The sequence below is a fragment of the Centroberyx gerrardi genome, chromosome 15 (genome assembly GCF_048128805.1).
Source record: "Centroberyx gerrardi isolate f3 chromosome 15, fCenGer3.hap1.cur.20231027, whole genome shotgun sequence".
NCBI lineage: Eukaryota > Metazoa > Chordata > Actinopteri > Beryciformes > Berycidae > Centroberyx > Centroberyx gerrardi.
The window spans coordinates 9,857,400-9,983,860 of record NC_136011.1 but is presented as its reverse complement, the minus strand read 5'-3'; the positions used below and the strand labels follow the sequence as shown (position 1 = coordinate 9,983,860).

At 43.6% G+C, this 126,461-nt stretch overlaps 6 protein-coding genes across 23 annotated transcripts; 4 read left to right on the top strand and 2 right to left on the bottom strand.

Annotated features, from left to right (window-relative positions):
* The first annotated feature begins 18,032 nt into the window (after window positions 1-18,032).
* On the top strand, window positions 18,033-25,052 carry LOC139914953 (opsin-5-like). The gene is made up of 6 exons (XM_071903414.2): window positions 18,033-18,171; window positions 19,422-19,627; window positions 22,224-22,323; window positions 23,409-23,513; window positions 23,604-23,827; window positions 24,588-25,052. Exons 1-6 carry the CDS (start codon window positions 18,033-18,035, stop codon window positions 25,050-25,052), a joined length of 1,239 nt encoding a protein of 412 aa, XP_071759515.1.
* Window positions 25,053-26,564: 1,512 nt separating this feature from the next.
* vit (vitrin) lies at window positions 26,565-45,876 on the top strand. Of its 17 annotated transcripts, none has more exons than XM_071903390.2 (23): window positions 26,565-26,781; window positions 31,239-31,329; window positions 31,620-31,688; window positions 31,928-32,084; window positions 32,395-32,528; window positions 32,610-32,687; window positions 33,044-33,250; window positions 33,920-33,964; window positions 34,449-34,484; window positions 34,582-34,632; window positions 35,636-35,698; window positions 36,336-36,398; window positions 38,735-38,809; window positions 39,819-39,884; window positions 40,377-40,439; window positions 41,348-41,410; window positions 41,770-41,817; window positions 42,545-42,610; window positions 42,705-42,852; window positions 42,939-43,042; window positions 44,057-44,283; window positions 44,913-45,426; window positions 45,644-45,876. In XM_071903390.2, exons 2-23 carry the CDS (start codon window positions 31,296-31,298, stop codon window positions 45,820-45,822), a joined length of 2,490 nt encoding a protein of 829 aa, XP_071759491.2. In that variant the 5' UTR covers window positions 26,565-26,781; window positions 31,239-31,295; the 3' UTR covers window positions 45,823-45,876. The 17 variants fall into 17 exon arrangements, with proteins under 17 accessions (XP_071759491.2, XP_071759490.2, XP_071759497.2 ...); XM_071903389.2 differs by having other exon boundaries at window positions 39,783-39,884; XM_071903396.2 differs by lacking the exon at window positions 36,336-36,398.
* A 1,227-nt stretch (window positions 45,877-47,103) lies between these two features.
* Window positions 47,104-74,551, bottom strand: LOC139914947 (striatin-like). 2 transcript variants are annotated; one of them, XM_071903385.2, is made up of 18 exons: window positions 74,245-74,551; window positions 62,500-62,603; window positions 60,304-60,377; window positions 59,233-59,280; window positions 58,416-58,494; window positions 57,305-57,478; window positions 56,004-56,139; window positions 55,731-55,893; window positions 54,349-54,459; window positions 52,709-52,852; window positions 52,430-52,566; window positions 51,565-51,740; window positions 50,553-50,600; window positions 50,324-50,445; window positions 50,030-50,197; window positions 49,771-49,911; window positions 49,034-49,222; window positions 47,104-48,720 (listed from the first exon to the last, which is right to left on the bottom strand). In XM_071903385.2, the coding sequence occupies exons 1-18, from the start codon at window positions 74,455-74,457 to the stop codon at window positions 48,551-48,553; spliced, it is 2,397 nt and encodes a 798-aa protein (XP_071759486.1). In that variant the 5' UTR covers window positions 74,458-74,551; the 3' UTR covers window positions 47,104-48,550. The 2 variants fall into 2 exon arrangements, with proteins under 2 accessions (XP_071759486.1, XP_071759488.1); XM_071903387.2 differs by lacking the exon at window positions 59,233-59,280.
* Window positions 74,552-75,133: 582 nt separating this feature from the next.
* On the bottom strand, window positions 75,134-96,460 carry heatr5b (HEAT repeat containing 5B). The gene is made up of 36 exons (XM_071903388.2): window positions 96,410-96,460; window positions 95,642-95,847; window positions 95,339-95,550; window positions 94,150-94,258; window positions 93,816-93,965; window positions 92,634-92,805; window positions 92,355-92,512; window positions 91,963-92,257; window positions 90,091-90,246; window positions 89,377-89,627; window positions 89,068-89,179; window positions 88,818-88,970; window positions 88,626-88,725; window positions 88,273-88,382; window positions 88,017-88,180; window positions 87,734-87,909; window positions 87,426-87,531; window positions 87,139-87,329; window positions 86,604-86,763; window positions 86,084-86,273; window positions 85,692-85,861; window positions 85,393-85,540; window positions 85,122-85,301; window positions 84,586-84,840; window positions 83,284-83,465; window positions 82,998-83,066; window positions 81,746-81,925; window positions 81,395-81,635; window positions 80,310-80,546; window positions 79,537-79,664; window positions 78,957-79,101; window positions 78,445-78,717; window positions 77,735-77,956; window positions 77,310-77,461; window positions 76,990-77,203; window positions 75,134-76,302 (listed from the first exon to the last, which is right to left on the bottom strand). Exons 2-36 carry the CDS (start codon window positions 95,765-95,767, stop codon window positions 75,995-75,997), a joined length of 6,195 nt encoding a protein of 2,064 aa, XP_071759489.1. The 5' UTR covers window positions 95,768-95,847; window positions 96,410-96,460; the 3' UTR covers window positions 75,134-75,994.
* A 235-nt stretch (window positions 96,461-96,695) lies between these two features.
* gpatch11 (G patch domain containing 11) lies at window positions 96,696-99,132 on the top strand. Its single transcript, XM_071903406.2, has 8 exons — window positions 96,696-96,816; window positions 97,106-97,332; window positions 97,416-97,457; window positions 97,552-97,672; window positions 97,775-97,865; window positions 98,162-98,284; window positions 98,556-98,637; window positions 98,717-99,132. Exons 1-8 carry the CDS (start codon window positions 96,767-96,769, stop codon window positions 98,770-98,772), a joined length of 792 nt encoding a protein of 263 aa, XP_071759507.1. The 5' UTR covers window positions 96,696-96,766; the 3' UTR covers window positions 98,773-99,132.
* Window positions 99,133-99,940: 808 nt separating this feature from the next.
* eif2ak2 (eukaryotic translation initiation factor 2-alpha kinase 2) lies at window positions 99,941-107,312 on the top strand. The gene is made up of 19 exons (XM_071903374.2): window positions 99,941-100,286; window positions 101,173-101,311; window positions 101,407-101,561; window positions 101,963-102,086; window positions 102,330-102,403; window positions 102,547-102,696; window positions 102,832-102,964; window positions 103,345-103,412; window positions 103,502-103,592; window positions 103,906-103,937; window positions 104,021-104,063; window positions 104,160-104,242; window positions 104,388-104,507; window positions 104,656-104,781; window positions 104,877-105,081; window positions 105,168-105,311; window positions 105,832-105,933; window positions 106,282-106,344; window positions 106,472-107,312. The coding sequence occupies exons 1-19, from the start codon at window positions 100,180-100,182 to the stop codon at window positions 106,607-106,609; spliced, it is 2,097 nt and encodes a 698-aa protein (XP_071759475.2). The 5' UTR covers window positions 99,941-100,179; the 3' UTR covers window positions 106,610-107,312.
* The last annotated feature ends 19,149 nt before the right edge of the window (window positions 107,313-126,461 follow it).

Here is a 126,461-nt window from a genome sequence, read left to right as displayed (position 1 = left end):
TAAACACAGACTGCAAGAGTCAAGAAGCAAATTAAACTTTAGACTAAATTCTAAAACGCTTCACTAAACATTGCGATGGGACAACAAAATCAACTACGGCTATCGCAAAAATAAACAAGTGAATCTCTGATACTCTAAAACTGCAGTGATGGGGTATACATAAGGATTATTAAAGTGAAGACGCAAGTGATCACATGATTTCTCTCTTCGACATTGTTTCCTCTGATCCTGACTGGTAGAAGCTATCCATATTTTGTGTGCCACCTTGACAAAATGTGGATCTCTTCCAAACAGCCTACAGGAAGCCTAAAGGAAGAGTCCTACTTAGAGGACAAGAGTAAAGTTTATTATAAATAAGCACTTTCATCCTGGTTAATTCTTTGAAAGCACAATTTTTCTCCCCATAGCCATTTAATTTGGCACAATAAAGACATTAGATTTAGGAATAAGACATATATTTGGACAGTTGGATTACAAATTATATTCTGTTGTGGTGATTCAATTACTTAATGAAAATGACCATTTACATTTACTTACATGCACAGAATTTCTCAAAAAATATGGAATTCCAGTGACTCCCAAAGAAGACTCCCTTAGGTCCAGTGAGATTGTATTATTATATTATTATTATTGATATGGTTGTTGACTTTGAACTGATCTTAGATGGTATATACACGTCAAAGACAAAAGGTGTACTAACAATCACCTCAGGAAATTGTGTCATAACCCTACAAGTCCTTCTGCAAAGCCATTTTGGAACGGTCAATTTAATAACCTTAACTAGAGAACTGTTTGGAATTTAACATGTTGTGTCAACAACACAACTGAAGAAATTTCATTTAAAATGATTTGCTTAATTTATTCTACAAACCAGATGATGTCAATGTTTAAAATCAACATTGATGCAAGATGTACATTTTGTGGTAGCCTACTGATCTGGAACCAATTTGCCATTTGTTCTATGAATGCCTGTGTATAACATTATTTTGGCTGAATATTGAGTGTTTTTTTTCCCATGGTCATGATGTTACTCCAGGATGTGGTAAATGTAGCACAATTTCTGAGTTTGACAACAGCATTTAAATTGCAAAACCACACAAACAATTGATACCATAAAAACATAAAAACAACTATAGATCCAGTTTCCAGCTTTATATTTTCTCTGCAACATTGTCTCTGTCCAGCTGTCTTAAATCCTCTGCATACAATGTTGACTGTAGTGCCGCTTACAATCCTCTACAAAATTAAAACCATACAGGTGGTGCATTATTTTAGAGATATCATTGGTGATATCTTTTATTAATGAAAAAGAGGAGATAGAGTGAGCACAGGTGTTAGCGTGCTCAAGTTCTTGGCTTGTAGCAACTCAAGCGGACTCCATCTTCTCCTTTTTTTTCTCTCCTTCCTCTGAGTTGAGGTAAAGAGCTTAGCAAATCTCAACATGGAAGGCTTCTTGGACTTTTTGGGGAGTTTTTGATCTTCCTCTCCAGAGCCTCCCACCTCTGCCTCTCTGTTGTTGGATTCGAGGGCCTCCTTTTTCATCTCTTCGGCCTTCAGCTGAATGGCCTGCTCCTCCATCTTTTGGTGTAAGGCCTCCTCTGCACGGAGCTTTTTCAGCTCCTCAATTTCCAGCTCCAAGGCTTTGAGCTTGATGGTCTGCTCATGGTTGCTGGAGGTCTTCTCTTTCTTGAGCATGGGCCTCCTTCTCCTCGCTCTGTTCATTGAGCTTGGCCGCAAGCTTCACAGTGCTCGAAGCGATCTTCTTCTGGAGCACTGTCAGCTCCTCCACTTCTTTCCGATGGGCCTCCTCCATCTCACTGGCCTTGTTCTTCATGGCCAGCTCAGAGGCACTGTGGAGCTTCTCTGTGAAGTCCTTCATTTTCTTGCGGAGGTCCTCGTTCTCTGCCTCACGTTCAGCGGCCAGCACCTTCTCTCTCTGGAGCATTTGATTAAGCTTCTCCACATCTCGGCGGAGGGCTTCCTTCTCCTGGTGGAGGGCCGCATTCTCCTCCCTCTGTGTCTTGACCTCAGTCGCAACATCCAATAATAAGATACACAGAAGGTGTTTAAAGCATATCAACAGAGATTGATAGTATTCAATGGATATGTGGATAGATTTCCTCCGTTCTCAAATACAAAAACAGTCATCATCACCCTGAGCTACACTAATAATAGGATTTAGTCCACCTCATTACTTTCAAGATGTCAACTTACCCACTTGTGATTGTCATCCTTCATGCCAGGCCAATAATAACGGCTTATTATTGCACTGTGGGTTTTTCCTGCACCAGCGTCCACCAAAACAGCTAGAATGAAAATCTTCAAACAGGCTATATTATGAGCCTCCTCAGTGCTGCAGACATTGGCAAGATGTTCCATTCAGTTTCTTTTACGTCTGCAGATGTAAAACAGGTCTCCATCTGGTTTGATAAAGTCAGAAGATTAACTTTGATTTTTTTGAGAGTGCATGGCAAATCATGACTGATTTCCAAAAGTATTATTCCATACCCTTTTCTCTTTATTATAAATCTCTCTCTACTTGTTGATCCTGGTTGATACTGGTTGTGGAGTTTTAAATCCATTACCTCTCTAATGATTTTTGGATCCATGTTGTCAGCCTCCGGTCTACACACTAAGTGTCTTCCTCTACCTCCTTCTCTCCTTCACACACACCAAAATTGGGTGTGGATGGTGGGTGAAGACTGGAGAGAAGGTTAAGAAATCATCTGTTTTATCCTACACCAGGTGATTTCACTGATTAGTTCCTCCTCTCTGGTTGAAGGTGTGTTAATCAGTGAAATCAGCTGCTGTAGTCCTTGCTTGGAATGAAAACCTGCATACACTCGGCCCTCCATGGCACATGGACGCTGTCCCTGTGCTGTTGCTTCATATCTCCTTGTTTTCCAGGTTGAATGTTATCAGTCCCAAAAACTATTCAGTTTATTCAATATTCACTGAAACACAGAAACACTTTGACAGGGTAGCCTACTAGAGCTGTTCAAATCCATAACTTCAAATCGGCGCTGAGGAGAGTGACAGCAGAACGAGCATAAGATCTGTTCTGATCGTGTGATTGGTCGGGAGTTGGTGAGGCTTATGGGTATTGTAGTAGGTGTGACGGAAACGTGTCTGACAATAAGAAAGCTTAATTTTCAACACAGAGGTTGAACCACAGTCATTGATGATAGCAATCACATAATGGAGCCTTGATTCACTCCTAGAAAGTTATCAGCCTACATACAGATGGGCTGTAATCAACAACAGAATGAAGTTGGACGGGTGGTTAAACGTAGATTTGATTGAGGAGAAATGTATGAGAGCTGAGTCACAGAAAAAGCTGTTAAATGGTAAACGGCCTGTTTTAACTACCTGGAAAGCACTTCTGAACTGAGGACATTTTAGAAACTACGTCACATAGAAGGGAAAGAAGAGGTGAGATACTGAATGCCTGCAGTGATTATTAGATGTTTCAAGTGGTGATTTTGATATGGAAGTATCATAGAGGTAGCATTATGGGTAGTAAAGTTAAATGCATACCCTTGCAGCATCCTGTGCAAACCACTGTATAATTACCGTAAAGTGTGAATCAGCCTCTGCAATGTGCCCAGTGGTAATACTGCTAATTGGCATTGCAGCCATTCCTCAAGGTCACAGGCATGGACGCAATACCACAGTCAAACCTGTGTTTTTAAAGCTTGAAAGGGCATTACTGCAACGGAAGTTAGAGCAGAGAGCATTTGTGTCATCTTGGACTGTTTTCTGACATCAAGAAGAGTTGAGCATATTGCAACTGAAGATGAAGATGAGAAGTTGGAAGCATCTGCACACGGAATAAACAATTACTCTAGCTACAAGCATGCTATGCGCTCTTTCACATGTGGCACACAGAGAGGGTGAGAGGGAAAAAGATGAAATTACAAACTTTATGATCACATCAATTAATGGGCTGGTGTAAAATCAGGAAGCATTATTTATGGGAATGGTGCTATGGGAATCCTCAAAGAATGAGTAAATTTACTGTATCCTAACTCACATTCCTTTCATCACCCTTATAGATTCATGACTGCTCTCAGATTTTTATGATGTGTTACTTTTCTGATAAACGAAACATATGTATTTTAACAGCAGACCGCAAAACAGATTCTAATGAGGAAATAGTGATAGATTTAATTGTGACTAAGCAGATCGTTGCAGCAACAAGCAGAAAACCATCTATTTGATCTGTAGGCTCAGCTGTTCTGTAAACACACACACACACTGTTAACATACAATGCCATGTGGCTGGTATTTTTAGTGGAAGCCCACATCTTGCCAGGTGTGCTACAGCTGGGTGTTGAACACTTAAGTGAGTCACTATACAGATTGTCTGGTATGTTGTCCAGGTGGTCAGGAAAAAGTTGCCTTCTAAGTGAGACCAGGCCTCAGAAGGCTGATCCTTCATATTGGAAATGAGCCTGAAAAAGTACGTGAGAACAGCTTTGAGAACTTGTTTCCTTTGCTTAAACATCCACATCCACCGTGTCACTCTGCACATCTGCCCATCTCTGTACATCTTGAACATTTCTGATATGTGCGTTCATGCACATGACCTGTTCACGTTTCTGTACATATCACTGTATATGAGCTGGTGCATACTTATGGATGCATTTGTGTACAGTTTTGTAATGCTACTTCCTTCTGTAAATGTGATCTGATAACGAGAACAGCTAACAATGCACCTTTGCATTGTTTACAAAGTGTATTTACACATTTCAACAAATTTGCAAGTCTAATTCTGTGCAGAATTCTGACAAGTTCTGTACATAAGTTTTTCCATCAGAATATCTCACACTGTGAACAGCTGGTGCTGCACACTTGCCCATGCTCTACACATCAAATAATGTGGTGCACCAACAATTTTGCACACCCTGTGTATATGTGGTTAATTATAGATCAGTAAATTATAGATCTGTAAACTATAAGTTTTATCTTTATTTGTATTTGGATTAGCTGTAATTATTTGTTGCATTATCCTCAATACTCTGTAGGCCTATTTGTTCTATTCTTATCTATCTTATCCTATTATCTGCCACTGCAGTGACCCAATTCATCCACAGGGATCAGTAAAGTTTCTCCTACTCAATAAATAGAAATTAAATGTACTGGATTTATAGTGTACAGTGGCTCAGTGGTTAGCACTGTCGCCTTACAGCAAGAAACACCCAGCAATTTCCAGCAATATTTGTGTGGAGTTGGCATCTTCTCCACATTCCCAAGACATGCAATTCAGGTAGACTGGAGACTCTAAATTGCCCGTAGTCACTAATGTGAGTGATTGTCTATCTGTGTTAATCATGTGGTGGACTGGCAACCTGTCTGGAGTGTTTCCTTGCCTTCCACTAAATGCATGTTGGGATAGGCTCCAGTCCTCTGTGACCCTGAAAAGGAATATACAGGTAATGACAATGAATGAATGAATGGATTTTCCATCAGCATGAAGATTTTGCTTCAGTTGGTCTATTGAATTTGAATGGTCTATTGAAATGTTTCTAAGTACATTTGAAGGTCTATGATAGATGAATTCATTGGCCCTGACAGGGGCCACATTCACCCAGCGGTCAGCAGGTCAGTTTGAGCGTTGTCCTGTTCCTTCTTAATTAGGCCCAAACAGGCATGTGTCATGGGTCATCAGGTGAAAGGAGTGTGTCATCTTTGGGGATAACAGCTTTTGTTGCTGAGGGAGAGGGTAATGGTTTACCCCAGTAACCCCCTGTCACACATGGGTCAAACCACTGACCCTGAGGGGGCGTCAGGACAGCTGAGAACATCAACGTTGTTAACGGGGTCACGCTTTTTTAAGGAGATTTGAAATGCTTGTTTGATCCGACTTTGATCCTGAGTGACAGTTTCAAACTTGTTGACTCCCTTCCACCGGCGACTGAGGCATCCATGTGTTACAACACAACAGGCTGGGGGACAGGTGGGCTTCCCTCGAGATGCCCGTAGAGATCTGCGATGTGATAGGACATCAGTCTGTCAGGCTCCTGCAGCTGCAGCTCCAGAGAGGAGTCAGTGCACTAATCTCCTCAGTCCCCACAAGGCCCAAGGAGAGTATCCAGTGTCCGGTGTCCGTAAACAGACCTTTCACTCAGAGTAGGAGGCTGAAGCGATCAGCCATCCATAAGCTCTTCACCCGTGCCAAGCAGAGCTATAGAGATGCCAGCTACTCCGGTCAAACCTCAGTGGAAGCAAAGGCCTCAGTCTGTCAGACATCAACCAGCTGGTCAGACAGAAACGATGGCAAGGTTCCCTTGAAATTACAGCTATTGCCACATTCAAAACTCTCCCAAGGCGTGTATGTGTGTATGGTAATCGTGGTTGCTTGATTTCCCCTTATTTCTTTCAATCCTCCCTGTTTCTTTTCCATATTGTCCACACATAATTGCGTCCACATCCCAACAGGATGTGAAGCTTAATTCGCACATTTCCATTTCCTTGTGGTAATCACTTTATATTTTGGCAAAATATCCCTTCATGTCAAAACTGATGTGCCTACCCCTTCGGGAAAGGCATGTATTCAACCCTAAATGAGACCTACTTACATAAGTTACCTGCTTAAACAAACACAGAGTCTGGAGGAGAAATTGCAACCTGGACACAGTGCCTAAATAAATGTTTGTATGTGGTTCAGTGCCAAAGATCTTGAGCCACAAAAGCAATCCACATTGCTCCTTGGGCTCTACACAGAGCCTGTGTTCACTTGCTTTGGACTGCATACTAAACTATTCATGTATTCTTTTCCTATGGGGTTTATTATGGGGTATTATGCATAAAGTATTTCACACAACAGTGCAGTCCTTCTCTCTCCACCATAATAGTTACAAATAAGACCAATAATACAAAGTGCGCTTTGCCTGTGTGCAATTTCATGAATCTCAACTTGACGGCAATTTAAGCATGACTAAAAATCTGTTACACCATGCATTTGCTTGCAAATATCATTTAATTTTTGTATTTTAAACAGCAACTTCTACCTCTGCAGGCTTGCCTCGTCAAGACTGGGAACTGTTTTGGCGCAAGGGAAAGAGGAAAAACAGTCCAGTCTTTGTACCTTTGGTTAAGTCACTGTATGAGCTGTGGTCTGCACTGATGAAGTTTAGCAACCCTTGCCCTGCCGGGAGCACTTCTCAAACCTCAGAGCCATACCATGAAGCTTTGGAGTGAGGTAAACACACTGTCCAGCTGTTACCTTCCATATCCTACTTAACATCCACGTCACATCCATATCATATCAGGGGATCTATTAATGGGAGCATGGATTTTTCACAGGGCTGGAGATGTTGCAAAACCGCCATAACGATATTGTGCATAACACTATGGAAGTGTAGTATCAGTGTATCTTCAATGTTACAAAGTTGTTCTGTTGAAAAATTGCTCTCTAGTGAAATGACAATGAATACCCCATTTCTCTAAACCAATATTACTCCTAGGAGACTCAGAGCCCTTGAGGAGGAGGTGTGAACATGCAGTGGGCAGGCAGCAGTGATTTATAGGTTTTTGTTACTGGACCCATGCCACCTTCAGCTGTAAGCCAGCTGGATGTTCCTGTCAATGAGTCTTCCTGTTTCTGAGAATATGCAGTGGAGATGAAAACCTTTTCCTCGTTTTCATCTGATGTTCCCCAGAACAGCTGTACTCTCTGATAGGCTTGCTGTTGGAGGCACGGTCACAAGTCTGACACCCATCTGAGAGACAACTCATAAAATAGGCCAGACTTTGAAAAGCTTCCACGAACAGAGATTCATCACAAATTTCCTCAAGACGGTTGTAGATCATTCCAACCAATATCTTGTAACTGAAGATAGCTGCGAACTAAAAGAAACTATAGAATAATTTGTTGCTGTGAAGGTCATCCACTGACATCAGCCATTTATCAATATCCTGCACAGTTTGACCCAAAAGAATTACAGGCAAGCCATTTACCTCAATACTGTGTGGAGCAAATTCACACAAGCAGTCCTTGTGTCTGTGCGCCCTCGCTCAGTGACAGGGAGAGAGAGTGTGTGTGGACCATTTCTCCCATTTTCAGTCTTGAAAGTGAACCTTTTTAAGGAGAACCTATATTGGTCTCTTGACCTGGTGTATGTCCTCTGTGAAGAGAGGCTTTGTTGCCCTCAGACAGCTCATAGCTTTTAACGCACACCTCCATAATAGTATCTGTGTCTGTGATTTTCCATTTGGAAAATTGTGAGCTTTTAACCTCACATCCCCAGCTCTGCTAGAGAGAGAGAGAGAGAGAGAGAGAGAGAGAGAGAGAGAGAAGGGGCGAGAGAGGCAATCATCATAAGCCTAATGATACAGTGGCCCACTGTGGCTCCACTGTGATTGCCACGCTTCACACACACGTGCCAAAGCACACAGACGAGAGTTAAGCTAATCATGACAACCACTTCCTGTAACGTGCTCACACCTGAGCATTGTACACTGTACAGTACGTGTCAGTGTACTGTGCTTAGCGTAACCTCATTTGTGGTCAACTTAATGCTAGGCTAACGTTTTGCCACAACAGAACATTAAAGCCTGGATGATTAAGGATTAGAAAATCACTGCAGAAAATGACCAATAACTTTCTGACTGTGACACAGAATGCAGAGTTACTTTCCCTGGGTTAGCACACACTTGTTTCATGTCCACTGCCCACAGATACTCTTGGTCCTTAGCACCTGTTGAATGCAGGTTCTTCCTTGACCTTTGGCCTCTTAGCTTAGCAACAGTATAATCTCAATAGCAGCTGTCCTCAACACTGACAGCACGACAAGTGCTGCTGATGGCCTGGCTGCTACCTAGACAGGCTGATCTCTCACTTTCACTGTAGGAAGATGACCCTCCTAACAAGGTGCAACAATCATTCATGAGAGTTTACAATACATTCCCATTGTCCTCTCAAGTGAGACATAATTTTTCAGCCCAAATAAGGGATTCCAGATCCCGCCCCCTTTCAGTCTGATGTGAAAATGAATACGGGTGTAAAATGGTAGCATTTAACTATGTTCAATGCTAATATTGACTATTTTTGCTTTTAGGGGAGACCTCGGTTATGCATTCCTATATTTGTTGAGGTGGATTCTGAAGGGTTTTGAAGCTGCAATAACAAAAATCCAAAAATCGCTAGCCATACTTAGCTTAGCATTCCAGCATTTCATGGCTTTGTAAAGCGAGGATAACATAGAGTGAATGGAGGATAACGCAACGCCCCATGGTTGTTAGCAAAATATTTTTAAAAATTCAGTAAAGTGTTAAAATATGTAACAACTTTGTCATATATCATTACTACTTACATTATTTCACCCATTAACAGAACGATTGGCAAACGGGATCTAAAAATCCCACTCATTCCCGCCATAGGCAAAAAAAGAAAAAAAGTGGATTTTGAGGACTTGAGAGGACTATTGTAAATCTGTTATAATTTCCAATCATGAACAACAAACCTGTTATGCAATAAATACATTGGAGATTCAGTATTCAGTATCTGTATTACATTAAACTTAGCACCTGGCACAGCTGCCATGAGCTGCTACGTTATGCCATACTCTTTATACAGGCTTCTGTGCGATGCCTCCCACAACCATTATCACATTATCCAGTCTGACCAGAAGACTCACACCACAGCTGCATCAGAAAACCTCCCTCTCTCTATGGGCCGCACACACAGGGACCGCTGCCGAGCCGAGGCCTTGTCGTGTGGCGTCTGGGGGTGAAGGTGGGGGTGAGAGATGACTGGGAGCAGTGTTCGCTGCTGGATGGGTGACAGTCGGGGTCAGAGGTTCACTCTCTCCCGGCTCCCTCTCTCCCCGGACTCTCTTTCTGGGGCTCAAAGGAAGGGTTTGACGAGAAGGACTCGGAAGCGCCAAGGCATCTGGCAGCAGCAGCCCTTCCCTCCACATCCTGAGGGCCAGCAGAGCGGCTCTGTGGCGGCTAGAGGAGGGAAACAAGGTGTACACTGTGATCTAAACACAGGCCGGGGGGGGGGGGGGGGGGGAGTTCAGGTTACCCCCATCGCTAGGTGTTTTACCACAGAGAAGCTCACTGTGAAGAGGGAGAGAGAGGGGGGGTGGGGGATGGGGAGTTGTGGTGCAATTGTAAGTTTACTAGCATACAGAACAAAAGATTTCAATCAATACAATTGTACTAACACATGTTGGAGGGATCCCAAACACGTTCTTCCCCAAACTGTCATTGATAAGTGACCTAGTTTGCCTTTAATTTGTTTTTGTTATAATATCATGGGATATTCGGTTCAACAAGACACTTTCATGTGCTTGTTTCCTCTTGTTTCCAGATGCTCTTACGCTCACATCTGAATCAATTTGTCGGTGCACATATTAGCTCACACAAATGTAATCATACTTCATTATACTCCTGACCCCAGTTAGCTGCCATGTACATGGGGATGACTGTGTTCCACATTTCAGCTAAGTGCAGTCATGTTGGTAGGACTGCAGTCATCACCTGCATGACCCTTCCTAAATGGAAGTGATTAGAGAAAAGTAGAACACCTCTCTGGGGGGAACGCAACCTCAGATCCATTATCCCATAGTCATCAGTGTAGGAGTTAAGTGCAAAGTGCAAAGGAATTTTTTTAATGGTTAGGGTGATGCAAATTGTTGCCAGCCTATATAAAGTCCAGTAAAAGCTTAGCCACCAAAACATTAAAAGAGAGGAAATATAAGGTGACAAGAGGTTTCCCAGTGCAGGTCTATTAAGTCCAGTATTACTGTTTTTCAGCATATATGTGTGAGGGAGAAGAATCTGCTCCCTCAACTGTGAGGTGAACAGCCCTCACACATTCATTGAACACACTTTATGTTTGTACAGTGTATGTAGTTTAATAATTATTATGGTTTGACTTGCTATTGTTTCTCTACTGGAAGGGGCCCATTTCAGTTGAGCAATCCACTTTATTTTGTCATGTAGGTTCATGGGACTGTTTTCTGTGTATGGTTGTGGCTTGTTTCTAACCTTGTTCTCCTTTAAGGTACACTTCCTGGTTGAGGCCCAGATGAGTGGCAGTGTAATCACCCTAGCGCGCAATGTGAGAATGCTGCTGCTGATTAACCTCATTGGACTATACCAAGTGGACTGAATTGGGGAGGGAGGTTGGAATGGGTTTGCTTTATGTAGTTTCTTTTCTTTTATTCTTCCTATGCAGGCAGTTGGGTATTTACTGCCTGTGATTAGATGTTGAAAACGATGGTGATAATAATGTTGATATTAGGCTAGTACCTGTGAAATGACTGTTTAGCTGTTAACTGAATCGTCCTGCAGCTAAAGGTAATGGAACAGTCCGGAGAGTATTTAAGCCTAGCATTTGGATAAGAGCAGTCGCTTGGCTGGGGGTAGGGGAACCCCTAACATCTTGGTTTGTCCATTCTGTTCTTGTTTATTTTTCTCAGTTTGGTTTCTTTTCTGATGTATGGAACTGTTGCCTGTTCACTTAAGAAAATCCTCAGTAAATCAAAGCGCTTTGAAACCTGAACATTGCTTCATGCTGTTTTCTTCTGCACTTCATCACTTCGTGGAAAGCAGGTGCCATCCTAGGCAGTGGGTTTCACCCTCTAACCCAACAACTTGGTGTCAGAAGTGAGATTCGGCGCCGGCATTCTGCGAGGGTGGAGTAGTTTGCCATGTTGGAGGACAGCAGGCATGGGGCCGAAGGTACAGTCCAGACATGCAAGGAACATAGAGGGGCCTCAGGAGGAGGAACAGGAAGACGGGGCTGTAGGAGGATTTCCTACACCCGGGCCGCTCCACGAGGTACCCCAGGGGCTAGAGGACATGGCCTCCATCACCACCATGCTACAACAGTGCCTGAAGTTCCAGATGGAGATGAGTGAACGATGGAACAAAGAATCTGTTAAACAGGACATGCGCTGGCGTCAGATGCAAGTGCAGCTGAACAACATAAGAGAACTTTGAACAGCAACCAAGAGAGGAACCCCACCCCGAGTCACCACCAGTACCTCCACGTCAGGAGAACTCTGCTCCTCAGTCCCCTGCCCGGAGTGAGCTCACGGGGAGGGGTTGGTCCCAGTCGGCAGTGCCCAGGCTGGAGGAAAATGACGAGGAGTGGGCAGTGAGGTTGGTGCCATATCTCACTGGTAAGGCCCGCAGTGCATATGTGTCCATGGCTGCTGGTGATGCCCTGATTTACAGGAGAGTGAAAGAAGTGATTCTTACCAAGTTTGAAATCAACGAGGAGGTCTATCGTCAGAGGTTTCGAGAACCAGACTGAAGAATATTTAGCTTGAAGGAATACTGATCTCCTAAGGATAGTCTGGTTCCAGGAATATCATCAACTTAATGGCTTGTCTGTTAGGACAGATGAGCAAGGGCAGGAGTTCCAGTCCAATCTTTTATTATGGGATAGCTTAAACTGGTTTATATATCATATACACAGATCAAACTATTGGAGGGATGAGGCATCCACATGACGCCAGCCAGCTTCTTTGTTCTCAAACGTTTGCCACAGGTGAGCTGGCTGCCTATATTGATTCTGAGGCTCCGCCCATCCAGGAAGCAGTGAGGCAGGTAGAGGAAGGTTAAAGTGGGAGGGGATTTTCCACACAGACATTTGGCAGCGTGAAACACCCCGCAAGCTGTCCAATAGACTGAGTGACCTGTATCAAAAATGGGTCCGACCAGGAGAGAAGACAAGAGAGCAGATTGGAGAAGTTCTCATCCTGGAGCAATTCTACCGGTGCCTGTCTACAGAGGTCCGAGTCTGGGTGAAAGAGCATGACCCAGGGACAGCCCAGCAAGCAGCCCAGCTGGTGGAGACTTTTCTCGCTGCTAGACGAAGACCAAGGACTTTCCGCCATGAAGCCCAGCCAAAGTCATCAAGGGGTAAGCCTGTGGGCTCCATTACGGGGGGTGGTCCTAGTCTGGGGGTCAGTGATGCAGGTTCAGCACAGGTCAAGGCAGTAGAGAAAGGGGCAACTCCACTCAGTCTAAGTCAAAGCCTACATGTTACTTTTGTGGCCAGGAGGCCTGTAAGACAGCCTATCTTTGCACCCTACCGAGGCCCAGTCATAGGCTAAAGAATGTAGTGGGCAAGCAGCAGGTTACCTCAGTTAGAGTCAATGGCATACCTGCGTAGGCTCTCTTAGACACTGGCAGCCATCAGACTTTGATTCATCCATCTGTTTTGCAGTTAGGACGCCCGGGACTTAGCATTTCTTGTGTCCATGGTGACCAGCATGCCTATCCTAGAACAGAAGTGTACATAGAGGTTGAAAGACATACCTTTCTGGTGTCAGTGGGGGTGGGAGGTAGCCTAGCACATCAGGTGATCTTAGGTCATGATATCCCCATTCTACTGGATTTGGTTCAGTCATGTAAGCCGGTCAATGTGGTCACCAGATCTCAGGGGATGGCTCAGGTGCAGGTTGAAGCAGAGGATGAAGCTAAGGGACAGTGTGAGCCAGAAACCCCGGCAGTGAGGCAGATAGACCAATGTACAGAGTGGGTAATGCAGGAGGATATGTCAGCAATTCCTTTCTTTGGGGAAGAGTTATCTTTTGATCGCCCAGCTAAGGTCAGGAAAAGCAGACGGAAGAAAAGGCAGGAGAAAATGACAGGGACAGTCAGTTATGCCAGAGGGGTCACCAGAACCAGAAATGGGTCTGTCTATTGATCTACCAGGTGATTTAGCACAGGATGACACTTTGCAGGAGGTGAGAGAGAAGGCACTGTCAGGGACAGAGGGGCTTTACTTCCTTAAAGATGGGTTATTGTACCACAGATGTAAAGAGGGTGAGGCAGACCAGCTAGTGGTTCCCCAGGGTCTCAGGGAACAGGTCTTGGAATTAGGCCAGTGTTCCTTGGGCAGGACATCTAGGTGCCAAGAAAACCCATGACAGGATTGTGAGCAGGTTTTATTGGCCTGGATTGCTTACACAGGTGTAGGATTACTGCCAGGCATGCCCAGTTTGCCAGCTCTCAGGAAGTAAAAATATCCAAGTTTCCCCTTCAGCCACTTCCCATCATAGATGTACCTTTCAGCCGCATCGCAATGGATATTGTGGATCCTCTGAGAGGACACAGGCAGGGAATAGGTTCATTTTGGTAATCTGTGACTATGCCACTCACTACCCTGAGGCTTTTCCCTTGAAGGACATAAGTGCTAGGCAGGTAGCATATGCCCTTTTGCAACTGTTCTCCAGGGTGGGAATTCCCTCAGAAATATTGACAGATCAGGGTACTAATTTCATGTCAAACACCCTTAGGCAAGTGTACAGGTTACTGGGAATTAAGGATATTCGGACCACCCCCTATCACCCACAGACAGATGGCCTCATGGAGAGATATAATCGAACTCTCAAGAGCATGCTCAAAAAGTACATCTTGGCAAATGGCAAAGATTGGGACAGATGGCTTCCTTACCTCCTGTTTGCCTACCGTGAAGTCCCCCAGGCATCAACAGGATTTACCCCCTTTGAGCTTCTCTATGGCAGGCAGGTGCGAGGAACACTGGATGTCCTCCGAGAGACCTGGGAAGGACCACAGGAGAAGAAAGTGACCAGTGTGCTCTCTTATGTGCTTCAGATGAGACAGAGGATGGAGCAGGCCACCAACCTAGTCCACAGACACATGGAGAAGGTCCAGTGGAGCCACAAAACCTGGTATGACCGGTCAGCCCGGGAGAGATCATTTGAGCCAGGTCAAAAAGTGCTGTTGTTGCTACCATCTACAGAGAACAAGTTGCTGGCGAAATGGCAGGGCCCATATACGGTCCTGAAGAAGATGGGGTCCACCACCTACCTGATAGAGATGCCGGAGAGGAGGAATCCAAAGCAGGCATTTCATATCAACCTGCTCAAAGCCTGGAAGACCAGAGAGCCCCTGATCAGTCAACAACTGTTTGTCCGAGCAGTGGAAGAAGAGGAGGATGTTGTGGGTGAGTTTATGCCTAATGACCAACCAAATGCCACTCTTGATCTTTCTCACCTTTCTCCAGTCCAGAAGGAACAATTGGAGGCCATTATCCCTCCGGACCTGTTCGTGGACAGACCTGGAGCCACCACTCTGGTACAGCATGACATCCGGCTGAAAGACCACACCCCTGTTCGGCAACGGATGTACAGGATCCCAGAACGGATGGTGCCAGTACTGATGGAGGAGATCCAGGTGATGATCAACCTGGGAGTCATCAAACCCTCGACTAGCGAATGGAGCAGCCCTATTGTCCTTGTGATCAAGAAGGATGGTAGTATCCGCTTTTGTATTGACTTTCGCAAAGTGAATGGCCAGTCAGAATTCAATTTCTACCCTATGCCCCATCTGGAAGACCTGATTGAGAGGGTAGGTCGAGGCCAGTACATCAGTACACTCGACTTGTGTAAAGGCTACTGGCAGGTGCCTTTGACAGAAGCTGCAAAGCCCCTCAACGCCTTCCATACACTACAGGGACTTTGGCAGTTCACAAAGATGCCTTTTGGCCTGCAGGGAGCTCCAGCAACCTTCCAAATGCTGATGAACCAAGTCCTGGAGGGCACGGACGGCTATGCTGCAGCTTATTTAGATGGCATTGTTATCTACAGCGACTCATGGCAGGATCACCCAACTCATCTCAGGGAGGTTTTGCAGCACATCAGGCAAGCCGGTCTCACAATCAACCCAAAGAAATGTGCCCTGGCAAAGAAGAAAACCCAGTACCTTGGATATGTACTGGGAAATGGGGTCATTAGGCCACAGCAAAACAAAGTGGAGGCTATCAGAGCCTGGAAGCAGCCCACCACAAGAACACAGGTCAAGTCCTTTCTGGGGCTTGCCGGATGGTATCGACGGTTTGTCCGCAACTTTTCAGCCAGAGCAGCCCCTTTGTCTGACCTCACAAAGTCTCAGACAAAGTTTGTATGGGGTGAAGAACAGGAGAAGGCATTCCAGGATCTGAAGGATGCCCTTTGCCATGAGCCTGTCCTGAGAAGTCCCAATTTCAACTTGCCCTTCACTGTTCAGACTGATGCCTCTGGTCGGGGTATTGGTGGAGTCCTCTTGCAGGGAGAAGGGGAAGACCAGAGACCGGTGGCTTACATCAGTCGAAAACTGTTCCCAAGGGAAACCCGCTACTCAGCAGTGGAGCTAGAGTGTCTCGCCATTAAGTGGTCCATTGACTGCTTCAGATACTACTTACTTGGACGAGATTTCATCTTGGAGACTGATCACCGGGGTCTTAAATGGCTTTCCGCCATGAAAGACACCAACTCAAGAATCACTCGCTGGTTCCTGTCCCTGCAGCCATATCGCTTCACCATAAAATACCTGCATGGGGAAAAGAATGTGGTTGCAGACGTCCTGTCTCGCATCCCTGATGGCGAGCCATTCTAAGGGGGAAAGAAATGTGAGGGAGAAGAATCTGCTCCCTCAACTGTCAGGTGAACAGCCCTCACACATTAATTGAACGCACTTTGTTTGTACAGTGTATGTAGTTTAATAATTATTATGGTTTGACTTGTCATGTAGGTTCATGGGACTGTTTTCTGTGTATGGTTGTGGCTTGTTTCTAACCTTGTTCTCTTTTGAGGTACACTTCCTGGTTTGAGGCCCAGATGAGTGGCAGTGTAATCACCCTAGCGCGCAATGTGAGAATGCTGCTGCTGATTAACCTCATTGGACTATACCAAGTGGACTGAATTGGGGAGGGAGGTTGGAATGGGTTTGCTTTATGTAGTTTCTTTTCTTTTATTCTTCCTATGCAGGCAGTTGGGTATTTACCGCCTGTGATTAGATGTTGAAAACGATGGTGATAATAATGTTGATATTAGGCTAGTACCTGTGAAATGACGGTTTAGCTGTTAACTGAAACTCCCCTGCAGCTAAAGGTAATGGAACAGTCCGGAGAGTATTTAAGCCTAGCATTTGGATAAGAGCAGTCGCTTGGCTGGGGGTAGGGGAACCCCTAACATCTTGGTTTGTCCATTCTGTTCTTGTTTATTTTTCTCAGTAGTTTGGTTTCTTTTCTGTTGTATGGAACTGTTGCCTGTTCACTTAAGAAAATCCTCAGTAAATCAAAGCGCTTTGAAACCTGAACATTGCTTCATGCTGTTTTCTTCTGCACTTCATCACTTCGTGGAAAGCAGGTGCCATCCTAGGCAGTGGGTTTCACCCTCTAACCCAACAATATGTTTGTGAAGTTCAGTGTTTCAGTATCTTGGACAGCATGTTGTCTCTTAAGGATTTTGTCTAGGTGTTGGATGTTGTCTTCTGAGGATTATCAAAAACATTCTTCATTGCTCACAAAGTTTGATGGTGTTACGTTAATCTGTTCGGACGTTTACATTTGTGAGAATCCTCAAAAAGTTATCAATGGATTTGCATGAAACTTGGTCGTGGGGCAAGGAAGAACTGATTAACTTGTCGTACTAATTGGTCAAAGGGGGCGTGGCGGTGGGCATTGCCAATTTTAACAAAACTTGGTACAGTGGTGGAAGGGCAGCCCTAATGGCCACTTAACAAATTTAGTACTAATTGGCCGTGTGGTGTTGGAATAATCATCTAAAGTGCTTAAAAGTAGCTAGAATTTCAACATGAATATCTCAAGTCTGATTTCAGGTCCAGTCATGAAAATGTGTGCATCTCCTGATGTGAAACAAGGTGGTAATGGGGCATGGAAGAAATCATTAACATTTGGTGAATTTCTGGCATAGTGCCATCTAGTTGTCTCTGTGATGAAGTGGGTTTTAGGATTAAAAATTAATTTAAGTAAAAGAAAACCCAAATAAGTTACATTTGCTTTAGTGGAATAGCTTACTGGACTTTTTCTCTATTGGTTAGGATTTCCCCCCAAAATCTCTACTTAGTCGTGAAGAAATAAATGGGATTACAGGTGCTATCATTTGGACAGTGAGTTGTGGGGTATTAGTGAGTGTCTAAGCTGGATTTAGGAAGAATTGACCAACAGTCCCCACTGGCATAGCGCAGTAGTATCCACTGAAAGCAGAATAGAGAGCACAGAAGCCAGCAAGGATTCATGCCTTGGTATCGAAATTCAGGCCATGGAAATAACACTGAAGAGTTATCCTGTCAAGGTTGTCAATATTCCATGGAGGAATAATAACCTCAGCACTCTGCACACTGAGCCTCCTCTGTCAGAGCAAGGAGAGACCATCATTGGAGTTTATCTGTTAGTGCTAGGTAAGTCATATATTTGGAAATTGTATAGCTTTATAGGACTCATTTTAATTGCTTTCTTCCAGTGTTTAATTTGCATACATTGTGTACACTGTGTAGCTCAATGTGTAGAGCATGACACTACCACTGCTAGTATATGGGTTGGATTGTCATTGGGACTGCCCATACCAGAAATATATGCACTCATGCTACTGAAAGGCACACTACATAAAAATGTCCACCCAATGGTACATATGCATTGGTGATAAATATCTTCTTGGAATTCCCTCACAGTGCTACCATGAAACAGAAAGTTTTGCCCTTTACATTCTTTTTACCAGAATATTAACAAGAAAGAGTCACACATTGCTGAAGTGCCAGCAACAAAAACAGCTGTTGTCCCTAATGTTTCCTAAGGCCAGTCCCCAGCTGACACATACAGCCTGGCTGCTGTGTTGGTGGCACAGTTGTCTGTGTCTCCATGTCAACTAACACAGTCAGGGGATTTAGAAATACTTTCCACAGACTGAGGGACAAAGAGAAGCGGGCTACTGTTGGGCTCCTGACCACAGTTCTGAAGTGGTTTAAAATTGACCTTATATCTACTAACATCTATTACTTCTATTATTCAGAAGTTTAGTTTATTTTAGTATTTCAGCACTGTGATATTGTTATCAGGAATCAGGAATGGTACAATACAATACCATGTAATAAATATGACATAGTATACTATACTATACTATACTATATGCAAGGTATATTTGATACTGTTATCTGGAATCAGGAATGGTACAATACAACACTACACTGTATTGTACTGTACTGAACTGTACTGTGTTATACTATAATGTACATACTGTATTGTAGCTACTGTACTGTTCTGTACTATACTATACTATACTATACTATACTATACTGTACTATGCTATGCTATGTTGTGCTATGCTATGCTGTACTGTACTGTGCTGTGCTGTGCTGTGCTATGCTATGGTATGCTATACTATACTATACTATGGTATACTATACTGTACTATGCTATGTTGTGCTATGCTATGCTGTACTGTACTGTGCTGTGCTGTGCTATGCTATGCTATGCTATGCTATGCTATGGTATGCTATACTATACTATACTATACTATACTATACTATACATTATTAAATGTGGCTACATCAATAAGACTATGAGGTCATATAATAAATGCTATTCGTTCATTATAGTATTCATAATGGACCACTGTTGAGTTGAGTGTGTTCTGTGTGTCTGTCTCTCCTAGGTTGGCTCTCCTGGTTTGGGAACAGTTTAGTGATCTTTGTCCTGTACAGACAGAGAGCCTCGCTTCAGCCATCAGATTTCCTCACCTTAAATCTCGCCATCTCTGATGCCAGCATCTCAGTATTTGGCTACTCCAGAGGGATTCTAGAGATATTCAATATCTTCAAGGACAATGGGTATTTGATCACCTGGATCTGGACATGCCAGGTAAAAACCAGGCCAAGACGCTTATCATTTTTCAGTAAGATTGGTCAGGTGTGTACAAAGGTATTATGCTGCAAATTCCAATAACAATATCCAACAAATCTCTGTCTGTGGTACAATTAAACAACATACTGTAGGCGGCTTTAACAACTTATCAAATCCCAGGAATGTTGGTTTGGTTTAAAATGACTGTGCTTGCAAAAGGGACTTGTGTGTATCCATCTGCTAATTTCTTTGGCCAATCCCAATTAATGAAGTACGGTAAAAGACCCTGAGGAAGTCTTACAATAAAGCATGCAAGTGTGTGTGTGTGTGTGTGTGTGTGTGTGTGTGTGTGTGTGTAAGGGATTATGCTAGTACCCATGTGGGCTGGAGGTTAAATCTAATCAGATTACTACTGTGGGGCCCTTTAAATGGGGAAACTATTCAAGCAGCATGGCACCTGTCAACAACCAAATAGGCAAAAAAAAATAACAACTGCAGGGTGGATATTTGTTGCATAATTTTATTAACAGTTCTTAGGTTGCTCCTGAATTATGCTGTAATCCAGTGAACAATACTGCTTTACAGGACCAGGTCATTCAACATAATCAGCAGAGATCATTAATGGCCAATTCTACTGATACTTTTATTTTAACAATGTTATTCCTGTGATCTTGGACAGCTAAAAATGTTATCTACCAACATTAACAAACGTCTCTCAAAAGTCAAAACCTGGTAGTGTGAGATTATCAAGAGAGACTTTCTGGTGCTGCTCCGTCAACACTGGGATGGAGACTGACTCTGTGGCATTTTAAGCTTTTGTAGCCAACATTTTGACAAATCTATACAACATAAAAAATAACTCTTAGATAGACAGACAGACAGACAACAGACCTGCTCTTAGAGGACATACAGTACTTTAACATCTTTCTGCCTCCAAAGATAAGTTGTAAAGTGTCATATTGACAACATTTTTGCGTGCAATTTGCAGGATGCACTATTCATTTATGTTTGCCTCCTCCCAAGGCCTTTGCCTGCAATGAAATAGTTGTCATACTTTAGCTTGGAATTCTTCCAGGTTATTTTTCTTGCTCAAGGCTAGCCTGTGGTGGAAACCGTGATATCCGCGCTCCTATGAGAGGAGTCTCTGTGGAATCGTAAAAAAACATCAGCGTAACAATAACAGCTTCAGTCTCAGAAGCGCCAGACCCCATAATCTGAGCTGGAGAGATAGATCGAGGGTCACCGCTGCCTGGCTTAAGCACTGCTCTATTCAAGAAACAGCAACTGAGGTGATCTCATCTCTCAGCCATCCAATCTGAGGGTTTTCAGGTGAAGGAGAAATATTGGGATAGCAGTACGCCCCTCTCATTTCACCCTCCCCCGAGAGAGGGGAGAGGTAGAGGAAGGGGGCAGAAGAAGCAGAGAAGGGGAAAAGCAAGAAGTGGCAGAAATAGAGGAGGGAAGGAGCAGGAGAGTGAAGGAGACAGGCATGTGAGAGGCATTAGCAGATTACTGCATCGGCATGATGGGACATGAACATGTTACACACAGTGTGGGCTGAGCCAAGCTGGGCCAGATCCCTGTGTTTTCCACTTTATGGGACAGGAAATTATTGAATATGATGGAACCTAATGGGACCCTCTCACCTTGCAGGGGGAAATACAGGGAAAGGATTATGGTGTATAAGGTGTATAAAGATTTTGGCTTCCTGGTTTGGCATCATTACTATTGTGATGCTTGTTCCACTGTCCAAAGTGTGTAAATGCCAACATTTTCTTGTCAGCACAGAGGCAGAGGTGAAACATAGTTGGATGTGTGTTGTACTGTGAGATGGGCTGGGAGGATCAAATCACATCAATTCAGGCCAAAAAAACATCCCTATTAAACGTGCAATAACCTTGCCTCGAGTCAAAAGCAGACACCGGCAGCACCGCAATCTACAGAATGTGACGGTTAAAAAACGTGATGATTGACAGTAATAGGATTAGGACTTAAGGAAGATCAAGAAGTAATCAGTGAGAGACCTTAACGGATCCATGTCACCCGGCAATGTCACAGCAGGGTCCCTGGGTGTCACCCAGTGGGAGCCATATTGGAACACAGCAGGACAGTTTCCTGTGAGAGGAGCTGCGATTATAGGATCAACATCTATCTTTGCCCAAACAGTAGACTGTATGTATGATGCTAAAATGGTTTGGTCATTTTACATTATGTCCACAGAAAATTTCCATCAAAATTGAGGTGAAAACTGTGTGACATAAATGCATTGGTATTGTTATTACTGTGCCACATCCGAGCTGATACTTCCAGTAATGGCTATAGTGAAGATTCCCATTTTAATCTCCCAGTGCCGTTCCTCCAGGTTAAAACGGAAACGCTCTGTGTCTGGAACATATCAGCTAACTGTCAGGAAGGGATCTTAAGCTTTAGCGTCTCTATCTGATACAGTCCAAAGCCAAACAAACTCAACAAACAAAGGTCTGGGACAATTAGGCAGTCAATGGGTTCATCCCTTAGAGCTCAGATGCTTCCACAGACCCGTTAAGTGACAAACAGGCATTTTGAAGATGTGGTCTCATGATTCGCTGACCCCCTTCTTTGTGTCTCCTTCCAGGTAGATGGTTTCTTCACCTTGCTGTTCGGCCTTGCGAGCATCAACACCTTGACGGTTATCAGTGTCACCAGATACATCAAGGGATGCCACCCAAACAAAGGTGAGATCTAACCTTGTTCCTCACAGAGGGAATGTAAAAAAAAAAAAAAATGCTTGAGGCCGACGTCTCTGCCTTCCTCACATTCCACTAGTTCTTATCTGACAGAAAGTGTGTTTTTCTGTGCTAATGAAAGCTTATTACTGACTTCAGCTGTGGGAATAACTACCGCTTGACTCTGGCAATTTCATTTACATTTCGCCATAACATGTCATTAAGTTAATTTGAGGTGAGGTTTTCTATTTTTGGGTGTAATTGATGCTGAAGAATGTCTTAATTATATGGAAATTAGGTAGAGCAGCTACCTCTGCTGTCAGCGTGGAATAAGAGTGTTACTGTTTGTGGTTGTTCATAAACACAAGCTATATAAACTTTTGCATTGGGTTTTTTTTTTGTTTTTTTTTTACATAGCTGCCTAAACTATGGATATTAATGGAAGAAGTTCATCTTTCATTTCTGTGCCAGTGCACAGCCTAAATATTTTCCCTCTTTATTGTGAACGCACCTAATATTAATCTTGTCTATAAAAACTAAATCAAGAAATCCAAAAGTGGAATGTGGCTTTAGTTCTACAAATAAAGTGAATTTAGCCTAGTAAAGCTTGTAGGTAAACTTGTGCAGGTTGCAAAGCAGCAATATAAGGTCATACAGCCTGACAGGTTGAGTAACCCATAGGAAGGTGCTGTATATTGTCTATATTCTCTCACAAAATGTACTGCAGATATATTTACATAAGATATGTGAGCACCGCTTTATGAATAGCCTTGGAAATAGAACAGACCGATTGATTTTTTTTCTTCTCCTGAATACAAAGCTATGTCAACAGAGGTTCTTTTCAGTCAAAGTTGTGTGCAAAGGCTGTCGGGACTAGAAAAGAACTCATTGTTCAATAAATGTCACAATCTGACATTCATAACAAGGAAAGAATGCTGCGTCTTTAAGTGCCTCTCACTTTTTCTGTCCCGTGTTTGCCAAATTCGTAACATTTAACCTTTCTAAACAGCTGTTCCAGGACTTGGGATTCATATATTTGGTCTTGTAAATCACATTGTATTCATGCCACGCTTCCTTGTTGTGTGTATCTTCAGCTCACTGCATCAGCATGAACACCATCGCTGTATCGTTAATCTGCATCTGGACCGGAGCGTTCTTCTGGTCTGTGGCTCCACTGCTGGGCTGGGGAAGCTACACAGGTCAGTTATATAACACCATATAAATAAACTAAGAGCAGAAAGAGAGATGTATGAAGCCATGACCTGATCTACATGTCCCATGTTCCACAGACCGAGGTTATGGTACCTGTGAGGTGGACTGGTCCAAAGCCAATTACTCCACCATCTACAAGTCGTACATCATCTCCATCCTCATCTCCTGCTTCCTCATCCCTGTCATGATCATGTTCTTCTCCTACGTGTCCATCATCAACACGGTGAAGAACGCTAATGCCATGTCAGCCGATGGTTTCCTCACCGCCCGTCAGAGGAAGGTGGAGAGAGATGTCACCAGGGTAGGTGAACAGGATGAGGCCTAGTTTATTTCTTAAAGCAATATTCCACTTAGTTTTAACATGGGGGTTATGTGGCACTTGAACACCATGAAAACCAGAATATAAACTACTCACCAAGATCGGATGCAGCTGGACTCATTTTTACTTCCCATTCATTTGAATGAGGGCCAGGAAAATAGCCCATTCAACATCACATTCAACATCAGATCCCACTACTGTGTTTTTCAATTGACTGTGGGTCCAACGTTTTAGAACATAATTTCGCCAAATAGCATTTTTATTGATAGAAGAGAACGCAGCGGAGGGATACTGTTTAGAAGAGATAGTTCCTGTTTGGGAGACCGGATCTACTTTCATTTTTAAATACTAATTTTAGTGTAAACCAAGAATAGAAATGCAAAATGACGATGGACCCAGGGCTGCTTTATTGTCTTAAAAGTGGGATCTGTTGTTGAATCTGTTCACAAACGTGTTAAATGTAAGCTTTTTTCATTCAATCACTAAGAACACTACAAACCCTAACCAGCTGCATCTGATCTTGGTGAGTAGCCTCGTTTATATTCTGGTTTTCATGGCAGTCAAGTGCCGAATAACCCCCATGTTAAAACTATGTGGGATATTGCTTCAAGGATGTATTGAAAAGATTCGGTGGCAAATGGAAAATGAGCAGCTAAATGGCACTTTAAAGCGCCTCTCAGTAACGACCCTCCTTCCCACACCTTTCCACTCCTGACAGTTGTTTCCTCATGTTCCTCTCTAGGTTTCCATTGTAATCTGCACGGCGTTCATCATGGCCTGGTCGCCCTACGCGGTGGTGTCCATGTGGTCGGCCTGGGGCTTCCACGTGCCCAGCACCACCAGCATCATCACCCGCCTCTTTGCCAAGTCGGCCAGCTTCTACAACCCCCTCATCTACTTCGGCATGAGCTCCAAATTTCGCAAGGACGTCTCTGTGCTGCTGCCCTGCGCCCGGGAGAACAGGGAGGTGGTGCGTCTGCAGCGCTTCAAGAACATCAAACCCAAGGCTGCGCCCCCCGCCGCCTCGCTGCCCACCCAGAAGCAGCAGGCTAAATACGCAGCGGGAGAGCTGATCCAGCACAGTCCTGACAGTGACTCGGGGGTCAACAGCCCTCCTCAGACCCCGCCGCTGGACGTACAGGAGGTCTTCCACATCGATGTGCCCTCGCACATTGAAACGTCACAGTACTGGTGCGACAGACTCTAAACACAGCAACTCTGGTCGTTTCTGTTTCCGTTTTACTTGAATGAAACTGCTACTTGAATTATAGAGGGGAGATTGAGAGTATTTTTGTATTTTTTGGTCTTGCCCATGTTAATAAATGATATGCTTTACACATGTTGAAGCAAGAGTTTTCCTTTCCAATTCCCTGAAAAGTCACTCATCCAGTCAGTCCAAAAAGCTGTTGCACACAGTGTGGAGTGGTGCTTAACTGCTCAGCCTGAATGGATTCAAACTGTATCCAGCTGATGAAATGTGTAGTCAGCAATGGTAGGGAGACAAGTGATGCATGTTAACATCTGGAAACACTGGACTGTCCTCGGCCCGATAGAAGCAACATGATGGCATGGTATTTGGTCATTTCCCCAGCGACCCCTGAGGGGGTACATGCTGTTCACATCTCCTGTATGTCCCACATTCCCCAGGAGATGCCAGCCAGCTCTCTACCAAGCACCGGCGCCCGCAGAGATGTGCCCTTTTACTGTAAATGTCCTACATTAAAGCAACAGGCATCAAACTGATCAGTATATTAAAGAACACGTACTTGGCAAAACATCACATCAGTCAACTGAGTAGCAGGTTGGAGCAAAGGTTTTCACTGTGGGGAAGGAGGGTGGCTGTTTTTTACAGTAAACTGTCAGAACTCTACCAGTTGCCTATGGGTGAATTAGAACAACTCTAGTCTGTTGACAAGCTATCAAAGTAAGCAGCCTGTTGAAAGAAAAATGGGCAACTCTGAAACAGCACCTGATTTTTTTCTAGCAATATCAATGGGCAATTATCTACTTGAGGCATGAAAGTGTAATCTCAAAAGTCCCTGAGGCAGTTTCTACATTTGCAATGAATGACCATAATCACAACACAATGAGCTCTTTTACAGAGGCCCTTAAGACCATTAAATCAAAATGGCAGCCAGCCTCAACACAGCCATCCGTCCATAATAACACAACTTTGTGTGCCAATCTCCAATCTGCATAAACCAACAAGCTCTCCCTGGTGCCCTACCCCTCCTCACAGAAGGTTGACATAGCAGTGTGTCAGCAGACAAACAGCAGACAAAACCCCCAACGTGAAAGTGAGTGTGACTTGAATTGTCTGTTTCCCAAACAGGTGTTGATTGGTTTATTTGGTGGCACACTGGCGGAGGAGGAGTGATGGTTCTGGTGTGAGTTTACACACTTGCCACTCTTGCTTGTTGTATTTCTGTCAGTGGATGGAGAAGAGCTGGAGTCAACAACTTCAGCAGAATCATACCAGAAATGTTTTTTCCCCCACAGTCTTGAAAAGAAGCTTTCCACATCATGCAATAGTCTGCTTGGGCACGCTAAAATCCTAAAAAAATGTTTAGTGGTTCTGTCCTAAAGTAACTTGTCAAACACACAAAAAGATGCTGACAAGCTGAAATGCTCGCGCTGGTATGCTGGAGGTTGCCAGCAGCTTGCATCCTCTCTCTCTCTCTCCTGATGGCCCTGGGCTACTGCTCTGGGTGAAGCTGTGTGAGCCTGGAGTGGGACGGGCAAAGGGGGTAAACTCTGGCCCCGTCCCGTTCTCCACTTTTAATGAGCGCTCCGATCATGCAGACCTAAAAGTCCAGGTGGAACAGTTCATTGGTTGTTGATCCGCACTGGTTTTCAATGAAGCGGGCGCTGTTCTGAAAAAATTGCGCCGGGAATTATTTTTTTCTAACGCCTTGGGAATTATTTCAGCGTCTCAGGTAAGTTTACCTTTATTGCTCTGATGAAATTTGAATTCTGACCAGACACGACTCTACACTACTCCACGCACCGAAATATGAATTGGGGATTGTGTGTTTTCTATTGCGTGTCACGATGCGGGTGAAAGAATTATCCACTTTCTTGGTGATGGAGCTATCGTGCGTTATTGATGACCAATTGTGTTCAAACGCGTTTTTTCCTGGTTATACTATTGATCTTGAAATCTATTGGTGAATTTGAATCAATAACATGAAGTTTTGCTGTTGTTAAACTTTTTAAATATTTATTTAAAAAAAAGTTTTCACTTCAGCAGCGCTAGTACGGACTTGACCGGCTGCCCAAAGCACACTGCTGCTTAAATTCTGCTTTTTTTTTCACAGCAAAACGCTCCTTTCCCTCTTTTCTCAAGTGAGTTTTAGCTGAATCAAGTCGTGGAGGTAAGGCACTGACCATTCATACTGGGCTTCTTCTCATGGGTGATGGTGAAAATCCTTGGAAAATTATCAGGCTTTATTTCTGTTATTACTAAATCTCTATTTTCAAATGCCATATTTTACTAATCTCAAAAAGCAGCATGCCTTAGAAGTAAACTCTTCAGTTTTTATTTTATTTCCATGTGCATTATAATTTTATGTTTTTCATATTTCTGTCTTTGTACGTTGGAAGAGCCTGATCAAGCACAGGTGGTCCTTATACAATATGTCCAGCAGCAGGCTACAAGCTCTGGCTTGCATGGGAGACAGTGCCAAGAATTAAAGTAATTCAGCCTGTGCTGCACTCAGTAAACAAACAGTGCCTCAGCAGTGGTAGAATATGAAATGCAAAAGACTGCTGTGCAAGGAAATGACCTTGTAGAGACATGTTGGTTTTCCTGTGTCTCTGATCTCTCCTATGGGTCTTAGTTGGCTTGTTGCTGCAGCGCTTGGCACATCTAACATGCTTAAAGTACATTTCTGACACCTGTGAATTAAAGCTGGGATTGAACATTACCAGGCCATTTTTTTATGTATTGGCTGTGTGTAAATTAAATGTCTCACACCACCCATGCCATCATTCAGAAACACTATAAAACCAGCATCACAGGTCATGATACTCACACAAGACTCAATCCTGTCCAATACTTCTGTGCCTGTCTCTGTATCCAATGGCTACCCCAGACAAGGAATGTGGGTGCTGCTGAAATGGGGTTAAATTGAAATACGGTCCTTGTGTTTTGGGAATGAAGTTGCATGGCAGGACAGTTATGCCCTAAAGTTCACTGTGATTGATGGCAACTGAATTGGCTGAAAACATCAGGAGTGAAATGTGGATTAACTCCTGGCTGCATGTCCTACTCAGAATTTATCACTGCTTCTGTTCAGCACACTTAGCAACAGCTCCCATTCAAGCATTTGTAAGCAGTTTTGCCATTGATATTGATTGAACAGAGACTTCCCTCTCATTCAGGCTACCTGTATGGTAAGGCAGGTGTGTGTGACCTGCTTTGTGAGCCTATTGTGTGCTGGGCTTAGAAATACGCCTAGACAGCTACTGTGCATCCTGTTTGGACCACATATACCTTATCTGTATCTTATCAGCGGACACCTGGAACACTCCAGTAAAGGAGGATTTCAGCCTGCAGTGTCAGATTCCCGGTGGTTATGCATTTGAGTTTGTCACTTAAGAGAAGGGAAATATTCCCGCAGGAGCTGAGCCGCTCGCTCAACTGCAGCAGCAGACCGATAAGCTTGGCTTTGTGCAGAACAGCTTGGCCTTGTCTAATCTTGGTATTGTTATTTTGCTACATGTAATCCACTGATCTAACGTCGTAGTGAGAATGTTATCCCGAATTCAATAGTGGTTTAATTCCTCAAACTATGCGACCTGTCTGAGCCGTTGAGTATTGTATGAAGTGACTGAGGCCTCCTTCCATGCACAGAGCCCATCGTCTACTTTTGCACTGGCTGTGAAACTTGACTGGCGTTTGATGGAAATGTGATATTGGGAACGGCATACATGTTGTATGAGAATATAACATTTCTAAGAGGCAAGCTGAAGCCGTGGTAGTGGCACAACCCATATCTAAAGTTCAGCACAGGTGTATGCAAGATGTACAACACCTACAGTACGCAACCCCTCCCTCTTTGTAATTTATGGCGATAAGCAGCGGGTCTGAAAGCCCCTCGCATACCGTGACATTCTCCACAGCTCCCCGAGCAGGTGATAAGCTCTCACTGATCTATGTGCTCTCTGTTTGTTTAGTTTTGATCCTTTCTTTAGCTGAATGCTGCTTGGAGATTGTGTCTCTGCAAGTCCCCTCAGGATCCATTATCTACAGGAAACTCCCCACGGTGTTTCTGAAAGGAAAGGATATCATTTGCATTGCCTTTCATTGCTGGAGGAGGAGGCATTTAGAGGCGCATGCTCTCAGGACAGAAGTTATTGCCTTTTTTTATTACTCATTTAAAGGTTTTTTCTGACAATGAATTTGTGGCTCTTTTAAGATTCTTCAGAATAAACGAAATTAAAGACCTTTTAGGAAACTTTTTCGCTGAAAGTAGTTGAAGGCTCTAGTTTGGGAGATAGGGCTTCCACAGTAGGCTTTAGTTAAACTGTACTCACAGGTGTTTGACAAATTCATACTGTAGTTTGCCTCAGCCAGTGGAGCGCGCTGACTCACCTCTCCTACGCTGCAGGTCTGTCTTCTACAGACGCACATATCTGCCCCGGCTTGTTCCCGGCCTCAGCCCTCTCTTCCCTGCGAGGACAAATTGTAGTACTATGCAGCAGGGGATCTACCTGCCTGTCAAAGCACAACACTGTGGAAAAATCATGTCAATGCTTATGAATGTCAGATAAGAATGCAGAGCTGCATCAGAACTTTCACACCACCGCCATATTAGTTTTACTTTAACGTGATTGCAGAGTTTATATACTGTAAAAATCCCAGTATGAGATGAGAAATCACACGCTTCTATGCACAACAAGCAACTCATGCCCACTTTAGGTTAAAGTTGCACTATAGGCAACTTTGCATGTTGGCAGCTCCAAATGGCAACGAGAGGCAACTGTGTGAAAAAATGTAACTTCAATACCCAGAATTCCTGTAATGTGACATCAGTAAACTGCACACAGGATGCTCGTGTTTACCAATTGATTTATACCAAAGGATAGTCCAATTTATACCAAAGGAGAGTCCAGCTTTCTTTGGACGGATTTTGTTCTTATATTTTGATTCGTCACTTTCTGTGGGTGGAGAAGTGACCACACCCAACACCAGAATTTAATTTGGACAAATAGGGCGAATCTTTGGGCTCTCAAGCAATTGGGAATGGGCACTCTTCTCTGTTGCAGCCTCACTTTGTGATTTTGACATAAAAATCTTGCTAAGTGTAGCTTTAATAGGAGTATGTCACTCCCATTTGGGCCATATACAACATGTCACACTGAACTGCATCACATCTGACCCTGCCTGAGAGGTCGCTGTACGATCACATGTCCCCACTTGATCAAATTGAACCTGCCGGTGTGTGTTGGCGGTGACAGACGGGACGCCGGCCTCGTGGGAGGTGCGGCATTCCGCCGGTAACAGGGACGCTTCAGTCGTCACCTCCCCAGTGAGGAGTTCTGCCCCGGCGCACAGCGGGGACGCAGCCGGGCACATCCTCAACCCACAGTGTGTGAAGGGCAGCAGCAAGGAGCTGTAAGGCTTTCTCTGGCTGTCCCTCTGATTACAAGTTCTGCTGTGCAGGAATACAGTAAATCTACACCCACAGAAAGACCTAGTTATCCATTATCACCAGCGCTATCATTACTACAAGAGAATCGCGGCGTCTGGAAAGAAATCTTGGCAACCCAGTTATGTTCTTGTTTACACAGGCTCTGACATTGTTTCATGACTTCATACGGGTTTACCTTCTGAATCGGAATGACCGCGAGACATTTTCTGTGTGTACTGTAAACAGCCATAAATGAAAGGATCTGTATTTGAGATCGTGATTCGACTTGATGTGGCTGTTGCTGTCAAACATAAAGCCAGCTGATTGAACAGAGTTCCCCATTCCTCACGGATGATATTATGTCTGTGTGATCTCTCTAATTGCGTCTGACTCGTAGGTATTAGTGGGAGACACTTCTGTCTCCGAGCCCAGATGTTTGTTGCCATGCAATTCTTTCAGGCTTTTGTAACACACATCTGATCTGAGTTGTTGGTTCTGGCCAAAAGAATTTCTCATATCCCATACGATTACTGGTGTTGTTCCACTAACTCAGTCTCCTCTTTATTCAAATGCTCCTGAAAGCGTTGGCTGATGACACAAGTTTATTCTGTCTTGTTTCAAGCCAGCACTTGTCATGCTCACAGTAGATTTATGTGTCAAAAGTTGCTTTTAGACTGACTTTGAGTGGGCGGAAGGTGAGGGAAGGTGTTGCACAGGATAACGTAATGAAAGTCTGCTGCTTCTCCTCTCTCCCTAAGGTTGGGAGGTTATACAAGGACATCTGGCTGACCCGCTGAACCAGCACACCACCCAACATGATCAGAGCATCACTCACTGCCATCTGCCTCGGTAAGCCCCCCCACCCCCCTCCCATGTCTCTTTCTGTCCCTCTCATCTCTCTCTCTCTACACGTACTGTACTCTCTGCATGAGTACATTGGCTTTATATGGTTCTATATATCATTCTTGATGAGCATGTTTCCATAATACCCTCGGTGCAAACTCCGTGCTTCCTGTACATTAATGGCAGTGAACACAAACACTCCCTGTCTTCTGTGTGTACAGTAAACACACTGATGATTATGCTACTTTGTCTGCTAATACGTGAATCTCCCTGGCTTATTTCTGCTTTCCCCACAGCTCTCCTCCTCCTGTCCTGTGCTTGCTGGGCCAAGCCAAATGGACCAAAGAACAAGAAGCCAAAGCAAGGTAGACATCACAAACAAACAAGCCTGTAATCTCTGTGTCAGTCCCAGTATTATCGTCTCCACTTGCTCTCTCCACTGCAAGGTTGCAGTGAATTCACATTCAATTCAATTAATTCAGGTGCAAATCACCTAGTAGTTTCTTTCTAGACTGGATATAAAAACTTTCTTATGATTAAAAAAAATCTACTTTTTGAAATCTACTTGACCCCAACGTTGTTCTTCTGTACCTCCTTCCCCCAGTTGTTCCAGCCATAGAGTGTGATGTCAGAGCAGGAAAGATCAACCTCCCCGAGTTCATAGTCAAATGCCCAGCCCACTGTAAGGAGACCAAGCAGCAAGTCTATGGGACAGGGGTGTTCGCCTCCATCTCCAGCATCTGCAATGCAGCCATCCACAGGTAGAGTACTAGACAATGAACTGCAATGATAAATGTGATATACGCCCCAGAAAACATCATAGGTGATTCACTATCCTGAGGGTGACCAATTTGCAAGATTTTTTTCTTTTGGATGATTCCTGGTTCTTCTACATTTCTGCAATGGAAACGGCCTGAAAAATCTCCAGTGGGACATCTTTGTTGTATTGTTTTTGCCCCAAAGACACACGAAATGGTCATTGTACCTGCTGCTGTACATGCTATGCAGCATTGTGCCTCAATCAAAAGCATTTTAGAGCATTCATTCCCAGTGTAAATTCTGTGTCCACAGTGGAGTCATCACCAACTCAGGGGGGAAGGTGATCGTGAGGAAGATGGCGGGGCAGAACATCTACAAGGGCAGCAATTCCAACGGAGTGCGCTCTCTCTCTCTGCCTAAGTGGCGGGAGTCATTCGTTGTCTCAGGTATGACGGTGAAGAATACTATGTGAACCACGGCTCCCTCAGGTTAGCTGCCAGTCCTCAGTTGACTCTGTTGTGTTTCAGTGGGGAAGCCAAAGAAAGGAGTGATCTACCCTTCTACCCTGGACTACGCCCCTTCAAGACCCACCTATGTGAAAACAAGTGAGGAAGGAGTTGTTATTTTTTTTGCCATACACATTTAAATGAAAATGCATTGCTAGAGTACTAACTGCAGCCTGTCAGTGGGTTGATTGACAGATGCTTAGTGTTTCACAATGATCAAACAAACCGATAAGCACAGAAGGTTATTAGGTAAACTCTTGTCACCGTTCAAGGATCCCATGATGGGCTCAGGCATTCTGAAGCCCCACTAAGGCTGAGTGAGAAGCTGGAGCGCTGCGGCCCGGTGAAGAATGTCAAGAATGCATTACAACACAGCAGTTACTGTAGACGCTCTTCCTCCCCATCCATCCATCTTGTGCGCTATACCTCCTCCTCCGTCTGTCGTCTCCTCGCAGGTCAAAAGGAGGCCAAAGCTGCCGTCACCACAGCGCTGCCGGCTACGACGGCGCCTGAACCCACCACGACCGCTGCACCCGAACCCACCACCACCACCACCACCACACCGGCACCCACAACCACCACCACCACAATCATCGCCACCACAACACCCCCACCCACTACGACCAAGGCTCGTGCTGCGGTCCACAAAGTCAGGGATGCAGGTGAATTAAACACACACATCTAGGTTTTGCATACATACATGTCGCAAGAGAGCATTTTCGCTCTCACATCAATGGATCCATGTATGTTATGTGGGGGATTGTGTATTTACTCGGATGCAGGACAACATTAACGATTAATAAACTTAACACCTGATCCAGTAATACCAATCCACAACACCGCAGATCCACCACAGTCAGTGTGTCGGCTAGTGATGTTGACATCTAACTGACAACTGCGGCATGGAGCTTACAGTTGGAATCGCTCTGATTGCCTGAACAAGCTTTCATTCGCGTGCTACTGAGTGATGAAGATGAATGATCGCAGTTGGTAATTACAAGTCGCAACTGCAATTATGACAAATTACAGTTGGTCAGTGCTGAGATTAGGACTGTGCTGTTCTCCTTGCTTGACTGACCGAATGAACTGTACATTTGATCACACGACCATTCACCACTTAAATGAAAACATAATCAGACGGTAATCAGTGTGAGTCGTCCGCCCCATTAGGATATAAATGCAGGTATGTAGACAACGCTGCAGTGTCTTAAGGTATGTGTACGAATGAAGTGGACTATGTGCCCCCCCCCCCCACCCCCCTCTCTCCCTCACTTTCTGTAACTCTATCTCTCTCCTCTCACTGGCACCCAATGTGTGTTTCTTCTATCTAGGCAGCAGTCACCCGTACTTTGCCTCTGTGGCAGCCGCAAGCTCAAGTAAGTGAAGCAAAGCATAGAGGGGTCGGGACCTTGGTTGGTGGCATGAAGGGGCGCGGTGGTGTTGCTTACCACTGGGGTGCGCAGTAATGTTTTTTTTTATATACATATATCATATAGCATCAGGTGTTTGCTTCGCACTAGTCCTCTGGGATTTGTGTGCATCAGGATTTAAAGCATTCTGTATTAAAGCTCATAAGGACATTGGTAGTCCTGACATTCAACTATTTCCAAAGCAAGTTTGTCATATATGAACGGCACAACTTGTGTATTTAATAATGGGTGAAATCAATCCAGTTGTTTTAAGCCAAAAACTTAAAACACCAGTTTATTCTAACCTACAGTTATGACCTGAGCTAGTTGCTTATACTAAAGGCAAAATAATGGTCTATGTTGAATTTGCTACGTTTTTTACATTGAAACAATACAAAGATTTTTTTCCCCTAAATTCGCCCACATTGTGTTATTCTCAATATTGGTATAGGACAGTCACAGAATGGTCAAGGAAAGCCAAGCCAAGGTATGTCCAAACTCTCATTGATTCTGACGCTCTTGGAAAGTCCTTTGCACAACATACAATAATTCAAGTTTGACTAAACAATTAAATTTCTCCAAAGTATTCAGAGGAAGTGCCTATCCGAATAGATTTTCACCACGTGCCAATCCAGGTAAACCAAGCTTTAATTGTCCTGATGTGTCTTTTGTCATTCTACCTTTGGAGCCCACAACTGTCTCAAACGTGCAGCTGGAGTTCTGTTCTTTTATATGCTCTTTTTTTCCCCCTTTCTCTCTTTTTTCTGTCTTTCTTTCTTACTGATCTACAATCTCTAAACTCTGCATGGCTTCTCTGTTCTCTATGTGCACAGCTGCCTTCAAGACTTTTACTAGACCGCTAACACAGGGCCAGAGCAGAATGTTCTGGAGCAGCCCGGCATCTGTTCTGTTATCCTTAAAGTCGAAAACCACTCAATTACAGGATTCAAATGTGTTTTTCAAGTGCCATCGGACAGGCTCAGTCTGTATTAGTGAACATTTATCATTGCCCCCTATGGCCAGAAATGAGAGAAGAGTTTGTCTTACCTCTAATCTAATGGATTGTTTCGGGGAGAATGGATGGTAAAATATGGAAAATGTGACTGTTAGAGAATCTGCCACATTTATCAGGAGATATGGGTATTTTCTGGTTAAGAGCTATTAGCACTACTATAAAATAACGCTCGTCTGGCTGTAAAAGTTCAAAGATTGCGTGTGTCCATCACATCAGTCTCCAGTCACAGCTGCAGGCTGCGCATCTTGGTGTCATCACACATCACATTTTCTCCACAGATTCAGTTTCTAGTTTGGTGCATGAGATGTTCATGTTCCCACAAAAAACTGACCACATGAACCACATCTGAATTGTGTAATTGAGAGGTATTCCCTTTTAAACAAGGCCATGCTCCTGGCCCATCGACACTCCTGTATCAAAGCTAACACCCTGTTATTTTCTCTCTGACTTACAAAACATCATTGCCATTGTTACCAAATCAAAACATTCTTTAATTGTACCATTGCTTTGTTGTAAAGGTTACCATACAGTAGATCATTGCACAACACATGAATTCATATTTTTAGTTATTCAGTTATTTTATATTATGCCATGTTATGTTTGTCTCCCGCTCTTGGTCCCAGGTCTGCGCAGACCAGAGGCAGGGTCGACTATCAGGAGACAGCCAGCCTCTCCTGTTGGCTCAGGTCAGCCTCATCTCACACACACACCCACACACACACACACACACACACACACACACACACACACACACACACAAGTTACAAACAGGTAGACACGTTGGCACGGACAGGGAATGTGGGTCAAGGGCAGCAGCAGACAGCAGGGGGGACAGATGGCTTTGTGGGAGCAGGAGTCCAGGAGACGGTGACTGTAGGCTGTAAGTCTGACCCTGGTGTCCACACCCATAAGCCCCTGTGATCTTCACCCCAGGGTCACCGCTAATCCGCTCCATCATGCATCTCGGCTAACATCGCATTCCTTTCAAGATCACCACTGTTAACGGCTGTCCCCCGCCATCAGGCACATCCTCTTATTCATGTTTTGATTTTCCGAGATGAAAAGAGCAAATGAATTTGCTAAAGCCGAGTTAAGGCCTGTAAATTTACCCGGCATATATCCTCTTGTTTTTGATATCATGCTGTGGAGAAAATGCCTTCAACTTCAGTCAAAGCAAAACAGCTGGGCTGCATTTGTGGATGGAGCCCTCGACCTGAAGCTCTCTTCTGCTTTACCACCCCCCCTCCCCTCCTCTTCACTCCTCCCCATCCTCCCCCTTTCCTCTCCTTACTCCATCTGCCTGTTTCTCATTGCTACAAACAGCTTTTAACAGGGTTCAGCCAGCCCCACCTGAGAGGACTCCCAACACTGGCCAGTCCAACCCCAGTAAGTATCTCCAGACCCTGAGCGGGACTCCTGAAGCCGTACTTCAAAACATTCACACTTAGTGGAGGTAGAGAAGCAGACAGGTCTGATCAAACAGGGAAATAACCCGAGCAATAAAACCCCAGTTGAAATGTTTTATAAAGCAGCACTAATGTTAACCCTCTGTGGGACGCTGTGGTTCACTGCCTATATAGAAATACAGGCGGATATTCAGGTCGACAAGCATCCAACCGACTTTCACGGCACCCGACATGACATGGTGGCAAATGGACAGCAGGTATGCAGATATGCCTCAAAGATGAGCGGAGGTGATAGCATTGTCCCGAAGTCATCTTGTGACATATCTCTGTGAGACAGCCGTGAACTCCGGCTGTAAGCTTTCTCTTTAGATAAGACCATGATGAGAAACGCACTCTGTCAGTACTGTAATAATATCCTATGACAGATCCCATCTGGTGTGGCCTCTTCCCCTCCCTTGTAAATGCTTACAGAGGGAGAGAGATGAAAGCAGCAGCACCAGAGTGGCCCGATTGGTGCTCCCAGAGAGAGAGACTCATGACCCAATCCTCAACGCCGCAGACGCCTGCAGGATCTGGGTCCTCTCTCCAGCTTGAATAGAAATAGGAATAGAAAGCTCTTGCCATTCAAGTCCAGTCCAGGCTTGGCCTGCTGAGGAATGCGCCTCTGTTTTGCTTCTGTGGAATGCAAAACCATGGATCCCTAAAATTAGATTGGATTATATCCTCTTAGATTATGATTTATGGTATACTGCAGTGCAGGCTGATTCAAGCCAGCGGGTCAGTCGTCCCGTTAACCTGTTGCTGTTTGGAAGCTATTGGCTGTGATGTTGTGGGCTAAATATATGTCTAAATGTAGGTGCAGTGTAGTGTCTGATCAGTGCTGAGAACAGGTACAGAGATGGGTGGTTTAGGGATAATAATGTGCTACTTTATTGATCACCTTAGGGACATTCTTTTTGTTTGCCCCCTCCACAGGGAGGTCAGAGGTCAGGGTCAGATACAGAGCAGCAGGCCTGGAGCTGGTAGGGATTCAGTGTCTTGCTCAAGGACACCTCACCAGGGTGGATGGTTGCTGACACTGGGACTTGAACCCTGGTTTACAGGTTGAAGGGGGATCTCCCTACTCACTATTTGCCACCCTGTTGCCCTCAATCAATGTCTGAATTTACTGTTGAGCCTTTTGGAGACGATACGACCCAATTCAATCTAACATCTGTAATGAGAGATGCCCACTTGATAAGCGCAATGATATACCCACACTCACCCACCACCTTTCCATGAGTATTAAAGCCAGGTTTCTCCATTTACCCATATTTAAGAGCAGAAGAGATAGCGTGAGATTGTGTCCAGCAGGTTCTGTGTCGAACTGCAGACCCCGAGGTGAGGATCACTATCCTCAATTCTCCTCTGACCTTTTGGCCGCAGCGTTCAGCGAAGTGTGTATGAATCTGAGAGTTAAAGTCAATCCTTTTAAAGCACCGGTTTCATCAGAAAAAAATAACATTACTGTCTGCTGTATAGTGCTCGGCCTTTGACCAGCAGCAGATTACTCTAATCTCTGTGTCCTACAGTATATACTGTCCCTGGGTTGACACCAGCATTAGAACAATACTCCCACGCTCCGCCGGGCCGCTAGCTGGGCTCTCCCAGCCGATCCCAGTCAACAAAGGCCCTGTTTGCTAGCTGCCACTGGATGGGAACCCAGGGCCCAGGCCGTGTGTTTTTGTAAGCTCCTCATCCACTGTTAGGGAGGGGTTAATTGAAGTGTTGTCATGGCTAAGTTAGATCAGACAGATGCAATGTACTGTTATGGGTTTACTCGACTGTTTTTGCTACCGGTGCTCTGTAACATTCTTGCACACTTAGATTAACCTCTAGCCATGCGAGCCTCTGACTTAGTCCTTTAACTGACTAATATGTTGCCACGTTACCGGTTGAAACTATGCTTTGGAGTCTGTGCAAACAAACTGTGATGCCAGGAGCAGCAGGTAGCAAACGTAAGAATGAGAAACACATTTGCTCAGTGAGTTGGGCTTCCTCTGTCAGCTCGTCTCTCTACTCTGCAGGTAGAGAGAGAACGGCTCACAGTGGAAACAACTCGGTGCTACGCTTCACATAAACAGCCCTTAGTCGCTCAGTCGCTGTATGGCCCCGGGCGACTATGTTTAGTGTCTGACTGAGGCTGAACATCTTGTGCATACCTCACTAATAAGGTGGCGCGGCAGGTTTAGTGGAGGTCACAAGTATGCTAGTCCTGGTGATGACACTGGCTGGTGCTTGTTCATGAACGCAGCTTTCTAATCTTCCCCTGCACAGCTTTTCCCAGAAGGGATTGGCCGACCCCCTCCTTTGCTCGTCCTGATTGGTTCCCTGGAGCTAGACGACCAGCAGGTATCAAACAGAGGATACATCATCCTCCCTAATACTTAAACAAACCATAAACATACTCTAATCTAGTTTAAATTGTTCTTCTAATTTAAATTGTTTTATAAAGTGTTCAAACTAGCCAAGGTAAGATGGTCTGGTTAGAATTATTGTAATAAAAAGCAAAACATTTTGACTTAAGGTAGGTTTTATAATAACCTAATGACCTAGATCCATTTTATATACCTTGGAAAAAACTCTTGAGCTTGAACAGTTACATTTAAGTTAAAGGGGAATACCACTGAATCTATTTAAATTCCCATGCTCAGAATTTGGTCTGTCTAAATAAACTGTCACTCATAGTCTAACCAGTACGCAAGTATTTACCCCCTAATCTATGATGACACACTGATGCACAACTGCATAGAAAATTAATTGGAAAAGAGCTGATTTAGATGTAAAAATTTAGACAAATCATATGTATTCGCTAAAGTCAGACTCCATTGCATTTGCGGGTAGAGATTGGTTGTCTTGTTTCTTGCTTTTGGAGTCAGTTGTTCAGCTATGCGTTATCATAAATACAGATTGTATTCCATAAAAATAACATGTGAATTTTGAATATGAGTGGCATTCCCCTTTAATTGCATTAACTCAACTTCTGACCACAAATGCACACAAGGGGCTACTGACTAAAGACCCAATCCAGACTATAACACCTCCTTATCTCCATCACCCCCGATCCTAGTGCCACTTGATTTTCTTTCATGTACTTTATTGGATTGCAGACATTTCTGCCTCTCAATGTCACTGAGTGAGCATAGCAGTTTAAGATATCATGTGCTAATTTGAAGCTCTAAATGGGTTGTTAACATTGCTTTTGAGACTCTTTCCATCAGCCATCAAGAATCACCATGTATATAGCCATCATTTCTATTGGATTGGAGCTTTAAGGTCATATGAAGCTAACAGTCCTCTACTCCCTGAAATGTAATCCCTGTAGTTGCTGATGCCTCCACCTTCTCTACTGTACATTCAGATGTTAGTTACCCAGCTCCAGACTCAGGCTACGCGTGGAGCGAGGCGGACACACATGAGATCCCAGGTAAGTCACCACCCACTGGCAGACAGCACCACATGACAGCTTGGTGTGTGCCGCCCCCCCTCACAGGGGCAGGTCACTACACCTAGACTTGTATGCATTTACGTCTGCGTCCAGTGCATGTTGGAACACGGCATGCTCGTGTGACTGATCCAGTTTGGTATCTGCCGATCATGTGTGTGTTCAATGTGCTCGCCTCTGTAAGTATGTACAGTGCCAGTGTCTCTCAGGATGTTTTACTACATGCCATGTGCCTGCCATATGACAAGCCTGTGATGTATGGAAGGGATGAGCATAAGGGCAGATTTACTGTTTGTGCATGTCAAGAGAGACCCTGTAAGGGGATGAGTCTGCACAAAGTCATTCTCTGCAATGGTCTGCGATTGGTCGAGAAGAATATGTGCAGTCTGACCAATCGCAACCATGGAAATCTGTGCATCTCCCTCTGATGTTCACTGTGGGAATACTAATGGGTCTTACGACGTCCTCCTCCAGCTCGCGATCACAGGCCTGATATCTCAGAGTATGAGCGGTGGTATTATAACTTTGGACCGTACCGTAAGTGCTTTTCCATTCTATTTGCTGGGAACTAACAGGTGTTGGTGTTGAGGTTTTATGTTGTCATGATGTACAGTATGTGATTCTGTAGACCTGTTTTGACTTAGAACCAAAGTGCAAAGTTTTCTCTCAGTAACACAACACACTCTATCCTTCCCCCTCTCTCTCTCTTTGATCACACACACACACACACACACACACACACACACACACACACACACACATGCATGCACCACCACATTCTCACTTTCCCCATGATTTCATTTTCTGAAACATGGCTACTACAATTTTATCTCATTTAGTTTCTGTTGTCCAGTTTGTGTGTTTGTCATTGTGACTTTTTTCTTTTGAGGTGAGATGCAAGAAGGTGAGATTTATAAGCCTCTTGGAGTTTCTTTATCTCACCTGCACATTTTTCCTCTTTCTTCTCTCTTCTGTGTTTTATTATTTATATTATCACATAAACTAGACACACATATGCTAATAATTAAAAGGATTTCTCCATACAGTGTTTAAGCAATCGTACAAGCTCACTAAGAACCGGGCCATAACAATTCAGTGCTTTGAAAGCAAAAGAATTTGATTTGTTTTTAGTTATAGCCTTCACACTAAAAAACAAACCATTTACTACATGGCCCAATGACAAGACACAAAAGCATGCACAAAGCCCTCAGATTCAGATTATAGGCCATGGCTCCATCTGTTTGATGACACTGCCGAGGCATCTAAATCTAGATAGAAGAGCCATGGTTTGGAAAACCAAGTGGCTTAGCTGTTTCCAGCGTGTCCCACAGGAATACAACCACACGTCCTACCAAATGAAATGTTTGGCCATGGTGTATTTGCATTTGTTGGAGATAATGTCATGTGTCAAGGTTTGAGATGACTGTTGAAGTCTTTACTTTCAGCTCCCCGTGCCACTGACTCAGATGGCAACCGTAAAGTGCCACTGGAAACAACCCACACTAGAGGTGAGCAGTGCTTACTGTGGAGCGCCAGCTTGTGTCCAGTAAAGCATAAGGTTGCACTCTCCATACAGCGTTCATAAGGCAATCTTCATTTGGACTTTTGCAGAGGGGGTAGAAAATAAGTGCCACTTCTTTTGCTCTGCTATTAGTTGCAATTTTGCTCAAAGCGCTGCTGCTTTAGCTTTCCAAGTGTGAGGAGGGCCAATGATTAAATCTCAAGAAAAGCAGTATTTTCCTTTTGTGAAGAAGAAGCCCATTTCCCCTTTTTGTGTAGTCATTATGGTGAGTGGTGTTAGCTAGTGACTTGTTGCTTTGTGGTGGAGGTGTGCTAATGCTGAGCTTGTATGATATCATCTACACAGTGGAGCCAGTGGATGCCTGGAAGCCAGAAGCAAACATTTATGAATCAGGTGAGATAGCTTGCACTGCTGCAAACCTCTTTTCTGCCTTTCAAAACAGCCGCTTTGCCAGAAAGTGTTCGGTTCTGACTCTGAAAGTGCAAACCTAACCGAGGTTATCCAAGGAGAAGGCCTCTTGAACCCTCATCCCAAAAAGCATCTGGGTTTCCACACCACCGCTCACTCTGTAATTGTACGGATCTGGAGTGAAAAGTCAAATGGCATGGTTGCTAGAGGATGAAATCAGTTCCTGGTATAATTGGTATAATTGGTATAATTCTTGCCACAACAACTACTGAGGCTGGGAATACTTGCCAGGACTCCTAAGGTTTTGGATATGTGTGGACAGCTGTAGATCTAAAGGGCAATTCCACCAAAACTGGCTTGCAGGTTGTTATTCTGCAAAAGTAGAACTTTTCCTAAAATGTACCAAGGGTTTCTCTATTGTTTTATTAGAGTTGTGGTGTGAGTTCTGAAGGTTTAAGAATAAACACTTCCATGACAAGATCAAATTGCATTGCGTGAGATGGTTCAAAGGCCATAAAATTGTTTCAACCATCCCAGACAAATACCATATGACTGAATTTTCCATGATACTGAGAACTCATAACTCAACAGCCATTAGGACAGACTTTTTGAGGTGGGATTTAAGAAACTATCTTCTTTTGCAGAATAGCACCTCAAAAGTTAATTTAGGTGGAATTCTGCTTTAAGGAACTGTGTGTTTCTTAATTTTCAGGCTTCAACATGAGAGAGCAAGACTCCATACCCAGAGCACCGGAGCCTGCGTCCCAGGGAGACCCGAGTATGTCCCTTGTACTTCACACATGTATGAAATAAACACAAAGCGTGGCATCTGTTGTGTGTTGCAATCTTGCGGTGGTTCTTTGTTCCTGCAGACTGTATGGTGGACCTCGCCTTCCTGATGGACGGAAGCTGGAGCATCGGGAAGCGCCGCTTTAAGATCCAGAAGGACTTCCTGGCTGAGGTGGCCCAGGTCATCAAAGTGGGCGTGGCTGGACCCATGATGGGCATCATCCAATACGGGTAATTGCTGTTCCTGTTTCTTAATGCATTTGTACAGGAGAAAATACCAACATAATGATTGTTGGTCTTTCCTGTTTTGTCTGCAGGGATGACCCAGTGACAGAGATGAGCCTGAAGTCTTACTCCAGCTCCAGAGATGTAAAGACAGCCATAGATAAGATCGTCCAGAAGGGAGGCCTCTCCAATGTGGGTGAGTGACCTATTTGCCAGCTAAATGCCTACAGGCACAAGTGTGAAAGTGAAAGGGGCACAATTATCGCGTGGTTTACTAGCCAGATCACATTTTCACATGCAAGGATAGAATTAAATCTAAATTTGCCGCGAGACACTGTTACCTAAATTACAGTCCTGCTTCTGTAAGCCGTGTTTTTCTCTTGGTCTGACCAAAAGCATTTGGTTTTACCAGCCCAGGGGGTCAGTTTACAGAAAGTATGTGCTGTTTTTCTGCTTAGGTTGGTGCGTCAGCATGCATTCACTGCCACATGTGTCTTTATGACATGCTAAATTTTGCAGCCTGATACAAATAGTGTTGTTTGTGTTTGCCCAGAGGTTCCCTCTAATCAGGCAACAATGCGAGTGACTGTAATGCCTCCATAGTCATTAACAGCAGATCCTCTCCTGTTGTTAGACCACCAACCACGCTATGACAGGCTTAATGATATATTGTCGCTACTTTCTGCAAGGATATACAGTACAGGCAATAGACTTTACAGAGACTCGTGTATTTTTGTATACAAAATACATGGTAAGTAATGCTTGTATCTGGCATAGATGAATGTAGGTGTTTTTACAAGGTTGCTTCTGTATGGTTAAATGAAGCCATACTGACCCTGACTATCAGCCTCTGACATACACAACATCTGGTCCACTGAATGCATGTAATGAACACTACATTTTTACAATTTCATTTTTTTTATGGATCTAATAGCATGCAGAGATGCAAAATGAGCAAATCTTCTAGAATCCATGTGCATGCATTACTCAGATTTTGAGTAACAACTGAATACAAGTTGAATGGTGTGAAATACTTTGAATATTTGAAAGCATTTGACTGCAAGTAACATTTTATTATCTCAACTCGACTTCCATTCTCAACAAACTAGAGTGTGCTCTTAACAGGGGGCTTCTCGCACTTGTTCTCTCCAAAGTCCACGCATGTGTTTTACTGTAACCATCTCTCTACTGCCCCCTTGTGCCCTAACAGGGAAGGCCCTCTCCTACATCAACAAGCAGTACTTCAGTGATGCCAACGGCAACCGAGGAGGAGCTCCCAACGTGGCCGTGGTGCTGGTGGACGGCTGGCCCACTGACAAGGTGGAGGAGGCGTCCCGCCTGGCTCGGGAGTCCGGCATCAACATCTTTTTTGTCACCATCGAGGGCCCCGATGACAACGAAAAACAAAATGTGGTTGAGGCCAACTTTGTAGACAAGGTAGAGTGCTGTCACAGAGGGGGGTGTATCAGGGCTGGGGCCATTCATGAACTGAATTGAGAATGCATGGTAAAGTCCAATTCAATTCCTGGAGTTGGAATTGGAATTGCACACAGCTCTAAGGAAACAGAACTGGAATTGAATTGGAATGACAGGAAACAGAATAGAATTCCATGAAATTCCATGTAATTCCACTTCTAAGAGAGGATGTCTTGACTTGCTAAACATTATAAATCAAACATTATGAATCAAATAAAGGACAGTTTGACAAATCAAATACATTCAATCATAATGTATGTATTCACGATTATATGTTATGCATCAAATACCACCTGAAAGGTACCTTTAACATTTTATGATATACAGTAGGCTATTGATAATAAATGACACAATGTGTAATCTCAGATATGTGGTAAGAAAAAAAAAACATGGAATTTCACAGAATTTCACTGAATTAAATTGAACTTCCTAAAATTCCAATTCAATTCCAATTCTGGCTTCTGTAGGTTTTTTCAAATTCCAAGTCCAATTCCTCAGTTGAATTGGAATTGATGAGTCCTTCATGAATTGACCCCATAATCACAACATAGGTTTGAAAGAAATGACCATGTGCCACTTCATCCCCGCAGGCTGTGTGTCGGACGAACGGCTTCTTCTCCTTGCCCGTGTCCAGCTGGTTTGCCCTGAGGAAGGCCGTGCAGCCGCTGGTGAAGCGCGTGTGCGACACCGACCGCCTGGTGTGCAGCAAAACCTGCCTCAACGCCAACGACATCGCCTTCGTCATCGACGGCTCCAGCAGCGTGGGCACGGGGAACTTCCGCACGGTGCTGCAGTTCGTGGCCAACGTCACGCGGGAGTTCGAGATCTCCGACACGGACACGCGGGTCGGAGCCGTGCAGTACACCTACGAGCAGAGGCTGGAGTTCGCCTTTGGCCAGCACAACAACAAGGCCGACCTGCTGAACGCCATCAAGCGCATCAACTATTGGAGCGGCGGGACCAGCACCGGCGCTGCCATCACCTACACAGCGGAGCAGCTCTTCAGCAAGTCCAAGCCCAATAAACGCAAAATCATGATTGTCATTACAGATGGGCGCTCCTATGATGATGTCATTGCACCTGCACTGGCTGTCCATCGCCAAGGTGAGGGAGGTCCAAATACACAAATCATAAAACATAACTATCCAGCTATCTGATAGGAAATAATGACTCATTCATTAGTTTATCTTTTGCAGTCTCCCAGTTCTCCTGCTTCCTCTGGTCTGTGATCAGTCCACAGTGTGGTGTCACGGTGTGTGTGTTTGATGTAACGAGCAGCTGTGAGGCCCGTGTGTAATCTCCTGTCTCTCCCATGACCCAGGTGTGATTGCCTACTCCATCGGCATCGCCTGGGCGGCCCAGGACGAGCTGGAGTACATCGCCACGGACCCCGATAAAGAGCACTCCTTCTTTGTGGACGAGTTCGACAGCCTCTACAAGTTTGTGCCCAAGATCATCCACAACATCTGCCAGGAGTTCAACTCGCAGCCCAGGAACTGAGGAACGCATCGTGGGCAACATCACCCGAGGGACACTGGGGTTGGGGAACCAGAGGGAGGGAGGGAGGGAGGGAGGGAGGGAGGGGCAGAGTGGGACCAAGTGGGGGGTGGGTGAAGCGGGTGGGGGGTATATGGAGTTGGCCATCTTGATCCTGGACTGTCACTACGTCTACTGGGGGCGGTCTTAACAGAAAACTATAAATTTGCCGATTCTGGTGCCCAGATGGCGGTGCCGGATTGGCTACAGCGCCCCGAGTTTGAACAGGGAGGTGTTTAGGGGAGGATTGTGGGTTTGGATAAAACAAATCTAAAAATGAAATGGCATTGGGACACAAATATACAGTTGGTGCTAATGGTAAAGGATTTGGATACACACAGTGGCTCATAATCACATTGACATATTGACATCTCAAAGGATACTTTGATGTTCAGTTGTTCTCTGTGGTTGTCATAGAGACAGGGTGTATTCTCATCCCTAATCATACAATATGATTGACAAAAGTAAAGCTACCTTATTGGGATACGGTGCTTGCAGAGAAATGTAGATTTTAAGCATGCCTAGCACTTCCTCTTATGGCTTAACATACTGCATAAACTTAACATGGTGCTTTTTTATACAATTCTCTGTAAAGAGGACATACCTTCTTAGAATTGATGCATTTTGATCTTCCTAATAGGAGAGATTTGATAGTAGGGACATTGTTCAAGTCCCTCACAAAAAGACTACAGTGCTGATATTTACTTGCTGTGTTGGTATTAATGGTACTGTGTTGAAATAAGGTTCATGTGCAACTAACAACACATGTTAAAGATGGATGTGGGAAGGCCATGCAGTCCTTCCTAATCAACAATATGGAACAAGGAATTAGACAAAGGTGTTTCAGACACGAGGACAGAGGAGCTTTGCAGGTTGCTCAGTACATAACCTTGTATGCAGTGATGGCAAATCATACATTTGCTTCTCAGGAATGAAAGCAGTTCCTCTCATCACTCTTATTTTCTAATAGTGTGGTTGCTTTTTACGTAGCAGGTATTTCTTGGTTTTGTTGAAAGAGTATTTATGATATTCTCCTTGTTATGTCCTGTTTGTACATATGCATATTAAAAAGCCTTTCGCTTATAATGTTCAAATACATAATTGATCAATATTTTATTGCAATTTTTAATAAAATAATGAAAATGAAGAGAACACAATGTGGTACTGTTTTCTATTGAATCATTTGTGAGACATTTAGTGACAATTCTGAAAATTGATTGATAATAATGAAAGTAGGACCCAAGGTAAGATTTTACAGCAGGTTTTATTTTGAACAGACTTTCATATACAAACCAGTGACTGAGAAAATGGCTCATTTGAAGCTGTACTGTACATGTACAATATCTTGATGGATTTGTATTAGTTTCCTCCTCACAGAACTTACAGTAAACTGCAATCACAGGTCTGGGTAGTCGGGACATTCCCTTCCCGACGTTTTGGATGCATCACTCATATTATTTCAAATAGTCCTATAGTACTGCACTAACGTCCTGCTAAACATTGGACTACTGTAAATATCTGGACATGATACATCACACTGTAGTCAGGCATGTCCACACAATTGGGGAAAACTACATACAGTACAAGCCATTCAATTCAAACGAGAGCAAACTGGCCAAAATCAATTGGTTATTCCTAAAATGGACATCTATATCCAAGTTTGAATTGTAATCATATAACCCAAGTGGTTTACTTGGAGACATATGTTTGTAATCTTACTTCTGAAGTGTACAGTTACTTGAAAATCTAACAAACAGGCAATATATTTAATGGTCTGTATCACTCTGCCAGCTTTGCTTTGAAATGCACAAAACTGATTCCCCAACCACACTTATCAAAAAGGAGCACTCAAACTCACGCTGCACAATAAGTTTTTAAGACTGAATATATATTTTGTTTATTATAAGTATTTGTAATTTTACATCCAATGTTTTGTTAAAATGGACAACATTGTGACAACCAGCTCCACCCCCCCGCCCCCCATTCCCCAAAACAAGCTTGGTAAAATAACATTTTCAAGACCTTTTTAAAGCAAAGGCACATTTGTCAATAAGTGTTTTAAAAAGGAAAGCAAAGGCAGGCCGGCAAGCAGAGTCGGTCTCGGAAGCGAAGAAAAGTGAGAGGCTTCCACGACAGCTCCGGCGAGCCTTCAGTACCCCACGTTTCTGGAACAACACAACACAAAACCTGACTTGGAGGAAGGGCCCTCGACCGCACTCGTCTGAGAGGAAAGGTCGCGGGCCAGAGGGATTCGGGGTGAGCATGAAGTCATAGGGGCAGAAGACCGGCTTGAAACCTCGTTTCTCCGGTCCGCACTCGTAACACTTGTCCTGGCCCTCCTAGCTATGGAGGGCGAGCTTTAGTTTGTCTGTGTAGGTGCCGGGGGCCCTGTGGCCGGTCACACCCAGGCCTGCCTGGATGGTGGATGGGGACTAGAGAGCCGTGCGCCCGTAGCAGTTCTCCTCCTAACTGGCCTCCCAGCTAACCGTGGCCCTTTCTGCGAAGAGCCTGTTTGAGGCTAGTGGCTACAGAGTCAGCCAGTCCAACAGGAAACCAGTGGCCAGAGAGGGCTATGTTAGGGGGGACTGGACCCATGCCTGAAGGTCCTTCCCCTCCTGTGTCTCTATTGGTCCCTGATCTTGGGGAGGTGGTGTCAGAGAGCGGGGCTGCAGGGCGGGAAGGCGGCTCCGCGTCATACAAACACCTTGGCGAGAGCGTCTGCCCCGGCACTGGCAATGTAGCATTTAGACGGATGAAACGCCACGTCGTGAATCGACTCCTCGAACTTCTTTCTGTGAGCCGTGAACTCCTGGATGCAGGTTTTACTTTCCAGGTTCCACAGGCGGATAGAACAGTCATGACCTGCGGAGGAGAAGATGAGTTACAGGTTAAAGGGGGTAAATGGGGGACACAAAATAAGAACTGAAGGTATTTTGATAACCTAGGATAGTGCAATCAGTAACAATCAGTAACTGCTTTCTCCTAAAGCTTGAAACTGACTTGGATCTGTGGTATGATATGTGCCAACGTACATGTCGCACATGGATATGTAGATTCACTGTCAGATCATGTGTACTTTGTCTGAGGCAACAGATCTGTCAATACACTCGTGGATGAGAGGAGATCGCGCTGTTAGACAAAGCTCGACAGTAGCAGTTAGACAGCAGATACTCACTGCCCGACATCAGATACAGTCCGTTAGGGTCCACAGCTAAGCTTGTGACGGCGTCCAGGTGGGCCACCATGGAGTGGATCATCTTCCCTGTGTTGTTGTCAAAGAACTTGATGTGTCGGTCCTCCTGTGCAGTGATGGTGATGGGAAGGGTGGGGTGGCTGAGGACCTTGTTGATGTGACAGGGTGTGCCTGGTTCAAAACAGACAACCGCATTACACTTCACACAGTAGCAATTTGGACTAATTTAACCTACAGTCAATCTGATTATCATGACTAACCAAGTTGCCTAAAAACAGAAAAACAAAAGCAGGCTTAATCGATGGCTCTTTTCTTTTGCATGGCCAAAGAAGACGACCCCTATACAAGCTTAGTATGTTTACAATACAAATTGCAATTTTTATTTATATTGATGATCCATGAAAATGCAGTTTTTATGCTGGCAAACCTATAAGTTAAATTTAGTTACACAAGTATTTATTTTAGGTTAGGCTGATATATCAGATAAATATTGGCATTTTATTAAAAATCAGATCCCAGCCAGTCAGTGTCCTTTGACATGATGGATATCACACAACACATTTGTTTGAATGCAATAATTTATCAATACTACACCTGTTGTCCAGTACATCATCCAACAATGAACCAACTAGTCATTTAATTGTTCCCATCCCTATCATACAGTACATCAGGCTCAACCCAATCCAGCCCCTGCTAGTGATCCTTGACTCCAAGTCTACCTGGCTCCAAAGTGGACTCCAGGTTGAGGACCAGCTGACGGGTCTCCATGTTGAAGAGGCCAATCTGCCCGCTGGTGAAGGACGTGACCATGTGGGCCGGTTCACTGCACACCAGGTCTACTGAGGAGGGCACTCCCAGTTCTGGTGTAGGGAAACACACAGGCGACTTGACATCAAACTCTTCCAGTAAAGCAAACAATTAGTGTCATGAAAAATCATAATACAAGAGTAAAGTCTGTGTATATATATTTATCGGTACCTTTGTTCTCGTTGAATACAGCAAGGGCGGGGGAGGTGCTGTTGGCGTCCCACAGCCTCACGGTGCCGTCTGCGGAGCAGGAGAGGAGGCGCTGGTGGGCGCTGCTGTACACCAAGCCCCACACCGAGTCTGTGTGTCCACACAACGCCCCGCGCAGCACTGACGGCTCTGGCAGAGAAAACACAACAGGAACCAGGTCAGTTCTCCTGGTTTGATCTGAATATCCTCAGACCCAAACAACTTGGGAATTCAGAATATTGTATGAAGGATGAAGATGTTGGATGACGTCGTTACCGTAGGAGTCGTAAGGGTCGATGTTGGGATTGGGAGTGTTCCAGCTTTGGATGGTCCCGTCAACCCCTCCGCTGAAACACTGCTCCCCCGTGCTGCTCATGACCACACTCAGTACAGCCCCCCTATAGGTAAAACACCATATTATCAGTGATGATTTAACAATACTTCTAGTCTATTGAACCAACTCTGAAATAGAAACATTGTCTTTATTCATGAGAGATGTATTTACCTGTGGGCCCTGAAAGTGTAGATCGGCTCCACATCTAAAGAAGCACTCCTGTGGAGAAAGAGAGCGCTCATCAATTTTTTAACATACAAAGGCAAACAGCCGTAACTGCTTATCGTAATAAATTCCAACCATAAATGCTATTAAATTATATACTATTTACTTCTGTACCAACAATCCAGGGAAAGGAAAAACTCTGAAGTCATTTTTTGCACAGTTGCAGCTCTTTGGCTTTGTGGAGCAGAAATGGTGTTCAGATCTGTTGGCTTGTTTTCTGATAAAGCCATCACTAGGGTTGGGAATTGCTAAGATTTTATCAATGTTGATTCCTTCACGATTTCCTTATCGGTTCTTTTCTTGTGTCGCCTTCAAAGCACCCAAAAAATAAGTCTGTAACTGAATTGACTGAAATTCCACTACCAATCCCAAATGAGATTAACAGAAGATTATTAGCTGTTCATGCCATATAGGGTTATTATCCTAATACCCTTAACTCCAAAATGACTCCAGCCTCCAAAACTGAACACACATCACACAACTGTACACTGAGTGACTGTGAGGTTGTGACATGACATGGTGACGCTCTGGGAGCAGAGTGTGCACAGTTCAGTTCTCCACCACATGGGGGCAGTTTCCTTGTAGTTAAAGTGCGTAGCAGTATAGTGACAAAGAGGACAAGCTACACTCTTCACTGAAGTGTAGCTGCACTTTGGATCTGTTCTTTCTAATGCTGTCATGCTCGCTCTGCTGCTTCAGCTACACCGAATCTGCTCCCACGCTGTGGAGAACTGAACACACTCTGCTCCCCGAGTGTAACTGTCTCCCAGGCACTAACACACAGCAGATGAGGGGCGAATGGACAGCAAGTCAATATGATATTAAATTAAAAAATTGTGCATTTTTTCCCATTTAAGAAGGAGCAGGAAATCGATAATGGGAGTCAATAAGGCAAATATGTTTCGATCCCAACCCTGATGATCACACATCTAGAGGTATTCACTGAAGACATCCTTACTTTTTGGCAGGAGCAGTCTTTTGCAGGTTCCACATCTTGAGTGTGTGGTCCTCTGAAGCTGTGACCAGGACGGGCTCCACAGGGTGGAAGGCCAGACCACGGATCCCGTCAAAGTGGCTCCGCAGAGTGAACTTGGGGTTCCACGTCTTTCTCAGCGCATCCTTATTGTTGCCGATCTGAGGAGAGGACATCTGATCAGAACTGAATATTGTTGACAGCGCTAGTAGCTTCACAACATGTAATTAGTAGTTACCAACTAAACTGCATTTGCAGTAGCTTTATGGTGGTAAATTCAAATTTGGATAGTGTTTCTAGTAGTTTTTACTTTTTTTGAGGTGCACTGAACTACTGCAAAATACCAACTATTTTTGGCTGTAAAAAAGAAAGGAATTATACCCTTTCATCCATTTACTTACTCATTTTTCATTTGTAATAATCTTGCTGCCAACCTAATCAGTGGTATTTTTTGTAGCCATGTGATTTGTATTATAGGACACTGCAGATGTAAATATGATCATTTTATACACAGTAGTTCGAACAACTTTTTCTAAGTAACTTTAGTTAACAAAACTTTATTTCTCCTGAGGGTAGCTTCGCTGTAGTTCAAGTTCTCCCAGTTCAAAATAACTGGTAGCTTGTAATACTACACTTTCATAGCAGCTTCCCCGGGCAATGTTAATTAATAATAACTGTATGATGTATGAATGCAAGTTAAGCTTTTAGCTGGCGATGTGACTAGGCGTCTTTGCAGTGGAGCTGAAGTAAGTGGGAAGGATACATCACTCAAGGCTGCAGGCTCTGAAGATAAGGTGAACAGAAATAGCTTTCCCCAGAGAGAAATCCATCGCCCTCCTGTGCTACTCACGTCATACGCCAGACTGTCGGCCTCGTTGGCCACGGTGAGCCCAGCCAGCTCCCCCAGGCCCAGCTCGCTCTCCATGGCCTCGTCACTGCCCATAATGAACGACTTCCCTGAGGTGGGAGGGAAGGTCAGCGCCTCCACTGGGGAGAAAAAGCACCCAACACGGTCAATAACTAACAGCACGGTTACTAGGGGTGAGGGGGATTAGATGCTTTCATTTAAGATCACCCTTAAATGCAATAATTTATTCAACTTGAATTTCTGCTCGAGACTCGTAGGCACCTTCATCTGTCCGGTTCGCATCGTGCTCGTTGAGCCGGGCCACGCTGGGCCGGGCCTGGGGCGTGGATGGAGGCTGCATGTGGGACATGTCCTCAGCATCTCTCAGGTTAGCCAGCATGTCCTGCAGCTTGGACCGGTTGGGCCCTGTTCAACAAGTCAGGTAAACGGTGTTACCACACGAATATATGGTGATGGAGAGAAAGAAAAATCGAAAGGAGGCCAAAAATATGAGAAGAAAAGCAAAATGTCATGATAAAAATGAGAATACTCTGAAAGAAAGCATACAGAATGAATAAGGAGAAAAAGAAGCATTAAAAAGGGAAGAAAAATAGATGAATAAATTATAAGCTGTAGAGGGGAGAAAATGAAAGTGAGACAGCAGTGGAGAGTCCTTGTTAGATGAACTGAAAAAGGAGAGTAAGAGGTTTTCGAGAGTGTGGAGGCAGATTCATCTTTAGGACTGCAGGCTGCAGATCCTTGAGATCTCAGACCATCAAGGATTATTTAATATGCCAATTATGGATGCTTTATCCAAAGCACCTTAAAGTATCATGAGTGCAAACATTTTAGCGCAGGTGGCCCAGAGAATCAAACCTTAACACCCTGGTGCCAGTGGGCTATACCCGAACCATCTGCCAAAATTAATAAATAAATAAAAGAAATCCCCCACATCCTAACAGATGATCTCCCTTCACACACCCACAAAAGTGATACAGCGTGAAGAACAAAAATAGAGCTGTGCTGAAAACGGAGAGGGAGAAAGCAAAGTGAGGAAAATGGTGATGCACATAAATGGAATAAAGAAGAAAGTGTGATGAACTGTTAGGCAAGGGCTGTGGGTTGTTGATCTAATGATTCAACCGCAGTAAAAAAAAAACAGCAGCAATGCAGAGCTTGGGCCTCGCAACAATGTGAAATCTAAGGGCTCTCAGCCTTTGAGAGGCTCAGTCTGAAGAGGGCTATTATTCTGAGTGCAGGAGTATTCAGTTGAGTCACTTCACTGAGTCACTGAAAAAGCTTTTATGGGAATCAATCTACAACAGCAGCAGAACTATTTACTACTTTAGTATGAACATGGCTGACAGATGATGATGATAATGGTGATAATTATGTTATAATGACTGGAGAAGATACCAATGTAGGGAACAGATGATTGTAGAAGCTAGTACTAGTCCAGATGGGAGACAGATGGACTTGCCGTGGAGACTAACACTGATATTAATCTCTGATATTTGAGCGTGTGGACAAGATGGTGTTTTGACATTAAAGCCAAAACATTCAAATGGGGGACAAAAGCATGCAACATAGAAACATTGAGCATTACATTTTGTACGGGAAGGGAAATAATGGTGACACTGGTTTTGTATGTACAATGCAACACATAGTACAAACACAAACACATCGCACGCATTCACCAGCAGACAGAGGCGACATTGTATATGAAATGACACACAGGACAGAGTTGAGGACAGAGCCGTGCCAAGTAGAAGGCGTAAGGAGGAGCGGCTAGAGAGGGAGATGAGAAAAAGAGTGAAGATGTTTGCTCTTGATTTGAGGCTTTTTTTTGGCCGAACTCAGGCTCAGAAAGTCAGGCTCTACAGAGAGAGGAGAGGGAGGCAGCAACGCCCGACAGGACTTACTCTTCACCCCCTTTTTCCCCTTGCGCTCCTTTCTGTACTGCTCCTTGAGTTTGGTTATCAGGCCCTGGTCCACATCCCAGGCCTCAGAAATGGGACCCTGCTCGTCCTTCTCTACACAGGGGGACAAAACCAGACCGAGAGGCTGTTGAGGCACTGCCCTGGTCGGGGCTCAAGTGGCCAGGCAGGGTGGGTAAGGTGCAGACACCTCTCTCAGACTCATACTCTCCTGGAGGTTTTTACGCTTATCTTGCATTTCCCCCCTGCATCGCTGAAGCTTGCGGACCAGACTCAGCTGGGTAAACTGCGCCCAGAGTCCAGTCCAACAGTTCAAGAAGAGTTCAGAGGGGAGGTAGAAAGCCTCAAGGAGAGTAGTAGTAGGCCTTTTGGACCTGAGATGAGCTTTTTTTTCTTTAAAGAGACCACCGCCACCACAGTGAGATCTGAATCCCGAAGTTCATTCTGACCATGAGAGGCACAGAATTGACTTCATCTAGAGTCACTAAATGTGGCAGCGGACTCTGCACTCTCAGCCATCTCTTTTGATCTTTTTCACCTTTGTTTTCTTTTGTACTGAAGAAGTAAGAGTGGTGGGAAGGAATTTGATGCCAGCTGGGGAGTTCTTTCATTTGAACATTTGGATTCTCAGTTGTGAGAAATTCTACTTCTTAATAATCAAATTGTTGGATACCCATGAATCACATGATATAGGTCAAATACAAATTATTCATTATAGGTGCATATAATTACTCAAATCCATGTCCAAATACAAAGGAACACCTCAACGTGACATCAAGACCTGTTTTTCTGGCTTTAGTCTGAGGATCTGTAGGACTCATGTCACAGACTCAAGGGAATCAGGTTGATTTGACGACACACCAACACAGGAGTGGAACAGACATTGTGGTCACAGGCTGGCTATGGGAACACACAGTGGAAGAGATCACAAACTATGGGTTAAACAGAGAAACTCCAAGCATCATGATTTATGACCACAGCATGATATGTGAATGATGGACACGAGGACTCCATGAACAGTCGCCAAACTATGAGCAGATGTCAACTTTGGACCGGAGAAACGGGCAAATCATAAGATTAAGACATAAACAAAAGAATTAGCGATCTTTTCAATGACTCTTCAACTGCTAGGATATATTTCTAGGTAAATAGGAAACTGTTGGAATGACACGTTTCAATCACTGTAAGAGAAAGGAAATATGAACTTTCATACATTTGGTACCTTACTTGCTTTTGACAGTAGTAAATAAAAAGTGTTTTCCTGTCCGATTCCAACCATGCCCTCCATGCCCTGCTCTGAACAGACCCTGTAGCTGTACTCTCAGCAGTCCCATCATGCCTCTGGCCCCCCAGGCCCCATGACTCACCCCAGTCCGTGCCGTCCCCCGTGCCTCGGGACTCCGGTGAGGTGTCCATGTCGTCGGGGCTGGACAGGAAATCGAAGCCCTTCAGTGCCTCCTCTGTGTCTGGGTCCTCGCTGGTGTCCATACTGGCGGGCGATGGTGACGAAGCGGGCTTCTTCCTCATGATCTGGGGAAGACATAGGGGGCCGATACAATGATGAAACTGCAGATGGCTGCCCCCTCCACCCCAATTCAGCTTTGTATTAGCGCAGAAAGTGAAAGCCGAGGTTTTCTTACCGTCCTGGATTCCATGATCGTCCTGTCCTTCCCCTCACTATCCTCATCCTCATCTTCATCACTGAAGTCAGCTGCCGCGCTCTCTATGAACTTGAACGCCTCCAGCACAGCGCTACTGTCAGAGAGCTCCGCTTTCCTGTTAAAACAAAATGATGCATGCATGAACATATGGTCGCAATTAAAATGTGTAACCGCTCATGTGTCACACAAGTTCCCCCTTACTGTATAATGACATTGTTGTACGTGGACAATCTAGCGGAAAATAAGGCCGTAACAAATACATGAAGGCAACAGCTTGCATGAAGACACAGAAAGCATTTTCACTCAGACATGATGATGGGCAAGCAACTAGTAAATTGTCTCATTATCACATTCAGAAATGATCTCACCCTATCCCTACTGGGTGCATCTCACACTGGGTGCCTCTCTGGGATATATGAAAGCATGATGGGCATGTTAGTAACAGTATGTGATCGTGTCCCTTTATCTCTCATTAAAAACGTATGTAAGGATGGTATGTAACTTCAGTCTTCAGTTGACAAAACAATATGTTTACAGGCTGAGACTTCTATATTTCTGTGTTCATAAATGAGGAACTACAGGTAACTCTAAGTAGGTTTTTTTTCCCAAAAAACATGGACATGGATTTCCTCAAAGATATGTAAACTATGGGACTCATTTCTATCTGCTGTTTTTATCATCCAAGCTGTTGTAACATTAGAGTAAAATAAACTACTGCATAATATGATAATGTTATGCCTGAAAGCAGACTGGTACATGGTTTATACATATATTGAAAATATTGCAGAACACCTGACATAAACACCAGGTATTGCTATTCTATACTGCAATATAGTATGATTTTAGGCAAAATCTTTATGTGGTCTTTAAATTTAACAGACTGATGTCCTTTGTTTTGTTTTAATAAATACTTCAAGTTGGAGGCATTTTTACACACAGTACAAGTCCGCCCTCTCCAAAGCCTCTCACTAAATGAATGCTTTACATCCTGGTTTGGAAATATGGTCAAGACCCATTACCTTGTTAGATTGCATGGATGTCTGGCGATACGTTTTTATGGAAAGGGAGGAAACTGAACTTGACACTTTGAACTTGATGTACAGAACGCATTTACAACATTGTGTGAAGGCTTTGTGTTCGCACCACAATGAGTCAATCAGCCTTGAAATGTACATAAAACAGTACTTGGGACTCATCGCATCAATACAAGAAAATAAAGTAAATATTACATTATATAGCTGTACTGATTCCCTGCACCACTCTTACTGGAGAGCACTCACCCCCTGGTGCCCATGCCCTTTGTTGATGAGTCTGTCCCGTTGACCAAAGGCTCAGTACTGGTCTTTTCACCTGTTCTCCCACCTCCTCCATCCCCAGCCAGGCCCAGCAGGGCTCTGACCCGCTGGGACTTCACATCCAGGATGGTGTCTGTGTAGCCCACCTCCTGCAGGTACCTGAAACAAGTTAGATGAACTCAAGGCTAGTTGCATTTGGTCTACATCAAAATGCCATGTGTTATGAATGGAATGTGGAATATAACCATTAAGTGCACAGAGCATTATTTACGAACGGTGAAAATGCTTAGATAAACTGCTCAGCAATGAAGATGCTGGAAGACTGATGTAAATGAGTTTAATAATGCTGTAAAGGGACTATTAAGTTGATTCTACTTTTACAATATAGTTGACAATAGTTAATCTACTATAAGTCTTTAAACAGGCTCACAGACAAGCAACAGTACAGTACTTGTTGCTGTCAAATGTGTGATGTCCTCTGGCACTAGGCTAGTTACCAATGTCAGCATGTGCAGCGTCTCATCCTATATTATCCTGTAGGGACTGACACAGCAGAACATTATTGATCTGCCGCTTGACACAGGCTCAAGAATAAATTGGCTGCCTCATCAGCCGGAGTGTTGGGGCAGATGATGTGTGAGGCTGCCTGATGGTATCTGGGATAAAGGCCTGAACCCCGATCATTTACAGAGACTGACTGGAGAGTACGATGAGCAGATAACACGCTCCTGAGCCTGCTGGGTACACAGGAGAATAACCAGAGAGGGTAGTGACTTGTGCTGCCCAGATGAGGGAGCTCTTCTCCATAGTTTTTCTGGTCATAGCACTGCTGGCACAGCAGTATACTTAGTTCACAGATCCCGTTATGTCTGGCACCCAACAGACAAAGAGACTGACACCAGTAATGCAGACCAATGTAGCTGGGGGTCTTTTAACATCCTGGTATTTAGATACAGTACATCTTAGTGAAGTGATATTCACCTATGATAATGTACTGTTATCTGCAGCAGTTGGGTTGGGATAATTGGGATATTGGGATACTGGGATCTGGGTCGGGATATTGTCATGTAAGGATAAAAGCCTCAAGTATACTCACTGTCTGAGGAGCTGGCGGCCTTGCTTCCACGACAGCTGATTGTTGAGTGATCCAGGGCCCTCGTTCTCATTGGCCTCATCTGGGGGAGAAGAGGACACAAATCACAGCTCCACAAACACACAGCCACTGACATTAATTCCACTCTACAAACAAAACCAGAACATTCCTGTATCACAGCATCAAGGCAACTATGCGCATTCAGCCCTCAGTTGCTTTCACTAAGTCAATAGAGGATTATAATTAAGTAAAAGGGGCTGTTTGAAAACTGGATGAATCCTCCATTGCTTCTCTTGTGCCACTGAAATAACGCTGAAATATAAGCTTGGTTGATTAATGTCAAAATAACCTCCTACCCCTGCAAGTATGATCAGTAACTAAGCTCTAACCAAGTCATCCTCTTGTTAAATTGTTGGGTTTGGACCTAAATCAGCATTTGTGTTACCATCTGCAACTGCAATAACTAGCCTATTCCTAATGTTTACATCCCAGTGGGCACTTATCAAACATTGCAGATTGCTTATTAAAACATTGCAGACAGTAGCAGTGGAAACAGAGGAGAGCGGATTTAAAACTCATTAGCAATGGCTCTTCCTTGGTGCTAAAACAAGAAACAGCCTTGGTCATTATGGAACAGTTCAATATTTAATGACGCATTCCAACACCTTCAAAACGGCTGTTCTCTGCTCTAACCAGGTCCCATGACATACTAGAAAGAGCAACAACGTGTGTGTCTGTGCCTGCAGCATCTAGAACAGCATAGTCTTTATTACTGTCTAAAGCACCGACTGAGCAAACAATGATGGGATTCAAGGCTCACTTTCATATTCAACATCGTCAGCACTCTGGTGGCGAGTCGGCTGGGATTCTAGCATGGGGCAGAAAGTCGTGTTAATAAAATGTAGATGGGGTGCGAGTGTGTATGTGTGTATGCGGGGTGCGAGTGTGTGTATGTGTGTGTGTGTCAAGGGGTTGAGTTGGCAGGGCAAGGAGAGGAGGTTGCCTCAAAAGTGGGTCATGCCTAATTCAGGAGGGTGAGGAGCGGGCAGGTGCGCCACCATACGTGCAACACCAACCCCCCCGCACCCCCCCCGCCCTCCCATCCCGTCCCCTCCACCTAACACCTCTCCCCCACATCTCCCTCCTTCATCAACACTTCAAGGGCTCTGGTGCTTTGAACCGCCTTCATGAATAGAGATGAGGATGGTAAAAAGGGGAAATATCACAATCTGACTTAATGATGGGAGGGGAGTTGAACATCCGAGTCCAATTATACTACAATAACAGGAACAGGTAGCGCACTGATCGGATATCGGGGCGATACCAGGGTAAATCATTGAATCCTGTGTCATATGTTGATGTCAGTAGGTTGGGTGATTGTACAGGGCGGTGATTACAGCGTTCTTATTTCTTCATTAGCTATTATAGTGTTTTGTTATGTTGTTTGTGTCGCAAATTAGGTGCTACTGTGACAGTTGAAGTGTGTGTCTGTCAGATATTAAAGCAAAATGTCTCAACTCTCTGCCTTTTTCCACACAAAGGGGTCTTAGATGTCTTCAAATGAGTAAAATGGATTATATTTCAAATTCCTGTTACATGTACCCACATGAATGGTCTAAATCTGTACTATTCTCTAAAAGTAATGGATCAAATCAGTGTTTGGTACAGGCTGACACTTTTAGTAGCTTAAAAAGCTGAAAGTGTCGTCTCAGTGCATCCACAACACCTCTCAGGAAATGACACTGTGATGAAACTATTGAGGCAAACAGGATTCAACATGAATGCAGCCTTCACACACGTACCAGTGCTGTCGCTTGAGGTATGCGAACACAACAATCACAGTGATTTAGCAAGGAGAAATGGAGGTGGTTCTTTGTGGTTCCATACTTACCAGAGTCGTAGCTTGGGGGCTTCATGTCACCTTGATTCAACTCTGTCCCATATTTTAACTTGTGGTACTTTGCTCTGGAAGTTAAAAAAGGGGAGGTACACAAATAAGCAAACAGTGCTGATCAAAAAGGCTTAACAACAAGCTATTTAAAAAACTCATTATGCATGGCATCTGCATAGGCTTTGAAAGTCATCTCACCACTAACTTGCACTACTTACCACAAACTCATTAGCTTGTTTGACAGAGTGGCTTGTATGCCTGAATCAACTGCAGTGATTCCATTCACATGCAATTAGGGACCAATGTAGAAAAGCGGCAATGTGTGGCGTATGTCTGTTTTGATTATGTCCATTTTGGTATTCTCTGATGACCAAAATAATGCAGTTTCTCCCATGACTGCACACATCGATATCAGTAGAATAGGTAAAGAGTAGATACCAGGAGAGCTTGCATGCGCGACAGCTCACATAGTCCACACCACTTCCCCAGTGATCCAGAAGAAGCACCCCCTCAAACCATCAAATTCCTTTTAAATTGGGGACATCCTGCATTTCAGAAGGCCATTCCCGATATTGCTTTTAGATACCCTCTGAGACGTGACCTGTTGCTAAGCAACCGGGGAAAGCGGTAGTCATTCTAGGTTAAGTGTTGCTCCTGAGGCAGAGCCTGTGGTGATATCACTGGAGAACAGTAGATAAATATACACCACTAACAGCTAGCGGACGATTCCACGCATAACAGACCTAATGATGATGTTTCTGACAGAGCAAAGGTAAGGAAAATTTAACTACCCTTTAAACAGACTAAAGGAACGACAGAGCACTAACCTATTTTGACACCTGTCTAACTCGGTTGTGTCACTGCCCTCATTAGCCTAGACAATCTCAGACTCCCAGCTCAAATTAACAAGAAGCCTGCAGTCAATCTTTTCATTTTTCCATTCTTAACCTTTATTTATCCAGGGAGGGTTTTGCTGAATACACATGCTCTTTTTAGCAATGCTCTGCCTCGCATTCATACAGTTCCACACATTCCCATCTGGTAGTTCAATACAACCGCAGCCTTGTACTGTCGGCCATGGAGGAGCTCTACTGGTGCGGTCAAAGGTTAAGTGCTGTGCTCAAGGGCATCCTCAGTGGTAGCTGTTGAGGGAGGCAAGAGTTGCTTGTTCACTTTCCCTACCTTTCCGGTTTCAAGTCTGCTTCACTAACCTTTAGACTACGTACTGAATCATGCCTGGCTCCTACACAAAGCCACCATTAAACCACACCTGTAGGGAATGGCCAAAACACTGTGAGCTACAGCTAACATTTCAAATTGCTGATTCCGAGCCACGCTGATAGAAACATTTCTTGTCATCCCTGTTCTGCTTTCTGTGAGCTAAGTTATTTGCATGATCCAGGACAAGTGATGCTGGCTGCGTGAAGTGTTGACATCATCAATATATCTCTGCTCCAGTGTGCAGCCATGCATCAAGGAGGAAGGAAAATGCAATGTGTGTCACCTCTGTTACCGCAGGGAAGCGAGTTGACGGGGCTGGCGCACGGGGAGAGTGAAGGCTAGGCAATTCTGCTGGTTTACTGGAGAAAGAAAGCAGCGGCGGTGACCTTGTCTTGCCTGGAGAGAGAGTTCTCCTCTCCTCTCCCATCCTGTCCCGTCCTTCCACTGAGGACGCTGCAGAGTCATCGGTATCAGACAGCAAACAAAGCCTTCCTGCCCACACATCCTCTCGCCCGGAGACATTACACCAGCTGCACTCCGGGGAATCTCTCTGGCACTCTCACTCCATTACTGCTTCTACTGACACCAGCTCAGACATAGCTCTAGTATGTGCAGTGTATAAACCAGTGGAAACTGGAATAAAAAAAAATATATATATTTTTTCCCTTTTACAAACTATTTTCCCTTTTACACACTATCAATTAATGATAAACAAACTTGATATGCTTGATATGCAGACAGTTGCACTCTAGAGTGTGTCTGCTCTGTGCAGGTGCAGCAGATGTTGAGCTGTTGACCAATCAGAATCCCACACTGCACTGCTTTTCCAATTTTCTCAGTGGGAGTAATTTATTTTTAGGAGCAGACAAAAAATGGAAACACTGCAGTTGTTCTTAGGTCCTGAGGGTGCATAGACGCTGAGGTATTTGTGTGTGGTGGGTGGGTTGTAGTGTTAGCAGGCGGTAAAGCACCCACCTCTCTTGCTTCAGGGCGTACTCCAGCATCTTGATCCTCCTCACAAGGTCCTTCTTCAAGTTCTCCTGGCCTTTCCTCTCCCCCTGTAGGAAGGCGATTTGGGCCTGCAAACACAAAAATAGGATTGCCAGGGCACAGTCTAAAGCAGGAGGGGTTTAAGTTGCTTTTATATATATATAGAGTCAATGCTTCCGGTATCTTGGTATCTTGGGCATGAGCTAGCTACATTAAAAAAAAAACTGCCTTAGAAGTGAACTGCAAAGACAATCTCCGTGAGGCATCAACATCTGAAGAGATCAGCCTCTGTAGAGACTGAAATAGGATGGTGTCAAATCAATATGCATGGCATGATGGGAAATAAAAAGACAATCTGTACAATTCTATTTTAATCTAACCTACTCATTCTCCCACACACCATCCGTCCCCCCTCCCTCCCTCTCAAATCCCTACCCTCTGCACACCAGTTTCTCTCTTCAGTAACAGGCAGCAGCTGTTGACGCACTCAGTCTGAGTCAGCATTACGTCGCAGGGTACCACACACACGCATGCACACACACACACACGCATACACACGCATACACACTTTTAATGAGCGTGGTAGAGCCCAGCTCAGAGTACAATAGCATCCAGGAGCTGCACCAGACAGACCAAACACACCAGGACAGATGACACATCTACCATACGGGTGAATATACTGTATAAATCTTACAGCAGGGTCAGATACGGTACGATTACTATTATTATTGTCACAGAACTCTCTAAATTTAGTTTAAATTTAGTTAAAAATTACTGTTGGTGCTAAAAGCCAAACACATCAGCCTTTTGCACTGCAAAAATATGTTTTTATTTAACAGTATGTAATGATCTATCTAAATCTTCACACATTTGTAAATTGCACACTGGACATTTACCAGCTTTTGCTCTACTTAAAGCTTCACATTTCATCTAAGTTTGTACCTTTAACACTGTATAGTTAAAGTTGTGTTCAGAAAAAGTCAATGATCACTGTGGTCATGGTAAAAGAAACTGGCAGTGGTATCATTACCACCGGTATCTGTTAATTTTGTTATTGTTTCTTAGTGTGGTATATAGCAATATTGGCCCAGCCCTAGTGATAGTCCGAGGAGCAGAGATCGACCACAACTAAATACAACAAAGCCTGTCCACGCAGTCTGTCCAGTATGTTGTGGGTTACAGCAAGGTAAAGACTGCCAAATGACGAGCGAGCCCTCCTCTCAAAGCTGCTGAGGGCTGCCTTGTTTAAGGAGAGGAGGATAAGCTTGTTGTTGTTTCCCTTTCAGCACCTCATCATAGCTACTCTTTATCCCTTAGACTCAATCTCTGTTGTGGTAAATCACTACTAAAAGTGGGACAGCAAGACAATGAAGCAGAAGAGGTGGACTTAAAGTGCCACTTAAGGGTAGAAAAGATATCTTTTAGAGTAATTGTTCGCAAATGCTTAAAACCTATTGTGAATCAACACAAATATGAAAAAACACTTTGAAATAGAGTGAACCATCAGTAAGCAAGAGTGACAGCAGACGCTTTGTAAACGTATTACAAACCAGCTGTCTAGCTTCAGACAGGGAATCCAAGTTTCCTCTTGGGATTATTTAGATAGTTTAGAAATGTTTTTTTAGAGTTCAAATTTCCCTCCTAAAACTACATATTAACATCTTGAAGGCAGTGAAATCTAGCTCACTTAAATCTTTGCGTTTCAGTCTGCATGCAGGGGATGGTGCGAGTTTGAGTGGGCTGCATCACAGTTTCTCCTGAATAGCACTGCTGCTACTGCCTGCAACAATGAGTCATGACAGCACTTCAATCCGCCTTGTATTAACGATGGGATTTCATACCATCCACATTTCTCTGCAAAGAAATTCAATCATAACAACCTGCTCTAACTCCATAGTGCCCTTAGGATTTAGGGCCCTGTCCTCAGTGTGACACTGTTCCCAGGCCGGTTATTTGTGGCTCTCCAAAATAATGCCAAAAAAAAGTGTCCAGTGTAAAGTGCAGTTGGCACCAATCACATGCCAGCAGTCTACATCCATGCCAGCAGTTGATGCTTTGAAAGGTAGCTTAGCTCAGCAGAGACATCACTTTCTCTAATACATTTATAGTCTGCAGTTCCTTATTCATCCTGTTTTATGTGCATCTGTGCTCAGCTCGATCCATACTAGCCTAATGCATTCTTGATCGACAAGAATGTTAACAGAGTTTGGTCTCCTTTACATGCATGAGCCAGGATCATTGGGCATTACCACATAAAGCCAAAACAAGGAAGAAAGGTCCTAAGAAAGTGCCACAGTACTGTGTGCTTTGCATAGTGGCCATCTAAATTATTTTTCACAATTAATACTGGAAGGTGAGCAGTACAATATAAAAAACAGACATGATTAACAACCACTGTAGCTGACAGGTATGAACCAGGCCTATCTACAGTGTAGCCTAAGCTACCAATATGGCCAACAGAATATGCTTTGGGTGGCATGATCCTGATATCTGAAGTCAGATGTGGCCCAAAACCTGATTTAGAAAAGAAGCCTAAACTTCACCAAATTACAAATCTGGTGCATTTATATTTATAATCTCAGCTACTATGTTGTAGAGTGGGATGGACAGAAGAGAGAATGCAAAAGCCCCAGCAGTCAGGGAGCAGTGAGTAACCCATTCATTTTTTTGACTGATCAAAACCAATTTATCTGGGTATACACATCAATGCATTAAAAATAAGCTTTCTTTAACTTCATTATATGAGAGGAGAAAAGTGTTGTAGATGACAGATGATGGCAATAAAGCAGACATCACTTGTATTTGGAGGATGGGAGAAGGGGCACATCAGTGGGCAGAAATAAGGCAGAAATAAGGCATATGGAAATATGGCATAAGGAAAATACTGCATATGGAAAAATATCAGTTTGGACAGGGCCAGACTGTGCGGCTCCCAGAATAACTTAGTCCGGCTTAAGTGGCTCCCGTCCAAAGATCCAAGTGAGGACCACTGCCTCAGGGCCTTGAAGCTGTATCATCTGCAACAGGCCGGCACAATCTACAAATACTAATTAATTAGGCTAATTGCAGAGCTATTTTCCAATAAATGTGTCTTGGTGTCCAGCTGGAGGTACTGAATATCACCTGTAAACTGTTACAGAATTGCAAATAAATTCACAACCCAGAACCTCCAGTAGAGTAGCATTGTTTCTTCAACAGATAAAACAGCTTACTCATGTCGACAATGAAAGCTAAAGGAAGGCCACAGTTCAGTTAGACAAAGTCCAACTGCAAGTGTGTCACGCCCAACACAATGACAAATATAGCCTATGAATAGGTTGCCAGGAGCTTGTTACACTGGATGCAACCAATAGATTGCCTCAGTGGATGCATCACGGCTCAAGAAACAAGAAAACACACTGACTCATTTTTCACTGTAGATGAAACCGATACATCTGTGTTGATTAAGATAGTAAACTACCATTCACTTCCTAATCCAGATAAAGCGCCGGCCCCGGAGCCCTTGGCGTCCTGCGGTGCCAGAGACAGAGAAGAGAGCGGCTCTGTGAATCTCTGGCTCAACATCTCTCCTCCATCAAACATTAACCTTGGGAGGAATGCAATGAGTCAACTCGGGCCATAAAGAGACACAGGAAGCATTTAATTCCAGGCCTCACACTGACTGCATTATTGGGCTGTTGGATAAGGGCTCCTTAGTCTGTCCCAGTAAGAGACATGTAGAAAGGGGCATCCATCTAGAGCTCAGGCCTTTTCAGAGACAGGAAAGGGAGACAGAAGGGATAGCCTAATGGCTAGGGAGGGAAATAAACACCAGCCACCGGCCAAATGCTGATCAGCTAAAGTACGTGTAAGTTTGTTTACTCTACTAGCCACTTTGGCAGGCAGTAAGTCATGGTTTGGGGGTCCATTTTTTACTTTAATACTCAATTAAATTAGTAAAATATGGAAAAGTGGTGGGTACATTTTAGAGACCCACAGCCACTTTGGCTGGTGAGCAAAAAACTTTTCATTTTTAACGTTTTCTGTCCTAAATTGTCATCTGAGAGCCATTTGAGGAGAAAAACATACAATAACTGCAATAAAACTGCAGCTGGACCAGTTATGCAAAGATATAGTCAAGCTCTTTTTAATGCAATGGTGAGTATCTCAAAGGGATACAAATTCAATTCGCCTGCTCACCGCTATTTAGTTTATTTGATGTCAGATGAGTTAAATTTAAGGATTCTTAGTCCAACAGGCAAGTGGGAGTTTCATAGCAGTGAAACTGTTTTCTTCAGTTTCACAGTCGCAGCACTGGCATGACAACGATTACATGTAGACATTCATTTTTGACAACGCATTGTTGGCAGTGGATTACATAGAACGTGTGAGAGTAAAAAAGAGAAAAATAAATTGTCACAGCCTATATCTTCTGATTCAACATTAATTTTTACTCATTTATAGAATGACGACTGCAAAACCACACACACTCCCACTATTTTCAACAGTGGGAAAGCCCAGCGGATCTTAAAGGAGTTTTGTGAATTCCAGACATGTTTTCTTCCAGACTAGTTTTGCGTCATCGCCAAAGACATCCGAAACACAATGAGGCCATTTAAAGTAGACACAGTGAACTCTGTGAAAAGACCAGCACATCTCAGCGGCAAGACTGAGCTCACTCCATTTCAAAAACAAATTCTATGGATATTCACACAACCTCAGGGCTTAGACACCGACAAAATGGTCACATATGCTGCAACTTGGGCTATCGTCAGGACTGAAGCAGGAACAAGGGCTGGAGTAAAACCCACATTTACAATGCAAACAACCTTACTTTCAATGAACACTGGGTTTACTCTCACAGTTACCACAAACCAGTGAACACCAAGATGGCCGACCTGATAACTAGCCAAGTACATTCCACACATTCCATTACACTAGTAGCAACAGACAAAAGCAGCAAAACAACAGAGGAAAGACAGAGGTGCTGTGCTACAGGAACTACTGTACAGTGGTCACAGCAGAGTTTTTTTCTATTTGTCAATAGATACTATCATCTCAGTTCAAAATAACATTATCGCCAAAACAGTATACACTAAGTAGGTTTATTAATTTATTAATATATACAGCAACTTTCAACAAAATTGCCCAAATTCCTATGACATTTCAACTTTTCTGAGTCATAACCACTGGTCAATTTATATTTTTATCACTTAAAGACTACATTTACTCAAAGAAATGTGTTTCAAATGGCTTTTGTCTACACTAATTTATGATCCTTGTAAGTGAAAGGTGTCCATAAAGTTTCCAATATATTGTCAATGGAGCAGTCTCAGAGATTGTTGCTTGCTCTGTATTCTATATTTGGTAGAGAGTTGCCGAACTATTGATTGATTTGTCCCAAGTAAGGCTGAGTTTGGGTGGATTATCCCTTTTTCCTCCCAATGGAAGTAAAATAACTACTAACTGTACTTCTACTCAACTCCACCTCACCTCAAGATGGCTAGGATCATTTCACTGGTTGCACAACCGGTCTCTTACCACAACCACTTTCTATCTTGGAGAATACCTAAACAGGGCTTCAAAGACGTTGAGGGCACATATTTATGCATATTACCCATTTCTAAGCCCAGTGATCTTAAAATCACCCACAACTGACCTGGACTGACTTGTAGGTAGTCAGACCAACTGCTGTGTTTAATCCACTGGTCCATTTTGCTATTTCTGTGCCTTAGAACTAATGCGTTACATTGTGAGAGACTGAAGAGCTCTGATCGCGGCTGGAGCACACTCCTGCAGACGAAGATATCGCACACAGATCCGCCCGACTCACATCCAAAGTCCTGGATTCACACTGTTCTGGTCAGAGTACGGTCAGTGAGACAGTGAGCAGCTCAAACCGGGATTTAATAAAGGATTCCAGCTCTGTTGTCTGGAATGCTCCAAGCTTTGTCTTTCACCTACAATACGGATAAAACAAAGATAACAGCCCTGTACAGCGAGGAATTGCTCAGCATAGCAGTCTGACCCATCCTTCTCTGTCCCTAAACCCTCAGAAAGACACCGATTTGCTGTTTTCATCTCATCACTACTTTCCACTTGAGCTCCATTTTACACTTTATTGTTACATTGCTGACATCAAGTTGACGCCGTGGTGCTACCTCGCAGGAGGTGCAAACAAAGACACTATGTTGGACTTGTTGAGGATGGGGGTGCTGCATCCCATGTTGCTGCATTAATATTACATGGGGCTCATGGCACACACACACACACACAGGCAGGCACAGAGCTGAATTTTTCAACATCAGCGTTTTCCCTGAGAAATGGGAGTGTGTGACTGCAAGGTGCAGTCGTGGCACACCTAGATTGATAACAACATCCATGGATTGTATTTATGTCTCATCATGGAGATAGCTGACAACGCCTTGGCAATCTAGAGAGTAAATATATACTAAGAGCTAAGAAGAGAAAGATCTAAGCAAACACAGATGCCAACAGCTTTGATGAGAAGAAATATATTATAGCTCTGGGCTTTCATTCAAAGAGTGATGTGGTGCAAAATCAGCAAATGGTAGATCTGACTGTTTAGGTATGCATTTCCTGCAAAATGTTATCATCTGTCTAGCCAACAAACTGGCCAAGTAGCTAGCCAATATCAGCAACAATGGGCATTTGTATAGTTTATTAAGAGAGAGAGGATTTATATTGATATGGCCAAGCACCTAAACAGGAGCCAATAATGCCTATATCAGAATATTAATGAGTAAGAGATGGTGAAAGGTAATGTACTCATGCAGAGGAATAGACAGAAACATCGTCTCTCCCTAAAGCCTGTCAACCCTCAAGACAGTAGCAAGCAGGCGGAGGCGCCCTTTGGCCTCTCCACAGTGTGTGTGTGGCACCGCAAGATAGAAAAGCTCAGTACCAGGTAACAGCCTGCTGCTCCTTTTCAGTACCTCTTTGGGATGTCAGGGCTGCCAAACAGGGCTTATAGTTCACTTTTTGGCTTCAGGTCACTATATCACAGATTTGACATGAACAATTATTAAAGCAATGGCTTCCTTGAGAGGAACATTTTCACTTTTCAGCATGCACACCTCCATAGAAGCTCAGGAGCAGTCAACCCTCAGGATTAACTGCCCTGGGGGTCCGCTATTTATTGATAACTGCAGACAGGCAGACTTCTTAAAATGTTAGATCCAGGATACATAATAAAATGATATTACTAGGGTCTATTTTTGCTTGACTGTAGATAAAAAAAGCATTATTTTTAGATAAGGTTTTTCAAAATGAAAAGAAAATGAGGTCCCCGGTGTATCCAGTTTTGGTGGTTGACCATTCGTAGACTTATAGAAGTATGTGTAAAAAATACAATTGCAAATGCCAAATGTTATTGTATGGTAAGAAAACACCGGTGTGCCATGAACAAATGGGGAAAACCAACTGCTAACACATACAGAGCCAGGCAATTTCAACTGGAAAGTACACAAGTTTACAACTCTGACAGATTGGCGACCTCAGATTTACTGTAAAACTGAGGGAGGCAGGCAACTCCGCGGCACAACCAGGCAGCTGTCCCGCACACCCACGTAGACAGATGAAGCCTGTAAGTGTGAATGGAGGAAGGAGAGGGGAATTAACAGGCCGACAAGGCAGCTCTACAGCATGGTGAAAGGCTCTGGTGTGATTCCAACAGGGACAGTGGAGCACAGCTCAGAGGATTAGGCTTTAGTTAAGAGTAAACATGGCTCCCTTCAGCTACTCTCACAGGAAAACCCTGGCTAACCCTTCTAAACTACTCACTACGATTTGTATACAGTAGAATATGTAGTGATATGCACTGCAAAGACTCCCCTCTTTGTGGTGCCTTGTTGAGTATTAGTGCAGTGTTTCTTAAAATTAGGGTTGAGGGAAAGTGCTGGACTGTTTCTTTGTGAGCAGTTATGTAGCATTAGTTTCTGTGTGAACTAGTATGAGTTATACGGTTTGCAGTCCCTGAAATTTTGTGTCGGTTCCTGAGACCAATAATATTGAGAAAAACAGTAGGCCTACATGGATACTCTTATTGAGGGAGCCTGTACTGTCTTGCTCTTTTGCACTCTCCCATTCTGAGCCACCCATTGAGAGGGCAAGCAAAAATAACTACAGCTTGGGGGTGGAGGTAGTATTGACCGAGGAATGACGGTGCCACCCATTCGGATTTCTGAATGCCACAGTATGCATATGTGTGTGTGTGTGTGTACGTGGCTCAGCGTCTTCCCCCTTATTGCTGCACCATTGAGCTGAATATGCCTCAGGCATTATTACCATTAGAGAAAGTAAACATGAGACCAAAATACATCTAACCGAGGTAAGCTATTTCTAGCAGCTTGCTCCACAATTAGCCAGAGTCTTATCAAACATGCATAGAAGCAGCTGAATAACATGAGCCACTTCCTCTTGTTCAAGTTAAAGGGGTTCCTTTAGGAATACAAGGAAGATTTCAACCCAGTAAAGATCAGCTGGTCCGCCTTTCACTCCACACCCACATGGAGCCACCTTACACCCTGAATCACCTTTGACCTTCTCCTGGTGTCAAATTATGGCTGCTGACAGATACTTCTGGGAAGGAGATACCCCCATCGAGCAGGGGTTTCCCCATGACTAGAGGGCTGATGAAGCACACTGGATCACTGCCTGGCCCACACAAGCGTAACTCGACTCAACCTCATCAATCAGGCCTGGAGAGGATCTGTGCTAATAAGAGTTTTAAAGTCTACGGCAGCGTGCTGTGTGTACTCCACTAGCTAATTAAAAATAAATACACTTAACTGGTGTGCCCTCACTAATCTGCCTTGAAGCCAACACAACTTGGGCTAACCTATCCTCCTGTTGCAGTGCCAAATTTAAGTAATTTTTAGTACCAAGATAACGTAGCACAAATAGAACTGAGCCATAAACTTTCACTATCGCTAATGAAGCAAATCAGCTTGAGTCAGTCAATCAATTGATTATCAATGACCACTCAAGTGGAGTCTAATCACGGATGACAGCAACCTATGCACTAGACACAACCAGCACAGCAGCAGATCTAGTCAGGCATGTATTGTGCTTCTGTGCCGCTCCAGTAGAGAGGAGTGGCTCCTAGCATGACCTAACAGGCTGGCTGGACGGCATTCCTAACAAACACTGGGGTTGGCCATCGTCCCATCCAGCGCCATGGGCCACAGCCTATGTCTTCCATGGCAACGTCTTCACAACCAACAAAAGCGAGAGAGAATTCTGGGATGAGAGTATTCATTGGTAAAGTGTATTCACTTTAGGTACAGTCATAAATCATAGATCATATGTAACCATATGAGGTAAATGATAACATGTCAGGCTGATTCTGTGATCAAAACATAAGTATGTGGCCGCCATGATGATGAAAACATATGTTGGACAAAGGATGAAGCGGAACGGAAAGAACATTGCTGCATGGTATCCTCCATTAAGGCTTTTAGCCCACTGGAACTTTTCATTATTCATACATGTCTATTTCCTTTCATTTTAATGAGTTTCTATCTTTTCTTCCTCGCTGAGGCCCTTTCACTGAGAGCTAATTCACCAATACTTTCTGTAAGTAGCAGTAGTCAAGTAACCTTCGTCCCTCAACAGCACAACAAGGTTACAGCCCCACGTGGATTTGACCAGCTTTTCGATATCCAATTCATCTTAATTGCTCAGCTCTACTGCAGCATTGGCAAAAAAGATATTAAAAGACAGAAAACAACAGCTGCTCGCAGTTGACAAAACACAGTAACTCTATTTACATCTATTCCTGCACAGTATATGGGGGTTCAAATACTGTTATGAATGAGCCAGAGGTTTAAAGTAGTTTACTGCAGTGTGAACAGTCAAAATAGCAACTAGCTTTACATTTACGGTAGCTGCACAGCAGTGGGAAGGTGCAACAAAAACAAGAACTCAAATTGAGCGCGCACAATTTTGCCGCCACAAACAAACCACCAAATAAGCCACTTAGCAGCCTCACTCTGCTTTGCCGCAGTTGCTGCTGCTTCACTGATAAGCACGCTTCAGGACAGGAGGCAGGAAGCTTAATATCACGGGCTAGATGAGGTTGATGACTCAAACTCCTACTACACTGAGCAGCCTTTACATCACCCATCCAGACACAATGCAGTGTCTCCCTTCTCATTCCTTTGTTAGTGGAGGTCAGTCCGCAGACGGAGCAGCCTGCTGTCAAACCCCAAAACTCAGTATTGCCCTCTTCTCTGCCACCCAACTTCTCCATTATGTGCCATTGTTCTGTGGCACTTGCCCAACAGCTAGGTGTACTGCTATGTCAAAACAAGAAGAACTTCTTTTCTTCCAACAAAGGGCATGAAAAGACTGAATACAAGTAAGCTAGATAGTAATATAAGTTGTAATAACACCTACTCAAATCCTGGCCAAAAGCATGGGCTGGTACATGTTGCCAAAAGTCAATTTCCTCCACTCTAGATGCTTTAAGTGTGAAGGGCCTCTCATGTAGGCTGCTGCTGATAGTTTCTGAGAAATGTCTCCTGGAATTAGGCTCAACTAATGCCACACACGCACCAGTTACTGGGGCTTCAAATTTAACAGTAATTGCCACAGTCAGAATTTGACCTGAAAACCATAACTCATCAAGTTGACAGGGGTTAACAACCTTTATACACCTGCTAATATAAAAATCACGTCAGTATACTCTGGCATAGCAATGACACCAAAGCAGTCAAAGGTAAGGCAAAAGAAAAAAGGGTAATGAAAAATAACGATTAATATAAAGTATGGAAAGTGAGATTCCACATAGACTTTGAATCCACAACAAAACTAGATTTTTAGAGTGAACCTATTTCTTGCTAGTTAGTGACTAAACATCACTAACAAGCCTCTCAGGCTGTGTCCTGTTTCCCTTTGGAGAATTCTGGTTCACAGCAGGAAAACATATGAACAGCTGAAAATGTGCATTGCTGGAGCATTTGTTGCCGTAAAAACGGTCAGGTCAAGTATTATCTCCAAGTATTAAATCCTCTCTCTCTCTTATCATCTGATTGGAGGGCCAAATAAAAACAGTGAGACCTTTATTGAAGGGTACTCAGAACTGGACTACAGACGAAATAGTACTGTTGATTTTCTGTTCACGAGTGGCAGTGACATGACAGCCAGCCAGATAAACATATACATGATAGTTTACTGTACATAAACAACACATACTGACTCTACAGGCTTGCTGTATGCAGTCAGCAGTGACAAAACCCAGTATCAAAGTTTGTGAAAGTTAATGTTTTATATTACATTAAATGTAATATAAAACAAATTAGCATGTGCATATAGGTAGGTCTGTGTGTGTCTGTCTGTATATGCTCCACACAATCTCTCTGGACAAACGGACACATTTACATTTTCCTCATAAATGTAGCAAGCAGTATGTCGTTTAATTAGACCTACTGTAAAGACACTACCCCCCTCCCCAATACACATTCTCTCAAGCGTGTTTACCACATCCGACATGCAGCAAGTAAGTTAGCTGTTTCAGTCAGAGGAAAGAGGTCGGCAACAGTCATCATGCAGTCAGGTCAGGGGGGCGCTGCAGCTCCGTTAGTTCCTGAGCTATAGCTAACAAGCTAGCCTGTTAGCCAGAACAATCAAATAGAGCAACTCAAAGCGTGCTACTAGACAGAAATAGCGCAATGCCCCGGTACCGCCACCAAATGTGGTCGTGTGTTCGTTAAATATGTTGATTTTCACCTGTAATTCGGCCCGCTCCACCTCCCATTGTGCTCTCTCCACTTCGAAACGGGCCCATTCGTGCTGCAGGAAGTGCAAGATCCCCGGGATACTGTATTGCGCCCTAGCCGCCTCCCCAGCGTCGCCATCGGGCAGCGGTCCTTTCCCACCGCCGGGTAAAATAGAGTTGTTATTATTGTTGAAGAACACGCCGGGCCCCGCCTGTTCGTCCATGGCCGGGCTCGGTGGAAAGGTCTGTCTGTTGTGTCGCTGATTCGAGTTACTAGATACCAACGGAAGGGCAGAGACCTATCGACGGCGCTCCGTCTCCTCGGCTCCGGGGAATGAACTCACTTTCTGACAGCTAGCTGTCATTGAATGACGTCAGTGACGACGGCCACGCCCACAGCATGTTGGTTGGGTACGCTCGATTTGTGTCACCACGGCTCTCCGGAGGGAGAGACTCCCCTTGCCCTTTCTACCAGAAAGGAAACTCCACTTGCGTATGCTGTCCCGGATCCCATATCGTTCTTCATCTCCCAAGCTCCGTACAGTCTTTCGCTAAAACGGTGCGGGCAAATACAGAGCCACAAGACAGGCATCTTACTGGACCATTAGGCCGGCAGAGAAAGGGAATAGCACACTGCGGTTAAAGCAACTTTATTGACATATCTCAAAAGTCTAAAGGAGTGGAATATTACATAGGGCCATCTGAGCAGATGTGTCATCATATCATTGCAGGTGATGCTCACTTACTGCTGTTCATGTAGCTGTTACAGATGTACAGTTATGGATGCCTCAAAAAATAACTATAAGCAACATAAGCATGAGATTTAGTATTCAGATTTTTAACAGCAGACGATTCCTTGCCTTTTCAAGGAGAATTATGACAATTTCTCAATAAAAACAATTTGAAAGCTTGATACATTTAATATTCAGAGAATTTAATACAATCTCATTCTGCACTCATAAAGATCAAAGGTTTATCTAGAACAGTGGTTCTCAACCTTTTTGGTTCATGAAACAAGCAAAAATTAGAGAACAAGCAGAAGAAAATGGACAAGATGTACAGTTTTTGCTTATCCTAAAAATCATCTCACAACCCCCCAAAATTTTCTCACGACACCTGGCGGGTCCCAACTGAGAACCTCTGGTCTAGAAAAATACTTTAACAACAATAAGCCATCTCAAAAGAAAAGCAGCAGCAGCAGCATCAATCAACTAAAGCAATTCTCTGAAAGCAGACCCTAAGGCCTGTTCATCCAGGAAACAAGCTCCATTAAAAAAAGACATGCATGATTGAAACTCGAAAGAAGAAAAAAAAAAGACTCAAGTGGATTGCGATTCTTATGGTGATGCAAAATCATAGAGAAGAATGGTACACTGTACATCAAATATTGGAGAGTGAGGAATGATGAGAAGACAAAAAAGAAAGGATCAGGAAAAAAGACAAACAAATCCTGAAAAAATCATTAGATTGTGTCCCTTTACATATGTGCATCAAGTTGAAATTACATTCAAACAATGACATCAAAATTTCCTACAGAAGATTTTTTTAAGTGAACATTCAAAGACCCTTTGATGATATTTACATAATTGTCTCCTTGACTTCAAGGAAACAGAGTACTCATCCATCCAAAACAAAGATGAGTTGTAGAATAAATAAATACATTTAAGAGACTGTAGATGATATAGACATGACCTAAGGTATTCTTTTAAACCAAAAAAACAACATTGAATTCGGCTGAGTGTGTGTACATTTCTGGAGCGTTTAGAAGAAGCTCGTCTTGAGTTTGATGGTTGGTGCAGCTTGCACAGCGGGCTGAGCTTGCCTGGCTGCAGCTTTGGCTTTGCTGCTGGCCTGGTTGGCCCGAATGGCAGATTCCAGGCGGGTTTTAAGCTCAGGTGCCGCTCCAATTACAGTCTTGAAGGCAGCTGGATAGAGGGGGCCAATCCGCATTAAGTTCTGAAGGGCAAAATCATGCAGGCCTTTGGAGACTTGGGGTGCAGAGGAGATGGCATTTTCATCCAAAAGGTAGGAGATCAGAGTTGGTACAAGAAGAGCCAGCAGCTGCACCCCTATTGAACACATCAGAGGAATCAGAACAAATAAAAGAGATGATTAAAACACTGCTAACAGCGACGCTAATTAAAAGTTCAGTAAAGCTGAAAGGGTTGGGCAAGTTCAACTGTACTGAACACAGATGAACCTTGAGGCCACAAATACAACCCAGTGCTCCCAGCAAAGATACACTAGGCACCACTTGAAAAGAGCCAGTTGTTAGCAAAACACCCATGCACCATGTTATGAATATACCTCAGAAAAGGAGAAAAAGAACAACAAAGCCACACAAATATTTGACAGGACAGTTCTAACATAAACATTTCAAAAATGATTCCTCTATATACATGTGTTTGAGTGTATATACAAAGTTCCTTGAAAAGGCAGATAGATAATCAATTTTGGATACATTCAGGCAAGGTAGGAGAAAGAGGGAAAAAGGAACTCATCAGATCTCCAAGCACAACAGACCGCTTAACAGCCTAATTATTAGTCCATGAATAAAGCTCGGGCTTGCATCTGAAAATTAATACCACCAAGAACCGCCCAGAACAACAAATGGTTCACAAATCAGACATGTTTGATATAAAGCTTACAGATAAGCGATTCAAGAAGCTGCTTAAACATAAAATGCGCCTCAACTACAAATACCACAGTTTAATATAGCATAAACAGAGTTAAATACTTAGTGAAGCTGTACTTACGGTTCTGCTCTTCACCCATGCCCACCAGGTTCTCCAGAACCCTGATGCCCTCCTGCACAGCCTGCAGCTCAGCAGCAGTCCCTGGCCGGCTCCGCTCCACTGCCTTTAGCTTCTCCACCATGAGCGGAGCCAGAGCGTGGATGTAGGGAGTAGACAGCGCACGGCTGGAGTGCTGAAACACTGACAACAGCAACTGGTAACACCGGGCCTGAACCTGTGGCAAAAAAACAATAAGCTCTGTCACTTAACCACCTTGGCCACACACTTCTACAGTGTCTTCTAAGTTGTCATGCTTCATCTGTGTCTGTATAGGCACCCACCCAGGGATCACTAGAGTTGAGGCCATTTCGGAAGCGGTCCATGCAGCCCTTCTGCAGGACGGTTACTCCTACAACCTCGTTGCTGGCGGACAGCAGGAAGAGCGTGACGGCTGTCAACATACTGACCTCATCCATGTCAGGCCTGGACTCATCTAAAGAAATACACAAACAAGCAAACGCATTGTCAATTTTTAATACTAGTAATGAATACTTATGTGATACTTTATTCTCTTTTCACTTGCCCCCTCCACAGAGAGGTCTGAGGTCGGGGTCAGATACGGAACAGCACTCCTGCTGGTAGGGGCTTTAAACCAGGGGCTTGAAACCAGGTTCACTAGTTCAAGGGTGCTCTACTTACTCACTATGCCACTCCGCTGCCCAAAGTAAGTACTAATCAAGTATGAAATATGAGTGCATTTGCTCACCTGGCTGTGAGTCCTCCAGCACCGAGGCCAGGCTGCTCCTCACCAGGCCAGTCCACTGCGCCTGAGTGCTCTCCACCCTGGCCAGCGGGGAGGTGATGATGGTCTTGATGCCCTGCAGGGCGGCTGACACGGGCAGAGGCACAGCGTCGGCGGTCTTAACCGCTGTTTCCCTCAGTACCCCGGTGATTAGGAACAGCACAGTAGGTAGGATGGTCATACTTCCTGTAAAGGCAAAAAGAAACATGAGAAAACTGGGTTACCATTTTGCAGCGAACACCACATTGCTATGCTAATAACATTCATCCTTATTCCTAATCTCTCACAAATGGATATAGCAATTTATAATACCATCTGAGTGCTGAAAGGCACATCTATGCCCAGACAGAAACCATTAAAAAAAAAGAGATGGAGAAAGAGGATATTGAGTCAAACTGCATTAGAGGCCGACTTTGTTGTTAAAATTCTAGTAAACCAAAGCAGGGCCAGCTTTGTCAGTGAGATTAAGGGTTGAATTTCTCATTAGCATGCACAAAACAGAACAGCATGGCAGGCTAATTACTATAGAAAGGATCAAGTCAGGTCAGAGTCTTAGTATCAATGTGTGCTGTGCTTGTACGGACTGTATGAAAAGGGACTTTGCTTTTGTGTGTGCCCATGTTTCCCATTTTGCACGGGGTGTGTGTGTGGCTGCAGTTTGCTGTAGGCCTCACCAGCTGGGGAGCAGAGCGAGGGCAGCTCTGCCAGGATGGAGACTGTGTTTGCCACCAGGCGGGCGCTCTCTTCGGGTAGACGCTGGGGCCTGAGTGGCACATGGCTGGGCGACTCCTTGACCCGTGTATTGAGTTGCGGCAGGTGGCGCACCAGGATGAACACCAGCAGCTCCATGGCCGCAAACACCAGGGACTTGCCTGGGAGGAGTTCCCCTGTGTCTCCTCCCTCCCCTAGGGTAGACTGAGAGTCCTTCTCTCCTCCTTCCTCCTTGCCTAAGGGGAATAACATAGTTTAGCAACCTAGATAAATGGTGATAACCATATAACTGCAACAACTCAACTATATGCATATATATATGTGCATATTGAACACTAGTTTGCTTAGTCATCTTCCAGATATAGCAAAACATGTGAGTCACTATGTGAGTGTGTGTTTTGAGAGTATAACAATGTTTCAGTGTGTCATGTAATGTAAAACAAGGCTGAGTATGTGAGATGTGTTAGTTCCTGACCCTGGCTGGTCCTCTGCTGCCGCAGATGGTCCAGAGCGGCCCTGATGGTCTCCTGTACTACAGCAGAGACCTGGAGCTGTACAGCCGGCGGGTCTCGGGTCAACAGCAGCCTGTGGAGCACATTCAGCAGCTCCACGGCCAACAGCTACAGCACAAAGAACAATATTCAATAACACCACTCTGAAACACTAGGAGTGTGAACGGTCGCTCTCTCTCTGCCTTGACATTCATAGTGTGAATCCATTAAGCTTCTACAGGTCAAATCCATTTAATGCCCTACACTCCATAATACTCATCTGTTCTGGCCTACTGCCAACAAGCCCACACAGACGAGCAATGGTTCATGAGAAAAGTAAAGGGGCAAATGTAAACGGAGAGATGGAGACAAGCGGCATAACCTTTGCAAAATCATACACATTACTGATGCAGCTATAGCCCCACTGAATGTTGTTCCCACCCTCTCTCCAGTACATGCTGCATAACAATCAGCCTTCCTCTGAAGCTTGAACTTATAAAACTCATATGCCAGTCCTTCTTCCTTATATCTGTAACTTCTGTGCTTTCTGATTTGTGCCTTTACCTGGTCCTCTGCGATATGGATCTTAGCACAAGGAGAGTCCAGCAGAGTGCACAAGGCCTGCAGGCAGGACATCACATGTTCAATGGGCTCCTCGGGCCGAGGGAAGCACAGAAACTCAATGCTGACACCTGTGAGACAGAACACAAAAATGCACTTAGGGCGTGTTCACACTATTCTGCTTTTTTCAAACTGACACCGCCTTTTCACCGTGGGGAGTGGCTGCGATGTGAATGGAAAGCAGTCGCTTCATTCCATCTTGCTCCTTTTTAGGCAGAGCGGAGCGGTTTCTAAAGTTGAGAAAAGTTTAATTTTTTAGAGGAGTGCATGGGCTGCATTTTTTATGAGCTGACTTTAGGCTCTTCGTCACCAGAGCCAGAGCAGGCGGTCTTCTCTTCGCTATGGTCAAACAAAATACACAAGAAGTGGTGAGCACTACATTCACATACCAGGAGGTAGCACGGTGATTTTCGAACTGTAGTGGCTAAGTCAACACATGCATTAAATATGTTGTTCAGTGATTCTCTTAGTTATAACACTGTGCCACCACAGCACTTTGGTGTTAACAGGTGGAGTTTTTACAGTCAGCACAGCTTTGCTTACTCCAATCAATTACAGCTCCACCCCACCCATCCGCCTCAGCACCTAGAAAGCGTTAGCACATTTGTTTCAACAAAAAAAAAAGCCAAATAGTTCGAACACACCCTGCAGATAGTGAAAGGACAAAAACAGAGCAACATAATATTCTAAACCATAGGTAATGTGCGTCTCTTTACCCAACATTAGATGCATCCTGTCTTTGACCAGCTCTTCAAAACTCTTAGAGGTGGAGGAGGCTCCCTGGGGGAGGCCAGGGACCCTGGAGGGAGCAGAAGGGGGCTCTTCAGACTCCTCGCCTGCTCCGAACCCAGTGCTGCGCAGCCACAGGGCCACAGCGTGCAGGACGGGGGCCCAGGAGCTGCGGTAGTGGAGCCGTGCTGTGTCGATGGTCTCTGGGGTATAGAACGCCCCACCTGAACACAGACACACAACAGTGGGAAACGACTTGTTTTGACAAGAGCAAATGACTTGCAAATGTATGTTACATTTTGTACAAATGCAGCACATCCACTAATGTAGACTCACTGTGTTCTGAACACATTCTCTTACATGGTAAATTAAAAAAAAACAATTTTCAGGCCATCTGTAAATTTTCTATCTATCTGCTAAGTTCAGTTTTCTCAATTTCTTGATTTTCAAACCAAGGTGGGAGGAGAAGCATTCACCAGAGTGTGAGACTATTGAGTGGGCAGAGTTGTGCTGTGGTAAACTCTAACTTGTTAATTATTTCTTAAAAACAATACAACCCATCTGATGTTTTGTTACATACAACTTCTAGATATGAAGTGAAGTAAAATAAACATGAAAATTTCAAATTTGACAATAATTTCCCCAGGACACGTTCGACAATGTGCTGGAACAACTGATCCGACCTGAAAGATGGGCTGTAAGACAGTACTCCAAGGACAGGAAGGTCTTGTTTTTGTTGACATTTTCTCAAAAACTACTGGTCCAAATCGCATTGATCAAAGCTTTTTTTTTATGTCTGGAGTAGCTCTCTGGAGAAACCATTGGCAACAAAAATTATAGGGCCAAAAACTAGAGCAGAGAACTCCAAAACTAGTGCTTAAAGTGGGCTACATCCCCATGTTCTGTTCGCAACATTGTGAGACTACATTATATCATGTATATGCAGGGATGTGATCAAGAACACAAATAAAACAGGGAAAAGGTAGGAAGACAGTAACCTCTCATTAGAAATGAGTGGGAGTTCTAAAATCACATGTTCAGTGTTTGGGATGACATGGAATCGGTGTTGTACCGTCAGGGGGCAGCTGACTGGAGAACTCTGCAGGTAGAGTGAGCAGAGCGTAGTCTCGGAGCATGGCCAGCCACAGGCGGCTGAGGGACGGCAGCTCTGGCTGCACCAGGGTGATGAGGCTGTCAGGCGGAAGCACATCTGCTCCCAGATCCTCCTCATCTTCGTCATCCTCTGCACTCCGCACCGGTTTGGCCGGCTTAGACTCTGCCTCTTTCTTGATCTTCATAGCCACCACATACACCTGAGAGAGAAAGCCAGCGTCTGTAGTCGGCTTTTTTCTATATATCGTTTGCAGTATTGTAGATATGGGACAGTATCCTAGGCAGGAGCCGACAGGGTCTTCGTTCTCACCTCAGCCCATGCCTTGAGTACAGCCAGTTTCTCCATAGTGGTGGCACTCTCACTGTACAGCTGGCTGGATGAGCCCTTCCCAGCCTGCACCTTGTCCAGAGAGGACACCAGCAGGTTGTGGACTCGCCGCAGGTCATTGAGGTCACTGACTACGCCGCTGCCAATCCACGTACTACACACCTGTAGTCACACACACGGGTCAGGGTGGGAGACAGCAATACTAACTGATGATTTACAGCACCCACAGCCTTTCAGTACTATTACATGTCTTACAACTCTTGAAAGAAACTAAAAACCATCATGACATAATAGGGTACTCAAGGTTGATTAGCCATCATAAATGCCATCAAAGGGGGGGTCAAAACAGTTATTAAAAAGAACTGACATCTTAGGGCTGCAGTCATTTACAAGATTACCTCCTTCCGAGGAGAACCTGTAGCAGGGCGGGCATAAATCTCACTGGCCAAGGGCAAGGATCTGATGGAGCTTTTTTAAAAGGGCGTTACAAATGTGTACACACTGATGCAATGCCCTTAACAATAAACCTTGAGAAGGCTACCTGTTTGCGTATTGACTGGCCCCTTGTTTATTTACACTTTTCAGAGGGACACGTGAACTTGTGGTTCTGTAGGTTTAATCCTGTTGTAGTGATGTATGTTAGCTTTTACCAACCCCCAGATATAAAGCAAATTGCCACTCAGGGATATAAGGGCTTCTCTTTTCTAAAGAGAATGAGTCATTCTTACAGCAGAGAAGAGAAAAAAAAAAACAGGGATCAAGCTTCTCCTCGTTTAGATAGAACTGAGATAACCTCAGCAGGTAATAAAAATGCTCAGCCAGAGACAGAGAGGGATGTCAAAGAGAGAAGTGTTTTTAAAAATGTTGCTGAGAGCCATATTTGTTGTTTCCCGCTGTCATTCATCTTCCACATAAGTCAAAGAGCATTAAGTCAGAGATTCAACACTGCTGGGTTCTAAGGGGAAGATGACTCACTATGCAGAGGCAATTAGCTGCCTTCACAGTAGCAATGCTACATAGGGCTCTTTAGTAGTATGAGTGTTATGGTACAAACAAACAGAGCTGGGTGCTACTGAAATAGCACCTCTACAGAGGACTAACAGAGCACGCCTAAAACAAAGCTGTTGAGTCCATGGCATGAACATTACAGTACAAACAAGGGCAGCTGATTCCAATTTAGTTGGTACAGAAAAACATTTTACTAAAAGTTTGTGAACAAATCAGGATGTCTTACCTGGCATGCCTTAGCTGTTATGTCAGACGGTGTATCAGGTGAAAAAGCTGGTCTGAGGGCAGCTCCAACCTACATGCGTACATGATTACCAGCACAAAATGAATGTCAATTTATTTAATAAACACTGCAATAGGGCTCAAAATTGCAATATTTTTTTTTTTGCTCAATGAATTCATTTGTTCAATGAATAAATACTCTACTTCTTTACATTTTTTAGACGCCATGTCACTATTGATCTTGGACTTTTGCGTCATGATGCAATTTGATAGGTTTGTGACAGACTCACGTTGGCCTGGTATTGTTCCAAGATAACATGCCCGGGGAACTCAGGCTCTGGCACGGAGGCAAACTTCTTAATGATGTCCTCCAGGGCCTGCAGGCCAGCCATCCTCAGCTGGTTACTGTGGTCTGTGGCTGCCATGAAGGCCATGCGGATCAGGTCAGACAAATGGAGCACCAACAGGTCACCTGGACAGACAGAGATGGGAAGGAAGCCAGTAGGGATTGTGTGAGAAACAGAGATATGCATTGACCAGAAGGAAGGGGACTTCAGGTGCGGCCACACTGATCTGTCAGAAAACAAAGAGATTTTCATTAATTACAGCCTTCCTCCGAGGCTCTCGGTGTTCACCACCATCCCCCCCTCCCGAAAAAAACTAGGAACGCTTCTTCGATTCTAATTGGCTGGCAACTTGGTTAAACTTTCTGTCCGTCAAAACGGATGCTAATCTGACGGCGATGGACACGTCACCTCTCATTAAAAATGAATTGAAAATAATGTATACAGACAGACACAACGGATCAGTGTGGCCGCCCCGTCACAGTTTAGAGTTTCAGTGTATACTTGCAGTGACTCGAAAGAAACCAAACATCAACCCTGAGGCTTAGATTTAATTGAGTTTTAGCTGAAGTGCACCTTTCAAGGGATTAGGTGGATGCATCAGCATGCAGACCAACCATCCACTCAACCCCAGTCACTAAATTTGGCTTAGCTGCTACCAGGACTGAAGACTGATGCCTAATCACTACTTTGTGCTCTGACTGTCTGGCCAGTAGAACATTTCCTTCTTCAAGAGAAGCTTATATAAACACTGGGCTCCTCTATCTGTCACAGTGAAAAATCCCTCCCTCCTTTGCTTACTCATCTCTAGCTTTGTTCCATCGTTAAATAAAAGCACACTTCAACAGCTGACATAAGACATACAAACTCATACAAAAACTCTGAACTGAAAAACTGAACTAAGTGAACTAAATTTTTAATTCACTTTTCCAGCATCATCAGCAGCCTGTGCCAACCAAATATCTGTTGTTGTTGGTTAGCAGCACTTTCCGCATATGTAAGCGATTGTATTGTTGCTATGACTTTAGAAAATCCATTTGAAGCACAGCATTTTGTAAATGTTGAAATATTTTTAAATTTGATTGTGTTGAGGGCTAAAAACATGCTCAGCTCTCAGTGCTCGTGTGAATGCACAATCAAAAAGAAAAGAAGCCAGCGCTGACAAGAGATCCCTGATGGCCTGAATCAATCACAAATCCTCAAGTGAAATCTAAGCCGCTCTGTTTGGCAGTATGTGGTGAGTGGTACCTTTGGGGTTCTTGGCTTTTGCAGAGCGGGCAGCAGCCAGGTCAAAGTGTACTTTGTCTGTGTTCTCACACAACAAGATGATGCGGCACAAGCAGTCGGCGGCAAACACCCGCGTCACCCAGCGCGGTGCCACAGAGGGCTTGGACTTGTCATCTTCGCCCAGAGCTGTAAACATGATGTCATCGTCCATCTCATCTTTCTTCTCAGAGTCTTCCTCGTCCTTCCCCACCTCAAATGTGACAGCTGCTCCAACTTCTGCAAAGAGTAGGTTGGCAAGTTCATTATATGAGGATTTCAAAGATTGTGAGGACGCAAGAACACAAAATGCGTATGTAGTAATGCTGGGGTAGTATCAGTATCACAGATGTAGGCTCAAGTCCACCGTTTAAAATGTTTTGCACCTCACTGTCCGTGCCGGCCTTTGCATCTGCATTACTACACAGGCTGGACAGATAATGTGCATGTTGTTCAATTGTGAATGTGCTATCTTTCCCACAGTTGTATCTTTCACACTTTGTATCGTGTTGCAGAGTCACCTGTAGTGGCTGCCAGGACATCCTTGCAGAGTTTCAGCCAGTGCGAGAGCTTTTCCACAGCAAGAGAGGAGAGCATGTGGCCCAGTGTGTCATGGATGTCAGAACACAGCTTCCTGTCTGTCTCCCGATCCAGCATGCCAAACAGAACCCCCTCTAGACCCGTCTCTGTGATCTTCAGATCTGGACCAGGGACAAAATCAGAGTCACCCTCACATTGCCGCGTTCAGAAGTCATGACTATACAGAGAATGTTCCTGTCAGCTTGTACTCACTGATAGCGGTGTTGTCCTTGCTGTCTCCAGCCCTCTTCGCCAGGCTCATGGCGTACTCACACACTTCGGCAGCCTCTCTCTGGGCGAGCTGCCTCAGACAGGCCACAGCGGCACGACGCAGCAACAGGTGAGAGCTGCACAGGTGCACCTGGAGGGATCCACAGCACAATAACACTTAAAAGATCATGACAGACCACAAATATATGTAGCCTGAAACATTGCTACACACACATGTCAGCCACGCATGTATATCACAGCATCCATAAGCATTGATAAACATAATTCCTGAGGTGTCTTACACAGAGACAAGGCACCAAGCTGGACAGGTTGACATGGCGGGGAGCGAACATGTGCAGCTGTTGCAGACAGGAGATGGCAGCCGCCTGCACCAGGGAGTCGGAGTGGTCCTGCATGATGGCGCAACCAACCAGGCATGACGAGCGGATGGTAGAGATAGTGGCACCGTTCCCTGGCAAACCCACCGACAGAGATTAGGCAGAGAGACAAAAAGAGATAGCATTTTCAGCAGTCAGAGGATTTATGTCTCCAAGTCTTGACGGTGGATATAAACGGATTACACTGACACCTGCTGGGAGGGGAAGGGCATATTACATTTACACGTCTTAGCAAAATATCTATACAGCCAACTGGTACAGTCGCAGTGATGCGAGGAACTTTGTGATTTTGTTACCCTGTAGTTCTGGTCCCACGGTGGTGATGAGGGCTCCCAGGCAGCGGCCCAAACACTGGTGCACCTCTGTGTGGGACGGGGGCACAGTGAGGAGCAGGGTGAGCACCAGGGACAGGGTGGGTTCTACGTAGCCTCTGTACATGGGACCACTGGAGTCCACGATCAGAGCCAGAGAGTGCAGGGCCCACGTCTGGCAAAAAAGGGATGGAGAAAGTCTGAATTAGTATTGTCTAAAGCATGAGAGATACATTAAATGAGGCAAACCTGTGTAGTAACAAAAACAAAGCTGGTTGTGATTTTTTGTTTTCATTTCATTTTCATAATGAAACACAATAGACAAACAACATAGGTAGGCCCAAGAAAATGGAAATACATTCAAACAAAGGAGACAACAGAAAAGACAAAAATAGAAGACAATTCAAACCTTCATACCTTTCTTTCATTTCTCTCCCAACACACCCACAACCAATTCAGCTATGGGTGAATTTTAAAACCATTCTTTCTGAGTAATTCCACTTACTTGGACCTCGTGGGAGGATCCATCCTGGGCCAGAGCCAACAGGATGCTGACGCTGGTCTTCAAGTGCTGGCCTGAGCCAATTCCTCCAACATATCGATGCAGACAGCCTAGAGCCAGAGAATGGCCCGTCCTTGACACCACATCACGGGCTGACTTCAGCCTGAAGACAGAGGAGGAGAGGGGATGTGATGAAAGTCAAGGTTAAAGAGACATTTTAGAGACAGATTCAGTGAGTTTAATATGAGTTATTATGAAGACAGTGGAAGACTGAATCTATTGGAAATGGAAATGTTGTGATTAAGTTGATTGTTTTAAAACTGTTCCCCTATTTCTGAAATTATCTATGACCTATTATGTAATGTTTCAATTGTTTTTCTGTCTGTAACTAAATATGTGGCTGCTCTTTTGACCAGGTCTCCCTTGTGAAATAGAATCGTGATCTCAACAGAAACATCCTGGATAAATAAAGATTTAAAAAAAAAGATAAATTCTAGAGAATACATTTATATACTACAGGATGTGACGACTTGCTTACTTGTCAAAGCTGTACTGTGCCATCCTGGCGATGAAGGTGGCCTCTCCCACCACCTGAGCCATCCTGCCCAGGGCCTCTCCGGCAGCACAGCGCAGGATGGGGTTGGGATTGTCCAGGGCTCCCATCACCAAGGCCAGAGCAGACTTACGCACCTCCTCAGGACCCAGAGTGCTCTTGTTCTCTGCCAGGCCCTTTGATTAGGAGAGAAGGAAGAAGAGAGACATTATTGCTCACTGTGCATTTCTGTCTGGAGACTCAGCGGAGGATATGAAACAGGTTTTTCTCACCTTGAGGGCACTAAGCACTGCAGTGAAGATGTTCAATTGGACTGCCTGCTGGCGAACTCCCTTTGCCTGCTTTATGCACTCTGCAAAGTGGTCCAGCATCTGCAGCCTGAATCACATACAAAGTCGGGTCAAATTTATTTCTAAAGTGCTTTTAACAAACAGGCTTGACACAAGAGATTTGCTGAGCAAAAATGGACATAAATACAGACCAAAACAATAAAGAACAAACGCAGTTGTTGATGTGTGGCAAATATCAAAAATATCCTACAGCAACTTTCTACAGCATTAGGATTAAATAGCACATTCACCTGTGTTTGAAGGAGACATGGGGGAAGACCACACCGAATAGGGCCACTGAGGCGTCAATGACAGACACACCCAAAGGGAGAGGCCCGGGGATGGCCTCGCCTACAGGGACTCGCAGGTAGATGGAGGAGGGATCATGTTCCAGAGCTCCACTGCCAGACGCACTGTTGGGCTGCAGCTAGATAAGAACCATCATAACAATATAGTATAGTATAGTATAGTATAGTATAATATTATATGTATAGTATATTTGGATTCTTCATACCATAGATGATTTTAAGTTACCTGATCCTCTATGGACTTGTGGTCAGTCTCCTGTAGCCAGGAGCCCATGAGCACACTGTCATCATAGTGACAGAGGGAGCGCAGCAAGGAGGTGGTGGTGTTGGCCGAGTTGTCAGTCAAAGTGAACTCGGCCACCAGCTCCCTCAGGAGGGCATTGAAGCTGCCTACACAAGAAGATTACAGGGTTTAAAAACACCTTCCATGGGTGTTAACAACGTTCTGAGAAGAGTACGGACTGCAGAAACGACTGTATTACCTTCATATGTCTTGGGAGGCAAAAGGGCCAGGATGTCGTACAACCTCAGCCTCACCATAGCTGCACTGGCCTTCAGGTGAGCACCATGGACCTTGATGATGGCAGGGACACTGACAAAAGGAGAAAACACAAAAAATGATATATCCATAACTTCTTTATTACTATATCTGAAATGTAATCAGGACACCACAAAAACATGAAATGCTGAAGGAAAAATAGTTATCTCCCATTAGAAATTAATGGGATTTGTGTGTTCAAAAATCCTGTACACAAACCCTGTACTGTACATTATCTCAAGAACTTCAGCTAGTAGAAATGAACTTCCACTAAATAAAAAACACCCTCATACTCACTGAGACATCATGGTCATGGCACATTCGATGGGAGTCATCAGCCTACGGATCACATCTTCTGTAAGCAGTTCAGGACAGTGGGCCACAAAACTACGCATGGCTACAGAAGGGAGGAAGAGGACTGCTGGTCAGAAATGTGTACCATGACATTACAGAGCATGTGCAGATATGCAGGATGGTGTGTTTGTTTACCACACAGCGCCCCGGCTCGGCCCTCCAGGGTGACCTGCCAGGTGAAGGAGTCTCCTCTGGCCTTTTCCGCCTCCAGCTCCTTCTGGGAGCGAGGGAACACATTCCTCCACAGCAGCAGCATCTTGGGAAGGTGATAGCGCACCAGGGAGGGACCTGGACACACAAAAGAAAACACAATGTTGGTGGTGAATGTTTGATGGTATTACTGACAAATCAAGGCCAAGGGATAAACAATGTCAGGGAGACTCACCCAGGGTCATGAGGGCCCCCAGCAGCAGCCACCCTGCCTGTGTGCGCTGCAGGGACAGTCGACTGTTCTGAGCGGCTGTCCGCAGGAGGTCCTCAGCTATACTCACCACCAGCTACAGGGAAGGAACCGCATAGAACTCAATCATTAAAACTAACCAGGGGAATGACTGAGACTGGTAGGGCTAACCGAAGAGGAAAAAAATACCTATTTGAGTATACAAGAGAATACAAGAGAATACAAGAGAGAAACACCAATTAGAGCAATATCAAATGAACAACCTGGGTAGCATTACATTCTGAGGCTACAGACCTTGCCCTTGGTGTGGGGGATACCCAGTGGGCACTGGTGTACGCCTCCCAGTAGGGCAGCCATGGCGAAGCTGTAGCCGCTCACAGCCTCGGGGGAACTCTTAAGGTTGTTGATGCGCTCGGCACAGCGGTCCAGCAGCGGGGTCAACTGATAGGGCAGCGCCACGGCAACGCAACGCAGGCACCACGCAGCGGCCAAACGGGCCGCCATGCTCGGGTGGAGCAGCACCGAGGTCACGGTTTCCAGAAGTCCTGGGGAAGAGGCCGTAGGATACGGTTTAGGCAGTGGAATTCAAAAAGAAAGAAGGTATGTGTTTACATTTAGACTGAATGTTGAGAATATTGTTTTAGACTCTCCTGGAAACTCGTTGACATCACTTAATCAAAGTGGGCGAACACACATGGAAAGAATATTATGTATTCCAACCAAAGAAAGAAGTCGGTTTAACCGTTTACATAGCTATTAACAGGTTATATTCTCCTGTTGAATGGATTATCAAATGTTTATACTCTTTCATACCGAACAAAGTTACATTCGGAATAGGCTAGTCTATTCCATTTGAGGTGGTTAGATGAGGCATTTTTATTTTGATTGGGGCATTATTCCGATTATTGATGGATTATTAGGCTCCAGGTAAACCGAATTATGTTTACTGAAACTTTAGGGTATGAAAACAAAAATATGATATCCCATATGATATTGTGTGCGCCTCACCTATGGAAGGCTCCTGGATGAGCGGTGAGGCTGTGGCACTCAGGCTCTGAACCAGACTGCCCAGCTCTTTGAGGGCGCACACCATAACATGCTGACTGGCAGAGACATCCGCTGCCCCTGCCTTGTTCTCTCCGCTGGTGTCATTCACTACGGCCTCTGAACACACGAGTAGCGGTAGAAGAGAAGGAGACAAGAAGGATTTGTCAGCAGGAAACATAAAAATTGTCAAGTTGAACAAGATCAAAAATCTTGTCAACAAATGCAGCAAAGTGTTGACAAGTGATTACACATAACTAAATGATAATAATAATATGCTAATAATCTTCACAACACAGCATGGTTGGATAAGGTGGCCTGCACTGAATCACAACTAAGATTGTGAATTTTCTCAAATATAACACACTGTGTCATATTTCAAAAGTTAACTGTAATCCTCTGAAATTATTGCATAAAAGAGGCATAATAACCCAACTGGCTGGCCACCTTAGCATCCATGTGCTGCTGTTACACATTATCAATCTGCAAAGCCCTGCACCTACAGAACTAGAAATCACACTATCTGCCACTTACACAGAACTCTGAGGATTTTTTTTTTTCCACAAAAATATTTTTTGTTTTTATATCTCCATGAATCAATGGTTGTTGTATTGGAAGATAAAAGTGACAAAGAAAAAAAAAAAGTTCATTTTCATTTCTTTTTTCTTCCCCCAATTTAAGCCCAATTCAAATAAATCACTGTCAAGCCTTACTACAAGTCAATATTCATGAATTGGAATCCTCAAAGCTCTAAAGGAGGCAACTGTTAGGTTTTATCTTAGAATGTGGCATAAGTAAATCTCAGAAAAAAATGAGGCAAGAGTAAAATGCAAGAAAGGAAAGAGAGATCACTCTTAAGGAAAAGGTAAATGACATGACTTTAAAGGTAATATAGTAACCGCTTCTCTAACTGCGGCAGTCATGTTGTTCCGCAGGGTTGCAGTTCTAGAGATCAAAGATTACAGGACGGCACATAGAGCAGAGAAGTCCCACTTCCATGGTTCCAGGAAGTATTATTCCCAATTATCTTTAGCATACAGATTTCATAAATGATCATTTCAAGTGGTTCCACAGATTCAGTAGGTCTGAAAAGCTACAAGCAGCAAGTATAGAGAGAACAGTAAAGAGCCCAGGACCGAGTTTTGAGGCAGGGACACCAACATCTTTTTCAAATGCTGTTCTAACATCGAGAAGTACAACATAAGAAATGGAGCTTTGACATGGTTTTCCACAGTTTAGGAGCTCAAAGGTTTCAAAGCAAATCACAGAGTAAGAATCATCATTTTTGAAAGGAGACAAAGGTCATTCTAAAAATGATTGATGTGATGTACTGGGGGAAAACATGACATAATTTGGAGGAACTAAAATCAATAAAACTAAATGATGGATAAAACAGCACTTGCAAATATTATGTATTGCTGCTGAGGGGCAAAAATGGCTTGCATCTACTGAGTGTCAGTTGATTTAGTGGCACATGCAGCTTTTCTGCTTGTGTAAGCCAGATGTTAACAGTCAGTGAGGCTTATGTTATCTGCCGCTTAGGGTTTGTAATGCGTTAATAGAATGTGAATAAACAGGCAAATAGCCATGTATACTATGCAAGCATGAGTAACTTAAATGTTTACTTGGCAATGGATAATGTTATAGCACCTGCTGTAAAACAGAGGTTGAAGAAGAGAGGGGAGTGATCAAAAAGGAGCAAAAGCGAGCAAAAAAGCAGGGAAAGCAAGAAAAGCCATCTCCACACACAGCACAAGCAAACCATGCAAAAATCGGAAAAAGTATTCGAATGGTGATTTGAAAGGGAAAAAAATGTAATAATGGATGAGTACTTACTCTGTAATGCTCTGAACCGTGATATTTCCCCCCCATCCTCCTTACCCACAGCCCTCATCTGCTTGCTGATAGCCTGGCAGATTTCCTTGCCCGCTGCAATCTGCGCTTTCTCTCCCAGCAAGCCGCCCAGGGTGGCGCGTAGCATGAAGGAGACACAGCGCCGCGAGTACACAGCCTCTACATGCGTCTGTGTGGCCCGTGGGTGAGACACTAGGTCCAAAACGTGGGACAGGAAAGTGGCAAAGTTGCGCTCCAGCCACTGACCACCAAGCGTAGTCACAAACACAACATAGGCCTGGGGAAGATGAATAAGGAGTGCAAATGGAGTTACTGAATCAGACAACGCTGCCTCAGATTCTTGTTATGCTTGACAGAGGGTGAATTTGCCTCACCTGCGTGACGCCCACCCGCACCTCCCTGCTGACAGAGCCGCCCCCCTTCAGCATCTCGCCACCGCTCTTCAGGAAGCCAGATCCGCCACGCAGGAAGCCAGTGGCCATTAGCTCCAGCACCTCCTCCAGGGTGGCCCGCTTCACGTTCTGACGCATCACTAAGGACAGAGGATTGGGACCATTAGCTACGAGAGCGGTGAGCTCGTCTACTTAACACGAGATGAAGCAACACAGTAGATAAACTTTACACATAAACTGTGCGACTTAAGAGACCCTCACCGGCTGCTTGTTTGGGCATCAGGGCAGTGGCCATGACTGTCCCCAGCAGTTTGGACACCGCTACCCGAACCCCATAGTTGGAGCCTTCCAGGGCTTTGAAGCACAGCGTGGCCACGTTTTCTAGTTCTGTGGTCCACATGAATACCGCCTCATTCTGCAGCTCCAGCAGACACTGCTCAGGCAGGAAGAATAAAGATGGCACCCGATTAGTAACATTTACATTACACATGCAAAAGAAAGTGTGAAACATTTCACATATACATCTTAAAAATTGATTATGCATACAATAATATATAAATACACTGTTTATACCTACCCTTACAATATTCTGCCCCACTAAAGCCATACAATATATTATCAGTGATGTGATGTTCTATAAACAGGAAGTTGTCTTTCACAATAGGGAAGAACATTTGCACAACTCAACACATTTTTTACAGGTCTTGGTCAATATAAACGACATAAGAGCAAAAAGATGTTCCTCAGTGATATTTTTTTCTGTTATGGTGGAACGTGCTTATTCTAGCATGGCTTAAGGGCAAAGTCGAGGCTAATCATTACTAACACAATGATCCTAACTAATCATCTGGTCCCTCCATCTTTATGAAAGCAGTGGGAAATGCAATCTCAGGTCTGGTGCAGAATCTCCAATAAAGGCTCAACAAATGATAAATGACAAATGCTGTTGTCAGAACAGTGAGTGACCATTCCAGCCTTGGTGATAAGGAACTGTTATCCTGGAAGACACTGTTGAACATGGATCATGGGATGAAGTGTGATCACTCCAAATCTTTGCATTAGTGGCAAAAATGGGCTCCAAATTATTCTAGAGAGGCAAATTACTATGTTTGACCAGATAATTGTATTTTCTAGAAAATGTTATATTAGGCTGTTGTTTATATTATTTTACCAGCACCTTAATTAAACTGAATGGCATAAGAACAGGGTACATTTTTGCTGGATTAGCTTCTGCAATATTCCACAAAACTGCTTGAGAAAAAGTTTGAACACTGAACTGAGCACTGAACATTACTCGCCTGAAGGCCACTGGATTGATTCCATACCAAGAAAGAATCCCACCTTCCGAACCCTTTACATTAATGTCACCTTTAGTTTGACCACACCCTGTACATCTAACATCTAACTCATGAACAGTTCCATTAGACTTTCTCTGTAACCAACCTTTGCTACTGCGCAGCGCACTGCCATAGATCTGTCTGTGAGCAGGGAGCGGGCGTTCTTGTAGATATCCCTGTGACATGAAGCTGCAGCCCCACCCAGTCCGCTGAGCACCTTCTGCAGACTGAGGAGGATCTCCCCTCTGCCCTGGGACTACATCAACAAAGCAAAAGAAGAGGGGAATTAGGAGGATTGACACAAATGTCAAAGAAGGAGTTGCTGAATCATAAATCTTTCTAGCTATCTATTCCTGTTCCTATGTTCCAGTATCCACTGTGTAACCTATACATTCCTCCTAATTGTCCATGACAGCTCAGTGTTTGATTCTTAAACATACCTCTGCACTCTTTAATGCCTTCAAAAGATTGTTAATGGTATCTGGGAAGGAGCTTCCCAGCATCCTGCCCATCTTCTCATAAAAAGCCCCAACACATGCAACTGCAGCACTGCAAGAAAAGAGTTATCGGTGTTAGAATAAAGGTGGAAATCATAGAGGATTTTCAATACATTTCTGATACTCATAATGTAAAGCAATATTCTTATGAAGATTAAAACATTTTTTTTAACTTCATAACATAGAACTGCCATAACTCTTGGCACTCAAGTCTCCCTTGAGAAGTGGGAACTCTCAGTATTTAATGTTTAGACTGGCTTTTATGTAATGTTTTTCATGAGTTGTTGTGCTTTTGTTTACTTAATTCTACCATTTCTTTCACAATGCTTCTTTCAATTATTTTTATTACTTCCACCAGTGAGGTTTGTCGGTTTGTTAGCAAGAAGGATGATCAGGATCTGGGATTTCCACCATTGGACAATTACTATTTTTAGCCATAACTATTGTAATGCATTCATATGCTGGTGGGAAGGTGCAACATCTGGGACTTCTGAGAAGTCGGCTGCTAATGCCAGTATTGCATTCATGTGCTACTTAGTCCAAAAATGAAGCCCGAAAGATGAATGATAAACAAACATAAACTGTTACAGAGGCTGCAGCTTTGCAAATTGTTCAGTGCTGGCAGTTATCACTTTACCAAGTGTCTTGTAGCATTCAATATGCTTTGGTTTTATTTTGACTGTAAAATACTTATTTTTTTAATGATACGTACAGTAACAACAGCGATAATAATCTCCATCATGCACTAAATTCAAGTCCAGGGCTTACAGCACATTATCGTGTATACCAAAACACTGCAGGTCATAACTGATGTGGTCTCATCCACTGCTAGTGTCCATTAGTGCCAGCAAAAAACACCACATATAATCTGCTCACGCACACTTAATCCCCCTTTTTAAACACAAAATGACATTCTGCAGATTAACATTTGGCCTAACTACTAATACCCTTGAGGATGGGAATATATACCCAAAACTCTGACAGCCATGTTGAGCAGCTTATAACATAATGCAAATGTGTACGATCTTAAATTTAGTGTATATTATAATATACAGGCTATACAGAACATCAACCTGAAATTAGAGCTACTAGCCTATGAAAATACACATGGATGTGATAAATGGGAGCTCACAGTTTTGTTGGCAAGTATGCTGGTGTGTCATCCTTGCTTTTGATGATGTCATTGCACTTATCCAAAGTCTGGAAGACTGTGAAGGTGTCACCGATGCTGTAGAGGGTAGCAAGGTTTTTGGCCAGCAGTTTTCTCGTTGGGGGCCCAGGAGCACTGCTGATCAGTCCTGTCAACTGTTCCACCAGCTTCTTCTGCTTCTCCTTCACATCCACCTTTCATTCAAACACAAAACAAAGTTATAAACTGTGTAGCATAAACATTGAACACCTACTTAGCACACAATGCCCAAATCTGAACAGTCACCTTATTTGCTGCCACAAGGACTTTATCCAAGAAGCGGAGCCATTCGAAGATGAAGACGGGCCTCTTTGCCTCAGTGATCTGGGCCAAGGCATCCTCGTTGAGCAGCAGACTATGAGCCAGCTCCATGGTGAGGACCCAGCAACAACCAACAGCTATAGAGAGTCAGGGATCTTCTGTCACTGCCGTATGATGATACAACCTCACCTCTGTAATGTGATATCAGGGGGCATGCCTTGTCAGTAAATGTTCCTCTTAAATCAGCACTTTCTTCCAATCAGATTATCACCTAGAAAACAGGATAATAGCTTTAGCTAGTTTAGCTGCCAAAGGTCTGAGGCTTTTTTACAGTTTACATTTACAGTCTGTCACTGCAACGACTCACTGCATAGTCAGGTTTGTGGAAGCTGTACAGTGGAGGGGCCCACTAGAACTGAGCTGTCATTGTTGTGATAGCCTTTAAATGTATGTTTAATAGTCGCAGTGTATCTGGTAAAAACTAAAATATCAAAACTGGGTATCGTTAACATTCGCTGTGCTGTGTTGACAGCTGCCTGCCTCCAGCTGTGTTGGTGCGGTTGATAGGCGAGCTGGTTAGCAACCTAGCTAGTTTCTACGAGCAACAAGCTAAACTCTGGCTACCGCTCCACAGACTCTCGTCCGCATTGAACATCATCTATCAAACATTTGTAAAACATTTAGCTGCTGAAAAAACTGCTCAGCAACAATAGCCACCTGGAGTTTGGAATATATGTAATTTGAACATCCTACCTGTCTTTCGCTAACCCAGGATGAATGACGACGTATCATTGAGTATTGGAGGTGTCGCATTAAAATATGTCCGATTGGAAACAAATGAAATAAAATACAACAAAAACAATAGATTATTAGATTATTTACGGAAAATGTAGCGTGATAGCATTTGTATTGCATATTCATATTCAATTGTTTGTTCTGAAATAATTAATATATGTGATCGTCAAAAGCCCAGGAACTATACACCTATTGCATAGCTTGGAGCTACTCGGAAGGTATTGTTGAACGACCCAAACATCAGTGGAAGCAAAGCAAAACCGGAGCATTAATTGAGGACTCGAGTTGTTATTTCATACAATATACGCGGGCAACATGTCTGACGATGAAGAGGACTATATGTCTGACGCATTTCTCAGCAAAATGTAAGCGGTTTGTGTAACTTGGATTTGTATTGAAAGCCCTGGGAGTTGAGACTGCCAAATTTTGATGTTATGTTGCTATGCTATGTTATACTGCGCTATGGTTTCAGTCCTATTAAGCTTATGTTAGCTCATTGAGGCATATACATTAGAGTTTTCTGTCAGTTATGAAGATCTAGAAGTGGTAGCTGGGCTCTCTAACCTAAAAACATTGATGAGATATGTAACTAACAGGTTTATTTGCCATTGTTACCTTTTCCCCCATTAACAACTTTATTCTTCTCTCTGTCAGACAAGATGTGAAGCCTGGTGTACCCATGGCGAAGCGGGTAAAAACAGCAATGAAGAGGGAGGCACAACAACATGAGAAAAACATCCAGAACCGTCAGAAGACCTTCAAAGAGCAGGAAAAGGAGAGCAGAGAAGCAGCTTTGCATAGCTCCATCAGTAACCAGAACAAGGGATTTGCGCTTCTGCAGAAAATGGGTTACAAAGCAGGACAAGGCCTTGGGAAGGAGGGCAAGTTTCCTCAAGTGATCAAATCTATCAGCTGCTCTTGCATTTGTTCTGCGTATTAATGTTCATCTCTCTTGCCTCCTCAGGAGCAGGGAGAGTCGATCCAATTCCACTTAATATCAAAACAGGTAAGTTTTAAATCCACAGTGTTTACCTTTGAAAACATGCAAGTCACTTAATTGATTATCATGTTTATATAATAATCTGTATGTGATTCCTCAGACAGAGGTGGCATTGGACTGGAAGAGGTCAAGAAGAGAAAAGCCGAGGAGGAACTTGAACATTATCGTCAGAAAGTGCGGGCCAAACAGCAGAATGAGACAAAATCTATGGAGGATTTTAGGTGAAGTCTGCAGCTGATTTTACCCTGCTATAGTACATGTGTTATACAGTCTGTGTGTGTGCTATGTTTGAGCATGAGCTTATGCTTTTTTTCCCATCCCAGGGTGAGGGTAAGGACTGAGCGAGAGGAGCGAAAGATTGAAGGAGATCTGAGGAGGAGTCAGCGGGCCTGTGAGCAGCTGGACAGTCAGAAGGTTGGAAAAACTTTCAAGATATAACTATAGAATGGCTTCATTCTGGTGGCTCTGTACCAGAGTGCAGTAAACACAGTAAACTGGTGCAGACATGACTGTGTGTGGGGCGGACTTTTGGTTTGAATTTGAAAAAAACATGCAAGGAAAAGTGATTTACATCACTACAGAAACAATATCACAGAGAGAATTGTTTGGTATTACCTTACCTTGCTGGTGTTACCTTTATTTTGACAATCCATTGAGATAGCATTGGTGTTTACTGTGAATCCTTTGGCTGAATTCCCTTTTCATTTCAGCGCATCACTGTCCCAAGAGAAGACTGGTATTGGCCCAAAGCTGAGGCTGATGAGGAAGACGATGCCGAGGAGAAGCAAGAGGAGGAGGAGGAGGAAGAGGAGGAGGAGATCGTGGAATTAACTGTTAGTATTCAACTAACACTGTTTTCTGATGTGATCTAATGTGTAATCTTCGTATGATATGAATCAGAACCACTGTTGTGCAATAAATGCACAGGAATTTGTCTTTATAATTTTGGTGCCGAGACAATACAAGGGACAGTCAGACATATAATAAACATTCGAATCACTCTGCATACAGGCAGCAATGCATACAGTACGAGTGGGTGACACTTCATTCAGAGCAATAATATAATGAATAGATATGTGATATGTGCTTCATTTTCTTTTGCAGTCCCTTGACAAGCTGCAAATTTTGACATCCTATCTAAGAGGAGTCCATTTTTACTGCATATGGTGTGGGACCACGTATAATGGTAAGAGTGATGACAAAACACTGCAGTTTTATTGCTGTTTTTATTGCCGCGCTGATGTCGATTTTTCTGCTTTTCACAGACGAAGAAGATTTGTGTTCTAACTGTCCTGGGGATACAGCAGCAGACCACGAATGAACTTGATATAGAAGTATGTGTGCAGCTTCCTGTCAGTGGAAGGGCAGTTAGAAGTGTTTGACCTCCAATAAGTAGCGTCATCCATACAGTAATCCAGTGTCTAGCTCAGTCTGTTTGGATAAAGATGTTTTTGGTTTCCCCATTTGAATCTGTTCTCTATCATCTCTGCAAGGACATTTCTCTTCCAGCTATTTTTGGGACGACCTTTCATTTTTCTTTGTGTACAGAATGCTGAGAAAATTTTGTATACCTTGTATTATTTATAATTTTGACAAGATAAAAGAGTTTTGGCTCCCCTTTTGCTGAGATGTGATTAGGAACAGTTCCATACATGTGTTTTCATTAAATGTTTTAAGTTTTCTACCCTTTGCTACCTTGTGTAAATACATGAAACCTTGTGGTTTATGTACTTACTAATGTTTGATCGGGAAATTATGGTAGATTCCCTTTCCCTTGGTTTTATAGGATTTCTGTGTTATAATTGTTTGACCTAGCTGCATGGTATTTAAAAGTTTTGCTAGGATTTTTGCACAGTATTCTTCTAAAATTTACTACAGTATTAGAACAGTAGTTTTTATAATGTGTGTTATGGCCTTTACTTTCTCTTTCCCCCTTTAATTTCTGAATTACGAGTTAGACTTTCCTACTATACCAAATTGAGGATATCCGTAAATGAATGCACCATTGCTGCCCTCAAGTGCTCGTTGAAAGCTCCTACTTCCGAGATTAGAAGTCAACCGCACGTAGTAACAAAAGTGCAACAGAGCTACTTGCACAGCTGCTGTTGGAAATTAACAGGAGATACCTCACAGCAGACATGAAATTAATGTTTTAATAGATTGTTTCAAAACAAAAATGTGTAACAAAGTGTGAAAATACAAGCATCAACAAAACTATTTATTGACACAGAATGCCAAACGATAACATCTAACAACAAAATACATCACTAACCGCAGTTATTGACACTTCTTCAATTTACATGCTGTCCCTGAACGCCACATCTCTGGAACTCGTTGGGACATGCCCATTTTCCCAGACCAAGTTACCACGCTGTGTGCTCCTCAATTTCAAATGTTTAGATATCCGACAGCAGTTGAAGGCAGAGCACGGTGGACACTTTAAGGATTATAGTTGTTAAAATGTATAAAATTCAAATGAAGGGACCGCTGTGCAATTTATAAGACAGTGCTGCGCCCCCTTTAGGCTAGAAGTAATGTTTCAGTGTGACGTATTTACTGAGAAACCGAAACTTACTGCAGGACAGGTTACTGAACAGAAAGTGAGCAAAGACGAGAGTGCAGAGTTAAGATGAAAGCGGAAAAGGAGACAGTACTATTGTGAGCTCAGTGCTCTCCTCACATATCTATTTATCTTTGTGCTCACATTCCGAGTTAAGCTTAATTTACGATGGAAACGGATAATTATATTGCTAAACTAAACGAGTATTCGCAGAGAAGCCGCTCGGAGCTGAAATACGAGGACGTTGGCGCTGTTGGCCCCGACCACAGTAAAACGTGAGTTGATGAATTCTCTGTTTCCCCTGGGATTTACAGAGCTGTGCGTTTGAGATCTGCATAGTCATGCTCACCAAAATGCGAAGCGCTTGGAGTGTGGGTCAGAGGTCGCTGCCATAGGATAGACAATGTGATGATGGCGATTAAATGATTCAACACGAGAAGGCAATACCCTCATGCAAAAGAACTGCAGTAATCCCACCATACATTGTAGCAGGATGCTGTATAAATCTTATAGAAATGCTAAAAATATGTAGCTAGGTCAAAAATATACTACCGAAAATTCTTAAAAAAAAATAAACCATAAAGTACAATACTTGTAAATCACTGCCACAGAAACGCCCCATAGGAATCAGTCCCCATAGGATTACTGTAGGATATTATAGTAACTTTTCAAGAGGGTTGAGTTTAATTGGACTTGGGTCAGGAAGTTATTGTCACAAGTTGTGGCCTAAGGCACAAAGTCGTTTAGTTCAGAATTCTGGGTAAATTGTCCTTCTGAGTCACTCTTCTCAGAGAGTGGGTGGGTGAATGGTTGGAGCAGTCTGCTTTACTTTACAGGCCTCATTGAACTTGTCTGACCAGAAAGTGGCTGGTTAAAGCCCTTCTTTGCAACCACCAAAATGCCTTTGAGCAAAGCACTTGACCCCCACATGCTCTAGTGGAGCTGCAAATTGAACCATAGTGAATTTATTGACTTAACAACAACGTTTTGACCCCTCTAGTGCCCTGAAGAACACCTAAAGGGGTCAAAACATTGACGTGAAGTTAATAAATTGACTACTGGGGCACATTATTCCAGTGTGTGAATTCATGTCTTTTGTAATCAATGTAACCCCACAGCCACCACCCTCCAGAGTCAATTTGCCCTGTTTATATTCCTCAGATTCAGCCTGAGGGCGTTGGTAAATGGTCAGCCGTATCCCGATGGTGTGGGGAAGACCAAAAAGGAGGCCAAACAGATTGCTGCTAAAAATGCCCTGATCGGCTTGGGGAAGGAACAACAACAGGATCCAGCCGACTCCGTAAGATCTCAGAAGAAGATATCATCACTCTTTGCTGAATGGGAGAGACAGTTTACTGCAAATGTCTCATTTATATGTTGTTGTTTTCTTGACAGACGGAAGTGTCAGTTGAAAGTCATACCGCACCAGTTTATCAGAAAAGTATCACTCAACCCAGCTACGTAAGCTGGCTGTACGAACAGAGTCAGAAGAACAGGGTCAATATAAAGCCTGTGGAGTCGACCAGATTGGGCCCAAATAATGCTACTCAGTAAGTCTGCATAATACTGCATAACAGGGTCGGGTCAATTCATGAATTAACTCTGGAATTGGATTTTGAAAAAAACTACAGGAAACAGAATTGTAATTGAACTGGAATTTCAGGAAGTTTAATTTAATTCAATGAAACTCTGTGAAATTCCATGTTTTTCTTTTTTCTTACCACATATCTGAGATTACATGTAGTGTTATATGTTATCAATACTGAATATGTTAAAGTTACCTTTCAGGCATTTGATGCAATTCCAATTCCAACTCCAGGAACTGAATTGGACCTTACCATGCATTCTCAATTCAATTCATGGATGGCCTCAACCCTGCTGCATACTTCTTTTCTCTTTCTTGTTTAGTCACCATTTTAAAAGACACTAAATAATATTTTTGTGATTTTAGATGCTGCAGCTTTGTGTTTGATGATAAGGAATACCCAGTTGCCTTTGGGAGAACAAAGAAGGAAGCGAAGGAGGAGGCAGCTAGGCTTGCGCATAATGAGATATGTGGCAGTCACACTACAGGGGTAAGTAATGGTGCACACTGGTGTAGCTTTCTCTGTCTAGTTTCTCTTGCCTTAGTAATAACCATTAATAGAGAATTGCAGAAATGGCAGGAATTGAGCTGCTAGTCATTGTGGGTGAAAAATGGATTATGATAATGTTGCCATAAATTTTGAAGTAAATAAGTAAGTCTGTGGTATCGCACACACAACAGGCCACAGTTCAGTCAGTCAATCAAATTAAAAGCATACGTTTTCATTTTCAAGACCACAGATGAGAATAGCAATGCTACATCGGGTCAACAAAAGGAGGAATTGAATCAAAAAGTTTTGGGCGTCTGGTGAGTAGAAACAATCACAGTACGCTGTTTCATGTTGATTTCTTCTTCATTGCGAAACATTTCCCTGTTAGCAATCGCTATGTGTTTTGACTCAGTTCACCACTAGGTTTGAGTTAGTTTGTGATTTGTCTGTATTATTACAGTGATAAAATGAAGGACTTGAATGTGAGCTCTACAGAACCCAGCTTTGCAGAGACAAATTTCATAGGAATCGTCAACCACTATTGTCAGAAAACAAGACGCTTCCATGACTTCATGCTTGTGAAGAGATGTGGTCCACCCCATAACCCTCAGTAAGTATGATTAACCCCCTGTGGAGGCTGAATAGACACTACAGACAGACACTCTAGATTGATATGAGCGTATACAATATTGGAATCTTAACACCCTAAACTTAAACATTTCCTCCCTGTATGCGCAATGCACAGATTTTTCTACAAATTAGTTATCGACAGTAAGGACTACCCTGTAGCTGAGGGCAAGTGCGCCAAGGAAGCCAAGCAAAATGCAGCTCAGCTGGCCTGGTCTGCTCTCCAAGAACAGTCTGACTGGAACAGCCAGGTATTTAATAGTCAGCCACTCAGATTTGCTGCTCTAGAGACCCACACTCACCACTGCTTACCCAGGTATTATTCTTTCTTTCTGTGTACTGGAACCACCCTTTTAAGAAGTGTCTGTGCCTGTCTGAAGTTACTGATATTGGCAGCTGGGGAAAACCCCTGAATAACAGTGGTGACAGCAGATCAGCAGGCTGACTGCTTCTGAACATCTATGGAGTAACATACTGAAAAATGAAAATGTTCCACCAAAGTGAAATATCACTTTAACTGATAGGTCTAACATTATCATAAAAGAATGCTGTTACATCCCATATCAGGATACATCAGTTACTATGGAACATGGTGTAAAATGTAACAGCCAAACACTTTTGTGGCTTTCAGGTGTCCTTCAGGTCAACTGTGTCTGAAGATGGAGCACCACCCAGTGTCTCCACACCGACAAGCACGTTGTAAGGCATTTGTTAAGACTGGAATAGAACAGATAGTAGAGTCTGGTTTTGAGAATGCTCTGCTAATGTCTCTGACTCTATTCTCCAAGGGAGTCCCTTGATACAACAACACAAAGCGCGGCAACAAGCTCAAGTTACTCAGTGATATTCACCGATTCATCAAACCCTCCCAAGGTTCAGGTCAGTTATAACCTCTGTAGTCCTTACACTCTGTAACGCTTAAAGGAAATCTGCTGCTTTCTGCCAGCACATGTCATTCTTTCCCCTGTCCACTGCCTTTTACACACAGCCTGTCATTCTTAGAGCTTACAGGGAATCAACAAAGCAGATCATTGGGTCTGTTGTTTGTAACTGAAAAAGTCACATTTTCCAGTGTTTTATTAATGAATAACCTCTTCATGTAGCTTTAACTTGTCATCTACTGTAATTCGATACACTTCTAAAAGGTATTGCTTAAATTTGATTTGGTTATATTTCTTTTCCCATTACAAAGGAGCAAAATGCTGATGTGAAGCCTAAAATAAAGTAAGTAATTTCTTGAGACCTACTGTACACCAAGCATTTTACCTGACATTATTTTTGATCATCATTTTTTCCTGTCTTGTTAGACTTGCAGCAAATTTCGGAAAGGCACAGAAACAAAGCAAAGAGGTAGGACCACAGGCCATCTGAATGATTTTTATTAATTTACTTGATATTTGTTCAACATTCTAAACTCCATATTATGTCACTATATTATTCTCCAAGGATGGCGTGATCCCTGATTTAAAAGTAAAGAAGACAGGAAGTAGTCCCAGTGTGAAGACACCGACCCAACCAGTAATCTCAAGGTCAATTTAAATATTGAATTGCAATGCTGGAATGTTTTTTTGTTGTTTTTCTTAATACCTCTGTGGTCTTTAGTTTGTGTGTTGTCTCTCAATAATTTCTAGGTTTTCACTTTTTTGCCTCTATAATATCTGTTAATCTCAACAGGTTTGCATCAGAGTTTGATTCCATAGAGCGCCTCGGCAAAGGAGGCTTCGGTCGTGTTTACAAGGCAAGACAAAAACTTGTGGGGAAGTATTTTGCTGTAAAGATCGTCCACTATAAAGAGTAAGTCTAGTATATACGATGCTGTCTTTTGTTTTCATTGTACACTTGATGGTACTTGTGTGAAAGAAATGTGTCAGTTACAGATGTAGTGCTTGATACGTTGAAAGTGTGATTAACTGAGCCATTTTCTTGTAACCCCTTTGATCAGGAAAGCTCTACGAGAGGTGGGGGTGTTGATAGACTTTCAGCATGCTAATATTGTTAGATACTACACATCTTGGATTGAGGATTCAGACTACAAAAGTGACATAAGTGACAGTTACAGCAATTCCCAGTAAGTCACACCCACTCATTCAATTCCTTACTGTACTTATTAACCATTTACTAAACATGAGGGTATGTCATTTTTTTTGTTGTTTACTTTTCTAGGTCTAGCAGCGATTCATCTGCTCAGTACCTCTACATTCAGATGGAGTTATGTGACAAGAAAACACTTCGAGTGTGGATAGATGACAAGAATACCCATCAGCGAGACCCCCCCAAGAGAAGGGAAGAAAGTCTGTCCATTATTCAGCAAATACTTAATGGAGTAGAGTATATCCACTCCAATAAGCATATCCATAGGGACCTTAAGGTGAGACAGAGTCAATCAGAATATATTCTTTACTGCTACACATCAGTTATTTGTGTTAATTGCTGTTGTTGCTTTTCAATGGTTAGCCTCTCAACATCATGTTTGGAAGGGAAGGAGAGGTGAAGATTGGGGACTTCGGTCTGGTCACTGCTGAGGATAATGACGATGACGAGAACCGGATAGAGAGAACAAAGTGCACAGGAACCAGGTCTTACATGGCTCCTGAACAAGTAAGACCATCTGTTTTCACATTTACTTTATGATTCCTCTCTAGATTGTTTTAAAATGTGTGTTTTTGTTTGAATGAGCTCGGTAAGATGTATTCCAACTATTTGTGTCCCACCTCGATGGCACATGGTATGCAGGATGTTATGTTGTGTCTGTGTGTAGACACAGAACTCAAGAACAGTACATGATAGAAACTCCATACTTACACCACAGGTTCCCTATAGAGTAGATGATCTGATTAGATTTTGCAACACCTTGCTGCATAAATTCGCATATTAATGAGGAAAAAATGATTTTTTAAAAACTACTATAACTTTATGCTTTAAGATATGGAGTTCATATTAATACGGCCTATGTGTTAATGTGAGCACAGACACGTGTTATGTGACAGAAATATTGCTAATTAATGCATCAATTAAGTTAATTAGCATAACTGGTTATGTTGAATGTCCTGGTGATTATGGCGGGACATTAGGTAACTCAAGTGCCTCTTGTCAATATTGTGTTCTTGTTTTATGACAGGAGAGCCAGCGCACTTATGACAAAAAAGTGGATATATTTGCTTTGGGGTTGATCTACTTTGAACTCCTTTGGAAACTCTTTACTGCTGTGGAAAGAGCAGCGGTGAGTTTTTCAAAGACAGAATACAAAATTCTACTGTATATGTTATTATTAATAGTTTACTGTTATTTACTAAGACAATTTTAGCATGAAATACTATTATAGGCCTATGCCAATTGCATACAAATAAGGAACCAGCTAGGTATTTACCAGTACTGTTGATTTCTTCTCAAAGGCAGGTATCACAAAGCAGTGTAGATACCATTTAAGATGTAACTTGATAATTTCTCTTTTGTTTAATCTCTCATGTATTTAATTGCAAAGTTCATCAGAACATCACTGGACAAATTATTAGTTTGTGTCAGACTAATTACATGTTCTTTCTCCCTATTATCATTGCATGAATTCCAGATTTGGAAAGAAGTCAGAATTCAGAAACTTCCCCCCGAGTTTTCACGGAAGTTTCCCCAAGAGGTACATTATTACATTATCATTATCATTATCATTATCGATTTATTTGCAATATCGAGTTTGGACCCAAAAAATAATGCAGTCTGATATCCTTATTAAAATTGTTATGATTTTTGTTGTTCTGTTACAGCACAAAATAATCAAGTCAATGCTGTGTGCGAATCCAGAGGACCGACCAGAAGCAAGTAAACTGAAGACAGAGTTGGAGAAGTACACTCTGGCTCTCAACAGAGAACAAGATTTGCGTCAGCACAACAGGACCATCTGATTATCACAAGGAATTGTTCAAAATGAATAGAAAAACGTCATTGCAAGCATGGCTGTTCATTCATCATCGTATCCCATAACACATGTACTTTTGAGTTCTTGCATGCTAAGGTGTACTTCTGGGAATAGGGAAAACCTGTGTCACAATTTTTGTCTCCTTTAAGTGGTTTTTTTATAACTGAAGTGACAATAATCATGATTATGAATTGTGGTGCTTAATGGAAAACGCCATGTATATTTCTATATTTTTCATCAGTGTCAGCATGAATGAAATATGAAGTCAAAGTTGTATCATGCTTTTAAAAAGTATTAAGTATTTTTGCTATAATTCTCATCTGTGTAGCTGTTGTCTACAAATAATGAATCGTGTCCACGGATAATGACTATTCTGTCAAGGAAATGGTTAAATGTATTTAAATGATGTCACATGTTCAGCCTTTGTACTGATATTAGGATTGGAGTTGGAAAATAAAGCAATGGTTGTCTATCGAGTTTATATATATTCAGTGGGGAGTGGATACTGTGGAGATCTCCACTGAGGATCGATTTCATTGTGGATTCAGAGAAAGACTGTTCCCTTATTCCTTGAAGTCATCTCCATTTACTGTTACACTCATTTTCTGCTTTCTCAGATTGATTCTCACCAAAGCTGTAAGTGCAAGGCAGTTGTTTTTGCTCAGAAATAATAAAAAAAATCAACTGTTCTGAGGTATAGGAGTGACAATATTTGAACCCTGTAGTCTCTCAACAAACACACCTGCATAGAAATGCAGTTTGTCAAAAAAGGCTTTTATAACTTGGAATGGCTCTCCTATACTTATTTACTAGTTGCTGCACATATGTGCTGTTTAAAGTATACAAGATTTAGTCCAGAGTACAGACAGACTGACTTTCAGTGCTAAGAAATTCATCATTTTACCCTTTTGACACTGCATCCCGTACTATGAAGTTATCCACATGGTTTACAGGTGATAACACCGTACCACATGAGGGCAGTATTGGCTTTTTCTGTTTTCATGTTTTAATTGCACAAAGCTCCATTTCCCACAGTTGTTGTTCGATGACTGTTTCAGTTTGACAACCGTTTCATCATGAGAGTCAGCGAGACAAAAACAGAAACTAACAAGGGGAGAACATAAAGACTGAGTGAGAACTTGGTTAAATAATAGTGTTGTTTAATTGAACCACCACAATCCAAGCATCTGAGTAAACATTTTTAAAATGTTACCATCCCACACCAATGTGTCATAAAAGCTCAGTGTGGGGTGATGTTCGACTGAGGTTGCACACACCCTGACGTAACTGTTGTTGTGTTACCTGGTGTGACAGCTAGGGGGAGCTGTGGCTCCGCTCAGCCCGGGGTGTGCAGAGCGTGGCCGCAGTCTCCGGGCCGCCCCAGCCTGTGGGAGAGAAAGGTTTATTCACAGTGAGAGGGCCAAAACCGAGGGAGCTGTGTGACATTTAATCATGCCTCCGGCGCATGCTGGATGATTAGCATCTCTGTGGAAAACAACAATAACAAGTGCCAAATGCAGGATCCCACACAATCACCTGGCCTCGGAGCACACAGTCACACAGGCCCGGGTAATCAGCACAAATCAGCTCCTGTGGCTCCCAGTGTGTTAACTCTACAATCACCAGACTGCAAGGCTCCCTAAAATTAGCTTAGTGCCTGTGGATAGAGGCCATAGGTGGATCGATTGCCATCATGTAGACTGAATAACCCGGTTTATTTCTGCCCGTCATCAGCCACTGCCCTTACTCATGGTGAGAATACTGCACATTGTGAATCTGGTGGTGACAGGAGCTAAACCAAGCCAAGTAGTTGCTGAAATAACGGCAGTATATCCTGTAGGTTTCATTTTTCCTCCCTGAGTAGAGACCACTATAGAGAGAACAGGCCATTTTGAACCTTGTGCACCAAGTGCGCCTTACGATCTGAAGCATGTTTCACCAAGTAGACAGGGCCCCACTTCCTCGGATCAGAGTACTGCATCTCATTTGTAGCCTCCTTTGTTGACACAAAATGTTTCCATTGCATGTCTTGCATTACCAAATGATTTTTTTTAAAGAGTAGTGGGACAAGGTCTCGCACAGGAACAGCATACCATCATTTGACAGCATTTCTTTGTGGCTATATTGTTCATTGGCACTCCACAATAGTTGTTTTAAAGAAAGTTTCCCCAAAAAATAATTGAAAGATTGCAAGAGAGCAGCACGAAGGGCAAAGCAGTGACAAGAGCCATAACCTCGTCTATATTCCTCAAATGATCAAATGTATTGTTGGTGATATATGTACCCTGGTATAAAGGGTCACAGGTAATTTGGTGCAAAAGTCTGTATCTATGTTTTTATTTTTGGGTTGTTTTTTTTGTCTGTATCTATGTATCTTTAATGGAAGCAGTAAGGAGAGAACATGAGTGAAAGCCTATCAACTTCCTCAACTTGCAAGACTGTCAACAATATGCTGAGTTCGGACGGAGCCGGTGAGAGAGATGAGATTGCAGAAAGGAAAGTGTTGATATTGCATACTTTAGTTCATTGAATCTTTGTTTCTTGCTGTGACAACTGTAGCTGCCTTATGGTTGTGGGCAAGTTATCAGCAAGTTCCAGGTGAGTTTTAACCTCAAGAGTGTTAGAAAGCTAAGCTAGCGTTAGCAACTTGCTAACGCTGGTGTAGCTAGTTTTTTTTGTTTTTCATGCTGTTAACTAAAGCTAATTGCATGTAGCTTCTAAGCATTTAATGTTCGAGAAAACTGTTGTACTGTAGCCTTTGTGGGTACATATTGTTATATTGTTATATTCTACTAGAGTCTAGTAGAAAAAAGTAATTCGTTCACAGCTTCGAAGCTGTGAATGTTGAATACAATGTTCAGATGCACTGTAAAAAAAAAAAAAAAAAAGTATTGATTTAAAGTGAAAATGTATTCTGGCCACCTTGACCGAGACATTTGACTACACAGAAACATACACACTGAAATAATTTTATCCTCTGGGGGTCAATTTTGTTTGTCTGGTTATTTTTGTTTATTGGAGGATGTAATTTTATTTATTGAAATTTGGCATTTTATTTTTCCATTATTGGGAAAGCAATTGCATTTGTGAATTATTACAAAGTTTCAATATATGGCTATCAAAGTTGATGTACTGTGCAGTGTCTCATTATCCCGCTCCAGCAGTCAAACCTACCCAATTAGCCCTTTCTGTTTGAAGATATTGCAACCAGTTAGTCAGAGCTTAACAATTTGTGACACAGGTGTTATATAGGAGAAAGTTAAAATTCAATTCATCATGATTCAATATTCCTAAAATGTTCACTTCCATCTAATAATTACCAACAGCATTACCAGCTAATAATTTGACTTGTTTCTGTGAGCCAAGGTGTAGATGTCTGAGAAAACAATGAATCATTCCTCCTTTGCTATGTCTACCACAAAGGAAAAAAACGTACTCTGCCATTTTAGCACTATCTACGATAAGAAACCTGGTGTGTTTCCAATCTTCCTCAGCTGTCGCACTTGTGTGAGCAAGGTTATTGGATGTATTGAGGTCACTTCCTCTGAGAGCGGTGTGGGCACTGAAGCAGCGCTCTAGTCAGTGGCCCGGACCGTGTAGCCTGTGGCAAAATGGACTCGCCAGTCAAGAGCAGAGCAATGGAGTGTCTCCCCAAAGTCCCAGGGGTCAGAGCAAACGATTACTGTGTGGATAGGGTCGCAGCAGAGTTTGTTCTGCACCGTGGCTCGCAGGAATCAGCCTTGCTGCAAAGACAAAACTATTGCCCACCAGCAGATATCAAAATCAAAATGACAGTTGACGATGCACATGAATTGTCAGATTGTGTTGTCATCTTCCCTGCCTGTACATATATTTCACAAGTGCCTGTTGTAGCCCACTTACCTCTGGTGAACTGCAGTTAACTGGAGCATGCCCACATGTTGTGCCTCGCTGGACGCCTCGCCTGGCGTTGGCTGCGGACTCTCCTCCACTCCAGAAGCACATCCTGCCTCTGTCCACTCCACTTTCATCCCACTTTAAGGACAATACCTGTGTCATTTAGAGTTATAGCCCATTTACTTCTGTCTACAGTATGTCTAGTTTACATTTCCCCCAATCATTTTCCAATGCATGCTGTACGTAATTAGATTTTTTAACATGTACTTGTTACAAACTTTATGGTGTCAAACCTAGCTTGAAATTTAACTGCTGTCCCGACGAACAAAGACGCCCTAAATAAAACAGCATGGATGTGGCAATAAAGTTTGTAAGGCAACATGTTTTTGAGGGATTATTTCCTGGCGGAGACTTCCATTTCTTCCTGTGGGTGTCAGGTGATTGACAGTAAGCAGAGCGTAATGTAACACACACACACTGACATGAAAACGCTTAACTGGGGCACAATGAAATAAGAATAAAACAGAAACTTTGACAAAACCAAATAAAGGCTTCATGTTTACTGTGATGGATTATCTAGTTCAGGCAATTTACAAGTCTATGGAAGTTGTGTTTCATACTGTACAAGAATGAATGGCAAATGGCTACTTCTTTTCTTCTGAAGGTAGAAAAATTAGCCCTGATATCTTAAACTATGCTGACTGTGTGCAGACACCAGCAGGAATAATCTCAAGTAGACTGTCAACCTAGATGATTGAAAGATGATGATGATTAAAAAAAAAACCACTGCTCTTATCCTTTAATGTATCTCACATTGTACTTTACACAGAAGCAGCCAGGTTAGACTATAGGAGCATGTATCATCTGTCAAGGTCTGCAGTCTTTTACTTCCACCAAAGATTATCTTGGAAAGGTCACAAAAATCTGCGCTCACTTTTCCTTTTGAGCCATAACAATCAGGTTAGGCCTGTGTATTTGAGCTCTCCTTTTTGTGGAGCTCACCTTGCGTCGACTCTGAGCCTCCTGCTTCAGCTCCAATCACCAGAAGAGATCAGAGCCTCTCCATAACACCTACAGTACATCCTCCCCCAAGCTCTTGTACTCCAGTTACATAAAACTCATATGAGTACTCTGAATGCATTATGAATCAGAGACAACAGACTTGGCAAACTTTGCTCCACATCAACTGAATATTCCACGGAGACTTCATTCATTCTTTCTCACTCCTTCGATTCATTCTTCAAAAAATAGCACTCCACCGTCCCCCGAGAGTAGACCTGTCAGATGGGGGAGATGATATTTTCACATCACAGCATGCTGTGGTTAGCTGTTGTTGTTTAGCATTGCTGGCTAGACTTTGGCGGTGTCTCTTCTCTTTCTACTCACACTCTGAGTCGATCCAGTCAATCAGTCATTCTTCCACACTTTAAAAAACAATCATCTTAACAAGTGATTTAAGTGTGTATTCGCTCTTAAAATGGCATTTTCCATAAAATAAGTGAAAAAACTCAATAAGATAATTGTACTTGTCTCCAATGCAGTTTCACTTGTTTCAACACATAAGGAAGATCGCTACAGTTTTTTCAAACAATGTCACAAGAAAGTTTAGATAAAAACGGAGCAAGTGAAACTCTCCCACCTCTTTCACTTGATTCAAGAAGTCAGTATATGCTAAAATGATTTGTTAAAGTGCAGTAAATACATATACAGTATATTAGTATATGAGTATCTGAGTTTGGATATGGGTTTGTTCAATGTATAGAGCAGAAGCAAGAGCTGAAATCCAGACCAGTCCTTTGAGAGGCTCTGTATTTAATAAACTGACCCCTGTATGGAGACTTGGGGTGGGGTTTGATGAGCAAATCTCTCATTAAATAATATCTGATGGGCTGCTGGGCTGTTCCTAACATCCAGACCTAATAATCCTGGCCTAGGCTTACTTGCAGTAGAATGTGGGAAACATGTAGGCTATAGCAAGGAATATTCAAATTCATCTGGTAACTTTCTCCTCCAAAATTCTGTTAAAAAAAAAATAAAATTACTCCTGAGAACAAGTGAAAATAATCAAAGTTGTTATTTTAAAGCCACGGAAATGTTTATGTAGCCCTTGCGGTATTGTGGTATTGAGATCTCTGCTGCTATTTATGTAAAATTCAACCTTTCCATGTTGACGTATGGGTATGGCAGATGTATTTTTCTTTGTTTTGTTGTATTTTTCATTGGAAGTTGAGGGTTTGATTTATAGCTTCCATGTGTGGGTAAAAGCGTGGTACGTGTGTGGGTTTGTTTGTGTGTGTGTGTGTGTGTGTGTGTGGTTGTCTTGGCAGATGTGTGTGGCAGCTGACAGACCTGTCAGAGCCCCTTGACTCATGCTGCCTCGTGTCACTTTGTGTGGGCTGGTAATTTACTACAAATGATATTGCATTCTCTCTGTTGACAGCTTGCCTACGCTGTCTTCTGGCAAAGCCATCATAGCTGTTTGTCAACTTCCTGCCTCTCAAATCCTCAAACCCTCGCCGTCTTCCTACAGTAAATTGTGACAGGCCGGCCTCAGAGCTTTGAAGGTCAAGGGCACGACGGTGAACTCACCTGGTACGTCTTTAATAAGTCCTGAGTCATTCCCATCTGGAGTTCAACAGTTCAGAGCGGAGCAGCAGGGGAGGTGGCGGTGTGCCAGGAGGAACCTCTGAAGGCTTCTGCAGCCAGTTTACTCCCCTGTTTTCTTTTACGAAAATAACATTGTCTGACAGCCCAGCTGTTGTGTTGATTTCATGCCCGAATGAAAGACATGTGTGAGGTGATGCAATCATGATGTTATTATGGATTGTAGGTCCTCGGGAGAAGTAGGCTCAGGGTATGAAAAAAAAAAAAAAAAAAGAAAACGAGAGAAACGGAAGTGTGAAGAAAATCTTCTCTGTAAGACGGACAGCGTGATGCTGTGTGAAGAAATACAACATGCACTCTGGGTGTCAGAGCAGTTTGTGTCTTTATCTGTGACAGGTGCTGGAGCTGAAGGTTACACTCTGTACCCACTGCAACCAGCAGCGCTACTGTTGTTTACTGCGGGACGGATCCTTCCAAGCCAAGGACAGAGACATCCCAACATCCTCCTCTTTGTTGTGGCAAAAACATCCTTACTGTGGTAAAGAGACAATATGCAGCAATGATCTTAACAGAACTAGGCCTGTTCAGCCAGAGCCACTGCTCCCAGAGACTGTAAAATCATTATTTTATTTGCTGTTAAATGATGCAAAAGGAGGTGCCTACTCCCACATCGCACCCGCAGGCACCAACTTCATCGTCGAAATTGTAGGTTAAGATTCATGCACCATGTGCTATAAAATGCTGTATGTTGCTTATTAAAGCTGTGGTTCACTAGCAGTGAAGTGTTTATGGTCTGGGTTATTTAAAGATATTCTGGCACTGAGGAGACACTTTGTAGCAAGGATAAAATTCAGTATTGGCGGAAGCAAGCAATAGTAAGTAAAGTGACTTATATGATATGCAACAACAGTAGAATCAGGTTCCATTGGCGTCACAGTGGTCTACTGAAAAAAAAACACAGCTTCATTGAACCCAGTGCACTTGGGAATATAGGCCCTCCACTTTTTTTTTCAACAAAGTAGCAGGGAAGAAAGAAAGAAAAAAGCAAGCCCATCAAACAGGGAGATGAATTGACAGATAGAGAGTGAATCGACAGGAATGAATTGTGTTTATAGTGTTTGAGGTTTCATGTTTGCCTCTTCCTCTCTGTGTCAGTAGTAATTACGCAGGCACCTATGGGAGAGGCAGGGAGAGAGATGAAAGCACTGTGAAACCAGGACATGAACAAAGCCAGAACAGAAAGAGGGGCCAATGCTTGAACACCATGCCATGACAGACAGCCTTTGGGCTGTTTTATTCAGCTGCCAGGAGCTTTTTAGGATTCGTTTTATCTGCTCTGCCTTCCCACCCACCCACACGCCCACCCCTCTGGATGGTGCTCCAGATGATTTGTGTCCAGTTTGGCTTCACTCAAGCCAACACAGCTTCTAAAAGCAGACACTCTCTGCCTGCTTCTCTGCAATCAGCCTGCCTGTCTTATATTTGAGAGCTGTTAAACCTCTTTTCTGCTTGAGTGGGTTTGTTCGCATTAAGTGAAATGGTCACTTAAGGTTGTACGTTTCAAAGATGAATTTAATGAATTTCTTATATCTCGTTTCAGCGTGTGTTTGATCTCACTGGTAAATGTCCATTTGTGTTGGTGCGGGGGGGGGGAGAAACATAAAGGGAAGTCCTTGAGAATGACCGTGACTTCCAGGAGTGTTGGGAACATATAGCCACATAGAAAGGACGAGTGTGAAGATGACTTGAGATTAAAGGCACAATAGGATTAATACATCACATGGAGAACCTGTTTCTCTGAGCAGCCGTGGTCCCACTTCAGTGCTCCCGTGTACGCTGACGGCACTCAGATCTCTGTGGGGCCCCGGGGCCTCCTCTCAGCCCTGTCTGTGGTGGAGAGATGGGGATTGATCACAACTCCCTTTTTACAGACAACTGTATTGATCCTTATTGTTCCCTGGGAAGGGGGACTGCCATTTTGTCTGGTACCTCTAAAAATCTGTGTCAGTCAATGTTAGTGAATAGTCTGTAAGGCGAAATATGCATTTAAATAAATGTTTCGCAAAATGCTGACCTTTTAACCCTTATTTGTTTTTGCAATGTGATCAGCAGGTAACAAATAATTAGTAAGTAATTGGCAGGTCGTCCCTGATCACAGATTTGAAGCTTTTTGCGACTTTAGAATTTATATTTGTATGTTTCCAACGTATTCAAAGCTTGTGGTTGTGCTGCTGCTGCACGGAGACAGTAAGATCACTGCAAACATTGCTGCTGTATATAAAGGCCTCTATATATAATCTGACAAGACATCCTTTTAATAGCCCCTGTGGGGATAAACAAAGTTGGATTAAATTCAATGCATGGCACATCTGGGCCTTCAGAAATCCTTTTAGGGACGGCTGAAAGTCCCCATTGCTTGCACTCGGCTCCAGTGTTCTTCATCAGGCCCAAATTAGTGGCATTACAGACAGAGAGCCATCTCATAAATGGATTTCTTGTTGTGTGCGAAGCATCAGAGGGGAATCGGTGCACCATGTGGCCATCTGTCTTTGTAGTCGACACCGCACTTACAGCCTCCTGAGCCACTTTCCCAGAAATCAACACCCTGCGGTCTGAATCACGTTCACCATCCTGTCGTCTGCCTTTCTTTTTCCCAGGGAGGTCTGTAAGCACCATCAACTGCTTTCCCCCTACGACTGCACACTGCGCTCCGTCAATACAGGCACATCACTCTGCAGAGGACATTACAGACAATGCTCCCCCTAAGAACTTTCCCCGTACTGTACGTTATTTCCAGTGATCAGAGTATAGCAACACGTGTGGAAAATGCATGTGCGTTCTGAAATTTTTTTGTGTGATGATGCAACAAATATACATCAAATCTAACTCCTTTAATACTACTGATTCAGGTGTGCTGCTCCAGTTAAGTGCTACGCAAAGTCGTTCCTGCCTGCTGCCATTAAACTTTTTAATGAGTCATGCATTTGCACACACACACTTGTGTAACAAATGTAACACTATGTAACAATATGTAACAATTTATGTAACAATTTGCACATATACTGTACAACATGCTGCTTTGCACATATAGACTACATTTGCACACATATGTTATACATACATAGTTTATTCTTGCATTGGTATTTATTCTTTATTTAAAAAAAATTATTCTCTGTAATTGCTGTTTTGATGTCATTTGGGATGAATTATCTTGTTATATTGTGTGTATTGTGTTTTTTTTGTTTTGTTTTTATGTTGCTAGAATGTGCGGTGAAAACCATCTCCTATCACCTAAGCATCATTTCCTGCTCACGTGCGCTCCAACCTTTAACCTTTCACCTGACCCCACGCCTTCATTATACCGCCAACAACCAGTAAATGGCTCCTACGTGGCATGTGTTGGACATGTGGGGGGAGAGAAAGAGAGCGAGAGAACAGGGAATTACAATGAGCAGTAGTAGAGGAGTCAGGATAATAATAGCTTGGTGCAGATTGATTAATTCTTAGGTGGTGCAGAACCAGCTGTTGGGCATCGTGGGCTGAATCTCTTGATAGCTTGATACTCATACTCATACAACATACTGCCCATCTCCACACACATGCACACACATATACACACATACATGATGAGTTCATAGCCCGCTGGGCTTCCTTGTAAGATGCATCAATGGTATGAATTAGTACAAACTCTGTAAATAGAGGATATTGTTGGAATTCCTGGAGGTTGCCGCATGTCTTTTACTATTGAAAAGACGGCACAGAAGAAAAATGTCTCTGCTATTCTGTGTTTTCATCCTCAAGGTTGTATAACATTGCTTTATCTTTTGCTTTTGTTCAAGTAGATGAACAATGAAGATGAACATTGTAGTAGCAAACTATCCGGTATTTTGTATAGTGCGTTCATTCTCATCATTAGCAGAATTTGGTCCCTGGCTTGTTCTCAGCCTAAAACACTACAAAATGTGAAAATAGTATGAAACAGACCTTTACAAGGGCGAGTCACATTCAATCCCCGCCAGCAGCAAAATACGGGCTGGCAGGGTCTATTGCACAGCAGTAATAGCTGAGTTGGATTTCATCAAATGTTATAATTTCCTGAATAAATATTAACACTGATGTTATGATATTCTCACTCCATCACTGACTGTCCTTTTCAGCACCTGGCCGCTGTTCTTTCCCATCTGCCGGCTGTCTGGGAGGACAATCACTGGCCTCAGACACCAGTGAAGTCACCGGCCAACTTGGCCAACTCCATTTGGAGCCGCAGGCCAACTTGGCCTCTCTCTGGAGTGGCACTTGGGTATGTAGTGTACCCACTGTTCTGCTGCTAATTGTGCAGCAGCAAAGGCCAGTCTGGCCAAATGAGTCCCTCCCTCGCTCCATTGTGTTTAGCTGGGGACAACGCCAGCCTAGTGGGACATGGCAGGGGCATGCAAAAACATATTTGGCCTACATGGCTTTTCCAACTCTCTTTTGTGCTGCTTTTACTTTTTTTGTTTCATTAATAAAGCCATATGGATGTATCTTGGCAGACTTTTGCCACACTCATATGCAATACAGCATCTGCCAATTAGACAAAATGTTGAAATAAATGCACTCTGCTAATTATATTATATACGCAGTATATTCTCAATCATATTCAGTCTGTAAAGAAAAACACCTGGAATAGCCCCTAGTTGCCTTGAGCATACAAACACGTTCACCAAGTACAGTACGTCCTCCAGGGGGCACTGTTGTATCAGGCTGCAGTACGCCATGAGAGCTGCTGGAGGAGGGAAATGGCAGGGCCGGCTATCACCCTATCTGTGTTTGTGTCCTCACTTTGTAAGACAATGGCACTATATTCTTATCCAATCTAACCTCTACCTGGGGAAAGAGACAGAATGCATGGCACTTTCCCTCCTGCAGCAAATTAAATCAGAATCCCATTATTGAAACGCAGATAACACTCCCACAATTCAATACTGCCATTGTATGACCAAAACAGGAAATATGGTACATGTTGGCTGCAGGATACATATCATTTGAGAGAGGAATAATTGAATGGTTCTCAATGAGGAGAGTCCATCAATCGATACCTTGCCTGATTCTGAATGATAGCCGGTCTGCTAATAGAACTGACTGGCTCATTTGAATTATGGCTGAATTACTGGAGGAATGTTGACTTCAGCGAGAACAATAGGGAACATACCAGTTTCATATGCATGTGTAATTAGTTATAGATACATATGTTGTTATATCTTTTAGAAGTAGAGCTAGAAACAGTTCAGGATGTACTGTATGTAAATTTCCTTGACCTTGCCCTGACTGACTATTTTATTACGCCGCTATTCTAAAATGTTTGATTGGCCTTCCCCCTCACATCCCACCTCCGCTCCTTTCAACTCCCAGTTAAACCCACTCGCTTCTCAGGTATTTGAATATGGATACCATCTTTCACAGGGTTATTGGCCTCCTTCTCCCTCTCTGTCCTTCATTACAAATGATCTCTCAGCGCTAATGAGTACATGTCTAAAAATACCCTCCTTGTCCGGAGAGCTGGATGTGTCATGGTGCGTATTGGGCTTTAACAGATGTTAATGGTTATGGAACATCAGAGTGGTGTAATGAATGGAGGCACGGCTACTCAGACTTCATTTAGAGAGAATATTTTAATATTCAGCGTGCATCTGCATCCACCCACTGAATTCCACAGCCGTGGCTTTCAGTTTAGATTCCCCCCCCCCCCGCCACCTTTTTAACATACCGGTGGTGTTCCCTGTTGCCGTGGTAACACCACATGACCTTTTTGTGGGAGGTCGAGCTCATGTCAGAATGTTGTTCGAAAGATTTCATTCCAGCAGAAAGGCCCAGCTCTCCACTCACTGGTGGTCTTTGTAGTTGGAAATGTTCTCCCGCTTGACGGATGAGGGAAATGTTCCAACTGGACTTGGTTCCTTTGTGAAAGAAAACCTAAGGTGATGGATGGAGCCGTCACCACCCTCGTCTAATTAACTGACATGGTCCCCTCGTTGCCTGTATGAAGCTCCAATGACTCAATTCATAGAGAAATATGGGGCAAAGTCATGTTTGCTTATACCAACCTCCTCTTAGAAAAAATAAAAAACAAACTTGAATCAAGTTGACCTTAAACTATTGACTTAATATAGATTGGCAGCCATTATTGGAGAGGTGATAGCCTACTGTAGAATGGCACCCATTCAAAAAACAAATTATGAGATAATAACCCAGTACTGTAGTGTTTATTCATCTACTTTAATTTTGGTCAATGTGATGAAATAGCTTGTAACCAACGTCTAGAAGCTCTGTTCATAGAAAGGCTTGAAAGACTCATCTATTAGTTCATCTTAAGAGATGGCATATTACCTGGGAAAGATGTGTCTGATACTTGTCCTCTGTTACTGTTCTCTCCTTCAGCCTATGGAATCGACACACAAGTATGTTTTTGTTCAAGCAGCAGAGTTATTGTCCAGGCCGCTAGAATGAAGGCTTGATCTCCTTTCATGATGAAAGTGGTAAAGGACTAAAGGAGGATTGTCCTTTCCAGCCAGAGAGAGAAAGAGAGAGAGAAAGATTGCGAGAGAGAGAGAGAGCGAGAGAGCAACCATCAACCAAACACCTGCTGTGGCCACATTTAGTCATGCCTCTGAATCAGGCTTTCAACTGAGGCTGATGAGTCCCTAGACTGTCCACAAGCAGAGATCCATAATGCCACTTGAGAAACCTGGACATTACACAATGATGTATGATGGCTGTACAGTCATGTGTGGAGAAGCAGTCTGAGTGATCTCATCAGGCTCATGAGTTCATAATGACCGGATCAGAAGTGCCGACCCAGCAAAATGTTTGCAGCATGAGAGTCAGCTGAAAGCAGGACCCCACACCCTTTCCTCCCTCCGTGAGAAACCGCGGAGAGACATGGAGAGCAGGCCTCCCCCCATTCCTGCCCAGGGGTTTGGGACTAATGCAGACAAGATGTTGGATGTTCAACAGCCTCCTTTTCTCATTTGCGGCGCAGATCTAGATGAAAAGGTGGCGGGCGGCAGGAGCAGACCTCTCTGGAGGGGATTCATTAGATATTACAATCTAAGCTTCCTCCAAGGCCAGGGTCAAAGATGGCTCCTATTTGCACCTTATTTCATGGCCAGGAAGATAATCGACCCACGCAGAGTCCATCTGGTTCGCATGGAGGTCTTGTTTAATAAGGTTGTCCTTTGTAGCACGCAATGCAGCACAGCTCCTAGAGCCTGTCCCACCCAACGCCGAGCAGCATTCGAGACAAATAAGGACTGGGAGAACGGAGACAGATTTGGTTTGGTGTCTGAATATTCGACTTGAATCTCACTTGCACCAAAAGACCACAAAAGCACTGTTATTGGATGAAATGAGAAATGCATTCTTCAGATGCTTAGTGGGTTCAGGTTTTCAGACTGCAACATGTGACGATCTCATGAGTTCCCTGGCCCCGGCCGTCAGCGACTCTGTTGTCTTTGTACAGTCTTGCTGAGCGTGATGATGCCAGTGTAACCTCCCCTGCTGTCCTCATGGTCTGCTTTGTGTCCTCCACAGGCGGTAATCAGATACAGTGGACTGATTGTGGAACAAACGACCCGGGGCAGTCCAGCCGCACAGGGGTACGGTTTCACCCTTAAATGATGATGTCACCGCTCCCGTGTGACAGGGCTCAGTTTCACTGTCAGATCAATTATTCACAGCGTTTAATTGGATCAGCTGAATCCAGATCGCTCCGGGGATCCATTTCCAGTAACAGCAGCTGCAAATAAACCCTGAGCCAGCACCCAAGACACAAGGCTCCAGGTCAACATCCGCAGACAACGGCATACCTCATTGACTTCTAAAAACCTTTCCTACATTAATAAAAACACCCAAATGACGTGCAAGTTTATTTCAATGGGTGGAAATAATACAAATAAAAGGTTGGATTTCCTTTTTAGATGAATCTGGGAAGTTCTGTGCTTATACTGTAACATGAGAGGAGAGAGTGGAGGTTATGATCTCAGGGCGTTGGGTGAAGGCCAATCTGTGATGATGCTGCATTCATTAATCAAACCGTCGTGGACAGTGGTGTATGCAGCCTCTTAGTCATCAGATATTCCCCTGGCCTCTGCTCCCCTCCCGCCTCCAACTCATTACAGGCCTCCCAATCAAAGCTGGCCTTTGTGTGGGGGGGTCAGAGCCGACCAGGACAGTCTAGCTCCCCCCACGGCCTTACTGGGTTTCAGGATACAGACTAGTGACAGGGCAGACAGAGAGGCCTCCATTCACAAGGCAGGGATCAAAACACAAGGCCTATATCTCTGTGGAAAAGGGGAAAGAGTGGTCCATTCATCTTTGGTTTAAGGATGGTAGTCACACATGTGAAGGCCTCAGTAAAGAGTCATCTCTGCTTTCACATGAACTGCACACTGTTTTTCCCAGAAGGTTTATCACCTCACAAATTATTTATACAACACTGCATGATTTCATTTTATACCTGCCATACCGTAGATACTCACTGTTATCAATGCTTGAATGGAAGCGAATGAAAATGTGTTGAGTAATCCAATGCGCAACAGGCCAGTGAATGTTCTGGTTAAAGGATGTCAATGATTGAAAGCACATAAATTGCTAAATGAAAAGATTTATGAGGCCCCAGTTTCCCATGATCATGAAATTACCCTCAAGGCATGAATAACTCTTTCATTCACCCCATGTATGCGCTCTTATAGCACCTAAAGCGGCAGAATTCACAAAGTCCTGAGTGTCTCTTGGCAGGTTTTCAGACATGGTCTCAGGTAAAAAAAAAAAAAAAAGCAACAAAATGACCCCAGCCTTGAGTCCATTCATGTTGTAGCCTTTGACTGGAGAACACTGCCTTCTTTGACTGTCACAGACACGCCATCAGTTCCCACCTCGCCGCTCGGCCTCAGGGGTCCACAGAAATGATTTCACCTGATGCCTCCTGGTATCATTAATGGACTTATTGTAAGGCTGACCTTCTAAACACTGGAAGGAAATTTTGGATGCAATACTGCTCTTTTTGCATCGAAGCGTACAAATAATCACATCACACTTTATGCGGATAGTTCATTTTAGGCTAACTCTAAATTGAGCGGTTCCTTTAAACATTGGCGTTGCATTGAAGAACAGTGCGAGCAATGTTCAAAAAGGGAGCCCAACATAATGAAAAATCAGTGGGATTTCTGCATGGATCAGAGCAAGCACAAAGTGTGCTGATCAATGTTTCCCAGAGTCTAATTCTATTAATCATATGTGCTGAGAGGGTTGGGGCTTCCTTGGCGTGTACCAGCAGCGGCTCCGTGGGGCACAGTGACCTTGTGACTGGTGACCTTTCTGTGTTTCTCCTCAACCTGAGGGGGGGGGAGCGTGCTGTGGAGACTCGGCTAATCGGCTTTTTTCACCACTCAACCGCAGCAATAATGAGCCTATTGATCTGGATACACATTGATCCAGTGTTCAGTCAGGAGGCAGGCTGGGTTAGCAGGTTGAGCACAGTGTAGGTAACTGGTGTGTGTGTGTGTGTGTGTGTGTGTGTGGGGGGGGTGTAGACTTTTGCCGTTAACAAGCAGACATTCCCACTGTCTGGGAATTTGTTTTTGGGTTATTTTGGGGAAGAAAGAAATGAGTCTTCTATGAGGTTAGTGATTTGAGTATAACAGGTCTTAGCTATCATAAAGCAGCAGAACATGGATTCAATAGACCAATGATAAACATCACAGACCGTGTCATATGTTCAGCCTTGTATCTGTGTCATTGTACCTGTCTATCTGTGCGCCTGTGTGGTCATCCCAGTGATTAACAGCTCATAATGTAGGGCTTTCACATTAATGAGGATGCTGAAGATAGTGGGAGCGGGACGGTTTACATATTCAATATATGTATATGATAAAGGGGGCATTATGTTGGGTCAGCAGAGACGTCCCTGTGGAATTTATTGGCTGGCTGTGCAATAATAAAGAGGCGTGTGAAATGCTGTGTTTATCACAGGGTGCCGTTCATTCATGTTATGAAATATGAGATTCAATTTTGCGCTTGACTCGTCACAGTATGCACCATAAGGTTTGGTAATTCATATGGGACATAAGATACGGAATGTGCTCACGGTGGGCGTGTATGTGATGCTGGTGTTGCTACAGCGCGAACGTCACGTTTTCAACCTAGTTTCACTCCAAATCTACATCAGTACATGCCCTGATGCTGTCAAAGGCTTGTCCAAGAAATTAAAAATCAAGGCCATCTTTAACTTTAAAAGTCACATAATGCTGTGCTGAGAGCTGGGTGAACTCGTGACTAAATGTTAAACATGACCAAATGTGCTGCCACTTCTATTTTTGAATACTTACATAAACATTCTCTGTTGTGCCTTGAGCTGTGACAAGTCTATTTCAGACCTTCCTGCCAGAAAAGGCTCTGAGACTCGGCTGCTGTCACTGCCACTCACAAGTCGTGGGAGAATCCTCAACAACAGGATGATTAAGAGACTCTGCTTGGTCAAGGAAGCAAATTTCCTCAGTGAATCATTTCATCAGAGCCGCACCTTGTTTGCTCATGGCTGTGCTCTCCTCTCCTCCCCTCTCCTGGCCTGACCGGCATTCAGGGAGATGATGATCGCTGCCTTACATAACTTAGTCATCATCACAGCCCTAATGGTAACAGCACTTCCCCAGACAAAAAAAAAAAAAGAGAAAAAAAAACGACTCAACTCTTTCGTAACAAACATGACCTGACAAGAGAAAAGGCTGGGATAGAGAGCAGGGATAGTCAGAGCTGACAGTGGGTTAAATACATTAGAGTTGCAGAACTGAATTAGGGCAAAAAGGGAGCTCAAATGGAACAGACAAGCCTGGGTTCCTCTGGGGCGATTATAAAACTAGCCTTTACAGTGAAATGATTCTCCATTCTGATGCTTTCATGAAACACTTCTATTTCTGGACTATCCTCCCCTCACCCCGCCGAGCAAGCACACAAACATCAGAACATACTCAGCACATTGGACATCACTCCAAGGGTTATTGTGGATGGCAGATGTAGTCATCCGAACATGCACAGAGTGCCTATGAGCGTGTTCCCCTGATGCACGTATACACACTCACACATGCATGCATGCACACATACACTGCATGTGCAAAATATTAGGGACACTTACTCTTTTCGTGAAGTAGACAGATGAGGTGAATCCAGGTAAAAGCCATTATCCCTTATTCATTTCCCTTATTAAATCTATACTAATCACAAAGGAGAAGATGTAGATAAAGAGAAGCAGACGAGTTAGAGAGGGATTTTTAAACTAAGCTTTTAATTTTTAAGACAATTGAGATGTGGATTGTAGCTCAATATCAGGAAGACGTCATATATTGTACATTCAGTGTACATGCACAGGCGCACTGGCACAATGTACTGTCCTTTTTCCTGTTGTTCTCATGAAAGGCAGTAATCGGGGTTGAGTAACAATAGTATTGCGTAATTCTTCATTGTTTTCTCCAGAACCGATGTGGAAACGCTGCGCTTAACTCCACCGAACAAAAAGTCATACAACAGCTATGTATACTTCCCACTCCCCTCTCGCAAAGCACAACAAATCCCACCCCCTCATGCTCATGTCCCACACACATACTTGGCCCCTGTGGCAACAAATACTCCATGTTTGCCTTCCCTTGCAGAGTGAGATCACCAGTCTGTGTGTGTGCAGCAAATCTTCTCAGCTCCCCCAGCCAAGTCTGCCCTGCCCCCGTCAGACGGCAAAACGCTTGCATGTGTAATTTTTGGCTGGGGCGTCGAACGAAAGTTACAGTTAATTTGTCTGTGTGTGTGTGTGCGCATACTCCTTGTGCCAACACATTTTACTATTATGGTTATTTGTAGGTGTGTGCGAGCCTAGAATGCTTTGTGTTCCCGTATCGTTGTTTGGCCTCCTCCAAGTGCTTTCTAGCAGCCGCCTCTCAGCAGGGTCAGAGGTCGCAGCACATATTGTCCCAATATGGAAACCGGTCTTCCAGCTCTGCAGCACAAAGACCGGCCACACTGAGCTCTTTGTCACGGCTGCCAAAGACCCACGTCAGGTCTCTCCATGGGAACAACACTATGTCTACAAGCCTTGGAACCAATTAACAAAGATTTTTCTCTCCCTCCCAAATGCACACATACACATACATACACCACCAATGTGTTTGTATCCACGGATCCTCCCAGAATAAGCATGCCATCCATTAAATACACTCACATGCAATTTCTACCCCAGTCCGACAGACATGTTTTCTCTCTCTGCAGCGAAAATACTTAAAAATAACTGAATCTTTCGCTCTCTTTTCTGTCTGTAATCTTTTAAAATAGCATCAGAACCATCTGGCTCGGCTCCAGCTGTTATGAGAGGATGGAGAGAAAGAGATGGAGTAGCACGGAAAAAGGAAGGAGGGAGGGAGGGAGGGAGACAGAGGGAGGGAGGGAGACAGGGAGGGAGGGGGGGGATAAAAAGATGGAGATGGAGGGAGAGAGCCACCGAGGAGGAGGGGTATCTGCTGTAAAAATCCTGTTATGCAACCCTTTTCTGTGGCTGGCGTATTGCATCTGTTAAAAATGGAGAGGAAAAACAGCTTTGCAATTAGCGCTCAGTATCCTGAGGGTCCTGGTCTCCCCCAATCACAGCGCTCTGTCCTGCTCTCCCCAGCGTGCGTGTTACTAAGCAGATGATGTGACTCAGGCACACACTGCTATTCTTATAGTGTCAGCTTGGAGCAGACACACTGATACCAATACTCTGACTCTGCCTGTCGACCGGAGCTCACTATTCTCCCAAATAAAACCGAGCTGGCTTATTGTTTTCTCTGCTGCCGTTTCTACCTCGGCTGCTCCCATAAGTGTTGTGAGAGCCTGAGATTAGGTTGAGGCTTAGTTAGCAACAGCAGTTCTTTTCTTTTTGGGCATGTACAAGGTTTACAGCAACTTAGGGTGTGGTCTCCACACTCGGGTGCTTCCTCTGTGGTGAGCGGGGTGTTTATGGGTCTGGCCCTGTTTCCTGACTCTCAGATAAGGACCACCCACCAAGGCCTCATCGCTCCAAATCCGTCAGCAGCTTAATGATCCCAGGGGAGGCTCCAACGCTCTTATAGCTAAGCGATGATGTAATGACTCAGCATTTATCAAAGTCTTCAGTAATGCGATAGCTAATCAAATGGATCAAAAATGGTAAAGCATGACGACAGCGGATGGAAATGTCAGTGTTCCCGTTTACTCGGTAACGCCTGGAAAACACCTCCTCTCATATACTGTGGTGTCTGATGCTAACACTTTTCATAAACACAACATGCAGCGAGCGTCGCCTTAGGGCATGTTGTTAAGAG

Bases quoted from the DNA above. Each gene is read 5' to 3' on its own strand.
- LOC139914953 (XM_071903414.2), top strand. From the start codon at position 18,033: ATGGAAATAACACTGAAGAGTTATCCTGTCAAGGTTGTCAATATTCCA. The intron at 23,514-23,603 runs GTCAGTTATATA...CATGTTCCACAG, and splicing joins GGGCTGGGGAAGCTACACAG to ACCGAGGTTATGGTACCTGT. The intron at 23,828-24,587 runs GTAGGTGAACAG...GTTCCTCTCTAG, and splicing joins TGGAGAGAGATGTCACCAGG to GTTTCCATTGTAATCTGCAC.
- heatr5b (XM_071903388.2), bottom strand. From the start codon at position 95,767: ATGGAGCTGGCTCATAGTCTGCTGCTCAACGAGGATGCCTTGGCCCAG. The intron at 92,513-92,633 runs GTGAGGGTCTCT...CTCTGTCCTTAG, and splicing joins GATGCCCAAACAAGCAGCCG to TGATGCGTCAGAACGTGAAG. The intron at 89,628-90,090 runs GTGAGGCGCACA...CCTCTTCCCCAG, and splicing joins CATCCAGGAGCCTTCCATAG to GACTTCTGGAAACCGTGACC.
- eif2ak2 (XM_071903374.2), top strand. From the start codon at position 100,180: ATGGAAACGGATAATTATATTGCTAAACTAAACGAGTATTCGCAGAGA. The intron at 101,562-101,962 runs GTAAGTCTGCAT...TTGTGATTTTAG, and splicing joins GGCCCAAATAATGCTACTCA to ATGCTGCAGCTTTGTGTTTG. The intron at 103,938-104,020 runs GTAAGTAATTTC...CTGTCTTGTTAG, and splicing joins GATGTGAAGCCTAAAATAAA to ACTTGCAGCAAATTTCGGAA.
- LOC139914947 (XM_071903385.2), bottom strand. From the start codon at position 74,457: ATGGACGAACAGGCGGGGCCCGGCGTGTTCTTCAACAATAATAACAAC. The intron at 60,378-62,499 runs GTGGGTGCTTTA...TTTAACTTCCAG, and splicing joins TACGCCCTGAAGCAAGAGAG to AGCAAAGTACCACAAGTTAA. The intron at 49,912-50,029 runs GTACCGATAAAT...TCCCTACACCAG, and splicing joins TGTATTCAACGAGAACAAAG to AACTGGGAGTGCCCTCCTCA.
- vit (XM_071903389.2), top strand. From the start codon at position 31,296: ATGATCAGAGCATCACTCACTGCCATCTGCCTCG. The intron at 33,965-34,448 runs GTAAGTGAAGCA...ATATTGGTATAG, and splicing joins TGTGGCAGCCGCAAGCTCAA to GACAGTCACAGAATGGTCAA. The intron at 41,818-42,544 runs GTGAGATAGCTT...CTTAATTTTCAG, and splicing joins AGCAAACATTTATGAATCAG to GCTTCAACATGAGAGAGCAA.
- gpatch11 (XM_071903406.2), top strand. From the start codon at position 96,767: ATGTCTGACGATGAAGAGGACTATATGTCTGACGCATTTCTCAGCAAA. The intron at 97,458-97,551 runs GTAAGTTTTAAA...GTGATTCCTCAG, and splicing joins TCCACTTAATATCAAAACAG to ACAGAGGTGGCATTGGACTG. The intron at 98,285-98,555 runs GTTAGTATTCAA...TTTCTTTTGCAG, and splicing joins AGGAGATCGTGGAATTAACT to TCCCTTGACAAGCTGCAAAT.